The 123,231-nt window shown below is 42.5% G+C and overlaps 4 protein-coding genes and 1 long non-coding RNA gene across 5 annotated transcripts; 3 read left to right on the forward strand and 2 right to left on the reverse strand.

The window, feature by feature from the left end:
• Positions 1-855: 855 nt before the first annotated feature.
• Positions 856-34,937, forward strand: LANCL3 (LanC like family member 3). Its single transcript, XM_075097935.1, has 5 exons — positions 856-1,639; positions 30,219-30,342; positions 31,442-31,639; positions 33,388-33,595; positions 34,778-34,937. The coding sequence occupies exons 1-5, from the start codon at positions 1,094-1,096 to the stop codon at positions 34,935-34,937; spliced, it is 1,236 nt and encodes a 411-aa protein (XP_074954036.1). The 5' UTR covers positions 856-1,093.
• A 2,881-nt stretch (positions 34,938-37,818) lies between these two features.
• LOC142059284 (uncharacterized) lies at positions 37,819-43,291 on the reverse strand. Its single transcript, XR_012661261.1, has 3 exons — positions 42,755-43,291; positions 38,209-42,586; positions 37,819-37,908 (listed from the first exon to the last, which is right to left on the reverse strand). It is a non-coding gene; the product is annotated as an uncharacterized LOC142059284 (long non-coding RNA).
• A 356-nt stretch (positions 43,292-43,647) lies between these two features.
• On the forward strand, positions 43,648-62,172 carry XK (X-linked Kx blood group antigen, Kell and VPS13A binding protein). The gene is made up of 3 exons (XM_075097961.1): positions 43,648-43,945; positions 53,228-53,490; positions 59,638-62,172. The coding sequence occupies exons 1-3, from the start codon at positions 43,701-43,703 to the stop codon at positions 60,459-60,461; spliced, it is 1,332 nt and encodes a 443-aa protein (XP_074954062.1). The 5' UTR covers positions 43,648-43,700; the 3' UTR covers positions 60,462-62,172.
• Positions 62,173-74,635: 12,463 nt separating this feature from the next.
• Positions 74,636-95,010, forward strand: CYBB (cytochrome b-245 beta chain). The gene is made up of 13 exons (XM_075097972.1): positions 74,636-74,751; positions 77,582-77,677; positions 79,059-79,169; positions 82,962-83,046; positions 84,304-84,449; positions 85,252-85,442; positions 89,116-89,245; positions 89,727-89,819; positions 91,263-91,516; positions 91,808-91,970; positions 92,791-92,937; positions 94,022-94,146; positions 94,840-95,010. Exons 1-13 carry the CDS (start codon positions 74,707-74,709, stop codon positions 94,964-94,966), a joined length of 1,713 nt encoding a protein of 570 aa, XP_074954073.1. The 5' UTR covers positions 74,636-74,706; the 3' UTR covers positions 94,967-95,010.
• Positions 95,011-109,380: 14,370 nt separating this feature from the next.
• DYNLT3 (dynein light chain Tctex-type 3) lies at positions 109,381-116,694 on the reverse strand. The gene is made up of 5 exons (XM_075097986.1): positions 116,580-116,694; positions 115,236-115,277; positions 112,936-113,059; positions 111,869-111,946; positions 109,381-110,862 (listed from the first exon to the last, which is right to left on the reverse strand). Exons 1-5 carry the CDS (start codon positions 116,607-116,609, stop codon positions 110,786-110,788), a joined length of 351 nt encoding a protein of 116 aa, XP_074954087.1. The 5' UTR covers positions 116,610-116,694; the 3' UTR covers positions 109,381-110,785.
• Positions 116,695-123,231: the final 6,537 nt, after the last annotated feature.

Below are 123,231 nucleotides of genomic sequence, written 5' to 3' on the forward strand. Positions count from 1 at the left end.
CTGCTCCTTCCACTTTCCTTTGGGGTGGCCCTCCATAATGGAGGCTGCATCTCCAGAGAAAGTGCCGGAGACCACCACATGACCATAGTCATGGATCTTTGATGATAAATTCACTTATGTTTCCCAGGTTCACATCGTCAGGGGAAAATGTGGCAACTGTCTATTTGTATTATGTAAGAGTTGTTCTTAGTATCTGCTTCAAGATTTTCCTTCCTTTTTTCCCCCCCTTTAACTAGGTATCTCTTCAGTGGCCTAAATCTTCTGTTCTTCATAAGCTCTGCTTGGCTCATGCATGAAGGAAAGGGTCCAAAGATGGCTTCGTGCCATTGCTGGTCTGCCGGCGACTGGCTTAGCTTTCCATGTCAATTTGCCTCAAGCTGCCCCCGTTTGGATTTGGCTACATCCTTCACCTTCGGCCGCAGCAGCCCCCCAGACGCTGTTCCACAGCCAGGATAAACTCAGCAGCCTTCTGGCCACCCTTCCCGCCCCTGGATCTCTCCTGTAGGCCCGGCGCTCATCCCTGAGCCAAATCCTCCGGCAGCAGTGGGGCGGGAGAGGATGAAAAACCCCTTTTTCCCGGGGATCTGCGGACGGGTCGGGCGAAGGCGCAGAGGGGCCTTCGATGTGGGGACGATAAAGCGCCCGGCGGGACGAGCCGGACACCAGCTCCCGGCCGGCCTCCCCCGCGGCTCGGCTCGGCTCGGCTCGGCGTGGCGCGCTGGAAACGCGGGTCAGTCACGGCCACCTCTCCGAGCGTAGGAAGCGCCGAGGGGCGCTGAAGGGGCGGCGGCGGCGGCGGGCGCTCCGCCCCGGCGTGGGGGGGAGGCGGCGGCCGCCGTGCGACAGACCCGACCCCGGCACCACCGGGGTGACAGGCAGGTCTCGCCCGCACCTCCGCTCTCGGCGGTTGGGAAGGGGCCGCCCGGCCCGCCGCGCCTCACGGGCACGGCCTCCAACGGCCGGCGGGCGGCTGCGGGGGCGCCCCTTTCCCGCCTCTCCCGCTCCCGCCCGCCTCCTCCCCGCTCCCTCCCCCGGCAGCTCCCCGCTCCCTCCCGCCGCGCAGAGCGCCGTGCCGTGCCGCGCCGGCGGGGGCATGGAGAGCCAGCGCTGCTTCGCCAACCGCTTCGATGACTACCCGGGCAGCCCGGCGGCGGCGCCGGACAGGGAGGCGGCGGTACCGCTGGTGACGGACACCATCGAACGGATCCTACGGGAGCTGCCGCCCCTGGGCGGCCCCCGCGGCTGCCAGGGCGGGCTGTACGGCGGCGTGGCCGGCGTGGCCTACATGCTCTACCACGTCGCGCAGTGCCCGCTGTTCGCGCCCTCGCGGGAGGCCTACCTGCGAGCCGCCCGCCGCGTCGTGGACGCCTGCCTGCTCTACCAGGAGGGCGGCGGCGAGGCGGACGCCGACACCCGCGCCGCCTTCCTGCTGGGGGGCGCCGGGGTGTACGCGGTGGCGGCGCTGGTCTACCGCGCCCTGGGGCTCCCCGACTTCGCCCGGCCGCTGGGCAAGTTCCGGGAGCTGAGCGAGATCTGCGCCCCGCTCTCCTTCCTCGAGTGCGGCTCCGACGAGCTCTTCGTCGGCCGCGCCGGCTACCTGTGCGCCGCCCTGGTGCTGAAGCAGCGGCTAGGGATGGAGGTAAGGGCGGGGGCGGCCGGTCACACCCGCGCTGGGGTGTGAGGGGGGGGATCCCCGCCGGGGCTGTCGGCGGGTCCCCTGGGGGGCTGTCGGCGGTGGCCGGCGTGCCCCCCGCCGTGCTGCCCTGCCCTGCCCAGGCAGGGCTGTGTTCCCCGCTGGTCCGCGGTGCAGGGGTGCACCGGTAGCGGGGCTCTCCGCAAAAAAAAAAAAGGGAAAAAAATGCCAAAAAAGCGCACCTTTTCCAGCTTGCACCTCGGGGGCGGCGCCTCAGGAAGAGCCCCGGGGGTGGTTTCTCTAGTAGCTGTTCCCCCGCAGCGCTCCTCCGCTAAAATAAAAGATGCATCTTCTGCGGGAGGGAGCGGGGGGCAGGGGGCTCCCGGGCACCCCAGGGGCATGGGCTGCTGGTGAGTTGCCAGGCGGTGAATTCTTTGGCAGGAGCAACCCCCGGCTTTTCATAGAATCATAGAATTATTAAGGTTGGAAAAGACCTCTAGGATCATCAAGTCCACCCGTCAAAGGATTCAAGAATAACTCCGTAAAATGAAGTGGGTAAGAAAAGGAGTAGTGTTGGGTGAAACACAGTGAGGAACCTAGTGGTGCCATGCTATAATTTGCACGCAAGGAACCAGATTTTCAGAGGCACTTGGTTTTACTAACCCCGGCATACAGAAGCTGGTAGTCTTTTGGAAGTCTGGCCATGTATTTTGGTGCTTTTCATGAATGTGCTGTTCTTTTCTGGAAGCATGAGATGTGATGATGGTTCAGTGTGCCGTCAGGACTCACCTTGGGATATTGTCATTGTCAGTGCTGAAATTCAGAGCTTCCACTGAGTACAGCATAATAATTAATGCAACTGATTCTGTTTGCTGTGGTGTTTGTTACTACTTGGTCAGTGTGGTATCTGAGCAGGCATTTGTTAGATTTTTGTTCCTGTCCTCTTGTCAGGTCCGATCTGTGTTTCCTCTGTTAATCACTGATTTGCAAGTTCATATGCTTCTGGCTTTCTTTCCTCCTGGGGGAGGAAGCAACTATTACAAGTAAATCAGTGATGTAAAAACAGGTGGTTCTGCCCCATCCAATACCAGTCACTGCAATCAGAGTTCAAGTAAATTCATTTAATGGAGGAGGCGTGAGACTCCAGGGTATCCAGGAAAGGCAAGAACAATGTTAAGTCAGTTGAATGTCTCGATTGCCTTGAACAAAAATTCTTACAGCACTAAGCATTTAAAGTAGCATACTATGTGTGCTGTTTCTCTGTACAGGATTCTGCCTGAAGAACCGTAACCATAAAGATGGTTATATTATTCATGACCTTAACATAACCAAACTTCTGATTCTGACAGCATTGTCTATGTGAGGAATGTTTTGTAGATGCATTACAATCGTGTGTGCATCAGTGCCTGCCCTAGGGGATGGTTCCTCACAGAGGAATAAGCCGTCCCTGTTAGTTCAGGTTGCGCTGGGGGAGTGTGTCTGGTACCCATGTCAGTGCTTATGGTGATGTTGTGACATACCAGCTGAATGGTATGGATGGTATGCTGGACTGAAGCCCAGCACTCTGGAATCTACTGCTTTATTGAATCCTTCAGCCATTTGCTTTATGTCCTTGAGAGGAATCGCTGAACAGTTTGGAGAGTAGGTGTAATCACCTCTGACAAGCAGTGCGAAGAAGGGGAGAGCTCTCCTCTCTCCTTGCTTGCTGAAAAATTATACTTTATGCAGCTGTAAAGTGTTAAACATCTCCACAGATGAGCACAGGTATGCACTTATTGTGGAATCCATTTAGCAGGTGGGTTAAGTACAATCATAGAGGGGTTTATTTTGCCGATAAAACATATTCTGTGTCCCCTTGCTGATGTTTTAATTGGTAAGCTAACATCTTTCCATAGTATTATTTATTCTGTCACCACGTTGTAATTTTAAATGTGTAGTGTAACAAATAAATCAAAATAATCTAAGCTGATAAGTATTAATAAAACAACTTTAATTTTTAATTCAAACAAAAATTAAAACATAATTAAAATATTGTCCTCCTTAATGAGGAAAATGATAATGATTTCTAGTCTATCTGTACTCATGCTTGAGCAAAACTTGGGTCCTTTGGTAAACGTTCCCGTCCTAATACAGAGTTATTTTCATTAGTACATTGCCAGACCAGACCTTGAATCTTTTTACAAATGAAGAAAGGGATGCCCAGAGAGAACGTCATTTATTACCCAAGGTCAAACGGTAAGCCAGGTACATCCCAGAATAGAAGCAACGTCTTGTGATTCGAACCACTGGAAAATGCTACCTCCTGTAATGTGATTGTGCGCAGTCTCACACGGCTCATTGCAGCGTGTTTTCTTGTTTCCCATGTTCTTTTTTTTTGAGGATGCTGTGCAAGCATTTCCAGCACAAAGTGAAATCCATTCCTTACATTGAAATACAGCTGCTGCTGCCTGTATGGTTGTCTTTTTCCTCTGAAGAAGTCAAATAGTGACGTATATACAAGAAGTTGCTTGCCCTTGAAGAAAGGCATTTTGAGCAAATTTTACAGTTTATGTTGTGAGTTTGTTTTTTGTCTTTTTCAGGCAGGGCAGGAAGGAGACCCTTTTGTTTCAGTAAAGGGCAGTTCAGCTCAGCTGCTGTGCTCTGATGCTTTGGTTTCTTGCTAAAGTCTCAGTGTTTTAAAGCTTCACAGGTTCTTCAGAAAGTTAGTGGACTGTCCTGAAGTATCCAGTCTGTTGAATAAATTGACCTCATGTGAAGAAGGCATTTACATTCAGCTGGTTTTCAGAGTTGTAGGCTAATACAGCATTTTTCTCTGATGAATTAATTGGGAGGTTTTGCATGAATAAGGATTACTTCAACAGTCAAGCTTAACAGGGTCTGACTTCATGATGCACTATGGATTAGGAAAGATGTTAGTTTTCATCCTTTCTTTAATTTCCATTCCATTGTAGTCAGTGCTTCCCAGGCAGGGATGGGTAAAATATTGTTTTGGTAGAAACAATGTGTCATTTATATAAGGCACATGTAAATAAGGTGCACGGACTTTAGCTGTCCTTAACTGCTGTGTTTTCACTGTTCGGGGGATATTTTGTTTCTGTTGCATCTTCTTTGGGTACCTCTTTTTCTGATGGTTGGTTCATTATGTGTTCTTGGGGAAATCTGTCAGTCCTGCTTTTAATTCTCTTCACTCAGTCCCTATTTGCTTGTGTAAACAGTAGTCAGATGCCATTAAAACGTTGGTCCCATCCCTCTGTTTGGATGGTGTTTTATCCTCTCCTCATTTTTTCTCAGTTGTGTTTCTGTCCCATTTCGTGGTTGATGGAGCATGGTGTGTCTCGGTAGTTGCACTTCCTTCTGGCAATGTAACTGTCAGATGACGGAGGAGAAGGTACAGAAGTTCAAGTGGCTTCTTGGATCACCATCTGCTAAGATGTTATAGCCTTTTAGCACAGCTCAGGTTTTCTTATAACTGACTGAACCGATGGGCTTGACTGACTTCCACTAGCTCTGGGTTGCAGCAGAAAAGACAGCATCGGATTGCAGTGTACCACGTAGGAGGCAGGGCAGCGTTTTTCATGACTGCCTGATGCTGTAGTTTCATTAGAGACTGTAGTTTTGGAAGACATTGGGGACACTGTAAAAGATCCTTACCTGCAGGTGCAGTGGTGACAAGCTGAACCAGCACACTCTGCCAGCAACACAGCCAAACCAGTTGCCTCGGGGGCTGAGCCATGCGGGTGAGTCGAGAGCCTGCAGGGACCTTGGGCTCTTTCATGCCGTTACACAGCTAAGCTTTCTCTCTCTGTGGCAGAGAGGCATCTCGGTTTCCTCTTCCAACAAATGCAACGTCATGATTTGGTGTGTGTTTCTGAAGTTGTTGTCCTGTCACGGGGAGGACATAATCCTGATGTTTTTCTGTTATGGGATGCCAGAAAAGGCAACGGTCTTTCTAGCAGGACCCAGTTGAGTGTAGAGCCCTGCTAAAACCATACTTAACCTGGCTGCTGTCTGTCACCAGAACCTCTTTTCTCTTGGACCTCACAAGATTGCAAATTAAGCTGACCAACTTCACCTGGTACATGGAAAACGGAAATAGCACTGCTGTGCAATGTCTGGGAGCCAGGTGCCCCAGCAAGGGAGGTGTGAGGCAGGGCTGGCTTTAAAAGGCAGTGGAACAGAGTGATGTGCAGTGCACGGGATCTGACAGGTCCAGCCAGTATGTTTCATAATATTCTGGGAGAAGAGATACAAATTAATGAAATTCTTTTCTTTCAACGCCTCAGATATCTTTAGATCACACTACTTGTTCCTCAGAGTCTTCCCTCCACCTAATATTTAAAGACTGGTGTAGGTTACTTCACAGAAAGTGAGAGAGGAAAGAGTTTTTTGAATCCTGCCTAGAATATGTTCATTTGCAACTCTTTAGAGTGGGATGTAAATGTATTCATGCTGAACATCTTGTATATGAAAGACACTCAATGGACTGATCTTAGAAAGGCAGATCTGCAAAATACCCATGGAAGAGAGACACCTCTGAGTGCTCTGGCGTAGGGTCCCCATGTCAGGCTTTTAATCTCGCCTGAACGGGAAGGTTGTCCTTTGAGGTGAGATTTCATTCCTTCTCCATGCCCATTAAAGTCCTTTCTCTCTGTGGAAGAATTTGCCAGTTTATCTGAAAGGTTGTGGTGTTTAAAATGTCAAATATCGTAGTGCTAGCTGGAGCTGTACTGATTTCATTATTTCATTTTACACAGGCCACTACACAGCCAGGATGTCTTTTCTTTGCCACAGACTATTTAAATGAGATACAAGTGAGGATAAAAAGCTTTTGATCCTAGCCTGCCTCTTTTAAATGTACATTCTTCTAGCTGTGGCTTCTCAAACTACACACAGGGGCTAGATCTTGCACTAATTTGCTTAAATTGATGAATTTAATCCGGGAGTTAAAAATGGGAGTTTTCTGAAGGAAACAGTGAAACAAAGGGAATTATTTACATCTGGATTTTTTTTTTTGAAAGCGTTCTGAAATAATTCGGGTTGACATGTCAGAACTTCTCCATTTGTCTTCAGCATGGCAACACAAATCTTTTTTATTTTAAACAGCCTTCTGATTCTGAGATGGGGATGCCTTGATAATGGCCACCTGGATTAGTTCAACACAGTGGACTCTGAATACCCAGTTGCAGAGATAAAGTAGAAAATTCAGCATTGAAAATGTCGAATTTCAACTGTATTGCTTCACTGCCATTAAAAAGCACTGTAGTACAGAGGTTTTGGTGTGGATCCTGCCAGCACTGGATGTTTGACTGACACAAGTTTAGCTGTATACATTAACTTCGGTTGCAGAAATACAGATTTGAAAGGCTTATAGTTGAAGAGTGGTATTAATCTGCCATCGTCTTCTAAAAAGACAGTTTTGTACAAAACCCATGTCATCCCTCTGTACTGCTTTGTGCTGTTGGAAGAACACTTGCCTATGCAGCAGCATCTTCTTGCTGAAAAAGCAGCCCAAGCAGTAACACTGATGTTATAATATCAGTTTTTGAAAAAAAAAAAAAATTATCCAGAGGCATCTCTTGTATCCAAAACAGATCTCTACTTTCCCATCCTTCTTCTAACTCCTGTAATTTTCACATACTGGAAGTTAACTCTTAAACTTCATCAGCCATCTTCCTGAGCATCACAATGGAGAACTTTAATGTCATCTTTCGGAGTTTGTCTGTACTGATGCTTTGCCTGCTAGAAGCAGAGGTATTGAACGCAAAGTGTCTTTGCCCTCCACAGAGCAGAGCGTTCTGCCTTTGTGGCCTTCCTGGCTTGAAGATGAGATCTGCGGAACAAAACACAGGAATCAGAACAAGGGTGTTTTTGTAGAAAAGGTGCTGAGTGGTTCTTTGGACCTGTAGGGTGTGTCCGGTGACTGAATCTCTGGAAGCATCCAAAGCCATCAGAGCATTTGAAACAGAGAATCAAGGGATTTCTCCAGCAGAGAGGTGCAGGGCTTGGGTGGAAGCTACTGTTTTTCACAACATGAGTTACTTGTCATCAGTTTCGTGACAGAGTGCAGGAATTTTCTTAAATCTGTTGCCTTAGGTTTTCAGATTTTTGTATGATGCATTTTATACGTATGTCAAAGAACTTTATTACAATACTCAGTTTCTACAGATACCTATATTTGACATTTATGTTTTCCTCCAGGACAAAGGCTATTAGTGATTTTTTTGCATGGTTCTGACAAAGGTCCAAAAGCCGCAGATAACTGTGTTAACTCACAGTTAACACTGAATGACATAGCAGAAAGAAAAAGTGCATGTGTAGGACATGCCTGTATGGTAGAGTGTGTGAAGGCAGAGAAAGAGGCAGGCATGGGGAAAAAAGACATTTGACAGAGGCCAAACAGAGAGGAGAAAAAAGAGCCAATAAAAAAATGATAAAAAAGCAAAAGAATAAGTTACCAGCAAATATATAAAAATGGAAGGCTGCACAGGGGTAGCAGAATTCAAAGATGAAGGGGAAAAGGCAAGAAATTACATAGAGCCTGGAGCAGGGGAGATTTAAAACTAAAATCAGGTTCTCTGGCAGACTGATGTGGACCTGATGGCTAATGTACCCGATTTAGAAGAAGATAAAAGTTCAGCAGAAGAGCAGAGGCCAGGAGAAATGGGTTAGGGAGCAGGCAGAGGAGTAAAACTACATTTTGTTGAGGAAAATTACTATTTTTGTTGGCTCGGTTTTTGTTTGTCACTCTTCTGTCACCATATTCTCTTTGCATAGGCTCATACACTTACAAAAATAGCTGTCATCACACTCAGTGCTCGCAAATTCAGAGCACAACATTATGTCTCATATTCCATATTTTCTTTCTCTAAGGAATAACTGAGATAACCACTTGATGTCTGGAAGCAAATGTGGGCATTTTTTGTGAACATTGCTGTAATTCTTCTGACACTGACATTTTCCTATTACATGCATATAATACTATAAATTAGTATGTAATCTATATGGTAGTGCTGTTAGTAAACCTTACTTTGATACCACACTAAAGAAGCAGAAATATGAAAGACTGAGCTGCTCCTGAGAGGAAGAAAAGAGCACGAGGCTAACAGCAATTACCAGTGAAAGTGTAACATCATCAGCACTTTACAGAACTGAAATGGAGGGATAAAATTAAGCTTTAAGTTTCTCTGTAGTCATTTAATACACATCATTAGAACATTAGGTTTTTATGTAAATCATAGCACGGCTATACACCACAGCTAGCAGGGCCAAATACAGAAACTGTCCCCTTCTTCCCTTTCTCCTCCATTAAATCAATAGGCCCTACTTCTCTCTGTTAATTCAGCCAGACAGTATTAAAATCAGCCACCGCCCTATTAACAGGTTGTATAAAGACTGCAGAGCAGTTTACTCAGCCAGTAGATTGCTGCCTTCAGCCTTATCTCCAAGCAGTAGAGGAGCTCTGTAGAGATCTGGGAGGTAATTAAAATGGGTAAGTCCAATGGTCCTGCTCTGCTGCTGCTGTTGGAGCACCCCAGCACAGTCTGGTGGGAGGCATTTGCTATAAATGGGGGTTTTATTTGTCAGCCAACTTCTCTATTCCACCCCTGTTTTAAAAAATCAGAATTCAATATATGCAATCAGGTCACCATTTTTGATAAGACAGTCTGTCAAAATGCCTCTTTGTCTGTGTCTGTCATGCAGTTCTTTGACCATTGACAGGCATGAGATTAAGCACTGAGTGATGTTGTGTAACCTTCTGTCCACTCCATTACAACAAAGCTCAATGAAAATACCCTGTCAAAAACAATTATTTCTTATCTATGTTGTAGGATTATTTTCAAGTGGTAGTGAGCTGATTAATTTTTCTAGAAGTAGGAAGGCAAAATAATTGAAATAGCTTTTTCATTTTAGGCAAACATGATCAAGAAGTATTCTAATAGCAGTCCAAGCTGTTGCTGAGTCATTTGGTGTTTCTCAGCTTGGTATATTTTGATGTCTGAGAGCAGAACCATAAATCTATTTTTGCAGCAGATCAGCATTCCTGAATTCCTCATTTTAGTGGCTTAATACCTCTTGTAGAAGAGCAGTGGATCACGAGCAAGATGGAATGGATGTCAGGTAGCACTGAATCATAGAATCATTAAGGTTGGAAAAGACCCTTAAGATCATTGAGTCCAACCACTAACCTATCACTACCAAATCCACCACTAAACCATATCCTCAAGCACCACATCTACCCTTTTAAATACCTCCAGGGATGGAGACTCAACCACTTCCTGGGCAGCCTGTTCTGGTGCTTGATAAACCTTTCAGTGAAGAAATTTTTCCTAATATCCAATCTAAACCTCCACTGGCACAGCTTGAGGCCATTTCCTCTCGTCCTATCGCTTGTTACTAGGGAGAAGAGACCGACTCCCACCTCGCTACAACCTCCTTCCAGGTAGTTGTAGAGAGCGATAAGGTCTCCCCTCAGCCTCCTCCAGACTAAACAACCCCAATTCCCTCAGCTGCTCCTCATAAGACTTGTTCTCTAGACCCTTCACCAACTTTGTTGCCCTTCTCTGGACACGCTTCAGCACCTCAATGTCCCTCTTCTAGTGAGGGGCCCAAAACTGAACACAGTACTCAAGGTGCGGCCTCACCAGTGCCGAGTACAGGGACACTATCACCTCCCTGCTCCTGCTGGCCACGCTATTCCTGATACAAGCCAGGATGCTGTTGGCTTTCTTGGCCACCTGGGCACACTGCTGGCTCATGTTCAGCAGGCTGTCAACCAACACCACCAGGTCCTTTTCGCTCCAGGAAGCTCTTCAGCCACTCCTCCCCTGGCCTGTAGTGTTGCAAGCGTTGCACGGGGTTGTTGTAACCCAAGTGCAGGACCCGGCACTTGGCCTTGTTGAATTTCATGCCGTTGGCTCCGGTCCAGTGATGCAGCCTGTCCAGGTCCCTCTGTAGGGCCTTCCTGCCCTCCAGCAGATCGACACTTTCACCCAGCTTGGTGTCATCTGCAAACTTACTGAGGGTGCACTTGATCCCCTCATCCAGATCATCAATGAAGATATTGAACAGGACCGGCCCCAACACTGAACCCTGGGGAACACCACTCGTGACTGGCCGCCAACTGGCTTTGAATCCATTCACCACCACTCTCTGGGCTCGGCCGTCCAGCCAGTTTTTAACCCAGCGCAGAGTGCGCTTGTCCAAGCTGTGAGCAGCCAGCTTCTCCAGGAGAATGCTGTGGGAGACAGTGTCAAAGGCCTTACTAAAGTCCAAGTACACAACATCTACAGCCTTCTCCTCATCCACTAAGCAGGTTACCTTATCATAGAAGGAGACCAGGTTAGTCAGGCAGGACCTCCCTTTCATAAACCCATGCTGGCTGAGCCCGATCCCCTGGTTGTCCCACATGTGCTGCGTAATGGTATTCAAGATGATCTGCTCCGTGACCTTTCCTGGCACCGAGGTCAGGCTGACAGGCCTGTAGTTCCCCAGATCCTCCTTCCAACCCTTCTTGTAGAGTGGCATCACATTCACTAGTTTCCAGTCATCTGGGACCTCCTGGGTTGACCAGGACTGCTGATAAATGATGGAGAGTGGCTTGGCGAGCTCCTCTGCCACCTCCCTCAGTATCCTTGGGTGGATGTGGCAGATAAGTATACCTTCCATTTGACCGAGGCATTTAGTTATTTTGTGTGGCTAACCTTTTCCTTGATAGAATACTTCTATTCCCTCATTGGTAAAATGTTAACATAATTGAGGTTTGTAAGTTGGGGATGTGCTGGTCAAATTCAGGTTTCAGCATCAGAGAAATGGAAGCTGCTCCTAGAAGTGTGTGTGCCTGGGACTAGAGGCAGCACAGGACAAAGCAGGTCTCCGCTGGTGGGACAGTGCAGAATTGGAAAATGGTGGGTATTGGATATTTAATACTGGCAGTGTTCTGCAGTTTGTCTTCTCAGGCCTGACAACCAAATGATATCCCTACCAGAATCAAAGAACTGGTAGGGACCTTAAGAGGTAATTCAGGCTGCCATCTAGCCCCCGGCAGGTGTACCTGTGCTTGTGCCATATCTGACAGCCTCTCTCTAACCTGCTCTTCATACCCCCCCAGTGATGGAGGATCTGCAGTCCGCCTTGGCTGTCTGAGACACTGTTTTGTTAGTTTCCCTGTTAGAAAGTCTAGCCTAATGACTAATCTGAATCTTGCTGTAATTTAAGCCTGATACTCCTTCTCCTGTCCATTGAGAAATAGTGAGAAATTCTGTTCCTCTTTACAGAAGCTCTTCATATATTTCAACACTGTTGTAATTTCTACCCTTAATCTTCTCTAAAGAAACAATCCTAATCTGTCCAATCTTCCCATGTGTGTCATATTTTCTACACCTCTAGTCATTCCCATTGCACGCCGCCAGACTCCCTCCAGCCTTTCCTGAAGAGTGCCAGAAGTTGGACACATGGTTCTGGCACAGGCCTTTCTAATTGAGCAAAGAGATAACTTTGTGTTCCTTCCAGGTCTTGTTTCTATTTATACAGCTCAGTAAGGTTTTTGTATCTCACACCAGTGTGACACTGACTCACATCCAGCTCATGATCTGCTGTTATCCAGCAGTCTTTTAATGGGCTGCTGCTACATGGGCAGGTGTTCATTAGGAAAGGCCTCTGAACAAGTGAAGTAGGTAGGGGTCATGTACAGCCAGGGAGTCATTGAACTGCAGAAGCTGTGCTGTGATACGCAAAATGAGAAGTTTCGTTAACTGGCGGGGCGTTGCTTCATTAATGCCAACTAGAGAATCTCATTGCCTTTGTTCCCTGAATAAAACTGGGTATATGTTATTCTATGCTGTAACGCCAGATTATGTATTCAGGGGACATCCTGTGAAGTGACAGTGTTCTTTTGTGGAAGTATAGTTGGAACAATATATTTGAGAGAACCATATTAATTCAGTTATTTTGTCCACATTAGAAATCAAGGAATAAGTGAAATCTGAAGAAGTGTCTGGAGGCTGAACTTAGTCTGTTCTCGTGATATACTTTTGTTGCTGATGTAGATAAAGCTCGTTGTTGTCTCCCTCCCTAGTTCTGTCATCTTCAGTGAGGGCCATTTTATATATTCTTGGATTCACCAGCAGCACAAGTCAATGGAAATCTTTCCTTTTATTTTTATAAAAGTTTCTTATAGGTTAATACAGCATCACCAGACATGGTTTTTTGGCTTACTGGAGCTGTCCTAACAAAAGTGTCCTAACAGGCAGGGGTTGGAAGCATCACCCATGCCATAGATGTCCGTTGGACTTTCAGTGTGCCATTTTCACTAAGGTTCTTCATCCCTTTGTAAGGCTAACTCCTGATCTCTAGATATTTCTACTTGCCATCTGTGAAATGGCTAATGTTATACTTGAATTGTTTTGGTTTTCTAAGGCTAGGCCAGTGATTAATTAGTGAAAATTGCATTTATAATAGCAATGGACCCCAAGATACACATTCCACATGTAGTTGTTTAAATTTGATCAGTCCTAACTTGGTCAAATATGAACTTGATTCTTAGTAGTGAACAGCAAAACAAACTTCTTCAGGCTCTTTAAGTAAATATTGATTTGTTTGTTCTTGGTCTTGCAGAGCTGAATCAATCATGAGCTTTTTTTATGCCAGGCTGTTGTTTTCATACACACACATTTTTTATTATGCCAGGAAAAATACCTGGGAATAATGCTTGTACAACTGTTACGTATCCAGAATACAAAATGTAGACAGAGTTATAGTAGGAATGCATTTGTCCTATTTTGATTTTGTCCTCTAAGTACTGTGGGATTGCCAGCTTATTTTGGTAAAACAAATATTGTGAGGCAAATTTTTAAAAAACCACACAGGTAAGCTGAGTCAAACTCAGAGCTGAATCTAGAGATCTCTAGAGGAGTAAAATCCACACCATCTGGCTGAACAGTGTATTGACATACACACATTTGTATTTGGCTCAGTCATAGAGTACCAGAATGGCCAAGACACCTCTGGAGGTCTTCTGGTTCAGACCCCTGCTCAGAGCAGGGCTGGCAAGAGTAGGTTGCTCAGGGCTGTGTCCACTTGGTTCTGAATATCTTTACTCCATAACCTCCATGGGCAACCCGTTGCCATGTTTGGCCACCCTCACAGTAAAAAAGCACTCTCTTTATATTTAATTTTCTGTCACTGGGCACTGCTGAGAACAGCCTGGCCCCGTCTTCTCTACTCCCTCCCATCAAGTGTTTATACACATTGATAAAATCTCCCTTGAGCCTTCTCTTCTCCAGGCTAAGCAATCCCTGAGTTAATACATGGAAGGCACGCATGCAGAGCCAGAAAACTAAACTGCAGTCATTCCTGCTCCATTTGCCTCTTTCCCCAAAAGCAGGTTCACAATGCTATTCCACCTCCCTTGACTCCCCTAGTACCTTGGATGGGCAAAGGATTGCAGTTTTTTCCCCTGCAGTTGCAAGCAGGGAAGAGCCTGAGGTCCAGAAGGGTCAAAAGGAGCTGTTCAGTGCCACGCTCTGCCACAGAGCCTCAAACACCGGTTGCATCCCTCCTTGTCAATCTTTACTGTATCAAGGAAGGGCAAAATATTCCCCCAGTAGTGAAGTGTTACGGTTGACAAATTATTCCTGGTTCTTGCAGTTAATCGTGAAAGTTCTGGATCTGAAGAACTTCAGCATGAAGAATTTTTTTTAAAAAAACAAAACAGTCTTAGACCATACTGCAGCTGAAGGGCTTCTTTAGTGCCTTGCACCCCTGCAGCACTGAACGTCTGATAGTGAAAATGTCTGGATGATCGTAAGAGGTGGGCCATGCCCCACAGCGAAAGGAAGACAAGGAATACCCTTAAAGTGCCTCTCCCCCTGAGCTGTGGAAAGATTATTTCCTAAGACCCCATATTAATCAAACACCTCAGATTGATGCTTGCCCGTGGAGGAGGGGAGTTCCCTGTCCCACATTATGTGTGAGGAGCCAAGGATGCATCAGGGGAAGAAGGCAAAATCTTTTTCTGAAAGCTGAGTTATAGGCCAGGGGTGATAAAACATTCTTCCTGGTGTCTGCACATAGCCAGGACACCCCTCAAGCATGGGGGCTGTGCGAGAGGTTCTTTTCTGTTGGTTTTTTTTATGGGATCTTTTTCAAATTTTGCAAGACAGACATCAGAGGACTTCTGAATCCTTCTGGGCCCTTGAAGTGAAGCTGCTTTACTTCAAGGGCATCAGAATATTAAGCACATAGAATAGGTACAAAAGGTATATAAAGGCAAAGAATTTTAAATACATGTAGTTTGACTTTAACAAGCTTGACTTAGAAAACACATTTTGTCATCCTTAGGTCCAGCAATAGCCAGCCAGACCCTTCAGTCTCACTTTGCACAGTTCCTCCTGTAGGGCCTCAGAGAGTAGTCTTGTAAAATGACAAATCTGGCAAAAGAGAAGCATGGCCTTGAGTGCTCCCAGGGCAGTGACAACCCAATGTAATCTGTTGCATGAGGTTATAGTAATTCCCATTAGTTAATTGTACAGCACTTTGAGATCTTCAAATGCAAGGTAATGGCCAAGTGCCATGAATGTTTGTTTATTATTGGTGGTGTTATGATTTGTCTCATGGCTCTTACTCCTGTTCCTCATTTCTGCGTGAGGTTTGAACTCTTTTAATCTGAACTGCGCCTTCTGGTACAGCAGTCTCTTTTTCCCAAAGCTTCTTGGTTTATGCACAGTCACAACTGAGAATAAGTTGCACAAAGGGAAGATTGATAACACTTTCCTAATTTTATTATAGTACCAAATAGCAATCTTCTAACCAGGAGAAAAGTCCAGATGGTGATCCCGTTACTTACCAAGTAAGCTACATTTTAAAGAGCATTGTGTCCAACACTTCCTTAGATTAATCCCATGACTCTTACGCTGCCCTTGAAATGTGGCAGTATTGAGTTATTAGTGATTGCATGTATCTGAAGTATGACTTGAATTGTATTTGGAGTTGTGGGCATATTTCCAGGCGATGCTGATGGCACTGTATGCCATAGTATGCTCTTTTGTTACTGTCTTTTGCTTCAGAATTATCTTTATTGATGCGCCTGGGAGGATCTAGGAGCCACATACAGATCATCAGGATTTTTACTACATCAGACTGCTACCACGGTCAAAGAGTAGGGTAAAATTCAGATGACTCAGAGGACTTGATCACCTTCATCTGGTTTTCCTGCATTGTGTTGTCAGCATTCTTCTTGTAGCTTAAGTTGATATTTCATTCAGCGGCTTATTGGCATGGCACAAATTGCAGATCATCACGCAAAGTACAAGTGGAATGATGCCAGCATGGAGTTCTCTGGAATTACCTTTGCTTGAAAGCAATGCTGGTGCTGCTTTAAAGTGGCTAATTTATGCTTCTGTTAGCCTGTGAATGATGCCGTTTTGTCATTTACCTCATTTAACTAATTTTGTGGGTAGCCACATTGTTCCTCAGCAGAAAATATTTAGCCATATTTATGGATGTCACATGCCTCATAAATATCTGCATAATAGAGCAATACATATAAAGCAGCATGACTTAGAAGAATAAAGAAGTCTTCCGAGACAAACAAGATCACTTGTTGTAAATAACAGAATTATAAAATTAGTGGCTGATGAAAGAGCAGTAGCCAATACCCTGTTTACATTTGAATAGCGCTTTTGATGCAGTGTCAAAGATAATCTTCCTTGAAAACTTAATTCATGCTGGCTTGGATGGGGACATTGTCGATTTGGAGTTGGCTGAAAGACCACAAGCAAAGCTAATCGTAACTACTAATAAAGGACTGATGTAGGAACCAGCCCTATTTATTATCTTCATTAATGATCCAGAAGAGGCAGCTCACTGAATAAGAATGGCTTTGGCTTTTAAACTGAGACAAGTGCCAAATACCATACATAGGCAGGGGGAAAGTATGAAAACAGCTCAAGAGATTAAAAAATGAGCTAAAATGAGGTTTATTTTTAGCAGTACAATCACATGTATCTGGGGAGAATTATCTATAATACTTATCCTCTCTGCTAGAAAAACTGAAATTCAAGTAAGCTCAGTATGACAGGGCCTGAGTTACTTGTGTCCTCAGTTCACGTGTGTGTTAGCGTACTGTCTGCATGTGTGCTGCTTGTACATCTGGATGTAACATGATATTGCATCAGAGTTCTATGCTTAAATGTAAATTAACGTTATGTTTCTTTGCATTTATTCTGCATGGGAATGAACAGCTGATATAAATGAAAAGTCATAACCAGTTCTGACAGAGTTTAACACAACATGGCATCCAGAAGGTCAATGAAATTTTGGACTGCCTCCGCAGCTGTGCCACTCAACAGAGATACTATGAATTCACTCTCTATGATTTTTCAGGCCTTTCTGTTGCCTAAAACTCACTCTGGATGCCAAGACCCAAAAGTTTTGTAGTCAAAATCTTCCCCTGCTGGTGACTGAGGTTGGATAAGCCTAAATGTCCAAGGCACCTAGTTTATGCCTTGAAGACTTCTGGCCATCTTTTGATAGGCATGCAAATCCTTGAGAGTGCTGCCTTGTGGGCCACATAAGCCATGCCAAAATTCAGAAGCCAACGGCTGCATCACTGACCATCCATGGAGCTACAGATTTATAGTGCTTTCTTCATGGTATTTGTGCAACTCCTTTCAGTTGCCTTCCCACAGTAGTAGCAGTTTGCACTCCATCTCGCCTGCGGTAACTCATCTCTATCTCCTCCAAAGGAGGCTGTAAAGCTGCAGCTGGGGAGCATATCCCACCTATCTCCTCTCTCTCTGTTGCAGTCTCTCCCAGTTTGCTGGAGGTGCTGTTCTCACAAAGCCCCAGGCAAGGTCTGACCTGCTGTGGAGTTCAAGTGAACTAAGCATTGTGTCTTTTCCCATTAGCAAGGGCAGAATGTGTTCACCTCTTGTCACTCTTGCAGGTTTTAAGACCAAATTGGGCTCTGAGCAAATTACAGTCCAAGTGGGGGTCATAGCCTCTTCCTTTTTATACGCAATAACCTTGAGATTTCATCACTAACCTGGTAATTCAAATTCACATCCCTTCTTTTTCTGACACGGTGCAAGAATTTAAGCTGATTCCTCTAAGCTGAGTGTGCTGATGGCTGGAGCGAGTTTCTCTTATTGCAGCCTTGATTGAAATTACTTATATAAAACACTGAAATGTTCTTCAGAGCAGGCCTGGCCTGCAGGGAAGTGCCCCAGACTCCAGGCTCCAAAGTCACTCTGTTTCTTTGTCACCCGAAGTGTAAACATGGAAAGAAACTCTTCCTGCACAGCAGAGACATGCTAATTGCAGAACAGCTTTGAGTAACAGTTTTCAAACTGTGTTACAGCACAATATGGACATTGTCCAAACAGTTCAATGCTTCCACTTGCTTTCAGTGAGGAACACAGTAGTATACAAGCAAATTTTTCTTCTTCAGGATTTGTTTCCAATGTTCCATCTGGTTTAATGTCTTGCACCAGTGCTAGATGACTCAGAGTAGCTGCACAAATGCCTGTGGAAGGTAATCTTGAAACATGTTGTCTGTAACATGCCTAATCTGCATTTTTTAAGGACTGGCTTTATGCCCCAAAGCACAAGGGTTTACCTTTCTTCCAGAAATGTTGGGCTGAGTTCTGTGAGTTGATTGTACGACTTGGCCTTGCAACATCTGTCAGGAGTAAATGTTCATCCAAGATAATATTTGATGAGTTGAAAGGTGATAAAATATTTATTTAGGCACCACAGGCTCTGAAAAATTGTAATCTAATTGAATTGGAGTGGTGGGACACTTCTGGCAGTTAACCCAAAAATCTTTTAAAAAAACTCTCACCTTAATTATAGAGAGGTTCCGTTGGTTGTTAAAATTCCACAGTGTGAGTGTGCTCAGATAAATTTTGCGGAAGTAAATTCCCTGGCTTACTTGAGTCTTGGGTGAGCAGAGAGATGTTTTGCCTTTAAATTTGCTGCTTTTCACAAGCCATCATTTTATTCTTATATTACAAGGTAAAACAACTTTTTGTGTTCCTTATCACATTAGTTACCTCCTGTCCAGAAAATAAATGTTGCAGTCTTCTTAGCTTCAGTTCTTAGGGGAAACTCTTATTTGTCTTGAAAATATCTGTTTCTTCTTGATTTTTTGATTTTATTTTATTTTGATAATGGAAGAACAGCCCTGCAAAATATCAGAAGAAAGAACAAAGCAATGACTGCAAAAGTAGCTTTTCAATAACTATTTAAATATTATTCTTATGCATCCTAACACTTTTTGTTTGCTTTCTACAGTGCTGCAAGACACTAAGCAGAGATTTTCACTGAGTTGTTCACAGCACTATGCAAATTGTCACATGTAGTTTAGGTCCTTCTCTTCCATGAGTGTAAGGTTTTGAGAAGGTCAAGGACTCCTCTAAGGTACTGAACTGTTACAACTGTGCACATATTACACAGACACTATCAGGGCATTCCATGCATCCCTATGTAGCATCTTAATGTGTAAAACCATGCTTTTATTGGTTGTAAATGGGAATTAAAAAAAAAACCAAAACATTGAAAGCATTGCAGTTGGGAGCCTCTATCTGGCAGCAACTGGGTTCTCTTTCTTGAACCTTAATTTGAGACAGATTAAGAAAATGATATTGATTTTCTCGTCTTCTGGAGTTCATCTCTGCACGTTTAACACAGTAACAAGCTATAAAGTCTTCTATGGATAGTTTTCCAAATGCTACTTTCTGTAGCAGAACTCATTAGCAATCAGTACAGTTGGTTCTGAGTTGGGAATTAAATAGCTGGGGTCTGGGTTTGGGTAGAAGAGCACAAAACAAATGCTCTGCCTTGGCCTCTCCTCTCAGCCACTCTCCTCCCCTAAAATTTTTTTTTTTTGGTTCCAACACTTCTGTCATGAGTCTTTGAGGAGGCATAGCTGTTTTCTTACTTGATTTGCTATGCCTGTGAATGAAGTATACTCACTTGTAAAGAAAACAAGCCTAAAGGCATTAGAGGTAGACTGGGAATTGTTGCATGAGGAAGATAAGGGGACTAGATGATGATGATGAAAGATGAGGAATTCAGTATCTTTAACATGGAGAGGAAAAAACCATAAGGCTGATTAATAATGTATAGAATGGAGTCTCTGTCTTCCTGTGTTTCAAATGTACCCAGCATATTTTGTGAGTTGCAGCCATGTGAACAACGCTAAAGACGACTCTGAGGAAGCCAAAAAAAGCAAGAACAAGTAAGTTACGGTACCCAGAAACCTACTTCATGTGTATAAGTAAATGGATGTGCAATTGCTTACATTGTAATATTTGATTATTTGAAAAATGGTAAAATGTTTTTGACAGGTGTAGTCCAGGCCCAAACTTGTAGTCCTTACAGAAAAAATTTCCACCTGGGAAATGGTGGAAATTTGACCTGTGTCCTACAATCACAGCTGCAGCTGCGAACCATGACTTAGCATAACAGCCAGAAAGGCAAATTAATTCCTGCTAAACTGAATATTGAGCAAGATCATATAGTTCTGCCCAGTACATTTTGATGCTGGGTGTATAAACTGCAGTCTTTCATTTTATTGCTAGGTTTTTAGTTCTTCAAACAGTGTATTTGCAGTAGCAAAGCTTTGCAGCAAGAGTGTAAAACACAAAAATACAAACCATTCTCTGGAATTCTAGCTGCAGGGGAGTGAGTGGTGACTCATACCTCAACCGAAATTTTTAATCCTCTTTTACTGAGATATGGAAGACAGTATATTGCCAAGCTCGTCACAGGAAGCAATCTCTTTAAGAATATTTGTTGACATGAAGCAAAATTCTTCTAGGAGTTCCAGTGCTTATAAATGCAGCTTTATTCAATAGAGGCATAGATTGTATACAGCCTTGAATTAAAGAAAAAATTATGAAAAAAACCTATATATTCTTATTGCATATAAGTCAGGCACTCCACATTGGTGTAGAGCAATGAACAATAATGCATCTGCTAGTTACTTCCCTCCAAACTGACTAAAATGAGAGCACGATCAATCCTTGAAGAGTTTGGTGTTTGCTCAGCTGTGTCTATTAGGTTCTCTGCTCAGCTTCTGCAAGCAAGGTCAGCATTTTACTCTGTCAAGTAAGCTATATTCCTGTAGTCTCAATCTTCAAAGGCTACTACCTCAAACAAAGTTATTACTGGTCTCAACACAGAGAGATGAGCCAGCCCCATGGTGGTCTTGGCAAGACATGGAATTACAAGAATTTACAAGAATAATTACATGGCATAGAAACCCTAGTTTATTGACCTTGTTACTAACTGAATTATTGCGCTCCATTCCTGGGGGTCATGAAATTACTTCATTTTTATATCTATGTTTGATAGTACGCTAATTGGTAAAACTTCCAGCATTTCTTACAGAATACTTGTGAGGAGTAAAACCCCCCAAGTCAAGACTCATTCAGGACAATGAAGACTTTGATATTAAAAGCCATATGAATGTTCTAATAGGTGAAATGACTTTGACAAATTGAAAAAAAAAACCTGCATGAGACTGAAAAGTCTCTTTTCCTTTTCCATCACTCTGAGTGATTAAGATGACAGTATTACTTAAGATGAGTTGAACTGTGGACATCCTGAGAGATACTGTCAAGGAACTAGCAATCAATCTTTCTTTGTCCCCATCCTATACTTTTGATTTATTGTATTACATAGTTGCTTTCAGTGTAATCTTTCAGTTTTACTAATCTTTTTTGGTGATCACACATGAAGAACATAATTACTGTTGTTGAAACAAGTGAAGCTTTAATGGTATATACAATTGCAGCATGAAGATGGGTGAAGGGTACAGTAGAAGAACATTTAATCATCCAAATATGGTATATGCAAACTGCTGGCTGTTTTCTCCAGGCCAGTACCAGACTGAATTTGGATGTAGACCATTCTCTTCGGACACAGCTAGCTAACATAGCCTACGGGGCGCAGGAACTCTTTCAGTCTTTCTCTCTCGGTCTTTCTCTCTCTCTGTCTTTACCCACTTTTCCTCACTCCCAGGGCCCATTACGCCAACCCGTCTCTGTTTTGTGACACCTTTTGCAATGTAGCACTCAGCTGGCCCTTCCCAGCCCAGAGGAGGAATATGAGAGCTAGCCAGCCCTTGTTGCTGTTCGTAACAACAGTTTTGTTAAGTCAGGTCTATGAAGTGATATACAGTGCTCTTGTCCCTTTATCTTAACCAAACATCAGTTTGAAGTTTCCCATAGAAAACTAGACTAAGTTTCTCAGAGCTTAAATTTTGGAGATGAACCAGAGATGTCTTCATTTCCTCTTACCCCTTGCAATAGTGTTTCCAGTGCCTGATTTAAATTCTCTGTTTAGTGGCACCTTCAAAATTAACTATGTCTTCATTAAGTCATCAGCAGCATGATTCTGTCATGGTTTTAGCTGGGATAGAGTTAATTTTCTTCACTGCAGCTGGCATAGTGCTGTGCTTTGGACTTAGCATGAAAACAATGTTGATAACACACCAATGTTCTGGTTGTTGCTGGGTAGGGCTTGTACTAGCGAAGGACTTTTCCAGCTTCCCGTGCTCTACCGGGTGCACAAGAAGCTGGGAGGGGAGGGGGCACAGCCAAGAGATCGGATTCAAACTGGCCAAAGGGATATTCCATATCATGTAACGTCATGCCCAGTATGGTAACTCGGAGGAGCTGGCCTGGGGAGGGAGGCAGCAATTGCGGGTTGGGGACGGGCAGCGTCGGTCGGCAGGTGGTGAGCAGTTGTATTCTGTTTCTGGTCTTTTTTCCCTTTTCCTTTTTATTATATTATCAGTATTTTTATTACTATAATAATTATAATTATAATTATAATTATATTATAATTATTAAAGTGTTTTTATCTCAATCCACAAGTTGTTTTTTTGCTTTTGCTCTTCCTATTCTCTCCCCCATCCCACAGGGGTGGGGGGAGTGAGCGAGCGGCTGCGTGGTGTTTAGTTGCCGACTGAGGCTGAACCACGACAGATTCATAATCTTCAGAGGTCCTAGCATGAACGCTTTTCTTTGCACATTTATACTCCTCAGAAGTAAACACGTTACTTTTTGTTAGATCAGTGCCCTGTCAGATGCTGAGTGCTCTCCTTTCCAGATGAAGTAAAGGAATGAAGGAATGAAAGTGTCAGTTGTTTCTGGATACCTTCAGGACATCTTAAAATATGGCTAACCAACTTTATTTGATTTCTAGATTCAGTTGCTGTTTTCATTTGTAGAACTCTAAGCCTAAGTCAGCCTCCCTGTGAAAAACCTTTACTGATTGACTTGAGATCGAGTTCTGCCATCTCATGTTGACCTGCAGGTGTGTACAAACACTAGCAAATTCATTTTTCCAAGGAGTGGTCTGCCTGAGCTCCTGGTAGCAAATGGTAGTGCCCAATTAAACTGGTCTTGCATAATTTCTGAGTTCAAACTAAAGGCACTGCCACGGTTGCTGTAATGTTTGGGGAGGCTCGCTCATCCATGTTACAAAGTTTTTATCTTTTGCAAAGGCTGTTTCATGAATCCTGTTCCCTGCAGCTCTGGAGCGGGACGAACGGATAGTACGTCTCATGCCTCTGCATAGGTTGCACCCATCAACCAGTTCAAGCACCGTGGCATCTTTGCTACAACAAGAAATTGCTGTGGAACAGATGAAGGCATGGATTCACTTCCAATGAACCAGCAGACCTGCTGTTAAGGGGAAGTAAGGTGATCCAAAATGCACAGGCAGAGCAGATGTTCCTTGCTTACTAGTGTAAAAAATGTGATGGGATCCTGGGGCAGCACAGCTACAACACACTGGGCTGTCTGTTACTCATACCAGAGTGCAAGGTGCCCAGCTTGGAAGATGTTTATCATCATAACGCAGAATTGTCAGGGATATGTAGCTAGAATGCAGAAGGATAGATCTCCCATCAGGAAATGACAGCTTTGCGCTGCAGTTTTGGCATAAGCGAACTACGGGATTTGTGTACTGATGTACTTTCTGACTGAGACTAAACAGAGTCAAAGGATTTCCCACAGATGAAGAGGGATTCATTTTTACATGAATAATCTTCCTCCTACCTGTGTGGGGAGCATAGGTGGAAGGAAAGCAGTATCTGTGCAGCACTAATCTCTGACTCATTTGCAGCTGTCATAAACTGCTCCAACATCTGGTGGAGGAGTTGTTGACACACAGGAGCTCCAGACAAGGATTTGGATCATAGAAAGGTGATCACCAATAGATCCTTTATGTCCAGTTCTCAGGGTCTGTGCCCCCAGAATGGCTCAGCCATGCATTATGAGGCTGGTGAAAAATAATGGGAAAAAAAGAAGAATTTTACTTGTTTGTTGAAAAAGTTGGGGTATGATTCTGTAATGTAGAAAAAAGCCTCTCTAAGGAGTGCTGGGTTTGTTTCTCAGTTAATTTACAAATCTTATATTTTTAACTGTTTTTAAACATGCTTTTCAATTCATATTCTTGAATTTGGGTGCAATTCTAGGGAGAGATGCTTGAAATTAAATTGTTGGCTCTCTGTGCTCTGTGGTAACTCTAACCCTCTACTAGGCAGAAGAGAACATGCAGCTGGGGTGCAGACAGCTGTCATCTGAAAGCCGTAACACAGGAGTGCATCCCAGGGTATCACGTCCTCCGTGACAGGACTTGTCCTCCTGAGCAATTCCCTGCTGTCTTTGCTGTTCACCAGCCACCTTCAGCTGAACAGCACCTAAGCTCTCAATAGGCAGACTGACACCTTCTCAGCCATGCTGGTTATCTGAACTGCCCTGCTCTTAGATCTCTTCCTTGACATCCTTCCTGCTTCAGTTCTCCAGCAGCAGAGAGCAGGGGGTTGTGCTTTCCCTACTTTCTTCAAGTAAAGAGGGTGACCTTTTGTTTCCTTCCCAAGACCCAGGAGAGCCACTATATTAGAACTCAGTAGCTGTATCCAGCCAGACCTGGTGCAGCTGCGTGAGAGATGTTGGGGCCTGTCATTAATTGTGGGGGGAGGTAGATAGGAAAGAAGAAGAGTGTAACTGGAGAAACTCATGTTTTCCCTCTCCATTGACCCAGGATAGGGGGAGCTTGAAGAAAGGCCGATTGCTGTTTTTGACTTGAAACTCCCCAGTGTTTAAGTTGAGACACAAAGAAGAGAGGTGCTCCTTGCATTTGACCAACTATGTAGCAGCACCAGCTGCTCTCAGACAGCCTCCTAGTACAGTAACAGTTGTGCTCCATCCTTTTCTGCAACACTTCATTTGCATCCATGTCTGAAATTTTTCCCCTTCTGAAGGACAGGTTTAACAGCAGAATTTGATGGATTTAGTGCTACACAGTCCTGGCAAGGGAGACCTGTGGAAATTTCATACTCTGTTAGCAATAACAAAAGTGCTGTATTGTCTTCTTTACCAGTAATCTGATTCATCAGGAATAAATGCAGCCTTCGGTTTCTAACTGGACTCATGATTAGTGACCCATGAAACGGGACAGGACTGACGTTGCTGTTTCCATGCTGCTGAGGCAAAGAGCAAGCCTCAAAAAACCCCAAATTCACTTGTTAAAAACAAGCAATACCAATGGGATTTATAGGAGTCTGTTTTACTCAAGATTACAGTCAAATACCATTTTCCAATGAACTGACACAATCACGTTAGTAGTTGTGCTGAGCCTACACACACTGTCATGTAGTCATATTAATATGAGAAATTTGGGAAAGTATGCTCTCTAGAAAGTACTATTTGTGGTGCTGCATTAGCAACAGTATTGGTAGCACTTCAGGAACTAATCCAATTCCTTGAACAAAGTTTTCAGGAGATTTAAAAAAATATGTATGTTTTTTTAAAGAAGTATGTACTTGACGCTGCTCATAAGGAAAGCAGACAGCTGTGCACTTGGAGCTGGGTTTCCCACTGTGCTGCAGGAGAGGTACATCAATCGAACTGGAATATCACTAGTGGGAGGCAGACCCTCTGTCTTTGTACCTGTACTCTTCTGTGGCTTCAGGTGTTAGCAACATCTGAAGGGAAAAAAAGCCTGCCATGACAGTGCATGGAAAGGTCCCGGAACAATCCTGGCCGCTATCTTTGGTAAAAAAAGTTCAGGCTTAAGGAGGGAACTTAAACATCACGCAGTGCAGTAAGGCATCATTAAATCACCAAGTTAGCTCCAACATCCTTCTGCTTGAGTCAGCTGTCCTGCTGAACAGAGACGTGTATGGTTTTTTTTACAGCATTTTTGAGTATTTTAACTAATTCACAAGCTCCCTCTGCTGGGCTTCCAGCATAGGAGGGTAACGGCAAAGCTCCTGTTATGTTGTTTGTAGACTGACCCATTTTTTCAGCTTATTTTTGACACTTTCTACAGCATCAGAAAAAGCGTATGATTAAATCAATGTAAATGGATTTTTCGAAGTGTGACAGAGGTTTGATGTGTTAGGTGCATATTAAATTTTTTATCTGCATAGAAGAAGTCTTTTTCCACAGTAATATAAGTGTAGCTATTACCTCCCAGAAGTACTGATCCACCTACAAAAAGATAATGATACTTAGCATTTAGTAATGCCTTCTGTTACTTACATACAGGAAAGAGCTCTAAGAAAATAAATACAGATCTTTTAAAAGAATTAAAAGCTTACAGTCCTCAAATATACTCAATACAGTATGCAGTGGTTTTCAAAAGGCAAATCATGAACCAAGGGGCTTGCAGCCAGCATTCAGAGGAATGATGAAGTGCTGAAAGTGTTATTGTAATCAGAGCAAAGAAGAGCTAGTCCTGCCTCTTTCTGCCTAATGCTCAAGGTCAAGATTTCTGTCTACAGTTTTGAAAACATATCTAGGGCCTAGCATTGTCATAACCAGTCTATTATGAAATCTGTCTTAGCAGATTAAAAGGAGTTGTGGAATTATTTACCTCCAACTAAACAATCTCAGGTTGAGAAAAACTGCTAACAACAAAAAATGATGATATCCTGTGATTGCTGTAGACGTAGCACTTCCTTGATGACTTTTAACAGGGATTTACTGAATAAAGTACCTGCCTTAAATAATTCACAAGTATGTGGAGTGCCTTAATGGGAGAAGGCATGCTGTCTGCAGTGGCACAAGAGAAAAAATGAGAGACTTTAGAAACAATCACACTTACTTTTTTTTTTACTGTTAGTAGGGCTTCTAGGCACAGGCAGTAATACAAATAGTAAGTATTCTAGCCCTGCTTAAGTATTGTGCTTAAAGTAAAAGGCATATGGGAACGCAGCTGTTACCAGTGTGAGTGGAACAGTTATTTAACAGTGCACAGCATCACTGGACAATGATTTAAAACAGAAATAAAGAACTCCACCAACCAATTGATATGGAAATTGCAGAGGAAATGCGGAATGCATGTATTCCAAACTTTGGTCTAGTGAGGGGACTAAAATGAACACTTCTAATGCAATAGGATAGGTTGTGGTGTCTTTAAAAATACAAAAAGAGTTAGCTGAAATATTAAACCACCAGCAATATATCTCTTAGTGTCAGTAGTCTTTTGGCTAAGTACTGGCATGATAAAGAATAATATTACCTACTGTCTAGCCAGCTCGTATTAAATGACATTCAAGAAGTTTCTCAAAAAATGTGGCTATCTCAAGCATGAAATCTTTTTCTGGGTAGCGTATTCTCATATTGACTTTATTCTTCATCAAAGCCTCTGACAGCTTTCACCAGAGGACATGATATCAATATGCAGTTTATCCTTTCAAAGCCTTTGGGACGATCAGACTGTTTCTTTGCCATCCCTAATTAAACATATTGCTTCAGTAATTCCCAGGGGCAAGGAGGCATTGTGACTGCACTGAAATGAAAATGAACTTTGGAGAACCATGGCTACACCATCTGTGATTATGATTAATGCATTCTATTATTGTTGTTTTGGTCATAAGCTTTTAACTGTTTTATTAAAGATGTTGTGAGGGAGCATCCAGAGACTAGCCACAGATTTTATTTCTTGGCAAGGTAAAGAAATCGGAGAAGGTTTTAACATGGATTTAGTTGAAATAAAATGTAGCAAGCTGATAGAGATCTTTAATGTGATCTCTGATCATTCAACCTTTGGAAGGCCACGAATAATGATGGTAAGTGAGGGTCTCTGTTCCAGCCAACCATTTCCTGAAATAAGGATCAAATTCAAATCCTTCATATTTAAGAGTTTTGAAAACAGGCAGCAGCCCTACAATGACTGTGGATGGAGACACTTGGTAAGAGATATCTGGAGTCAGCACAAAAATTGTCTATTTAGCTATTAGTTAGGACACATCTCCTACCTGCCTTAAGCGTGCAGGTCAGTCTCAGTGGCCAGAGAGAAGTTTGTTTTCAAGATAACCAGGTTATCTTCTTTTCCATTTTCTTTGGTAATGTGGAAGTGGGTCAAGATGGGTTGATGTCTACCATCCTTTGTAATAATAATTTTAAATACTAATTTTTCATCTGATTTTGCATGTGGGCTTTTTTGCATTCTGAAAAAGAGGTGATTTTCAGCAGCATATTTCATTATGCCAGCCGAAAGAGTATACTATCTGTACACTTAAGTAATCATAGTCCTTAAGTGTTTGACTTTTTACGCTTACTTTGTATTAGAAAATGGTGAACAATGCATTTCTTGCTAGCTGATACTTCTGCAGCATTGTGCAAGGCTGGATTTGGGTAGAAGTTTAAATCCATTTTAAATACACAATCAGCATTTTAAAATAGTCAATTCAATTTTAAAAATAAACACACTGAACATAAAAATATGCTTAGCAAAACATGGTTTGTATTGAAAGCCAATTGATTTATTAAGTAAAGGAACCACTGCATACAGAAAATGAACTGATTATGATTTTTCTAATCAGCGTGCCTTTGCGTTCCAGAATTACAACTAGGAGAGCTTATCCTTCCCATTTATCTTTAAAGGGTTACCTTACTTACTAATCCTTTTACAAAGTATAGGATTTGGAGGACTAGGTCCCGAACTGCAGGACAGTGAAGTGAGAGCTCTGGAGAGAACGCGGTGTGTCTCACTGCGTCTCCGATATCCTCGTTTGCTTAGGATTTAAACCGTTTCTTTAAATTCAGTGAAGCTATAACAATTCATTTAAAAATGACTGGAAATTAGTGAAGACTCCAGATGTTAACGGCTTATTTACTTCTACTGCAGTAACACTAAAGAACAATAATTAAGATCGGAAGTAGACTGTTCTCCAGGTTGTACAAATATCATAGTCATTTGGAGCAGCTGTAATAAAATGCCTTGTTATCAGGGAGCAAGGTAAGATAGACAACCCAGATTTTTTCAGCCATTAGTTTTCAGTCATGTTCTAAGTGACATTAATTATCCGTAGCATCGTTTACATGTCAAATGAATGTAGTTGATAACAGATGTTGCCTCCATACTTAAAGCTAACAGTATTTTTTAAACTTGAAGAATTGTAAATCCTATGATAATACAAATTATAGCAAACCCAAATGTGTTCAGAAACATTTTAAAGGCACGATCTTCCAATTAATTTTAAGGATTACTGTTTGTCCTGTCAAGGGTATTTCTACAGCCTTTTTTCTGCCTCATATTGCCTTTTTTCTCTCAGCTCTCTTTTCATAAGTTTAATTATTTTTTTTTGCAAAGTACAGCTGCCATACAGGCTTTCCCCGAAAGCCAAAACACGACTTCAACTGAATTATTTTAATGACCTAGGTATTGGTCAGTGACATACAGGTGTGGCCGACGCAGAGGAAATCGCTGATGGTTGAGGTGAATTGCATATCGTTAGAGCTGTAGTCAAAACCTGTAGAACTGATTCCTCACTGAATGCTTTAGGTCAGTAACATGGAAAAGTTCATGTCTGGTGAAATGTAGAATCTGTCAATCTTACTTTTGACACCACTACAAGGAAGGTATTAGTCATTTCTTAGGATTGCATTAAAGGCAGTGTTGACCTGTTCATGGTGATAAAGTTCCATAAACACAGCTAGTCTCTCTTCATAGAAGCCTGTCTTGCACTTCACTTTTCTTAGCATTTGCTTGAAGTAAGAAGGCCTGATTCTTTTACTGAGATGTTTCTGAACCAATATATGTGGTATTGATTTTCAGTAAAATGCAGTAACCTCTTCCTTGCTTCCTCTTTTTGATATTGTCAGAAAAATCTGTCTAGCTCAGTATGTCCCAATAAAGCCTGTAACATTTACTACTTCTGTAGGTCTGTTTTCCTTTGACTTCCAATGTCTCCTCCTCCTTTCTGGAGGCTGTTGTTCTGCAGCTTCCTGGTGCTTGGTGTCAGCTTCCATCAGGCTGATGGATCTCTGGGATGGAAAAGCAGGAGCTCTTAGTGAACCTCTTTTCACCTCATCTGTGCAGCTAAAGATTTGACAATCACTTTCCTGAGATGGGATGAAACTCTGTTTTTTCAGAAACATTATGTAAATGTGCTGGTTTATGTAAGGAACTCTTCATAAGGATGTATATTACAGCATGTTCATAAGATTAAAGGCAGTACTTTGTCTTGTGTGCCAGCAAGATAGCAGAGTCCTGAAAAATGTCTAAAAAAGAAAATTATTCTAATAGACTTGGTGTTTGTTTTGATGTTTCTGTTTAGGTGCTGACCCCAGCACAAATAAAATCAATTTGCCTGGCCATACTGGAATCAGGAAAGCAGTATGCAGTGAAGAAGAGGAAACCATTCCCACTCATGTATTCCTACTATGGAACAGAGTATCTTGGTGAGTAAAACACGCCAACAGCTCTGAAAGTGATGCTGTGTGTAGATGCTGAGCCAGTAGACACTTCAGAAATGAAATACATAAAACCTACAGTGTGGGATTTCTTCTGACTTGAGTTGGGACCATCCAGCCTCCTAAAACCACTAAGTGGGACTGAGGAGCTGGAGGGAAGGACCGATGCTGCCTCATGCTGGGGAGCGCAGGAGGTGCCTGGGCTGCACCAGGGGAGCAGCAGGCAGCAGCTTCATTCCCTCTCCTCCTTTCTGCGCTGCCCTTCTGAATCTGCCCTTCCCAGATGGAGGCAGTGAGGTGCCCGTGCCTGTGTGGAGAAGATTACCAGAGACAACTCTCAGGGGATGTTACCTGTTAGCTGCTGTTGCCACATAGGGACTTGCAGAGCGTGTTTTGGCCATAGCAGTGCAACTCAAGCTTATGGTCAGCTCCTACCCATTGTGAGCAGCTTAGCCGCCCCTCATCCGACGCAGTGGTGAAAGGTCATTGAGCAGGTCCCTAGTGGGAGTCCTCAAGGCACAATATCACTGCAGAAATCATGAGATTGGTTTGCAGATGTTATTGAGCTCTGTGGCAGGGGAGCAGAGGGTGAAGTCACTGCGTGGTGCCGCTCCACAGTCCCTGGCAGGTATCGACAATTCTTGCACTGAAATTCAGGTTTTAGGTGACTGACGCTGTCAGTCAGTAACTGGGAATACCATTTATGGTCCAGTTTCAATTTGTGTTCAACGAAGAGTTAAGAATAATGCTCCAGATTCAATAGCGTGTCAAGAAGAATAACCTGAATCAGTATTTGGTTTAGGTTCAGTTTAACTTAATGCACTGAGCTTCAGTCATATCACAGTGAGAGCAGAAAAAGTTCATCTGTATTTTTGCATAGCTAAGGGAACTGGAAGTGACAGCAGTAGTAACAAATCATTGTGTCATGCACCTAGAATGCTTTTATCCCAAGCACTATTGTAATATGCATAAAGAAGATGAAAGAGCCTTGCACTTGACAAGGAAATTAGTCCCAAGGGAAAATTGCCATGCAATGGAGGTAGGGTCTAAACCTATCCTCTAATTTGACTGTTTCTGTTCTTTACAGGTGCAGCACATGGGCTTTCATCAATCCTTCAGATGTTGCTTTCCTATTATGAGTACCTGCAGCCAGCAGATCAGGAGCTTGTGTGGCAGAGTGTTGATTTTCTTATGGACCAAGAACAGAACAGCAACTGGCCTCCTGAGCTGGGAGAGACAATCGAGCGGGAGAATGAGCTTGTACACTGGTGTCATGGAGCTCCAGGTTCTTTTCCCATTGATGCTTTGAGTAGCCAGATGCCGATCACATTGCTTTTCCCATGTTACGTGATTCCAAGTAGAAAATAATCTCAGCTTCAATTTCACTGCTTTTGATGTTTTATGAGATACAAGCAAAATATTCAGGCGCTTTTTTTCCAGTTAAGAGTGTTTTATTTATTACTGAGTGGTTTATTTATTTTTTAACAGCTGGAAGGGTAGGTGTATTTCCTGTCTTAAAAGCATGGGTGATCACGGCTGAAAGAATTTGGGTGATCCTGAACTGTATGTTTTCCGTGCTTCCTCCCTTTTGTGACAAGACATCAAAGAATGGTACAGCTGAGTCAAAAGGCAGCATATGGCTGGACAAAGAAATAGTATGTGATAGAACACAGATACAGACACATCTGTGAGTTTTGGGAAGGCTTTCAGAATAGCTTCCTCCCACCCCCATCAGAATCAAAGTTCAAGCTGTACTTATCACATGGACAATGCATAAATTTGACCAAAGTATTTTCATGTGAAGGGGAGTTTGTACTAGCAAGGGGCATTTTTTCTGAGAGTCACCCATATAAAACTGCTTTTCAAAGGGAAGAGAATCAGTCCTTAGTTTGGGTTCATGAGGTAGGGCTGATGCCCATCAGTTCAGAATCTAATCCTATACATTAGCAATTTCGGCAAGTAATGGTGTATATTGAAATTGCTTTTTTACCCTCAGGCAGAATTTTGTTGCTAACTAGTCATACTGGCTTGGCAGCATGAACCTAGAAGGTAACAGAAAAACTTACTTTTATTAAAGAATGTCCACGAACATTGGGGCATTGCTTTTAAAGGTGCTCTATTTAAATTACAAAGAGTACATTATAATTAGCACCCCTTTTTGCCAGCATAAAGAAGTTACTTTAGGAAACATTTAGAGACATGTAAAAGCATTAATTGCTGTTGTTCTTCCGCAGAAAATTCTTTATCCATCACTGGTCTTGGGTAACAACGCACACGTAGTTTACAAAAACATTTTTCAGTTACTTCAGTGTATCATTATATTCAGACCACAAGTGAGCTACTCTAAACATTTCCTTAGGTGCTTGATTTGGTTATGTGTCATATGCATTGTTTTAAGGTTACCATGAATGGAGCTGTGCAGTGCTCTGTTGAAGATTATGATTAATTTATTTGAATCCCCGCTAAAGATAAGCCAAATAGCTTTTTTTTTTTTTTTTAACAGATGTTAGTATGCATAACTGTTTATAACTAGAATAAAGCAGCATGGGCCCCACTGGAAAAAAAAGGCAAATTTATTTTTCTCATTCAGTAAAAATTGTATCTGTTGCCAGTGTAAGAAATTATCTTGCCCATCCTCGTGTTTCCGTCAGCATAAATAGGTGAGGTGAATGGGGATTTGAAACCAGTAGAAGACAGTGCTGAGAGTTTACTGTTTTAAAGGCAAAAATGTGACTACTGTTTTAAATTGGTGAGAGACTAGAAATGTTAGAGTAAACCCTGAAATTCAATAATGCATTGAAAAGATGGAAAGTGGTGTTGTCACAGGAGCTGGATAAGTACATCTTACTGTATGCTTTTTAGCATACCAGGTACTCCCCCCTCCATATGTAGCATATAGATATGTAACGCTGACATGTGCAGAGCACAAGACTGCGTTTTTTTTAGTGGTGTATTAATCTTTATGTTCTTATGCGTTCTACGAAACACTTGGCCTACTTATCACACAAGACAATCTCACTGCTGTTTTCCCAGGCATTGCATACCTGTTTGCCAAAGCTTACTTGGTTTCCAAGAAGCCTCAATATCTGGACACTTGCATCCGCTGTGGAGAGCTAACTTGGCAGAAAGGCCTGTTGAAGAAGGGACCTGGAATATGTCACGGAGTGGCCGGTAGCGCTTATGTGTTCCTGCTGCTGTATAGGCTCACCGGAAACTCAAAATACATTTACAGGGCGCAAAGGTTAGCGTTCCTGCCTTTTGGGATTCAGGGGAATACCGGGAAGTTTCAAGAACACTTATAAAGCTGCTCAGAGTCTGTGATCACCACCCTCTGATGTAACCTGAGTGTTTAAACCTCAGGTGCAATTCTGCCTGTGAGTTGTGGGGCAGGCACGCTCTGCGGGGAGCCCTGCAGTCCTGCATCCAGGCTGCCTGTGGTCGGAGAAGCATCAGGTTCTCCCGGGCTCGCTCCCTCCCTGCCTGTGAGCCCACACTCCTTCGTAGGGAACCGGGGCAGATGGGGAGGAACGGCCTGCATCCAGGTCTCATCCTGACATGGGGTCAGAACAGCCAAGTTGCGTACCCAAGTCCACGAGCAGAGTAAAATGTGATGCTGTTTGTTATATTGATTTGTTCTGATCTTTAGAGCATTTAACACTATCCCTTACCACTAAACATGGAAAACAAGTATATATAAATATATATAAAGTATATATAAATAACCTTCTTTGCTGTTATTTTACTGTTTTTTAGTTTATCATTCCCAGCATTAGCCAGTTCGACATTGTACGATTCGGCTTAGCTAGTGGGTTTAATTCTATTTTGTCCTGATGCAAGCAAGTATATCCCACTGAAAATTCTGTCACAGTGCTGCAGTTATCTTTAATTTTATTTCTGTAATTTACTATACGTGTTTAAAAATATAGTATTAATTTTTTGTTACTGTTTTCCCTGCAGCATAGAATAATGAGGGGAAGTGGTATAGTAATTAGGGTGACTTATTTTCAGCCGTTTGCTTAGAAGTGAGGACATGCTATTTGTGCAGTTATTTCAGCATTACAGAATTCGTTGCATCGACGTGAAATATTGCTTGCATCCTGCTGAAATAACAACTGAGATAGAAGTTATTAAAAAGTATTTGTTTAACAATATGTCTCATAGACACCAGAAAAAGTTTATAGCTCTCAAAAAAGCATAACACATTTACAGATCACAAAGGTTTGGCTTTTCTAGATCTCATGGACTTCAGTTTATCGTGGAAATCAGAGAGTGTAAAATTTCCACATAGGGTTAAATAATTAAGATTCTACTTTTTTTAACCACTGAATGTTACTAAAATTATGCTTTCAAACAACAAGTAAGTAGACATACAGGGACACCAAATAATAATAAACTTTCTTTTTTTTTTTTTTCTGTTTTTTAGGTTTGCAGAGTTCTTATTTACAGAAGAATTTAAGGCTGGCTCCCGGGCATTAGAAAGTGTATATAGTCTGTATGAAGGCTTCTCGGGAACTGTGTGTTTCCTGACTGACTTGCTGCAACCCAACCAAGCCGAGTTTCCTCTCTTCAGCGTCTTTGTCTAGAGAGTAACACCCTCCAGGGCCACATCCTGGTGGCAATGGGAGAGGGCACCGGCGGTTTCACTTATTTGTCAAGAGAGGCTATTTACAAAACAAGACAGTGGTACCACTAGTGCTAGCCTTAACGTAGCTGGGAGTCGGGTGAAAAAAGAAAATACACTGGGGCTTTGGGAGGGAAGTGTGTGGTCAAAAAAAACGGGTCAGGGAAGAGATTGAATCCAATGTGGTAGATATTTAGCTGTAATAAGAAGCAAAACCTAATTACTCAGCTGAGAGAGAAAGGGGCATTATCAAACTTAATTTGGTGGTTACACAGGAGGGAAAAAAAAGGCAAGCTAGAATTACAGGGACATGCAAAGAAGAAACAGTGATGCATCCAGTAGGTTTTAAAGAGAGACCTGCAAAAACAAGTCTTCATGCAGCGATGCACTTATTGGGGTGGGCGTCATAGGCACGACACTACACTGCACAAAGGCAAAATCTGGGATTTTTTACCTAAACCACATCTACTAGTTCTAGTATCATGTATTAGAAATACCCGTATCTTGGACCTCTTTCATCTTCATGTGCATATAATGATAGTTGTAGATAGCTGTATATTCAGCCTGCAATTTCACCAGTTCATTTCAGCTAGTGGGGTTTCATGTGTGTAAATGAGAACTGAATCTGACCCTTCCTTTCAGAGCTCAGTCAGTGGCGAGGAGCTGGTCTCCTCACTGATCTACAGTAACCGTGTCACTTCTTGCCAATACTTCCCCTGTCACAGGGAAGGTGAGTGGAGCCATGGAGAAGACTTGGATCGAAAAGTTCTATAGCAAAGATACAGCAGGCAGATGCTTTCTTCACGGTACAGTATTGCTAGATAAGTATTGTGCAGTGATACAAAAGCTTCCTTTAAAAATTAATTACTTATAGTGGCATTTCTGAACAATAACTTATATACTTCCGATAATGGAAAATCTATTTTCCTTGATGTTCACTACAAACCCTGCAAACTGAATGCAAACCTTGGATGGCATCCTGATCTTAAGAAAAACCTGATAAAACTCAAAATTGCTTCTTTTCCTGGTTAACAAAATAACATACATGCCCAAATGATTTGTAGCTGTAGAAGTAAATGGGTTGCTCAACACTAGTTGCACTAATGCTTAAGGTTGCACTTATATGCTGGTTTATATGTATTATATGTATGTCATGGTACTTGAAAGCTAAAGAAAATGCTAACATAGGTTTACTAAAAAAAATTATAAAATCAATATCTGTATGTAAAATATATTTACTACTTATTTATTTTTAATTATATGGGAATAATGTTATGCAATTACCTTTAAAGACAGATTGGGAAGATCAGTACGTCAAAAATTGCAACTACAGTGAAAAAGCTGACTTCCATGCACTGCCAAACAATGCAGCCTCTCTTCCTGTATTCTCAGCTGGAGGAGATTACAGTTTCTTTATTTTTAATGTCTAATGGATTAAAGTTCCCATTTAACTTCAGCGGACCTTGATCAGGCTCTAAATTGGAGCCAGGTCTTGCAATCCTTCCACATTTTAATATGGTAATCCCATTCCTATTCTTGCCACTGTTATTTTAATGAGATGACTTGCATTATTAATGAGCTGCAGATTAGGATTTCTGCTATTTTGTCTTGCACTATGCAGCTCTAATTAATTACTTAATCATAGAAGGAACCGTATTTCACTGATGAATAAAGCAATGCAGTTCTGTATCAGCTTGTCAGGAATTTAGGGATTTTTTGGTGCATGGAAATGTTAAAATTCAACATACGGTTGTTATGTGTTTATTATTTGTGGGATAAAAGGTCTTTTAAGAAAGCCATTAATGTCACTTACTTGTTACTCTCAGCAGTGAGATGCGTACACATAGGAGGATGTATTTCACAGGGAGGTATATACATGTGAGGCTAAATCAAAAAAGTCAATGGAGACGTGCATGTGCTCTGCCCAGCCATGTTTAAATACTCCAGTTAGATCAGAGCAAAGTCAACTGTCGTAGTGAAGATCCTAAGTCCATTAGGATTCTTCTCTAGTTGCTTCGTGTAATAATCACAGGTTGGAAGGCAAGTGTCTAATGTATTTCATAACTGGAACCTTTTAAAAAAATGTTTAAGGAAGGTAAAACTTGGCCTATCCACCTCTTCCCTGTGGTCAATAGCTTTTCAGTCTCAATTTTTATTACGGGGGAAAGTCACTCGGCTGAAACATGTAAGTAACGACATTTGTGCCAGAGCATTTAGATGGCTACTGTAACTGTGTTCTCTCTTACTGGAAGACAGAGAAATAGGTTTTGCCATGATCTGGACTCAGGCCGTTGCAACCCTACATTTATTGCCAATCATTTTATTTAGAGATGCAAACATAAACCAGAAACACCTAGTGTTTTGGTAACTACACAGTCAAAAAACCCCAAACAACTCCAAACTTAAGCCTTAACAGAATTTACGCATATCAGCATAGTAATCTGTCCCCAGTGCCTACTTTTTAATTATCACTGGGCCACAATATTTGTTTCCTGTTAGTTATTTCTCAGGAGGCGCTCAAAGAAAATCTTTGCCAAAACCTCAATAAATCTAGAGCACAATAAATCAATACAATAACTTAGCTCCTAACCAAGTCATGAATGCTGATATTGTAAGATATACCACATACGTGTTAAAATTTACCATAATAGGTGTAAATAAAATCACTCCATTTTATTATGCTTAACTTCTAACAACTGTGTTTGCATTTACCTTTCAACATAATTCTTCATAGATGGCAGGAGATGATATACATTAAGAACTCAGTGTCAGTTTTGTAGTGGTTTTCCCTCAGTGTCTCTTTGTCAAATGAATTCCTTCTGATTTACATTGGGAGGAGGCTCTGCTCCACTCTGTGTTGTGTTCAGCAGCACCTGCAAAAGAATCTTCTCTCCCTGCAACCCTTCTCCATATGAAGCCTCATTTGATTAGCCCTGTGAAAAGGAAAATAGTTATCTGAGTAACAGTTAGCCCATCCACCAATGAGAAAACGCATGCAACCACCCAGTGTTCAAAATCTAGATCCCAAACCTCTCTCTCTGCAAGTTACACGAGTTCAGCACCGACCTCAGGAAGGGCAGCACGCAAACTTTGCTTACTGACACTTAAGACCAGTAACATAAACATCCAGTCTCATGGGATACACCTTGTACAATCTTGGAACATAATTATTCATCTGTTTCATCAGACATGGCCGTTTGAGCTCATTCTTAGAGCTTCGTGGCTTTTCTTACCTGACTTAGCTGGGTTAAGGTGGCTACTCGATGTGCTGTAATCACAGCTTCTGAGCATGGTTTAAATACAGCCCAGGGCATTTCTGAAATTACCAATCATTAAATGAGAAGGGTTTTTTAAGCTTTTTTCTCCTCCTAATTGTCTATCTGCTTTTTTCCTTTGTACTATATATGCTGTTACATACATGCTGTTGCAATCTTTGTTGCTTCTAAGACATTGACAGGAAAGCTACCTGAGTAGAGCTGTCAGCACTTTTCAGTGTAATAAAAAAATAAGGTCCTTTGTGTTCCCTCCTTACTGCTTCGAGACATCGATCGTGCAACCTTTGCTAGACATTGTCAGCTGGATGCTGTCTCCTCCTGCTCCCGAATCAGGCCCTAATAGACTGAAAAAGTGTATTCCTGAACAGATTCTGCCATGGTGCTGTGACAAAAGACTGTGTTACCAGAAACTTGAGAAGCCTCTTTTGAAGTGTAAAACACAAGTTACTACGTCACGTTTGCGCATTACTTTCTTGACTGTGTTTCGTTTCTCAAGTGTAGGCAATAGGAATTTAAGTGATATAGTAGTATTTCTGATTATGCTGTTAAAGCAAAGAAGATGCACTGTGTGGGTATTGGTGCTTATTTGTGATGTACCTGTGCTTGTGTGGTGCCGTTTGTGAGTAAAGCTGTAGATTACAAATCAGTTTAAGGAGCTATATACTATCTGGTAGGTCATCCATAGATTACTGTCATGGAATGATTTTGAAGGAAACTAGATCTGTAACGTCTAGATTTAGTGATCTCAGGATTCATAGAGCCAGATGCAATAAGTTTCACCAAGAGTACAGTTCTGACAAATACATCTTTTTTCCTGCTACTGACAACTTCTTAGCATGATAATATATTAGTTTTGTGCCACTGCTTTCAATATCTACTTTGTTCGCATCGTTGTTTCCTTCAGTTTCCCTGCCTTTCTTTCCCAACCTATGAATAACTTCAGAAGACTGAGGCAGCAGTCTTTTGTTCTTGAAAATAAGATTGATTAATTTTGTTTAAGAGGGGTGTTCCACTTATTTGCATTACATTATTTTACACTCCCAGGTGGTCTCTTCTCACTACCTCTGCCATTTCCCACCTGCTACGGAAAAATCATTATACTGTAAAACAACTGTCACTGATGTTTTACATCATTAAATAAAACAAAGGGAGACTTTCTAGGGAGCATGTTCACATCTCTAGTATCTCAATAAGACAATCAAAACCAAGTGAAATGGCTAAACATCCCAAAATACACATTTAGATAGTTCTAGGAAATATGCACAAATGAATGCAAGTAAAGTGGTCACCCTTTTCGCTACTCTGTGAAATTAAGTAATGCCACTTTGATGTTCTAATAATTAGATGGACATGTAGAGAATACTGCAAGAATACTGATTAGTTTTTAAAATACTGTGGAAAAAAAAAAGATGTATTCAGAAACATACAGGTGCAATACGTGCAAATGGAAACTTTCGTAAGCAATCGAATTTTTATACTTATTATCTGCAGATACAGTTGCAGCATCTGTTAACATACTGCACGTTTTATGCAAACAGTGGCCTATTTTAGCATATGCATGCATTTTGAGAATATACCCTTGTTACTTGGACCTATAAGATCCATGGACAGAGTGTATCTCTGAGGTCTGCCAGGTAAATCTCAGGTGTGGTAATCTCCTACGTACCTTGAATATTCACTGGCATGAGCGCATATTCTGATCTCTAGGAAGATTAGTATATCAGGAATAAGAATTGCCCTGTACATTTTAAAGAGTAATCTTCCTGTGAAGAGCTACACTGATGAGCAATTGCTGGATAACAGCACAGTCTGTATTGCTCTGAGAAGACATTTCAGTTAACATAAATATCCTGGACTAAGTAGAAAGCAACAGAAAGCTAAACTGGAAAAAAATAAGAAAATTACCAAAAATTATGTTACTGAGGGAACAACATACTTCAAAGCCATAAGCCAAAAAAATGCTCAGGGCCCATGAAACAATACAGCAATTTAGGGATGTGAACAGGCATTTTCCTAGAAAATAGCACATTCTGCTTTATTGCACCAACAGTGGTACGCTGTGCATTGTACAGGTTTTAGCTGCCTTGAGCAACACTTCATTGCCATTATAGCAAAGTCATCATATGCTGAAAAAAAGGCTGCCTATGAAGGAGTTGTCTGTAGCTGAACCTACTGCCTACTCCTATCATGTAATGGAATAAAAGTGATGCACACTATCAATGCTTAGGCAGTTAAAAAAAAATAGATGCAAAAAGCCAACGTGCACCAACTGTTTGACCTACCTTTGAGCTGTTAAACCTCCTGACTAATCTGTACCACCAGTGATGCCACTGTTGGTCCTGCACCCTGCGTATTTAAAATTTTACATCATGTTCTGAAAAAAGTCAATTTATAAATAGCAATCTGCGTGAAGATACATAAGGCCATTATTTATTTTTCATACTTACAAGGGAGGCCCCTGACTGTGTTCATTGCATGACTCAAAGGGAAGGTGGAGGCATTTAGGTCAAGTATAGCAATAATGACTAGAATAGCAGAAAATTAATTAAAACCTCATTTTGCCTAGTGGTATAATGATATTTGAATAAAAGATATGTTATAATGCAGTGATATTCAGCAACAGCACTGCATGACTATACATGCATACTCCCAGACAATTTTATGTAGAAGCCCTGACATCAGGTATACCCCCACAGTGAACAGAAGACAACTCCTATTAAAACATTTAGTTCTACTTCATATAGAAGAGAAAGGCTCTCTGACCAGAAATTTAACTTTGCTTCTGTCTTCATTATCGTGACCTTGCATAAGAGAAGAAAGATTTCCTCTAACAATTTTGCCACTGTTTTGGCCTCCTGTGCTCATTTTAGGGGCCTGACATGCCACTGGCTGATGTCAGTGGTGAACCTCCACTTGATTCCAGGCATACAAGGTTAGGTCCTTCCACAGGTGTGAAATAGAGGCAAAATTGCACCATTCTGGGCCCCAAGCCTGCAAACCTTCCTCCACACAGGAGTCCCATGGAATTAGGCTTGTTCATATAGTAGGAGGAAAGCACGAGTATTTGCATACGCAGGGCCATATTTGATAGCAGTTTAATTCCCATTTTCCCTCAGTATGTCTGCAATACACATGAATGCCAACACCAATAAAAAGTACAGGGAATTTAAATGGCATTATTAACAAAGAGTGTTATGTCTAGTTTGTGTTGGTGACGCTTGATTATTCATATATTCCAACATATGGTGTTTGTTTCTTGAGTACATGCCACTCCCTAGATCGGTTTCTCAGTGTAATAGCCATTTGCAGCCATAATATGGTACAGGCCCTATAGAATCAAGATTGATTTGATTCTTTAGAAATGCACCTTATCATTTCAAAGCAGGACCCCTGCTCTTCTGATGTTTTAAACACTGTGATCTTTCAGAATGTGTTTATTGTATTAGTTTTGTATTGTAGATTATGATAGAAACTAGATTTTATAGCTTTTTAAAAGCAGTGATAATACTAAGCTCCATAGTGGCAGAACAAACTCTGTGTATATCCATATTATGAATATTAAAGCTGTGATTATACTCTGCCTTAAGTAAAAGCCTAACCTTGAACAGTACAATTTTGCATTGGATTGCTTATTTCCATACTTATCTTTGATAGTGCTGGCAACTCTTCTGGACACGATCATGACTCTGGGCTCCAAAAGCTTTTCAGTGGTACCATGTTATCAAAGGTAAAATAATTCATCTGAGAATCAGATAAAACATCCAGGCTGCACACAGGAATCAGGTAAAACTACCTCATGGTAGTTTCCCACGAGATAACAGAAGACAGGTTGCTTTTTAGCCTGTAGATTAAAGTTACCCACTTAGGTGTTTATTTTCAGCCTGCTTCAATCCCTGTACACATGGCCTCCTCTCTTTCCAGAAAGACCCCTCCGCTCCCCACAAAGAGCATTAGAACATTAAATTCACCTAGGCCCACCAGTAGCAAGTTTCCATCTTTGCCATCATCAGCTGAGCTCAATTAGGGGAGCAGTGGGATTCCAGGTTTGCCCATGCAGCAGTTCAAGAAACAGCCCAAACAAAAGGTTACTGGCATTTTTTCTATAAATGTGGTGACAACCTAAGTTGCACTGAAGAACAGTAATAGACATGCAGAAGTAGCCGTTGGTGTCATCCCATTAATAGGATAATAGCTTCTCAAACTCCTTCTCTTGCCTCCCTGTCATGCTCCTGGTAGCTCTCAGGTCTGTAGCTGATCTGCACCCACCTGGGAACAGGCAAGGAGAAAAACAATCTATCGGGGAGGCATCAGAGCCAGCTGAGCAGGAACCAAGTACCTGCACCAAGAGGAAAGAAGTGGTGGTGATTAGACTCCCCCCGTGCAGGACACAGGCACCATCTGCCAACCCGACTTGGTACCTCAGGAGCTTCGTTTGGTGCCGAGTGATCAGATTCAGGATGGTGTGGAGAGACTGCAAAGGCTTCTCCTGCCCTCAGGCTATTACCTTTTGCTGCTTGTCCATGCAGGCATCAGCGATACCACCAGGGTGACCTTACAGATAATCAAAATTACTCCAGAGCTCCAGTGGCAAGGGAGAAAGGCATGGAGTGGTCTCCCGGCTCCTTCTGGTGAAAGGGAAAGGCTCAGGGATGGTTGGCAAATGCCGGCCAACAGCTGGTGTCACAGTGGGGTCCTAGGAAGCTTTGAGGGAAAAGGCCTGACAGGCTAGGGCAAGACCCACCTGCCAAAGTGGTAAAGGAGCAAAAGACAAGTGGTAAAAAGAGCACCTCTATCAGGAGGTTCATTCTCCTGGTGAGGAGGTCTTTGAACCAGGTGCATCAGGGGAGGGTTACCAGGACTCACCTGGTCCAGTCTAGACCAGAGCCTAGGTACCAAGAGTGCCAGGACTTCCAAGAAGAAACAAAAACCCATTTTAATCAGCTGTCCCTCAGCTTCTATTGTTGCATGGGGTTATTTTCTCCCAGGTGCAGGACTTTGCCCTTGCCTCCTTCTCTCAGGCTATTTCTCCAGCCTGCCGAGGTCCCCCTGACGAGCAGCCCCACCTTCTCATCGTCTCCACCCCCCCCCCCCCCCCACGATCAACACGCACCTTACGGCCAAATGCGCCGTGAGGAGGGGGCACTTCCCCGCACGCCGCCGAGGGGCCTTGCACCGCGTAGGCCCCCAGCCCCGCCGCGGTCACGATCGAGCCGCAGCCCCGCCGAGCTCACCCGCGCCAGGGCCGCCGCCGCCGGGGGGGCCCCGACGACCCCCGCGCCCTCCCGGGCTCCTCCCGGCCGGAGGCCGCGGCCCGGCGGCGAAGCGGCAGCGGCTCCCCCGAGCGGGCGCCCCCTGGCGGGCGCCGCGCCTCAGCGGCTGGGCGGGCCGGGGCGTGGGGCGGCTGCGGCGCGGCGAAAACGCGCCCCGCGGGCGGGCGGGCGGTGGCGGCGATGAAATTCCCGGGCTCCGTCCTTGTCTCCCTCATCCTCTTCGTGTCGGAGACGGCGGCCGCCCTGTGCCTGAGCGGGGCGTACCGCGCGGCGGGGGACCGCATGTGGCAGTGGCTGACGCTGCTGTTCGCCCTCCTGCCCTGCGCGCTGGTGCAGCTCAGCCTGGTCTTCATCCACCGCGACGTCAGCCGCGACCGCCCGCTGGTGCTGCTGCTGCACCTCCTGCAGCTGGGGCCCCTCGTCAGGTCGGTGAGTCCCGCCCCACCGCCCCTTATCGCCCCACCGGGGGCGAGCCCGAGCCCGGGGGGCGCCGGCGCCGCGGCGGGGCTGGCAGGGGCGCCCCCACACCCCGGCCTTGGGGCGGGCGGGCCCGGCGGCGGCTGCTGCTGCCCCTCCGCACCGCCCGCAGCCGCGGCCGGGTCCTTCGCGGTGTTAGTCCCGAAGCCCGCGGGAGGAATCGCTGCCTTTTCCCGCGTCCGTAGGCGGGCGGCGCCGGAGGGCGCGGGTTGAGCCCCTGCCGGGGGGCAGGTGGCGGGCGGAGGGGTCAGAGCCTGCGCCCTCCTTCTGGCGCCGTATCCTGGGCTCAGCTTCTGTCCGTGTGGCTTTTTGCAACTGGTCGTGCCTGCTCGCCGCTGCTTTATCCATAACGCTTTGAGGTCGCTCCCATGGGAGAAAGGAAGGCTTACTCGGGTGCTAGTTTAAAACAATGACAGCGCCCATCCCGTCCACGCATCTTGGAGATGCTAGCAATGCTTTAGTCTGTCTTTTCTTTCCCAAAGCGAGCTTCTTGCCCGAAATTGCTTTGGAGGTTTTTTCAACTTTGGTTCGACTCGTGACTGAAAATGCCCTTAGGAACAGAAACCAGACAGATCAAAGTTATGGAGGTGGTGTAACCCCGTGACAACTGGGGGCTTTCGTTCTAAACTTATGTTCAACTCTTTCCCTTAAAAAGAAAGGGAATGGAATATAGCATCGCTGTAGTAGAGGCTAGGAGAAGTATCCCCAACTTTTTAAAATACCTGGACAGTGTAGAAGAGGAAGATTTGTTAACGCTAACGAGGGTGAACAGTTTAGATGGTACAAAACGTCTCACACTTCAAAAACACTGAATTCTTCTATAACCATGCCTGGATTGTTTGTTTTGTTAATTTTAAAAGATATTTAACTTATGGCTTCACACTGAAGTTCTTGAACAGCTTTGATTTTCTAAAAGCTAAGAAAAAAATACTTACACATTCTTTGGAAAGTAATTCTCTTTGGTGGAACCAAAGAGAAAACAACTGTCAGAATAAAAATTATGATCATGACTTCTGTCATTCTAAACCAATTTCTTGAGGTCAGACAAGGAAAGAAACGTCAGGCTGCAAGATGGGAAGAAGCAAACATAGAGGAATTTCTTTCTAGTTATCTGGAAGAGGCATAGGCTTCTGCTTTGACCTTAACCACCAAGTGTGATCTCACTTTCTCTTTCTTTCTCAACATCAAGTTTATCTGTTGACAACACGAGTCTCGTCTTGTGCAGAACACACTTTCTGCTGTGTTGGCAAGCGCCCAGCTGCAGTCGCCACTGTAAAACTAGCGGGCATACGGAAGTGCTCTCCTCTCCATGATGCTGCAGTGTATGAGTGCGTTGCCAGCTCTGCATTTCTGTCTTTCTCAAAGACATACAAACTTAAGAGTTTCCAGGAGGTTTGAAAGTGTTCTGGAAGCGTTGCAGCGTGCCTGTGCCACAGTCCCCATGGCATCATTGAGGCAGTATGAAGTGATGCACATTACCCTCTCTCTAGAACCAGGTTAACTGGAATTATAATTACTAATTTTAATTACGAATAAAAGGTGTACATTCGTGCCACCTGGAAAACTTATTTCCTGCTAAAGGCTGGAAGGACTCTACAAATTAACAGGAAAGGTTTCATAGAAAACAACCTCTCTTTAGATTCAGGGAAATGTATCTATTTGTAGGATACAATACAGAAGTGTGGGAAGGCAAAGCGATCTGTCAGAGGCAGACGTTAAAGGTTGGGGTTTGGGGTTTGTTCCCCCCCCCCCCCCCTTCTTTGCCTTCCTACCCGCTGCCACTAAACATTGTTTTATCTGTCAGAAGAGGAAGCCGATTGCTTCCTATCAGGTGTAGATCTACATGGTAGAAGTTGGAGTGTTTTCAGCATATGAAATACCCTACCTTTCCCTACTTTGCACAGGAGGCTTTCTATCCTGTGTGGACTGGAATACACACAAGTCTGAGGTGATAGCTAGAAGGCAAAATATTTTTTGGCTGTATCACCATTTCACTGTGACTTTAACTGTTGTAAGCTGAAAAGGACTGTTGTTTCTGGAGCCATTTTGTCCATCCTTTTAGGCAAACCTCTGCTCCTTTGCACCAGAGAGCCCTGCCTCTGTTAGTCATCTGTTTGCCCAGCACCAAGCCTCACCTCATCCCCTGTGTGCAGTCTCTCTTAGATCTCACTGGCACAGCCCAGGGCCTTTTAGGGTGTGCTGGCTCAAATTAGGTCAAACAGGACATATATACAGTAGAGCCGCCCCAGGCTCTGTCTGCCTGTGGCCTCAGAATGAAATGTTAGAGATCCTTCAGGCTGTGTGAGGTGGCTTGCTTCAACAGAGGACAGTCTGCTTCAGCTGGCTATGAAAAAAGCCAACACTAGCTTTTTAACCATCTCTATTTGGTTTGTGACATGATGCAGGATAGTTAGTATTTCTTTGTTCAGATTCAAATAATTGAGTATCAGCACACTGGTTTACAGACAGCCCATGTATGTTGTGTGAATTTTCTTCATCATCTTAAAAGCCAGACATATTTCTCCCCTTCCTTTTTCCCTTAAAAAGTGAAGTTTAAATTTTTGGGAATGGCATGGAAATATCTTGGCAGGGAAGGAGGGTATTTAGCTTTGCAAGCCAAGTGATCCGGCCTATTTTGAATCTTCTGCGTGACAGGGAAAAAAGTACATTCTCTTACAAAACCTTGCATACCACCACCTTCCCCAAACACCCACACTCCACCTGTTCAGGAGGCACTCTCTGTCCTGCTGCTGCCACTGGAAGCACTAAAATTAGGAAGCATCCCTCTTCCTGGAGAGGACTTTTGCTGTGCTGGGAGACTACTGTCGATACACTCTTTTTTTTAATTTCTTCTCCTACTGCCTAAGAGTTTGTCTATAAATTCTGAGTAATTTGTAGAGAAAAATTCCTACCCCCCTCAGTGGCCTGGCTCTGAATCCCAGGATGTAAGAATGCTGGAGGTGGTCCAGAGAGTTGGCTGGAACAAAGTGACTGCAGGTTTCTGGCACCGTGGGGGATTCCTGCAGCATTTCAGGTCAGTGCCACTCCTTGTGAGCACACTGACTTGTCTGGATGCTTAGAAAATATATTTGGATGCTTTCTCTCTTTTTTGTTTTTGTAAAAGGAGATTCTTTTACCACACAAAGTAAATTATTACACACACACACACAAAAAAAGACTTAAAGTGATAGCCAATGTCAATGAGAGACTTAATACACTTTTCTTGTCTTTAGAGAAGACCATGATGAGCTTTTTGGCTCATTATCGACTGCTCCTGAGCCAAGGACTGTCTCTTTGTTCCCTGTTCATTTGGACAGCATCTGTAGCACCGATGCTGTCTTGAGGTTTTAGGTGCTGCTGCAATTCCAATAAATAGTAACTGGATGTATTTTTGCTAGTGTACTGTTCTGTACTTGGGGATTTGTTCAAAATGTAAATAGTTCTTCGTGAGGGGTGCCAGAGAAACCCTTGTTAACTTGCTTGCCCTTTCTATCCTGCAAGCAATGAATAGCTCAGGAGCTGAAGTGAGGAGTGCAGATTTCCAGCAGACTGACTTGAACAGTTGGGGCTTACAGTCACGAGCAGGGGGCGTTGGTGATGTCATACCGTACGTCTGCTGGGATGTGGTGGTTCCTTACTATCTGATTTACTGAAGACAGTACTGACGTGGCATATCTAGAAGGGGCTGGTGTGAGCTTGCCAGTACCTCCTTCTGACACCAACTTCATAGAGAGGAAAGCTAAGTGACTGCTGGTGCCTTTGAAACTACCGTCCCTAGGGCTCTGCTAGCTGAATATGGGCCTACAGGCTCTTTCTTATGAGGAACATTGCAAGTAGGAGATGGCTCTGTTTGCAGGCTGATGAACTTCTCGTGAAAAAAACTCAAAAGGCCAATATAACAGGCCCCTGTATATAACACTAATGACTGTTTTCCTCAGATTTTAATGGGACAAGGATATAAACAATAGACCATTGTTTTTTTTAAAGGGGATCAGACTTTGTTTCTCAGAGTATAAGGCAAAACAATTACATGTGTCTATGTACCATGTAGACAGCAGCAAAGCAGATGCGGTAGGAAGTTTGCATCACACTGCCAGAGGAGCTGCTGTTACAGCCAAAATTGGATTCTGTGAGCTGCAGGAAGTAAAAAAAAAAAAAAAAAAAAAGACTAAAAAAAACACAAACAACAAACCCCAACAAACAAAAAAAACCCAAATAAACAAAAAAAAAACAACCCAACCCCCTTTCCCTCCCCCCCCAAAAAAACCCAAACTCAAACCAAAACACCTGTAAGCTGAAATTATCAGTCATTAATGTTTTGGGCACCTAATTATGCAGTTTGAAATCTAATAAGCTAGAACAGGGCAGAAAATGCTTCAGTCACGTTGTGCAGAAGCATTGTCTCTCATGGGTAGTCTGTCTTTCCTAGTGACCTGCTTTAGAGTTCAGAATAGCACAGACCTAAAAACCTCTCTTCCTTGTAGGACTTCCATTGGCAGACCTTACTGTAGGAGACCTTACTGCTAGCTCTAAAGTTTACAGCTGACAACTGTTGATGCATCTCCCTCTTTTCCAGATGGGAAGAATATGCCTAGACCCTCTTCAGGCTTTTTTTTTTCCTTTATTCTTGAGCAGATGTGTTAGGTGTCCAAGATGCGATGAACAGAAAGTCAGTGCAGATGGAAGGTAGAACAATGAGTGAGGAACAAATCTTTGACACAGGTAAGTAAATCTGCAGGACTGATAAGTCTTTTGCACACTTCTCTAAAGAAAAGGAATGACTAAAAATTGAGTCGTTAGAGAAATCTGCTTGTAGGTTTGCAGTGAGTGTGTGTGGATAGCTGTCTTGAATAGACATTTGCTCTTGGAGCGCTTGATGGCTGTGGAAAGTTCTCTGTTTTCATTGCCTGCACCCTCTTCACACCACCATTATTTTGCCTGTATTTAAATCCCACACATCCATGATTAAAAGAGGGAATGACATGCTTGCTCTCAGTAGGCATATAGGATTATTCCTCCTACTGACTGTGTAGAAGACAAATGTGTTGCTGCTGAATCACGCTTTGTAGGCACCAACAGGATCCTTGAAAAAGTATAGCTATTCTTTGCCAAGATTTGGCAGCAGAGCAGAAAGCAGCACCATCTTTTTCTTACCTTTTAACTTCCCCTCTAGAGACTAGCTCTGACATTTTTTTCTTCAAAGTAATTTTAGTTCCTTCAGAGCCCATACTGCAACTGTCATTGCTTTACATGCAGTGAAACCGGCCAGCTGCATGGCTTCTGCTGTTGATGCCATGTGAGGATCTGTTGAAAGGGCCCTAAACATCACTGCATGGCAGGAGATGGATTGTGCAGAAGAAGTTGGGATCTCACATTCCTGTTCCTCCAGAGCAGAGCAGCAATGAGCAGTGAGCAACTGGGGCTTCTGGGGAATTCCCTGTTCTGTAGCGGATTTCATAACTGTGGAGGAACACTGGCTTGAAGCAATTGCCTTCTTGCATTGTCTTTTAGTTGTGTTTCATTTAAAGACAACCTTTCTGAAGGCATTTCATAGACAAAGTCATAACGTGGTACAGGTATGTGATCTGAATTGATTCTTCTGAACCCTTCTTACCTGGATGGTTCTTCAAGAGCCTATGCCTCTCTTACACTTTATTACTTAAACATTTAGGCTGGTGCTCTTTCTTTCTAGTGTATCAGCTGTCAGTCCGCTCCTGTTTGAAGCGGGTGCTTGAGCAGTGGCAACAACTAGAGTTTGAGTACATTGGTTACTGGCCCCAGAAGGCATGACCTCCAGAGGCACTCTTGCACGGAATGGGCAGAGCTTAGAAGAAGATGGGCATCCTTACTGATGTAATCTGAGTGCTTGTATATACCAGTTTTATTACTCTGTTGTACTGGTAAAAGTCCCCTTTGGCCCTAAGCTTTGCTCATCGGACCATTCATTTCACATTGTGTTTGCTTTTCTATACAGACATAAAATTTCCCATCACAAACAATATACCCCTACTTAATACCTAGCTAATAAATACAAATCAAATGCTTGCTCTAAAACCCAACATTTTGTCGATTATAATACTTGCTATAGTCAGTGGTCTTATGAATCTTATCACCTCTTTAGTGGGATTACTGCATATTTGTTAGATGAGTCCCTAGACTATATCTGCTTCTGATCACACGCGGCAAGAGTTCAGAGGCTGATGCTGAGATCTCATTTTCCGTAATAGCTACAGACTTGCCCTCGGCTCAGGATGAGTAGATGGCTGTGAATACTAAGTGAGACAAAAATGTTCTGGGATCTTTCCTTTGGAATAAAATCAATTTGTTTGTTTCAGAATCTCTGTTGGTTTCATAAGCTGTTGTGCTTTATTAATTTTTCACACTTTATTTTTGGCTGTGTGGATTCTTCCACATGGAACAAGACTGGCAAGGACTGAAAATATGAACAAGGGGAAAACAGTCACCACTGCGAATGGAGCCACCAGCACACCAGGCGCTTCAAATAGCTTAGTGATAATAGTAGCTGAAGCCTAGTGAATCAAGGATAGTACAACGGTCCTAAAACTGTTTTCCATCTAGAGCAGGTGAAACTAGGGTGGTCAGTTTGGAGGAAGAAATTAAATCAAGCTTATTAAAACAAAAATCAGTATGCTTTTATCTGAATTTCTGTCAGTGCTGCTTTACAGTTTGGGCTGTGAGCTTTCCACTAAAAGGCTGTGTTAGACTCTGACTTGGCAATTGTTGAAGAAAAAATCAACCTGAGAAAGAAATGGGAATTCAAAGTCTCAGACGAGCGTAGCTCCATGCTTTGTGATTGTGAAATACTTTTCAATAGAATGTAAGCCTTATTTGTACATTACAAAAACTCACTGGCCAAATCTGACCTGTCGATGACTTGGAGATGCTGCATTCCAGCAAGTGTTACCTGCAAAGGCAACCAGGTAGAGGGAGTGAACCCCAGCAGCCACTATGGAAGGAAAGAAAGACAGGTCAGTCCTCGTCAGAGGATTATGCCTACAGAAGAAGATACCATGTGTGTTGGGCCATGGGAGGAGATGTGACTAGAGGTGGTGCCACAGGTTGCCCTTGCAGTGAGGGTTTCTCTCCCCTGAGCTTCCCTCTGGGCTGGAAGCCAGCCCTCACCAGTCTTGTTGCTCACACTACAATTGTTTTTCCTTCTTGAAGCATGTACCAGTATTGGGCATTGTTGTGGTTTAGCCCCAGTCAGCAACCAAGCACCACGCAGCCGCTCGCTTGCTCACTCCCCCCTGGTAGGACAGGGGAGACAATCAGAAGAGTAACAGTGAGGCAACTCATGGTTTGAGATAAAGACAGTTTAATAGGTAAAGCAAAAGCTGCGCGCGGAAGCAAAGCAAAACAAGGAATTCATTCGCTGCTTCCCACGGGCAGGCAGGTGCTCAGCCATCCCCAGGAAGGCAGGGCTCCATCACGTGTAACGGTTACTTGGGAAGACAAACGCCATCACTCCCAATGTCCCCCCCTTCCTTCTTCTTCCCCCAGCTTTATATACTGAGCATGACATCGTATGGTGTGGGATATCCCTTTAGTCAGCTGGGGTCAGCTGTCCTGGCTGTGCCCCCTCCCAGCTCCTTGTGCACCCGGCAGAGCACGGGGAGCTGAAAAAGTCCTTGACCAGTGTAAGCACTACTTAGCAACAGCCAAAACATCTCCACATTATCACCGCTGTTTCCAGCAAAAATCCAAAACACAGCCCCATACCAGCTACTACAAAGAAATTTAACTCTATCCCAGCTGAAACCAGGACAGGCATAAAAGAGATGACAGGTTGTGTCTCCCCTGAGTTTGGGCTTTTGGGGATTTTATTTTTCGGTAGTCAATGCTATTTATCCTTTGTGGTCCTGCTGTACATGAACTCAGTACAGGCCCTATATTTTTAGGACCCTGTCCAATGTGACAATGTTTCTTTCCTCTCCCTTCCCCCTCAGCTTGTGAGTTCATCTGTACCTCAGTAGATCCTTGCTTGTTATTACTTCCCAGTCAAGGCTGACTGTTCCTCCTTTGTGTTTTGGGTCCTGCTTGAAGCCCAAGCCCACCATTGACACCTTCATACCTGAGCAGCTCTCTTACAATAGTTTTGCTAAAGTTTTTGCCAAAATGAAAATAGGCATTGGAAGGAAGTTTCAGGAACTTTATTTTCATAAATGTGTCTGAGGCTGGATTATCTTCTTTAATACTCAGGGAGCCAACTTGTCCTTGCTGCTACAGCATTTGCTACTGCCAACCCCTTTAGTCTTTTTCCATCCCCTCCCAAATGTATGGATTGTTTTCTGTGCATGGGCAGAGTCAGCGCATATTACAACAATATGTAATTTATGGATAGAAAAGTATGTGCTGGCACCACTTTTTTCTTTGGAATTTAGTCTAAGTTAGACTTACATAAACAAGAGGGTTTGGTTCGCCTGTGTTTAAAGTACAAAGAGCTGCAGCAACTGGAAACACTGCATCTTCTTCCTTAGAATATTTTTGCAAGATTGTGTTTACTCTTCCTTAAACATTGCAATAAATGTAAGCAAACGTAAGGAGTAAGGCTCCTATTTCTGTGTCTTTTTTAAAAAATGTTAATATCCAGAGTTGTGAGGCTCTAAACTGCTTGTTCTCGTTATTGGTGCTATGGCTTGTTACTCGTGTTTTGGGACCATTGCTTGGTAAAGCAAGGACTAGAGTCCAACTGTCTGAGGTGTATGCACCCGCTTGTACCCTGAGCTTCTCTCCAGTGTCTTGAGATTGCTTAAGTCAAAGATACGAGAAGTGGTTTTATTGCCATGTCACAGATGTACATGTAACACCAAGAGAAAGCCATGAGAATCTCAAGAAGCCCTTCCAGCTTGGGTCCTGGGTTGGGAGCCTATGATTAGTGTAGTGGATAAGTAGTTTAAGGACTTTAATAGGACAGCAGAGAGTAAGGGAGTAAGAGAGTAAGCTCACAGGAAACAACTAAACCACCTCCTGTGTCCGAGTACTACAAGAACCCCGAAGGGCACTGCCAGATTCTTGCCCTCTAGTCTATGTAGTTCATGTTGTAAGGGGTGAAATCTGTCATATTCCAAATTTACCAAGAGGAGAAAATGTACAGGCTTTGCTCTGTGGACAAATGACTTAGGATGCGATGGCTTAAAATACTAAGGAGTGGAATGACCTATGCTTTTCTTTCATTTTTTTTTCCTGTTTATTTACTGATTTGCTTGTAGGTGTGTGGAAGTCTTTTACATTTACTTCCGTGCTGGCAGAGTTGAAGAGCCCTATGTCAGCATCACGAAGAAAAGGCAGATGCCCAAGGATGGGTACTCTGAAGAAATTGAGAAGGAAGTAGGCCAGGCTGAAGGCAAGCTGTGTACGCACAGGTCTGCATTCAGCAGGGCGTCTGTGATCCAGGCGTTCCTCGGCTCAGCACCCCAGCTCACGCTCCAGCTCTACATCTGTGTCCTGCAGCAGGAGATCACAGCTGCCAGAAGTAGGTAGAGCTGTTGTTATCACCTCCATATTTTGGTGGGAGGGAGAGGAGAAGGGTCCACAGTCAGGTGTAGCTGCCCTGGGCGGCAAGAACCAAACACATTGCAATGGCTTTCATCTCTCTGACAGCTTTTGACGGTGATGTTGCTCAAGTTTATCTATACCGTCATGTTGCTTCTATGTGACTATGATGTAGTATCCTGTAGTATACTTGGGTTGCTATAAAAACATTAATTTGATAAGTGGCCGTTATGGCATGAGAGGGAGGCATCTGGAGGGGCTAAGTTGTCTTCAAGAAAAGAAAAAAAAAACTTACCTTTGTCCATTTTGGTTTTTGAGCAAACTTTCTGGAAAATTCCTTGGGGTACAGGGCAGAGCATGTTTTTCCATGCTGCATTAAGGAAGGTGTACTTTGAGGAATACAGTTTCAGATATGGACTGAGGACATGAACTGTCTTTACTCATGCCAGACTCTGAATTTGGAATCAAAAGGCAGGACTTAATAAGCTGGTGTGCGAATGTGGCCATCTCATCTCTGAACCCAAGCTGTTAAGCCTTCATGAAGCAGTGATGCACCACATGGACTTACCAGGACACATCTCTCTCACCATGGGACTCTGCATCTTGCTCCCATGATGTGCTCCAGCTCCTTGAAAAAAAAGCCTTGATTTGCTGCCTGGCTGCTGAACCTACTCCAGCTGGTCACAGGACAACCAGCTTTTTGATGTGAGAAAGGACTTCGGCACATGTGTGAACTGGAGGTGTGTTTCCACTGAAATACAAAATAGCTCTTGTTAGATCTCCGAGACCCTGACTGGCCAGGGATCTTTACCAACCTCACAGCTAGGGAGGCTGAGGCTAGAGTGACACGTTATGGATCTGAATGCTTTCTTCAATTCTCGTGCCTTGGTTGGCAGTGTACCAAGGTAAGGAACTAAGGGTTTTGCAGGAGCCTCTGTAAGGTCAGGATTCTCCCCTCAACTCAGGGAATCGAAAACTGCAGCGTGCCAAAGGGCAAGTCAGCACGTAAGGATATTGCAACAGGTTAAGGTCTTTATACAAAAGTACTTGTTTAAGGTCATAGCAGTAGTTACTTGAAAGACGTTGCTCCTGACAGCTTCTGAGTACTTCACAGCTAAGGTAGGCTCTTTGAATAACCATGGCAGCTGTGACATGGGATGTGAACAAAGCAGCTGAATCCTTTGCTGAGCATTGCAGTTAGCAAAATTTCTAATCACTTCATTGCAGATGGCATTTGCTTGAGAAAGGTCACCTTTTTATTGTATTTCTTCTGTTACTGGTGTTGACCTTGCTGGTTGTGATTGCCAAGAGGAAGCACTGTGTTCCAGATGATTAGAGAATTCCATATTTAATAATGATTTGTAATTCCCTGTTACTTCTGACTTCGATCAGTCGCTGCTGAGATAAATTCTGAATCACAGAGTGATAAGTGACCTTCTGCAGGTGAAATGAAGTTAAACAGAGATAAGCTGGCTCACCAGGGAGTTCAGTGAACCCACCAGCAAATGCAGTAGTCATCTCATGTCTCCCAGAAGCCATCTCCGTAGCAGGTGTAATTCTAAAATATAGACATGAAAAGAAAAAAAAAAAAGTGTTTTTTCTTTAATCAGTGATTTAGGAACAGTGGCAATGTCTATTAGAGCTCATTTATCAGAAAAACAAGAGTCCTAACCTCTATTTTACTTTCTGAAATACTGAAACTTTCTGCAGTCTCTTTAGCTAGCTTATTTCTGCAGTAATACCTTTTGTCCACCAGTATTAGTCAGCCTCCAGAATAAACAGGAATGATGCATATACAGGGATTCTCATGTATAGGAGCATAACTTCAACCTTTTGATCCTGCAGCGTCACTGAAGTAATGTAACAGCTAGTCCAGCTCTTCTTCCACACTTCAAAGGTCTTCAACTTGCCTGTTCTTTGACACTTGTCCTCCAAACTGCACACTCTTTTCCATTTGTCTCTAATTGTCACTCTTTTCTTCTTGTATTGTGATTTCCGCATTTTTTTGTCGTCTCTTCATCAGTCTCTTATTTTTCTGGGTTCCTACACCACCCTGTCAGTTATTCTGTGTAAATTCTGCTTGGTCGGTGGTAATGAGGTCAGTATCACCTATGAACGTAAAGCTGTTTACTGTCATGCTACATAGCATGGTGTTCCCCTTCCAGATCTGTTTGAAACTCATTTTTGCTTCCAGCATTGAACTGAATAGTTCTGAGAAGAGTGTGCATCCTTGCCTAGCCCTTTGTCAAACAAAGCCATGCTGCATCTTCCTTGTGCATTTCATGGCATTCATTAATTTCTCTGGATGTTTTCTTCTGGATGATCAGATTCTTGCCAGTGTCTGGCATTCTCCAAAATCGTCATCTCACTGTCTGCCAAGAATGTAAGATCAAGAGAACTAGAGAGAGTTGCAAAAGCGGGACAAAGCCTCTAGGTTAGTGATGAGAGACACTAAGCTTCAGTGACTGTTTAGCATGAAATGCATAGAAGTGTTGTTGAATGAAATGCAACATTGGAAACCCCCATGTAATAGCCTAGTCCGAGTCCTAGTTCTAGACATTCAGCTCTTTCTTCAGTTGCAGCATAACTGGGAAGAAATTCCTGGCTTGTTACTCTATGAAATGCCTGGTCTGACTTTGTAATTGCCACTCCCAGAACAGATGCCGAAGTCTGTCTTGTGCATTTGGGCTTCGCCCTGTACTAAATGCTTCGATGTCTGTCAGTATCATGCATTGCCTTAAAGCCAGCTATAACCTTGCTTTGAGGAGGTGGCTGACATCAGGCTTAGGTCTACCTGCACGCCTTTGGGCAGCTGTCCAGACCTCTTCACTTAGGTAGTACCACCTGGAGAAGCACAAGGCCAGGAGGGGCCAAAAAGACTTGAGTTAGCGTTAATTACAAAACCAGCTAGCTGGAGGTGGGGGATGCATGACTTGGCCTCTTGAAAAAGGGCCTGTTCGCAGTGTGCAGTATTGAATGCAGAAGATCTGCTTCTGTTAAGAGCGATCTTTTTGTAAGTTTAAAGTTTTTTGCTGTTAGCAGCAGTTATCTTTTTCAAGTGTTGCTTACAGTGGTAAAATAATCTCAAAAGGTGGATTTCCTACCATTTAAAAATAAAATTATTATGCTGCAATAGGTGCATTTTTCTTAAATGAAAATTTGTAGCAGTGACTGCCGTCTTCAAGAACAGGGGCTTTGGGTTCATGATTTTTTTCAACTTTCTGGTGTTTGCAGTGTCACTTCCGTAATTTTCATGAACTGTGCTTTGTAGGTGGTCTTCCCAGGTATCTTAAGATGCTTCAACAATTGCTTCTCCTCAACTCATTAAGCTCTGACCACAGAATACTTCTCTCATTATTTGAACAACACACTTTGAGTACTTTTTGAGTATTAATAGTTGTTTTCAGTGTTGAAATTGTATGTTAAGGCAAAAAAATTTCTATCTGGGTATCTTGTCCTAAGTAGCAAAATAAATGCCCTTAGTTTTCAAGTGTTCTGATTATCAGTTTAGAAAACTACAGTATATATAATAGATAACTTGTAATTCTTCAGCTGAATGTAAGATTTCAGTGATAGGTATTTGTGATGTAGCTCATCTAGAACAGAATTCACTCTTCTAGCGATTTCTGAAGTGGGAAAGACATGGTCATGAAAAGACTTAAGACACAACAAAAAACCCAGCTAAGTAAAACAGTGGCTGCCTGAATGACTCTGTGAGTGTGCACCTCTGATATGTAAGAGAAGTATAGCCTTCTGGGAGCAGGAAGGAAGAAGAAATGCCACCTTTACGAGGACTTATGGGATTTGGAACCGTTCCAGGAGAAGATACTTTGCCTTTTAAATTTTCACTTCTTTGCCTGCTCAGGATGAGTAAAAGCAACAATAACATCACCCTCCTACATTTCCCTTTGTGGTTGCTTCAAACCATCTTTCTCACAGACTTAAAAATGATGTTTCAGCTGAAGATTTGGTACTGCACCTGGCAGTACTGAGCTTTTGGGAAAGGAGCAGGACTGGGCTACTGTATTAAACCAGAGTCAACATGACCTGGTTTCTATCAATGGAGAAATGCCTCTTTTGAAGGCTTGAGTCTTTAAGAGAAGTTTGAGATTAACATAGAATCCCTAAAATGAATCCAGGTAATAAGATTAATGTCTCAGCCGATTGAAGCAGAAAGCAAGCAGAGTTCCAGGACAGCAGCACGCAGTCCCCAGCGGGTAGGGTTTTTTTTTCTTTACCTCTGAGAATATTCTTTTGCTTCATTAGCAGATGGAAGTTATTTGTTCTGTCACAGCTCTAGAGCCAGCTCAAAACAACAGGAAAGATTTTGTAAAGGATATCAGGCGGTATTCTTGATTGCACTGACTTGCTCTTCTGCTTTCAGCCAATGTTTTCTAAGACATGGGGTTTAAAAAGTCTCAGATCAAGTACAGTGCTGTAAGAAAGGTGATTAAAAACGCACATTAAAAATGTAAGTGTTTAACAAGCAAATACATAACCATTTTCAGAGAATATATGCACCAAAGTTGGCATGCACAAAATGACCATATAAAATAGCAAATGTGTTTCAGCTTACTGAGCGTTATTGGAAATTTAGATATGAAGGATTAATTAATTCTTTTCCAAAGTAATTCAGAGATGGTTTTGGATTGGAATGGGAGAGAGGTTAGCTAAAATGACAGAGCAAATCCTGTTAGAAAGTTGTTAGAGATCGTAAAATACACGTGTTCATTTCTAAACCATGCTTAGAAATTAGTAACTTTCATTAGAAAGAAAATTATGGCTAAATAGCTGTAGTGAAGCAGGGAATCAAGTTCATTTGTAGGATATTGACACATAAGCTAATTGAAGGCTGCAGAACACAGTGGTTGCTAAGCATTGCAAAAGTAATTGACATAATTAAGAATTCCCACCTCTGATTATTTTATCTGATGCAATATAACGCCCTATAGCATGACCAGTTAGCTTGGTTAGTTTCACTGAAATTTTAAAAGAAACAACTAAATAATATTTGCTGTGCTTAACTCATTTGCAGTGAAAGTGTTCCTTGTGTGGACAAAATGTCAAGATTGAAACTAAAACTATTGATTGGGGGTACCTAAAATTAGTCTCCTGGATCAGCTATTCAGCATGGTGGTAAAAATTGTGAAGAAAGTATGCAAATGCTAACAACACCATGGGCAGTTAACAGTTCTGAACATCAAGGTACTTATCTATGAATGCTTATTCTATGCATCCAGGGCTCTTATACATCCGTACGTAATTAATGTAGCAAGACAAGACTCCCTCCTGCAGTGCCAGAAAGCTTTGCCCCTATCGCATCTGGAGGGCAGGTAATGACTGGCCTCCCCCTTCCCTCGCTGCAGAATTTAACTGCCGTGAAACCTTCACTTGAGGGATTCTGGGTAGATGGGAGATACAGAAGGCTGGTCTGAATTTAAAGGAGTTTTGTTTTTAAATTTTTAAAGGAGTGTTGTTTTTAAATGTATGACATAGATATGTGTATAAGGAAAACAGATGTATAGCAAAACACAGTGTAGGCAGGTGAGCAAATACCTGTCTACACAGGTGGAAAAAGTGCAGATGGTTCTGGGTTTAAAGCGCTTTGGCTTTCAGTCTTGAGCTCTGTCGCAGAGCTCTTCTGTGAACTTAGACACTCTACTTCAACATTGAGCTTTGCAAGCACTGAGGTATCCGCGCGCCCAAGTGACTCCAGAATTTCAGTTCTTCATCTGTTCTGCAGGGGAGTTGTACCCCTGTGACCTGTGCCGTACTGTGAGAGTCTGAGGGCAATTTGGATGCTTTTACAACTGAGCTGTATAATTGCCAAAGACAGTGTATATGAACAGCCCTGGGAGGTGGGAGTGGTGGGGGGAGGGAGAGACACCTGTGACTTAAATGCCTTTTTTAAATTTCTAGCTAGTTGGGAGAGTAACAAATAAAGACCAAAATAGGAGACAGTTTGAGTAAGAACCCAGAATTGTATACAGGGAATGGCTTATTTGACCCTATGCGCTGTTGAGAATCCCCAGAAGTGCCATGAAGACAACTACATCTGTGCTACCCTGATGCAATGTCTTTAAATTCTGCTAAGCTGAAGGTCCTGATCTGTGTTTTCTCTTTGCAGGTATTTTTATGGTCCTTTCTCTCCTGTCGATTGTATACGGCGCCTTACGCTGCAACATCCTGGCTATTAAGATTAAGTATGATGATTATGATGTCAGCGTGAAACCAGCTGCCTACCTATGCATATTCATGTGGAGAAGCTTTGAGATTGCTACACGGGTTACAGTGTTGGTCCTTTTCAGTTCAGTCCTTCAAATTTGGACTCTTCCTGTTGTGCTAGCGAATTTCTTTGGTTTTTTCTTCTACCCATGGATCCTTTTCTGGCAAAGCAAGTCCCCATTTCCCGAGAACATAGAGAAGGCATTGAGCAGGGTCGGCACTACCATCGTCTTGTGCCTTCTCACCTTCTTGTATGCTGGCATTAACATGTTCTGCTGGTCAGCGGTGCAGGTAAAGCTCAATGATCCTGACTTAATTAACAAATCCCAAAATTGGTACCGACTGACTGTCTATTACATGCTGCGATTCATTGAGAATGCCTTCCTCCTGCTGATGTGGTACATCTATAAAACCGATATCTACCTGTATGTCTGCGCCCCATTGTTGGTCTTGCAGCTCCTGATAGGTTACTGCATGGCTGTCCTCTTCATGTTGGTGTTCTACCAGTTCTGCCACCCGTGCAAAAAGCTTTTCTCATCCAGCATTTCCGAAGGCTTGATGTCCTGTTTCAAGTTCCTCTGCTTTATTTGCAAGCCTCCTGAATCCACCGTACTGACAGAGAAGGCAGAGGTGAAATCTGAAAATACTGATGAAACACGGAGCAGTAGCAAGACAATAGATTCTCAAAAGGGGAATCCTCATCAAAGTGTCTCTTCCAATGCCTAATACAACTGGAAGCAAGTAGGTGCCTTTGGAAGGTGGCAGATCACCTGCTGGGAATGTTGTGTTTCTTGGACATTGTGTCTTGCGGATGGGATTTCTTTATTGCAGGTACAGCACTGCATGACGACTTGACAAGCCTACCTTTGCGGAAAACTTAGTGTATGAGTATGTGTATCTCTGTGTGTTTGTGTATGGACATAGGGAGCAATCATTGTTTGTAGACTTCTGTTTCAGAGGTTTTTGCACGTACGTTTATTATCACGTGCTTATTTTGAAATCATTATAGGAGACACCCTTCAAAAACTGGCCTGATGTTCATCTTACTCAGGAAATCCAAGGATGGCGGGAAATGCATTTTATTTCAGATAGGATGTCATTATGGCATGCCATCCTAGCATGGAAACAGAGCATAGTTCTTGACAATATATTGACTGTAGCTGTGGTCTGCTTTGATCAAAATGCAGGCGTTTTATACACTCTAATCAGTGTAATAAAATAATACTTCTCTCTGTGGTATAAGAATTGGACTTCTATAATGCACTGTAGTCTAGGTTGCCAAGAAACAGCCAATTAGGCAGCACTCACACCGAAATGTGACTGTTACTGAGAATGGACAGAGGGGTTATTGGCTTTGCACTGGTTTACTCTTAATATTTGGCACTTGTTAGTAAGGGAATTAAATTTAATGCATTAATTGTGATGTGCTGGAACGGCTCATTTTTGTGACATGTTCTGGTATAAGGGTGATATTTACTTTATATAATTTTAAATATCTAGAAGTTGGGCAAGTAGTGTGAACTAGTCATGTAGGTGCTCTCCAGAGCACATCTCCAGGGAGTAATTCAACCAATCTTAAAATGTCCTCTAAGGCAGGGGATATGAATCATTCTCTGGAGACCTATTAGTCAGTGTTAACCAGATGCCTTGACAATTAGTTTTGACTATGTGTCTCCCTTTTAAGTAGCTGAAATCGAGACAAGCACTACCTGGATTGTCAGGGAGTTGGTAATACACCGAGCAGGCAACTCAGTGATGTGTTATGTGGGAACAGAAGACACCGAGTTCTTCTTTTTGAGGCTGTGATATGTTATAAGATCAGTAGTTCAAAACCCCTGACTTCTTCACCTCAGAAGTACCACAGCCGTGAAATCTGAAAGAGGAAATGGAAGTTGTTGGCTTTTTCTATGCACTATATCACCACAAATAAAAGTGTTTCTGTATTTTGCAAGTTGCTGAGAAAGCTGTAGCAGATGAACACCCAAGAATTTAGTGGAAATACACAAAACCAACGGTATTTTCAAAAATCGAGTGAAAACTTTTTGCACTTTGTTTGCTTATCATCTTGCATTTCTTTTGAGTATTATATATTATGGCTGCTAGTGGAAACAAGTAGTTCATGACCCAAAGCATCTCCTAGTGTCCTTAAGCTTAGCCTCCATTCTATGGTCAAGGAGGATGTGAAGTTCCTCAGTAGGGGTGACATCAGCATCATTGTGTTAGAAGTGTCTCAATTTTGGGTCCGAAGTAATTTATAATGAAATGTCACATGCAATGCTGCAAAGATCTAACCTGGTTTTATTTTTTTAACTTATTGCACTGGAAATGTATGTCTTCATAGTTCAGTTTTATAATGGAATTACGTTTTTTATTTTGCTTAATATGTGTCTCTGTGTGGTATGTGTATGTTGATCTCATTAAATTATTGGTGGATGGTAATGGGAATTTTGGGCCTGAGCTTGCCAATGTACCTCACGTATCTGGGAAGACACCAAATATCTCACTTCTAATTTCTCTCTCTGAGGAGCACAAAATAGTGAAGTGACTCCTTTAAGACACTACAGTATTTCTCTGTACTTCTCTGTGAAGAAGTACAGTGTAATATTTCTCTGTACTTTTCTAGTTGAAGAAGAGTATTTCAGATTTTTTTTTCCCAGTAGTGAGTTAAAGGAGCAAGTGAGAATGTAATCCTTGCTTCCAGACCTGCAGAGTTCAGCACACAGGGCCAAATTTTCAGGTGTCTTAGCTAAAACTGAGTATCTGACTTGATAGTTGGATGCTCATCAGTAATCAGAGAATTATAGTTGTTGCCTGTCTACAGACATACCAAAGTCTGAAATGTTAGAATTTGGGGCAAAAAAAAAAAGTGGCTTCATATATAGAAGTACTTCATATCTAAAGAAAGCTCTCAAATCCTTAAAGCAAACTTCGGGCGCAGTATGTGATGGTGCATTTGTGATTTTGCTATGTGGAAACAATGGAAGCTTCCCAAACCTCAGCCAGTGAAATGCTTGTGCTACTGTGAAGTCAACAGTTAGGAGACTCTACGCAGCTAGGAGTCTGGTATGTATACGTAGTGAGGTACTATTTAACCTCACATATCGATGATGAAGACTATCGTATATGCATATTTTTAGAGAGTGTGTTATATTACTTCCTGTTTTTGTACCAATCTCCTAAAGTGCATGCATGGGGAACTGGATATTGAAATCACTGTTAGGAGAGAAAAAAAATATTTGTGTGGGTCGTATTACTGTCGTGCAAATACAGTTTAAACACGCCATCAGCATGAGGACCATTGCTTTTGCTGTGCCTCACGTCATCACAGCATGGAGTGCCCATTAACTAACAGTATTGCTGCTCTATGTATGTTTTGACCTAGCTGTGCTGGCATTGCTGGTAGAACTAAGGTACGAGAGGGAGTCATAGAGACAAAGATGCTCTGTTAAGACCAGTGTTTTAGAGGACAAGCTTATCTTTCTGAAGTATGCTATAATGCTAGGAGAGGCAGTTTCTCCCAGGACAATGACAGGCTAGACAGTGTTATCTTCAATACACCCAGTGGCTGCACTAAGAGAGGGATAGTATTAGCTACACAGGGTGTACGTGTGTGGATGGCTGGTCTCTTGCTGCAAGTTTACTGTAGTTTTACTCTCCTCTATGAATGTTAGAAGCACATGTGTTCAATATTATATGGGTATAGGGCTACCATTAAAAGCTGTACTCATTTGAGTAGTCCTAAGTCACACGAAGGTTTCATCAGTAAGGATTATTCACGTGTATAAGAGTATGCAAGATCTGATACACAGGTTTTCTTTTATACCTGTAAAACAACACAAATTAAAACGTTGAAACACTCCTGAAGTTGTGTCGGTATCGGCTCTTAGTCCGCTGCTTTCAGAAATCCAAGGTAAAGGTTATATAGCACGCTGCCGTCTGTTGCCACACAGTAGAAGAAATGTTTTTAGGCAGACCTGACAGAAGAATAATCTGTGATTGATTTGGGAGTTCCTTACCTCCAACCAGTGGTGCTTCTAAGGCTGTTCAGCTGGCTGGGATCTCAGCAGAAAACTTTCTAGGAAGCAGGCAGTTTGAGAGACTAGTGTTTTGCGAAACAATATCGGTACGGGTTATTTATTGTTTAAGATGAGAATATTTAGTTGATTTACACTGGAATCAGAAATAAATCATTATATTAAAAAGGATCTGGTAACTTTTTCCTGCACGCTTATTTCATGCTCATCTGGATTTACTACCTGCTTGTCACTGACCTTGGGAATAGCCAGCAAAATCTACGCTGAGGACTGTTGTGGAGGTACATGAAGGCATAAAAACTTTGTAACACATTTAAGTGTCTGTAAATTTATATATATATATAAAATAGAGGTGTATTTTATAAATACAGTTATAAATAGATACATTGTAACAAGTTGTAATGTGCGCACATCGCTTAAATGAGGAACAATGAGAAAATATTTTCGAAGTCCTGGTGGTGATGGACAACTCTATCTGCCAGTAAGAGCTGCGCTCCCTAAAACATAGAAAGTCATTCACTCTTTCTTACAGATAATATCTTTAGTCTTAAGGGGTGATTTTTAAATTACTATCCAGCATTTCTTTTAACCAAATGCAGATTAAAACCTAAACAAAAAAAATTCAGATTCAGGCACATTGTTAACTTCTGGGATTTTTATCGCAAATTTCTTGATAGAATCTGTCTTCAGATTTGAGGGAATCTCTGCTTTTTGTTTTCAATGTAGTTTCTTTAAGAAAAGAAGCAAACGTGACCATGCTGTTTTTCTGTTTTGGAATAACTAAATTTTTCTGAGGGCAGAAATCTGAGGGGGAAAAAATCGAGTTTATACAAGCTTTTTGAAGACTATCAGCTTCCAGGAGGAAAAGATGGGAATTGATAAAATTATTCTGCTGATGAGAAAGGTTTCAGCATGATCTACCTACTTTGGCCTTCCTGCTGACCACTTAGCGAGCCAAGCAGTCAGCACGCTTTAGGTGTGATAAACCTGTGTATCACTCAGCAATCCAGATACCTGCTACCTCCTGCCCTTGGCGTGGAAGAGGATGAGAAATTGTGGGGATGAACAAATACGGAGGGAAAGAGGGGGAGGACATCATAAAGTCATGGCGGCTAACAAGAGTGACTTCAGTTTAAAGGATGCGGTATGGACTCTACAGGACATTATACTTTTTGCAGAACAACTTATCTAAAGTAAGTTTCTAATCATTCTATATGAAAGGCAGGGTTTTGTTAGACTTGAAAAATGTCTGACAAATAAAATTAACCCTTTTGTAAAGAAGAAAAAATATTATTTGCAGGCCAATCTGGTGACATTTGCAGCCTGACTCAGAATTGGTGAATACTTGGGGTTGGTACACCGTAATCTTAAAAAAAAAAAAGGGGGGGGGGGATTTTTTTTTTAATTGTCCAGTAGTTCCTAGATTTTTTCCCATAGCAGATAGTAATATCTAGCCTATAAACAAGAAACCATTTTCCATTACTACTTCTTATTTCAAGGCTTAGGTACCAAAGAAAACAGGATTTTGAACTGATACTTATATCAGTGGATATTTATAATCCTGTATTTTAAAATGCAGTTAGGGTAACTGCCTCTAGTCACTCGGGAGTCATCACAGAACCATGAATATACAATAATTTGGCAGAGGTGGTACTTTTGATCCACTGGAGACAGAAGACTTGAAAACTAAGAAGTGTTAAGGATTATGTAATTCCTTGCTGACCAAGAAAAATAAGTATAATAAAACTGTTAGTGTCTTGGGTTCACGCCGAAACTAAAGCCAAAATGAAAGGTAAGTGCTTCAAAATGACTGTACAAGTTTACTGCATCTCTTCCTTGAATGAGCGACAACTTTATATCCTGGGAAAAAAAAAGAACAGTTTTATCCTTTTCTGGATTTTTCACAGTCATAAGGAAAACCTCTTGCCACTGAAATTAAGTTTTAGAGAAATGATGAGTGTCTGTATTCAGGTATGAAAATTTCGTCCTTCAGGTGTGAAGTTCAGGTGTGAATGCTGCCGTGTGTAAAGGCTTCTGGTTGCAGGCTGACATTAGTGGGTAAACGCATCTAAGCAGGGGATAGATGCTAACCAGTTGGATGTTGCTTCCCGAGATTCTTCTGGGATGACACCACAGTTGTAACTTTTTGGCCCTGAAGGTGAGACCTGATTTAATGAACTAGAAACAGCCTGTCTTAAACACGTGTTCTGTGCCTTCATGTTCATAATGAAGTTCCTATTCTGACAGAGCAAAGTGACTGTGAGTAAGTGTTACAGATATTAACTCCTGAAATGTCTTTCGTCAGCTCTTCTTTTCATCTGATTAATGTGCCCTGTCAGTACAGAGCTTTAATCAGCCACAGATACTTTCAGGAGAATGATCGGAGGTGGATTCAGATGGAGAGCAATGCCAGAGGTAGTCAAGGTGAAGATTAATTCATAGCTGGCTTCTTGAGCGGGAACTAAATATCAAAACAGCAGCACAGCACTTACACACGGGGTACCGGTGTTGCGTTTTATTGTCTTCATGCGTGGATTTGCAGTTCGTGTAAGTCTCTTGCAGCAAGGTGCGCACCGAACTCGGCAGCTTGAGGGGTGCTTGCAATTGCTTTAGCTTTGCAGTTGGTGGCGCTCGTAACAGCACTTGGGTTCTTCAGAAACGCGTGTCCCCGGGGCGCCTCCTGCCCCTGCGGCTTCGCGGTGGTCGCTTTATTAAACAGAAGTGGAGAGACCGGGGGCAGTGGGACGCTCAGCTGCGTTTTCCAGCAGGGCTGCTCTCCACCGCCGAAGGGGCATGGCCCTGGAAAGGGCCACACTCGTGGAGCGCGTTAACTTTTCGTTGCCACCTTGCAAATGCTAATAATAGTGGGCAGCACTGTAACTCAAAAGCACGCAGGCGTCATTAAAACAAAATTAGAATGGAAAGGAGATTTCCAAAAAGGAGTGGCATCAACTCTGGGCCCTCAAGGAAGGCAAGGGGGCCTTGCAACTGCAGAGTAACTACATGCTGCTTAATTTTGTTATTTGCATTTGGGGGGGGGGGTTATTGTGGGCTTCCCCCCCCCCCCTCCTTATTTTTTAAGCAACAAGGCGGAATAAGACCAACCAAGAGAAAAAGAAGTATTTTACAAAAGTAATAAAATGTCTTTGCAAACCTACAGAAATGTATGGGCCAACTCAGAAATGTGTGCACCTGGATTTATCCACTGATGTTCTCTAAGGTGCATGGTGCAAGCCCCAGTAAGGAGTCCAGGTACAGCCAGGCAGTGTACCCAGCCAGAATTGAACCAAACTACTTTAGAGTAAAAAGAAAGTGAAAACATTGCAGGGGAGACAGGTTATCGGGTAGGAACGTGCAAGGGATGTAATAGGTGAAAAATTACTTCTGCCCTGCCGTGAAATACAAACCTCAGTAATGATGTTGATGTTGTGCCATGAAGATTGATGGTAAGGCGAATTTAGGGAAGGCTAAAGAGTGCGGTACCATTAACTTATCAAATGACTCAACCACCAATTACACCTGACTCTTCAGCATAATTTGCCATTGGTACAAAATGAAATTGAAGACCCCAAGGGCCCCAAGCAGGAATCTATTAGCAAACACCCATAAAACACTCGTCCTACAGCAATCAAGGGCTTATGTGTTTGAGCTGCTATCTTAAACAATACATCACTGTTCTTTCCAGGGTATAACAGCAAACAAGCAGTTGTCTCTTTGAGCAAGGAAAGAAAAAGAAAATGGCAAGGGAAAGGGAGGATTTACTAATGTGAGACCTAAATTAAAAAACACAAACTGTCTATGGTCTTAAAGGTATGACTTATTGTTGTGGTTTAGCCCCAGTCAGCAACCAAGCACCACGCAGCTGCTCGCTCACTCCCCCCTGGTGGGACAGGGGAGACAATCAGAACAGTAAAAGTGAGGCAACTCATGGTTTGAGATAAAGACAGTTTAATAGGGAAAGCAAAAGCTGCGCGCGGAAGCAAAGCAAAACAAGGAATTCATTCACTGCTTCCCACGGGCAGGCAGGTGCTCAGCCATCCCCAGGAAGGCAGGGCTCCGTCACGCGTAACGGTTACTTGGGAAGACAAACACCGTCGTTCCCAACGTCCCCCCCTTCCTTCTTCTTCCCCCAGCTTTATATACTGAGCATGGCACCATATGGTGTGGGATATCCCTTTAGTCAGTTGGGGTCAGCTGTCCTGGCTGTGCCCCCTCCCAGCTCCTTGTGCACCCGGCAGAGCACGGGGAGCTGAACAAGTCCTTGACCAGTGTAAGCGCTACTTAGCAACAACTAAAACATCTCCACATTATCACCGCTGTTTCCAGCAAAAATCCAAAACACAGCCCCATACCAGCTACTATGAAGAAAATTAACTCTTTCCCAGCTGAAACCAGGACACTTTTTCACAAGAAATTCTAAAACTAAATGCAATTTTAGCATATGTAAGATCATATTTGTATGGGAAAAAGTATTGGCAAAGGATTGGAGTTTGATTTGGCAGACCCTTCCTGCCAGGTAGGGTCCCTGCCAGGTAGAAAAAGTGTCAGTGAGGTGAGATTGTGTCCCAGAATACAAAAGAAAGTGTCGTAGGTCACTGTAATTAGCAGTCAAAAGCTCTGATTTTTGTCAAGGTGGACACAGCTCCTTTAGCTTTAGTGGAAAGCTGTGCAAGAGAAGGATCTCTAAACCCAACTGAGAAAGAACTGAGGGGTCTCCACCCTACTGCTACTCCCAAGAAAGCCTGAGCAATGGAAATAGAATATTGTTAAGCCATCAAACCTTATATTAAAAGGTCATAAAAACAAAAAAGAAAAGTAATAAATAGTGTTGTGGAAATTGTATTCCCCAATCTAATCCACTCATTTTAATTTTGTTTTAACAGTGACTTCTCCGGAAGCGCTAAAAATGTATTACAGGGGGGAGGTATGTGTGTCTGTATAAAGTGCTGTAAACAGTCTTGCAACAGGAGGCTTCACTAGCTATTAACCCAATGGTAATTCAGCCTGGAAGAAAGTCATCCCAGCTCAAAGCTCAGGTTGTGTGTCATCTGTGTCTTTATGCAGTTTTCCAAAGAGATGGATGGATGCCTCTGAGCTGCTCCTGAGTGTAACTTAAGCCAGGTAGGGCTTTGCAAGCTACTCTCAGACAAGTGCCCAAGTTATCAGGGCACAACCAGAAGTAAAAAAGCTTTATCATGAACAATGAGCAAGGGAATCATATAAATCCAGTGATTGTGTGGCTGAAGCAGTGTAATTCTATGTTAAGAGGCAAGTTTGAGTATGATTTAGCAGCATATAGGCTTCCTGCTGAGCCTTGGTGCAGGGATGAACTACGTTTTAGTAATCTAGCTGAAGGATAATTTTTAAGCAAAAGCTTTAAGCAAAAGCTGGTTCCTTGGTGCCACAGTTTATTGTGTCGTGTTATCTTACTTTGACATGTGCATTAAACATGACATCATTCCTTAGTGTTTCCCCTACTGATATTACTGAAAACTAAAAATCCCCAGTACAAACAGGACTGAGGCAGAGGCCGTATCTGTCAGGTGTCTGGTTATGGACAGGCATCTGCTAACTGAACTGGGCCACCCTGTCACCCCCAGGCCGAGGACTGGGAGAGACAAAAACCAGCAAAAAGCTATCAGAGCACTCATTTGTATTTTATAAGACAAACTGCAGCAATGTAAAGGAATATAGACCTGTGTAGTTAGGTTGTAGGCACTACAGTATTCACACCTGGGTGGCTGTTCCTGTGCATGAACAGGGATACTGGAAACGGCTGTGTAGTTATACTGATGCCATTTCTTCCACTGCTGTAACACGGACGCTAAGACACCCAGCCAGCCAACAGATAAAGCTGTATCAGGGCATGGTGCAGACCCTTCTGTGAAGTGGTGGCTTTCGTGTGCATGCGCATTCTCCCAGCCTGCCTCCCTGTATAGTATCATAACATGCAGGCAGTCAAGTCAGGGATCCAACCCTAGCCACTGTGCAAATGGAGTAAAAAGGCTAATTTTCAAAATATGTTTTTCAAAGTCAAAGATGACAGGTGATAGATGTGGAGCAATAAGGAAATCCTAGCACAAGGCAGCTTGCCTCCCTTTTACACCAGAAGGATTGCGATGAGTCAGGTCTGTGAGATTCTTAGATCCATCAGGGAGCACAGAGCTACAAAAGTCAGCAGTGGGGCATGAGTGGGATGTGGGATCCTCGGGGAAACAGTGACGAAATGGCATTTTCAGTTAAAAGAAAAAAAAAAAGCCAGTGTCTGGAGATTGTAGGCCATGGTGGCCAGTGAATCAATGCTGTGCTGATATTTTACCTAAGTTTCACACCAGTGCCTTTCATTCTTGTTTCTGACTATCACCTAAACTGTTTCCCTGTGGAAGTGCTGATCCCTGAATGGTAAATTATGACTTAATACAAAATGTAAACTTACATTTACTGACAGTGGGCTTGTTTTCTTCCTCGGCTTTTATAGGTCTTCTAGAAAAATTTCACAGACTCCCCAGTGTCTTCCGAAGTACCGCGTGTAGCCTAATGAATGAAAATGTGCCCTGACAGACACCTGAGGAAAACCTGCCTCTTCCCTTACCATTGCCCACCACCCTGCGTGCTATGCCAGCATCCTGCTTGGAAGCATGGGGTGGGGTAATTGATCTCAGGATGTGCTTTCCCAGACCGTGCTCGTGAGCTGCTAATTAGAAACAGGATTTGACATCCCAGCAGTGAAAGAGAGATCACAGGCATTGGGAAAAGTAGGGAACAGGGATGTGATAGCAAAGGGGGCACGAGGACAGGTGCATAGGCTGGGAAGGTCTGGGACAGAATGGGCACGTCTCCTCCAGCTCCCCCAGCTGAGCTGTACCCCGTGAGTGGTATGGGGTCCCGGCTGCAGGTGCTGCACCTGGGCCAGCCCATGCTGCCCAGCTGGTGGCATTGCTGAGCCACGCTGCCACAGCGTGCAACCCTCAGCATAGTCACAGGCTGGTGACCCACCGGCCTCCTGCTAGCTACAGCTCGTCCGGGGAAATTTCGGTTTCTTAGGTCTCAGTTGAAAGTTTTCTAGGCGATGCACAATAAGAGCATAGGAGAAAACTGCCCTCCCTCTCGCATCTTTCAAGACGTTTTCTTGAGTGGAAATTTGCTGGTCAACAGACTGTGGTGAAGTCCCTGTCTCCTGGCAGGGAAGAGTTACACCTGGCTATCACAGGCATGTGTAAAGGTAGTGGATCTGAAGCCACAGGAAGAGAAGTCTAGCTACAGAGGGAGAAGCCAATAGATGATAGCCGTGGTCCAGTCCCAGAGCCAGACTAGCAGATCACAAAGCTTGCTATCCTGCTGAAAGACTACAAGCTGGGCTCCTCTCCCTCATTCCCACACAAAAGCCAGGCTATTTTGGCCTCTGCCTTTATGCATGGGAGGTTATGCTGTTCTAACTTTACTCCAGCTCTACCTGGAAACTACCGCCAGCGTAATATAATACAATTTCTGTCTGTACTTAGACTGGGTACATCACTGGTGGTGGCTGTTCCTTCCAATAGCAGCAGTGCGCAGCCATTCTGGCCTGTTTTGTGCTGGTGCTGTGTGACTTTAAGCCAAGACTGATATGGGCAACAGCATGTGGGTCATACAAGGATTTTTTTGACTACAGCATGTGGGTCTCTCATGATCATTGCAAAAGGCAGTGTGAGGAAGTACTGGAGCAGGGGTGTAAAACAAGGACGTAGAAGGATCTGCTGGTCTTCACTGGAGTCTCACCGGCATTTTTTTCTTGGCTCACACCTATATGCCTTTCTGCCCTCATTTCAGCATGGAATCATTTATCTTGTAAGCAAAACGGAAAGAGCAGGAGTGTCAGACTGTGTCATTCCCTCGAGCGAAGGCAAGTGCATATGGTGACAGCTTCAGGCTGCGTGTGAAGTCCCTTCAGGAAAGACAGCTTGACAAGTCTCTTGTCCGCCTTTTCGGTGTAGAATCAAGGGAAGGTTGATAAACAAGGATTGCACAGCATTCAAACTAAAGATTTCAACCTACAAAATACAAGAGGCTAATCGAGGTTTTTCCTTGGCTTTCCTGCTACATGGGAAGGAGATCAGCAACCTCAGCTCAGCAACGTCCTCGGCAATGCAGCAGCTCTTTCACTCTGTTCTTCTTATCACTCGCTCTTTTGGGGGCTTATACGTGCAGAATTTTACATTATCCCTTTTAGGAGGCAGGTGTGAAACACCTGGGCCTATTACAACTGTCTGGCATTAAATTTGTGCAGGAATACACAGAACACTATTGCACAGAAGAGGAGAGGAACAAAATTAATTCCTAAGCAAGGGGGTAAAATTACTGCAAGGCAATGCAGAACCCTGAGAGCTGCATACTTTTGCAAAACTGTCCTGCTGCAAAAGGATCACTGTTCACTGAACTTTTCAGTGCAAAAAAGGATGAAAAATGCTGTGTGTAATCAGCTAGCTTGAAAAAAAATTTTAGACACAGAATGAGACAGTGTTTCATTTTTTCCATACTCCAGTTTTACACACTCTGCAATTAATAAACAGCTGCCAATGTTGCCTTTTCTTGTACAGGATGCATTTTTAAAATTAGAACAAAGTACAAAACATGCAAGTGTTTGTAATGTTATAGCAATGATGTTTCACTCATTCAGAAGGTGCAAGCACCAGAATTAAATCAGGGTGATGCGTGGGTGGTTTCAGTACCAGTTCTACTCACACTTGTCACTTGCAGCAACCGGGCAAAGTTTGCTGTGCATTGTCCTGTCCCTTTTTAAATTAATGGGAAAACTCACAATTTTCAGGGAGCACCAGAACCCACCAAATATGGAAGGGCCCAGCACCTCTACCCTTTCTTTTGAGTTCAGGCAGTGAGATCACCTATGTGCATTTGATAATTGCTAGGCTGGGAGCAGCTGAAACATATTCTGTTTCATGGCCTGTATTCAGGCTGATAAGAGGACATCAGACTTTGCAATGACTGTTACTGGTCTAAGATTAGCCCCTGCTGTGTTTGTGGCCTGCCAGAAAACTTCTGAGCCAGTAAATCTGTGTTTCAGTGGCTCTGGTGCCTGAGGAGCTTTCAGACAAGGCATATGCGAGGAGGTGAAGGACTGCTGCTTGTCCCCGAGCTACATTTGAGCTGTTACTTCTGTATGTCTCAAGAAGGAATAATAATGCAGAAGACACCTGTATCATTCAGATAGCTGTGTTTGTCTATTTGTTTTTGAGAAATGTAGAAATGAATGAGTTTGTTTCTGCAATGGGTCTTTGTTCAAGTCCCAGTTATCTCACCTTATGGAGGCCGTGTTCCAGGCAAATTTAGTGAAGGCAGTTGTATGTTGGAAGTAGAGGCAGGACAAGAGCGGCTAGCCAGAGCACAGGTATTTACCCCAGCTCCCCTCATCATCATCATCACTATGTAAAATAGTAAAATAGTGACCAAATGTCTCATCACTGCCGGAATCGGGCCCTAAGAAAGCTAGTCTCTAAGCAAGTCCAGAGTAAGGTAGCCTGCGCTGAGTCTCTTCTCTGACAGCCATGAGTCACACAGGTTTTATTCCACCTCTCCAGCTCGTACCCTCCCTAGCTGTTCAACATCTTGCTTTTGGTTGTGGATCAGGCGAGCATTTGCTCTGGAGAGCAAGCTGCAGTCATACAGATGTGAGAACAAGCTTGCTGTTCACTCCAATAGGTGCAGGACCAGGCCGGTAAAAATATCGCTGTGCTCTAAAGTTGTTAGCACGGCGCAAGGCTACGCTGGGCTTGCTCAGGCTTTTCAGAGCTGTGAAATTCTGCAGGGTCCAACAGGGTGTTGTAGCTCTGCTGGAGATACACTGCCATTCAAACTGCCCTTCTGCTACTTTCTAAAGCCTAAAAAGATCTTCAAAGAACACCATATGTACATACACTTCACCTCTATGGAAGGGAGACAGACTTATGTCAGTCACTTTGGGAGGAGATCTGTATTTCTCTGGCACTGTGGAGAACGAGCCAGCAGGAAGCACGTCTGGATGCCTTGCTCCTCCCTAGGGCCTGGACCTTGCCAAAGGATGGTCCCTCTTAATCTCAAAGCTTCCTCCAAACTACTATTTTGCACTTTTTATTGCAGGTTTGTGAATTGTGATACCACAGAGGCAAAACATTCAGAAAATTAAACTCCCTTAATTTTTTTTTTTTTTACGAATACACTTGGGATAAATGTCTTCTGGCTTGTGACCTCTAAAATACGCTTGGGCAATTTCCCATATTTTCCTCTTTAATCACAAAAGCAAAACGCTTACTTTTTTTTTTTTTTTTTTTTCTTATATAGTGACATGGTTCCTGGGGCTGGGGACTCTGCAAGAGTGCAAAATATGAAAACCAGCCTATCTAGAGACACATGTCCTCAGTTTTGGCCCAAGCAGAGAGAAACTAGCGAGGCTTGCATGTACCAGATAAGAGGAGTGTTAGCTTACATTTGGAAGCCTCTGTGGACATGGAATTACTGGAAGAGAAATAATTCTAGTGATTATCAAAGAGGATCAGCAGGAATGGCAACTCAGAGGTAGAGAGGTGGTAGAAAAAGATGAGGCTGGGAAGAGATAACTCTCCTGTGCATTCTGTATTATGTTTCAGCATTGAGAGTGGCATAAAGTAGCAATACATTTTTTTAGCCCAAAACCTGACCAGTTATGTTACTTATTTTATCCTCTGTATCACAAGGAAAAAATAGTCTATTTCAGCAGTTTATATATATTTAAAGTTATGTGTAAAGGTGGTAGAAACATGTCTGAAACAGAACTAGGGACATGATTCAATGGTTAACTTATTTCCTAAATGAATGAGAAAGGAAACAGGTTGCTGCAAGATTCTGCTCTCACTTCCTTATGTGAGAAGACATAGACGCTGTCCCAGAAAGAACGGGGCCATTGTGCACGCTTGTCTCAAGCAATCATGGGTAACTGGGTGGAAAATGAAGGACTGTCCATCTTCGTTGTTGTAAGTACAATCTTTATTGTGATTTGCCTCTAGTGAAAAGTTCTACAGAGAGTTGTACTAAGCAGTACTTCACTGTACCAGTGAAGGTCACATCTGGTTATTCAGAAACTAAGGCAGCAAGTGCAGTGAAAAGCTTCAAGAGAATCATTTTTAAGGAGCTCTGTCTGTTATCTCGATTGCTGTAGGCTTCATTGTCAACTGAGAAATTATCGTATGTTAACTTTCATTTGCTTTCTTTGAAATATGTAAGTACCTGGGGTTTTTTGGATGCAACAGTGACTAAAAGAAAACAAATAACAGTACATCTCATTTAACCATGTGTGCTTCAACAGAGAAAGCAATTACAACAGCAAGCCTTTCTTGCACTTTTATAGGCAAAAGTGGATGTAACTGGCAGCATTTGTATTAGTCAGATTACAGAATTTGGAGCAGAGATTCATGAATCCTGCATTAAGACAACTAGTATTTGAACTGAGTTTGTAGGCAACTTGCATAGAATAGCTGTGAAAGTAGGTTAAATCCATTCTGAGCAAGACTTAGAAGTACCCAAAATCCCAGACACATTTAAAAGTGCTAAAGAGTAAGGCAGGGCAGTCCTCCTTGGAGAAAACTTGGTCAGAAGTTAGTATTTCAGTGTTTTCTTTTTTTCACTTCACAGTGTGGTACAAGAGCTATAGGTGTACAATTTTATACAGATATAAATATAAATAATGCATAATAAAGAATACTACTAATAAATAATGATATATAAATTAAAATATATACAGTAATACATATTACAAAATGTAATAACAATTAAGGAATTGTTGCAAACCGTGATTAGTATATGTAAGTACTGAGAGGAAGAAAGAGAAGGGATAGAACTTCCATATTTGTGCTGACTGAAACATGAACATTGTTATTCAGAAAGGTATTTCTGCTGCTATGAACAATCGATACTTACATATTACCTTTACATTGTAGATATGTAGCTCTGGTTTAGCAACATAACCCTGGCACTTCAGTGCTTTAGAAAGGAGCAACTGTGTTTGCTGTCACCTTCAGTGAATTGAGGAAATTGAAGCTGCCAGGAGGTGAATTCTGGCATATTTTTTCCCACCAGTACTGAAAAATTAAAAGAATTAAGTGAGAGACCCTTATTTTGTTCAAATCAGGAATTTGTTTTTAGAGTCTCAGAGCTGTAACAAGGTCAGCTAATAGGGAAGGAAACCAAAAAAGTCACTGACAAAGAAACCAGCTAAAAGGACAGTTCACTGGAAACCTTACCAAAGTGTTCTGCACTGTCCTCTGCAGCTTTGCTGCACACTGACTAGGTACAGGGTTATCCAGTGCTCGATAGAAATGGGATAACCACAATTTCTACTGATTTACCCCAGCAAAACAGAACCATGACAGCCTTAACCCCAGCCAATGCTGCCTTCACTGGCCCTAGCTAAAGAGCATGGATGGCTGCCAATTCTGCAACTCAACCCAAGTTGCCAGAGGGTGTCACAGTGTTTTTCAGAAGGTCCATGTTCCATATGGGTCAACACCAAGAACTGTGAGAGACCATCAAGAATCATGCCAAACTTCTTGGTCATGCTGTCAGGCTCTGGTACATGACAGTGGCACACTCTCACTTTAAATACATATCCTAAGCATTTAATCCCAAGGTGAGCTTAGTTTTTTAATGTTTTGGGGATTTCCCATACACTGCCTTACTCTGATGGAAATCCCTTCATTTCCCTGTATTTATGCCACAAGAGTAAGATATTTTCAAGATCTAGACAAATCCCAAGTTTTTTACAGAGTCAGCTGGGCCAAAGAACTAGCAAAACGTATGGGTTAGGAGGAGTGAGAGACCGTAATGTCACAGTTTTTGGCATCCTTAACTTATAACCAGAGACTGGGTTTTCTCCCAGTTCTCAGACTCTCTGTCCTCTGTTTTCATGCACCACCTAGTATATACACTTAGGCTGAGGGTGCACTTGTACAGCTTGGTTTCACTATGGGGTATGAAATCAGCCAACCAGCTCCAGAAGGGCAAATGGCCAGATCCACTATGATTTCTGTGGCTGGGCAGGCTTGTAGCTGCCTTATATAGCTTTGAGAAGGACTAATAAATTCTCTTTCCCTAAAGAACCTGCACAGTAGGATATGCAAGTGTGAGAGAATACTGCAGTACAGCTACGAAGAAGTCCAGTGTTGGGTAGCCTAAACACTACCGAAGTGCCTGTGTTGAATATTTCTTGCAGGCTGATTTCATACCGTCAGAAAATATTAGGCCTTAGGTGTAATTTAGGTCATCTGTATTTAGATCTCAAGCTTCTTGGTCCTAAGTTTTCCTATTACATAGGTTAATATGTCTGAGGAACCACCATTTGGAAGAGGCCCTAACCTTTAATGATGTTTGGAGATTCAACTAGACTCACAGACTTAGCTAAACACCTGTAATATGATGGTCCTTATAGAATCAGAGAATCATTTGGTTTGGAAAAGGCCTTTAAGATCATTGAGTCCAACCAAAAGCCTAGCACTGCCAAGTCCATCACTAAACCACGTCCCTCGGTGCCACATCTAGATGTCTAAACCCTTTGAGCTATGCAAAAGTTTCAGCTACTCATTGCTCTGTTTTGGTTTACTGCCACTGCTGTACTCCTCTGTGCACACAAGAGCCCATTTCCACCAGAAAAATTTCTGTCACCCCTGCTGAACCCTTCCTACCCTGCAGTATGCCTCTCTGTGCAAATAGGAGCACAAGGAACTAATTTACCGTTATCTGAACTGTGCAAATTCAGATGTATGATCTCTAACAACAAACTGTAAGATTTCCTGTTCGTTTCTCTTTCAGCTTGTGTGGCTGGGGTTAAATGTCTTCCTCTTTTGGTGGTACTATCTTGTCTACGATGTCCCACCAAAATTCTTCTACACTAGAGTACTCCTCGGCGTAAGTACAAAGCATGTATTATCTTAGCATTTGATTGAGCAACAGGTTCATGTTGTGGTTAAAAGTCAGGTGCAAGCAGATAACTGAATGCAGGCAGATGCCCAGTATTTCTGAACAGAAAGCTGGTAAGCAAAATAGAGAGAACCCATTCTAAAGATGTTTTCTGGTAACTATTATGCTTCTGGTAATTAAAGTGAACGTGCATTGTGGCTGCTTTATTAAGCAAAAAAATTAATAAAATATTGCCATTGAACTATTGTGCAATCATTTCCCCATGCAATTATTTTTCATAGGATGAATAGTTTACAACACTATTAGTTCTGAAGAGCAATCATCATTCACATATTCATCAAGTGTGTGAGTAGTAGTCAAGTAGTGAAGTGATCCTGAGCCCTGGGCTATTCAATATAACTCAACTGGTTAATGCAGCGTTATGCGTCCTACCATAAACTTGCTTCCAAAGCTACCATGGGTCATGACCAATTGACAGAGAAAATTCATTTGTTCACGTATTTTAAAAGCCTGATGACAGGCATAAAAATCAGTGTAAGCTTCAAATTACAGAACGTGGCACTTTGTAAAAGGTTTGCAAAGCCATGGTTTAATTCAACAAAGCATGAAATCCCATTCTGCACATGGATTCATATCTGTGGATCAAATTCTGTCCTTTGCAATCATGGTGCAGTTGCCTTTGAAGTCACAGAGAGCTGTGCTTGGATAACTAGGTCTCAGAGTAACCCCAAGTCAGTTACCATGATTTGAAACCTGAAAGGGTCCCAATCAAGGCAAGAAGAACATGTTTGTCCGTCAGCATGTTTGGATTAATATAGTCATTATTCCCTCCTTTCAAACAGTCTTGTCAAACTCTGAAATCATTCAGGATGTTAAGAGCAATGTTAAGGAAACATATTCCTAAAAGATGAGGCAACAAATTTCCCTAGACTGCCTTTACTGACAACAGAGAACATAAACCCACTTCCCTCATAAGCCCTCCTTCTGTCTACCATAACCCCACAGCCAACCAAAACCACGGCAGTGAGACTTTCTTTACAGCCTTGGGACAGTAAACTCTACTAATGGCTTAGACTTGTATCTGTGCTTGGCCATTGATTGTCAGACACAACAGGAAACTTTTTGTACAACCATATTATTACAAAACTGGAAATAGAAGGTGTCTATCCGAAGGCATGTGTTCTGTCTGCATACATGCCTCTGACTTGGCCAAAGCATGACTACTTTAAAATGTGAACGTTGTTAATTAACTCTAGATCTCACATTCATGAAAAGTTGTGATCTAATGCATAAATAAAATCTGTGCCTATCCATGTCCTGGATAATGTTGTAGGTAAGTCATTTAATAATGGCATCTCTCCAATTACAGCGTGCTTTGGCTCTGGCGAGGGCTCCTGCAGCTTGTCTGAATTTCAACTGCATGCTGATTCTGCTGCCAGTATGTCGAAACTTGCTCTCCTTCCTCAGAGGATCAAGTGCGGTAAGATGAAGAAAGAATTTCAACATTTATGAAAGATAATAACACAAACAGCCTTGCAAATATACCGAGAAACTTCGTCCAAGTTCCCCAAATACACTGTACTTTGGGGATGTCCTCTTTTAAGAAGTAGATAAGCCTGGAGTTTTGCTATGAGCAAGACTAGGGTCTATATGCCAATGGGGTATCCAGTGCTCTGTTGAGAGGTTTAGCCTTGAATTAGCCTCCTTTGCGTCTCCCCTTTTTTCTTGCTTCGGGGCATCAAGATGCCCTGGATGCAAAGTCCTTCTTCTGGCTGGGCAGCAGCCGCAGGTGGCGCTTACACACATTTGCCTTGTTTGCCACTGATACAATCTGCATTTATAACAGGAGAAATTACCCCACATCTTCTGTCTTTGCAAGTTCAGTTCTTAAAGTAAACGTAGTCTTTTACAGACTTTCAGAATGGGGCTTTTTTTTCAGCTGGTTCACATATTACATTCTTTCTTGGCCCAGTTGCATTTCCATCTCAGGATGAAATAGTTCGCAGGCCTTTTGACCATTTCTAGCTCCCAAATGCAAATGTTATATACAGCACTGACGAATCACCACTTAGAAAAGGACAACTGATTCTAGGTGACTGCTGTATCCCACTGCTGAAATCTAGATCTCGGGCTGTTACAGCAGAAATACTGCAGACAATGCATTCCATGGTGCAGTGAAAAGCGACATTCTCCTCAAGCTCATGAACTGTCCTTCCAAATATGTAGTGATTCTTCCTTTCTTTCTAGCCTTTTTAATATACACATGGTCAAGACCACCAGCTCATAGAAGTTGGTTTTCATCTGTAAATCTAGTATAAATTCTTTCATGCAAATGAGACAGCCTGCGGGAGCTGAAAGAGCAGAGCAAAAGAGGAAGCAATAATTTAGATGCAGTGTTTCAAGAGTCCTTCATGGGGAAAGAGAGTGGGATACAAAGCAATAAGAAAACAATCAGAGACAACCCAGGCTGTACATCCATCAGTGTGGCTGTTTGTCACACACAAATGAGATGTGTCTGCCACATTAAGCTCCTGCCTGTTTAAGGCATAACCCTTAGAAATACAAAGTCAGAACTACCCATAACAGGCTTTCAGTCTTGTGATGTACCCCTTCAGATTCTGGGATGCTACAGAAGCAGACAGACGTACACCACCCCCCCACCCCCACCCCCCACCCCCACCCCACCCCCCGGTATGTAAAAGATAAAAGAATAGTAAGTAAAACTGTAGGGTTAAATTTGTTCTTCCCCTGCCCTAAGAAAGATCAACTAGTATCTGCCAAAATTCAGAGCTGACTCCCCAGGCTGCAGAACTCAATAAGGAACATAAATTTAGTAAGAATTAATGTCACCATTGGATGAATGCAACTGGAAAAGATTGATGAGCTCATTGTCTTACAAGGCCTTCATGAGGTCTGAAATAGATTCCATGAGGGTCAGGCTGAAAGGTTGGGCAGAGGTCTTCTGACGTCAAAGCAATGGAAGAGCTGAAGACACTTGGAGACATTACTGGAAGGCTAAACACTGATTCCAATGGCTGAGAATTGTACTCCAGCTGTGACTTGGTACTACTTGTCCTGAATTGCTCATCTCCTAACATCTATAGCTTAACTTTTCTGACATCAGGATCTTGATGAAGCTGTCCCTCTTACCTCAGCAGACAAGCTAAAGAATAAGTCCATCTGCCCTGGGCACTGTGATAGAGTCACTCAGGCTACACGCGGTTTGCAAGTGAGAGCCATGCAGAGAGCTACAGCTCCATTTCTGCTGCCTGCCTGCAGCTCACTGTCTTGCTGGCAGTGCTAGGCTGTATGAGGAAGCGAAGGGCTCTAGGGATGAGCAGGGAGGGGAGGGAGGCACATAAAATAGGACTGTCAGACAGTCGGTGTTTGTTTAACTTCAGTTGCTTTTTGCAGTAAAGCTCTACCTCAGGAAGAAGGTAATTTTATGTCTTAAGCAAAATATGCACAGCCCAGTGTGTCAGTGGTAGTGTCAGGACTGGGGTGGTCTTAGTGCAGCAGAACAGTTGCTTATGCTTGTTCTGCTGTTGCATCTAATTAGCTATGCTCTGCAAGTAACACCTGTGAGGATCCCTTAAGAAAAATCAGGATTTTTAAATGTCAAATAACTTATTGAAAGGACAGTGACCTTTCCAACAGCGATGTCACTGGGGTTAAGGTGAGGGGAGAATCAATCCCACTGTGCAATAGGAAAGTGCTGGAAACTCTTGCCCTTTACATCCTGCCACCCAGAAATCATATGCTACAAAGTTATTTGTTATTAATTAACAGAACAGCTGTGTTGTCTTTGCCTTTTATTGCTGTGTTCATCATTGTTGTTAATAAGCCTCACTACTGAACCTAGCTAGAGCGTTTTGCCATTGCTTGGCCTTCTGCTACTTAAGCAGAAATATCAAGTGGTTTTTTCATGGCAGTCAAGCAGGGTTGGCACTTCCTCACCATGCTACAGCTTATTCTACAATCTTTTTAATTGCGTCTCAAGATAGATGGTACAGAGAAGGCCAAATTTCTCCTGGCTGTTGTTATAACTTACTGAAGTCATTGCAATAGCCCCAGAGTGTTAGAGTTTGCTCTTTAATCAACGTCACAGCTGGAGAATAAACAAAGAAGAGAACTGTTTCCTCTTCATCTCTTTATCTGTACAGTTAATACTCATGGGATATTTGGAAATGGACTGGTATGGAAGAGTAAGGCCACTGCTGGTGTATCTCCACTGAGTAAAGAACAAATCAGAAATTAAATTGTTCTGGTGTTTCATCAGCCATTCTTGTTTCACTCCTGGGTGGTTGGGATGATTAACGCCACTCTATTAGCTGGGAAGATACATTACCTTACCCTGATACCTACAAAACTAATGTCCAGCAAACACTTGGGAGAGCATTTTGGTCTCTCTTACTTTGTGGCATGAAACATCTACATCGTTCTTGTGAGAAAATATTTTTGTTAGTTTGCATAGTATTTTCTTCCCTTTGCCAGTCAGCAAAAGCAATATAAAGATACAATACAGGATAATCATGATTTCTACTGTGTGGAGACAGCAAATGCTAGCTTCACAGGAACTTAAAGTTTTAGGAAAACTCCCACTGACTACAGCACTATTTAGATGGGGACTGTTAGGAACCCTTCATCATTTTTAATGAAAATATCGTTCTGTTTTTCTTAAGAACCAACTTCTTCCGTTTGTATCAACAGAGACTTTTTATTTCTATTTCTCTTTGGGTAACTCCAGCAACAAGTTCTAAGTGAATGCCCAGCAAGTACACCCAGTATTTTAGGGAAGGAATCACTTCCTACTACTGACTATAAGAGACTAGCACGTTTGGGGTTGGAGGTCCCTGAGACAGTTACACCCAAACTTTACAGTCCAGTGTGAACAACAACAGGATCCTGATGCTAGGTGGCAACTTGGGACCCTACCAAAGCAGTCACTCTGCCATGGCAGACTGTGATCTCTCCTGTTTATAACATGTAATTTAACACAGTTAAGATATATACTTTTGTCATACCAGATGTTAAGTTTTTTCCTCACTTTCAAATGCTTTGTTTCAGTGGGACATATTAAAACATAATCTGTTATTGCTGTATTCTGAAGTATGGGGGGAAATATTTTTGTCTATATTTAGGAATTCTATGTTTTTACTAGCAGTGCCACCAACTGTTGCACTCCGGTCCTCTGTTTTTGTCCTTGCATTTAAATAAGTATGCATAGACATCACAAATAGTCTTCAAATACTTTTTTTCTTCAAACCCAAAGTGCTGCTCTACCCGTGTCAGGCGACAGCTGGACAGGAACCTCACCTTTCACAAAATGGTGGCATGGATGATCGCCCTTCATACTGGTTGGTACTCAAATGTTTCTTTGTTTATTGCTTTCTCATGCATTTTACATAGAATCCAGGTGGGATTCAACTTCTCAAGGATATGGATAGAGACTTGATTTCAGTAACCCAAAGAAGTCAGCGTGTGCCAAGGCTTAAATCAGTTTCCAAATATTATTCTGCAACTGGCAGAGAGCAAAAGATAAATAAGAAAGAATACGTTTCCCTTGCACCATTGGCACCATTTATGACACTTAATAAAGGGTGTTTTGTAATGCTTTGAGAACCAGATATGCTGGCTTTAATTCTTGTTCAGACTTATTTCTTAGCTGGCATGTCTGAAACAAATAATGGAAATTATGAAAGAAAATTATATAAAAAGCTTGGACAGGCCACTGAAATGTCTTTGTATTTTATCTCTCATTTCCTAAACTAAGGATTTTATATCTTTGGGGATTTTTTTCATCAAATTTGTCACTTCTCAATGCAAGTACTTTACAAATCATATATCCTAGAACAGTCTTCATATCAGTAGATTCCTGGGGCTGAGTAGGTTCCCTTTCTGAGCTGTGGCTGAAATCTCACCACCACTTCATAGAAAAGGGAACAGGGTGATGCAGTTAACATAAGGCCACAGAGGTGGTCTTCAGCAGTGATGGATTGTTCAGGGGTGTGAGATCTGTACCCATCAGGCCCTGTTTTGAAGGTAAGTGTCTGGTGTAACAGAAGGGGAAAAATTTTCAAGTGTTGTATGGCTTACACCTGCAATAATGTGTAGTAGAAGTAGAGTGAAACACCCCAGCTCTACTGGGTTCAGGGACACGTCCAGCTCATGAAGAACATTACTAGCATTGATTAGCAATACAGCAGAACAAAGCAGCACTAGCAAATGTGACACCAAAGAGATCCAGATTCACTTCTTGGCTCTTCTACAGAGATCCTGGATGATCCCGACAAATAATTTAAGCCATCCCATGCTTCAGTTTCCCATGCATTAGGGTACTACTACTTGAATTGTTGAAAGCCCCTGTTGAGCAAAGACGTGCTGGAAACCTCCCTTCGCTTCTTTCCTGCCACCACCCAAAAAGATGTAAACAGTAGGTGGTAAAGCTTTAACAGTACAACATGTCAGTGATCTGAAATTGTGCTGAAGAGGGTGAGAGTGGCAAAGGTCTCAAGCTGCAGTCGACAAATGTTACAAAGTTTCAAATATTACCCAAAGCCACTGAGTACTTGTCCTGTGCTTAACCCTGATTAGTCCTTTCCTGTCACTCCTAGCAATTCACACCATTGCACACTTATTCAACGTGGAGTGGAGTGTGCAAGCCCGTTCTGAAAAGCAAGGAAGTCTGGCAGGTGTGCTTTCTAGCCTTGGTGATAAACCGAAGGAAAGCTATATCAACTTTTACAGAGGAACTATTGGGGTAAGTGACATTAGGCTGTGAAGAGTCGTTATTACATTTGTTTAGATGATCATATAAGACTGTTTGAGCAGAGTGCCAGTTTCTGGTGTGCACAATCTGGGTTTGGGCCACCTTGGAGCAAAAGCTTGTATAATTAGTTCTTCTATATTTGACAGTAATATTGTTGCCAAATTTTGGCAGTACTTCGAACTTTTTCACCTGAGGATTTCAAAGTAGCTTTAAAACATTATGTAAAAACGAATACCCTGTAAAGCAGTCTTCTGACTAAGGTAGACATTGCATGCAGAAACATACACAGAAATCAATGCAAAAGTTTTTAACTTGGGCTGCTTAAGCTCTGTTTAAAAAACCCCCAAATAAGGAACTTCCCCATTCGTCAGAAGCACCGAGCATCCGATCTCTGTATCAGTTACGAGACCCACAGCTGCACAACACCGCTGAAAACAAGAACTTTCATTTAGCTCCCTAAATATGGATGCAGGGCTCCACCTCTTAACAACAGAGCTGTGCAAATGTGTTCACCTTCCTCAAGCCCTTACTGCTCAGCTGTGGCGGTGTAAGACACAATGTCCAGTGTGTGAATCGGTGCAAAACCCTTTCTCACTACTTACGCTTATGTTAGTAAAGGTAAACCTGCAGTGCAACAAAAATGGAGTGGGATTTTTGCATTGTTGACATAAATATTCACAGAGGATGACTTAAAGACTTTCAGTGAGGTAAGGGATTTGGCGAGTGAGATAGACTGACGGCTCTGCTTTGATGCAACAACTTCCTTAGACCAATGTGTGCAATTATTTCACAGAATCCTGTGGGGGGCCTGTATGTGGCTTTCACGTACTTGGCTGGTCTTACTGGTGTTATCATCACGCTGGCCCTCATACTAATCATCACATCGTCCACCAAAACCATCCGAAGGTCATATTTCGAAGTATTTTGGTACACCCACCATCTCTTTGTCATCTTCTTTATTGGCCTTGTCATTCATGGTGCTGGGTGAGTATTCACACTTATCACACAGTATGTGATAACTATTGTATCTTAATGTAAACCTTTCTACACACATAAGAATGGGGACTTAAGTCACTAAGCAGCAGTTATTCTTGATGGTAGTGATGGGCCAGTACAGACTCTGAGAGCCAAAGGCTCTCACTATACACTCAACAAGCTACTCACATGCATGAGGCTTTATAAGACTCTGGCATTCTCAAGCTCACTCGTACTCAACTTCATCTGATATTCTAACTGGAAAGCTCTTTTCCAAGGTTCCTGTTTCTAATTGTTAATTTATCTTTCTCTCCTAAAAGGAATTGAATCACACACATGCATGTAAGGAGACCTCAGCATAAAAATGATACAGAGTCTAGGATTTTTTTTGTCAATAAAAACTATAATAACACAGATTTATCTTTCAGACTTGGATGAACTGTTAATATCAGCAGCATCTCAGAATAGATTTTCAGCTGTTGCAGCTCAAATATAGGCAACTGTAAGTTGTTGTAACTTCCAAATGACAAACATCTTTTTCCACTGTTGGCTCATTCCATACCTTCTTCTGAAATAGCTGAAAAGCTAAATGAAACCATTTCAGCGTTATGCAAACACAATTTTAGCACGTAGAAAAATGAACTTTAGTTCCACTTTAGAAAACTGCAGAACAGATGCATAAAGAAAAAAAAAGACTGAAGTATCCAAGTCCCATTTCAGAGTTCATAATTATACTATATTGTCCATTTTAAAGGAAATTCTAGGTGCACTAGAAAGTGTGCTTTAAAAATACCCAGCAAAAATGAGTATTCAAAAACACTTCCTCTCAGGCCAGTAGTACCAGAAAAAAGACAGAAATGAGAGTATAACAGGAAGAACAAAAATAGAAGGCAGATGAGAATTGCCACCAACATATTTGTCCATTCCAACTTCCAAAACAAGAAGGAGAGAGTTTGAGCAAAACCTGTTGAAGGAAAAGAACAAGTGGTTCATGTTTCCTGCAGGAAATACATAATTACTGACAAAATGTCCAAACTTGCCAGTAGTTACTACACAATTCTATCAGAAAGCAAGTGTTGCTCTTTCTAGAGGCCAGTGAGGAGCATCTATTTCATAAAAGTTGACTTTTTATTTACTTGGATGTTCAGTATACTTCCACCATTTTAACTGCACTGTACTGAAAAGACAAGAGGTCGGGCAGCAGTGGGGTTGAATGCAGTTGTCAGAGAAGTTCAGCTATCCTTTGGAAGGAGATAAACACAGGAATATTATTATCTGTAGAGGGACGGATGCTTTCTGGCTGTGAAATCAGTGGCCTCACGTTATTTGTCTTTAAAGGCAAGAATGACATTTTGAGTTTAGAGAGAGTACTAATACACTAAAAAATATTGGACAGGCTTTTTACACTCAAGGAAGGCCTCTCAGGTGTACAAAAATGGATATTATGGAATAAGTAAGATCTGACAGCCTTGAAGTAACATGTTACAGAGAGGCATAGGTGCCAGTTTATCTGAGACAGCAGGCATATATATGTCATACATATATATACACACATACATATATGTATATATAGAAAACTGAACCAATGATAATTAGTAGATTCGAAGGGTCTGTTACAAGCTGTTACAGCACTTTTACAGGACTGATTTTTTTTTTGTGCATGAGCTATGTGTCACAGACAAATGTCCCAAACTTCTCATCATAGTAGGTGTAAAGAGGACAGAGATTCAGATCACCCTGCCTGGAAAGCTAAAGTAAAACTTTCAGCCGAAAAAGAAGTAATTAGAAGGCTACACTACTGAAAGCTTAATTAGAGTACTGGATGAGCATCTATGCTAAGTAATAAGGAAAAATAAGTCTTTTCTTTCTCTTGGACAGGGTACTGGCATTGTCAAACCTTGAGTGGAGCACAGGGCAAGGCAAAAACCCCCAGGCCCACTTTCCCTTAAGAAATGGGGTGAGGAGTGGCAGGAAATGGGCTCCTCCTGTTCCCGTAACTCATCCCAGAGGGCGGCTCAGCTGAACCCATGGTCACTAGTGGGGAAGTAAACTGCAACTGCTGATGTTCCTGCAAATTGCAACTCGTGATGCTCCTGGGACGGTGTCATTCCTTCCCTTTATTTTGCAGGCAGGATATTAATCAAACCTTTAATGAGGAAGTTGTTAATTAGTAACGTTTATGAGCGGTGCAATCTTTTAACTTTCAAGAGGCTTTCTAATAATCCTCTGATAAATCTGTTGCTTAAAGCTAGGCATATATACAACTTAGATACCACGTTTGTTTGAAACATCAGAAACATAGTCTAGTTCACAGAAACTGAGCTAGACAAGCAGAAAGAGAAGTCATGGGAAGAAGATATCAACAGAATCATATTGACGTAAAACTGAACAGCCTGATCAGAATCAGACCATTTCTAGGGAAAATCAGCAGATCTTAATGTGAATTTCTCTATTGTGACTCTCATCCTACTAATTACCATCATTTTTGGGACCCTCACACACCTCTGAGGTTGACAGAACTCCAGTCAGAGGCAGGAAATAGTGAACAAGATCAGAATATATTTTTCCCACTCCAAACTGAAACAGTCTTTCAGCACTAGCTCTGTTACTGGAAATACAGCTGAACCGGAACAGTCAGGCTTCTCTATAATAAAAGAAACAACAACAAAAAACCCTAACCAAGAAGGATATAGAGGCCAGACCATCAAATGACATGAGTTGGTATAGCTAGCATAGCTGCTTTGCAACAGAAGCATCTGTGTTTACTCACACCAACAGAAAAACTACTCCAACAGCTTTAGAATCATAGAATCATTAAGGTTGGAAAAGACCTCTAGGATCATCAAGTCCAACTGTCAACCCAACACCACCACGTCTCCTAAACCATCCCCTGCAGTGCCATGTCTACATGTCTTTTAAATACCTCCAGAGATGGCGATTCTACCACCTCTCTGGGCAGCCTGTTCCAATACCTGACCGCTCTTTCAGTGAAGAAATTTTTTCCTAATACCCAATCTAAACCTCCCCTGACGCAGCTTGAGGCCATTTCCTCTCGTTCTATCACTAGCAACTTGGGAAAAGAGACTAACACCCACCTCACTGCAACCTCCTTTCAGGTAGTTGTAGAGAGCAATAAGGCCTCCCTTCAGCCTCTTCTCCAGACTAAACAACCCAAGCTCCCTCAACCGCTCCTCATAAGACCTGCTCTCCAGACACTTCACCAGCTTCGTTGCCCTTCTTTGGAACAGAAGGGTCAAAGGAAGAATGTATGTTGGAAAGGGCTCTCTGGATTTCTAAGATAAACAGAAATAATTTCTGTACTCGTCACTAGGAAATGGATCACCTTGCCCACTCCAGGTTTTGTTTCTATGAAGAAAAAGGTAGGATAAATCTGAAAAGAATGAAGCTTTCCTATTGTGACCACTTCTTGGAAATGGTAGTGGACATACCTCTCAGATCCTTGCCTGATCTTGTAGTCAATATTGTCTCCTACAAACATTCCTCCCAATTTTAGGCATTTTAGTAGCAATTTTGTGGGTTTATTAGAGCAGTGAAACTCTATCAAAGCTGTAGAACAGCAGAAGTCCACAACTCCACACAGAGTAGCACATAAATGGAATAATGATGGGGGAAAAATACCTTCATTTTCATTTTGTTGCCTTAATGATTTTTTTTTATCCAGGCGTATTGTACGGGGACAGACAGCTGAGAGTCTGGCTGAACATAATCCAGAGATATGCTACAAGAACTTCACTCACTGGGGAAAGAAGGGGGCTTGCCCAATCCCCCAGTTTTCAGGGAATCCTCCTATGGTAAGAACAGTTGTGTTGAGTCTAAGTCCAATTTAAAGCATTTACAGTTTGCTCTTTTTGTTCAATAACACATGCACTTGCTGCAGAAAATCAGCTGCATAACCCCCAGTGCTCTTCAGTGGCAGCTTTCTTTACTTAAAGCTATAGATTTTGACACAGTGGATTATAAGCAGACCTGAGTCTGTACATTCAGAGCTTTACTCCACATTTCTCTTAGTTACCTTAATGTTTAGACAGAGACAAAATCACTTATGGGAAAATACCTTGCTTTAACTCTAGTAACAACTAAAACCCAGCTGCAGCTCTCAATAGAGAAAGAAATTCCCTCTCTGACCAGAAGTAATTTTGAAGGTGCCACATATCTGGTTGATAAGGAGCCTATATTACTTGAATTTCACGGCTGCTCATAGCATTTCCAGGACTCAGTTTAATCTAAGTCGCCATCTTCATCATCTGACTTCTCATTTTATTCTGCTTGCAGACATGGAAGTGGGTAGTAGGTCCCATGTTTCTGTACCTGTGTGAGAGGTTGGTGCGGTTTTGGAGGTCACAGCAGAAGGTTGTTATTACAAAGGTATGTGTTGATGCTATGCTTAACACTGGGCAAAACATTACCAATTTTCCCAGAAGGTGCAGCAAAGGCAATGGCTCCCACACGACAGACAAAGTTATCAGTGAAAGGCCTCTCAGGAATGTCCTGACTGCTATAATGGAAAAATAATGCCAACCTCTAACATCTAAATGTAGCCTGTTTCTAAAAGAGAGCAAGAGGAGGAAGTTAGTTAAGGCACAGGACTGAATCTTAGGAAAGAGATTAATTTTCATTGTACTGACTGAAAAATTCCACAATGTAGAAATTCCACAGCCTTAAGAGTATTTAAGATACAAAATCTTTGTTTTCAAAACTACCCACAAATGTTTAGGAATTCTGATTTTTCAGCAGAACAAATGACTCCTGAAAAGGAGAGTTCAGGAGTTCCTATTTTGTGCAGCCAAAGTTAATACTGTGCTTCCATTCTCCATGGTGTATTGCAGAGATATTAACGCTGGTTCTGAAAGTCTGACAGATAAATTAGCACGGCACTAAGCTCCAACATATAAAAACTGCCCTGGCCTTTCCCAATGTAATATCCTCACATGGCATTGTGCTGCATCTTGTGGACATACCCTGTTCAGGTTGTAGCAGGATTTGAGAGATGACATTAGATCTCTCTATTGTGCCCTGGCATGATGCTGACATGTAGGAAGGCTCCTATATACTAGTGTGCTTTTTGGTAATTTTACCAAAATATCTCTGAGCCATTTCTACACTGTATGTCTATGGCATCTGCTTAGTTCCCTGTTGGCAGAAAATTTATTCCACAATTCTAAACACTATCATTAATATGTTAATAGACAGAGAGACTTGATTCTCCCCCTTGCAAATCTCTTCTGAAAATTGAAAATAACCTTGGCAGACAACTTTAGGATTTAAAAAAAATATCACAGTGACGGCAATACTAGCCTTGCTCCTAGAATATTGCTTCTATTTATTCTTGGCTAAAGATGGGCAGAATGCAAATGCCCATCTTGTACATCCAACCCCGCTATAACATAAAAACATAAGTTTCCAGAGGTACTGTCTATCCAGTTCCCTATCTGTATGATAGCCCTATGGTTTTGCCCCTGTATGTACTATCAAATTCATTAACACTGTGCTCTGTGCCACTGTGTAAGGCGCGTCTGGAATTAACAATGTGCATATAAGATGTGCCAATGTGACCTGTCCCTTTTAGAGTAATTGCAAGCCTGGTGTGAAAAAATACTTCAGCCAAAACTTCAGCATCTTCTGCAGTCTTTCATATGGCTGTCAGGTGCTGTTCATCACTCCCAGTTCTGCTGGGAACAAAGTTTCACCTGCTTTCCTTGCTCACATAGCAGAGGACGATGTTAGTGATAAAGAATATAGATATAGCCACTGAACAGTGAAGACAGACTTTTTCTTTTCCCTTTTTTCCCCTTGCCCCTCTCACTGTAGGTGGTCATTCATCCCTTCAAGACAATTGAGCTCCAGATGATGAAGAAGGGCTTCAAGATGGAGGTCGGGCAATACATTTTTGTGAAATGTCCAGCAGTATCTAGACTGGAATGGCATCCATTTACATTAACTTCTGCTCCAGAAGAGGATTACTTCAGCATTCATGTCCGTATTGTAGGGGACTGGACAGAGGGCTTGTTCAATGCCTGTGGATGTGATAAGCAAGAATTCCAGGAGGCGTGGAAGTTGCCCAAGTACGTACAAAGAGTCTCCATGGTAAAGTCGACCAACACCTATGACAGTCTAAATTTTTCTCAACCAGTTTGGTGGCACCTGTAGTACAATCCTTAACTACTTCCGTCATAGATGTGGGCCTTAGATGGCTCTTTCCAGTTTCCTTCTATCAACCACACGTCTTCTCTTGCTCACTAGTATTCAACCCAAATGTGCATTGTAGCAGACAAATACATAACCTTTTTATTGTTATTTTAAATGGTGCTAATAAATACTCACTATTGATTTATTAAGTGTACATTCAATTTCAGAATAGCTGTGGATGGCCCCTTTGGAACAGCAAGTGAGGATGTATTCAGTTATGAAACTGTTATGCTTGTTGGAGCAGGAATAGGTGTCACCCCCTTTGCGTCTGTGCTCAAGTCTGTCTGGTACAAATACTGCCATGATGCGACCAACTTAAAACTCAAAAAGGTACGTGTCTTCTTTCCCAGAACCCATGTAATTGTTCAAGGGCCAACAGTCCAAATCAAAACAGGCCCAGCAAGGGTGGTCTGGCTCCAGACATGCATGAGTCCTAAAAGGAGAGTCCAGTTACCTCACAAGACTAGCAGGCAGAGAAGCGGGAAGGTCAAAAGCAAAAACATAATGAAAGGAGAAATAGCCTATGAGAAAAATCACACATGCAAATCCTGACTGTGGTACTGGGGATTTCCACGTGCAGTGGAGATGCTGTTCAATCTGCGTGAGAAACATAAAGCCCAAGGCACTAATACAGCAAATATTGCATTCCTTCCCTAAGCACAGAGAGAGCAACTTCACATCATTACTGCTACCATCTTCCTCTCTCCTCCTGCCCCTGGAAACTCCCTCTGCAGAGGTGTGGGGTCACACTCTGCAGTTATAGTCATACTCAGTGAACAGAACTGGTTTTGTTACCTGCTTTAATTTACCTTGCCCGCCAGCAGACAGGGAGATAAGAGTCTACCTCTAAATCATTAATTTATGTCCTAACAAACTGGTTTACAAGGATGTAATTGGAGAACCGAACTAAAAAGGTAACCCACTGGTGAAAGAGAAATAGGAAGATGTTTCCTTGCTCTTGCAGTTACTCATTCTGCCCCACAGCCTTCCCAGCCTCAAAACTGAATAGCTGTGACACCAGCCTACCCGTCTACTGAAGTGGTCAGGGCAATTTCCACAAGAACTCTACAGTCCTCATTCTGTCAGCAGACATAAAACCAGAAACCATAAGTGCGTATATCCCCTGACAACTCACTCTTGTCTCTTTCAGATCTATTTTTACTGGCTTTGTAGGGACACTCATGCCTTTGAATGGTTTGCTGACCTCTTGCAATCTCTGGAGGCTCAAATGCAGGAGAGGAATAACGCAGAGTTTCTCAGCTATAACATCTACCTTACAGGCTGGGATGAATCTCAGGTAACAACACGGTGGGAAATATTGCTTCCATATGCAGTGAGGTTGATGTTAGCATTTTATGTTTTGATAAATGTTCAAATGGTGTTAATCGTGGACCTCTGTCTGGCTCTCAGCGGTTTTAAATGCAGACAGGTATTATCTGTCGTAAGTTACATGGGATCAGCTACTGATGTGCACTCTGACTTCCTTTCTGGTTTACTCTGTGCACTCTGGGAAGCAGTCTTTCTTCACAGCAGCAACCTCATCTGATCATGCAAGTATCTCTAGCAGCATTTGGAACTGGAGAAGCTAATACATGAGGTTTAGGCAACAGCAACTTACCTGTTTCGGGACTCTCATGAGTTCTCTATCTGATCCCATGCACGTAGGTCACTGTAGGGGATACAAAGGAGCTGCTCCTCCATGAGCCATTTTTTAATGTGTGATTAAGACAAGAAAGGTGCTGTAGCTCAGGCTACACACAGGCATCTGTTACCTATGCAATGGAAAAACAGAAAGGAAAGAAGAAAAGTCACACAATTCTTGCTGGGGAGAAAGTTACCTGTAACCTCTTTTGCATATAAAGTGCTTCAGAACTCTGCAAGGCCTCAACTTATGCCCTTAGCCACATCTTCTCCTCTTCCTGACTTTACTTAACTTAGCTGGTCTAGGTGAAAGTTACATGAGGAGGGTGGACAAGACCTCCTCAAATGGATCAAACATTCCAGAGGTCAAACTGGCAGGACTTCATTAAGGTCAAGGGAGTTATATTATTGTATCTGAAGGGAAAGTTTTGTTTTAATTTACAGCTTTGTTTTACAGTTCTTAGACTAAACCAGTTCATTCCAAAAGAAACATAATTAATTGCTGTGTTTAATGCTTCATAGCTTGAAACTCTTGAGGTCGCCCAATCTGGGAAAAAGGGGGAGTTAGACACTGATAGTCAGGACTTTACCAATGTTAGCTTTCCTTGCTAAACACCATAAATTCCACATTCTTGGTTTGGAAATAATTCAGAGTGCATTGACTTTGTTTTTGTTAACAGACCATAATGCTGCAATATCTAACTGTCTTTACACTGTCCTTTGTGTTTCATTCCCCACAGGCCACTCATTTCGTAGTGCATCATGAAGAAGAGAAAGATGTGATTACAGGCCTTAAACAGAAAACCTTGTATGGAAGACCGAACTGGGAAAATGAGTTCAAAACTATTGCGGGGCAGCATCCTGGGTAAACCTGTACAAATCAAACTTCCTCTATCTAAATGCCATAATAGCACAATCTTATTCCTTTGGCTGATAAAGTTTGAGGAGCACTTTTTTCCTGACAATCTCCAAGTAGTTTCTGTCCTTGTTTTAGCCAGGGACATGATCTATGGTCTTGACCAAATTGTTTTAACCTACGATTTTTTAAAAAATCATCCCTTTTTGGTGAGGTACTTCATGGAGTGTCTAATTACTAGCAGAAATTTTAGAAAAAACATACCCCATCATTCCAGCTGAAATAGATAGGAATACCAGGTGATGTCTAAATACCTCCAAAAATACTTTTCACCTCAAAAAACAAATACTGAATATGGATGACCTTTATCTGAGCACCCAAGATTAGTAGGAAAAAAACCAGAACAGTTGCTTTCAAGACTTTGTGAAGCTCTATTTCCTTGATTCCACTGAGGTCGATATACCTGTCTTCACTGAATTCTGCTGAGCTGAGATTTAGCCCACCATTTGTTTTAGAAGCAGCAGTAAGTGCCTTGCAAGTTTTAAGGAGTTACAGGTTTTAAAGGGCAGGTATCTAGTTCCATTTTAGTTCCTGTAATTGAGAAAAAAAACCTTGCACCTACAAAACATAAGATTGATTTACATGAAAAATATCCAGCTGCTCCATGCCTACTTCCTGACCATATTTTCATTTTCTTAACAGCTCCAGAATAGGTGTTTTTCTCTGTGGACCTGAGGGCCTAGCTGACACACTCAACAAGCAGAGCATCAGCAACTCAGAAGCTGACCCACGAGGAGTACACTTCATTTTTAACAAGGAAAATTTCTAACTCCTAAGCACACGGGAGTCATTCAATACAAAGTCTAAAGACTGGATCTCTTCTCCTATTTGGAGTCTGGGAAGGGCAGACCAGCTTCTAATCTCAGCTACACTAACGCAAAGCCCGTTGCTTCTTGGGAATTATTTTGGCGCTGTGGTAGAGTAAAAGAGTCAAGTTTTACCTTAGGGAAATACGCCCTGCCCTCCGCGTGCTGGCAATTTAATGGAAATCTATTTTCTTTGTATTTCTGAGGGGATTTCCTCTCAATTAACTGCCTTTATCCTCCTGTTATTCATAATGACTCCTGAAGGGTCTAGGCAGCCATATGCATTTGGGAGCCAATTCACACTGATAAAGCTTAATGCTATTAAGCAATAAAGCATTCTAGCATAATGCTTGCTATTAGGAGACAGCTTATCCTGGCTACAGCCAGTCCCTGGAATGAGGCGGGGTTAGGGAAGGGTGACTGGGAAAGATTGTTTCTTACAAGAGGAAAACTTCTTTGTGCACCAGCATCTTTCAGATTTCCAAATACAAGCATAAACATCTTGACCAAGAGATAGTGCAGGCAGCTGAAAAGCAGCCATTCCTCTTTAGGAAAATGGAGAACTGGAAAGGAACCACCTGGGTTTCTGAGGGCCATCCCAGCTGCAGGGGGGTGATGGGAACAGAGTCACACCAAGTCCCACACCTGGTACGTGAGCCATTACTCGGCTTCTTCAAACACTCTCAGTTTCACATCTTCAAATTCGTGGTGCAGGGATCCAAACAAGAAGAGGTTTTGTGTTTTCAAGACTGCCATTTCCGATTTTCAAGGCTGAAAAAACTTATTGCTAAATGATTTAATGGGTATTTTCAGAAGCATTCTTAAATGCATACAGTTCTTTAGCACTATTGTTCAGCTGTTCCTCGTTGATGGTGAAACAGGTTTGAGAAAGCAAAGATCACGTGGGCAGTATCTGGAATAGTTTCTGGTGTGTACAAGACACGCATACACAGCACAGGACTTCCGTATATACATTGCAGGTAATAGGTTCTTAAAAAAAAAAAAAAAAAAAGGAACCAAAACTTTTAATACCAGCAGCAGAGAAAAAAAAAGTATTAAAACTAGCAGCATAGAAAAAAAAAGAAAAGAACAAGGGCAAAAATCCACAGTTTAGTATACTATGGGTCTCCTGGTCAGCCTAGTCACCTGCTTACTGCCTTTTAAACTCTGCAGCCAAGCCCTGTGAGATCTACACAGCACGAGACCTTGCTGACAGGTTCTTATAGTCACAGAAGAAAGCAGTGGCCTCCTCCTGCAATTTCGGACAAGTTTGTGTAGACATCTGGTTGCATGTAGCATATTTTACACCTCAACTTGCTGCACAGGATTTGTTCTCCCTTTACATGATTTTTAAATGTTATCCCAGCACTCCATGCTACTTCAGAAGGACAGCTTACCAGTTTGTATTAATTATCAGTTTCTGTGAACTGTTAAATGACACAATGAGTTACATAACATCTGAAGGGGAGGAAGCCACAGCTGGTGAAAGCTAGCAGATATCAACTCTTGGTGGGGAACTTTGCATTTCTTTCCCTCAGAAAGGCCATATTTAAATCCGCAAAAGTCTGTTTGAAACACACCTATTAAATCAGAATAGAGCTTAAGCAGAATTAAAGAAACCTTTTCTGTGGAACAAAAAAAATTGCTACTGAAACATAATAAGGCTCTCATCCTGTGCGGAGAGCACCAAAATATTTGGCTTTGATTTTAATGGAAATACAATCAGACTTCTATGCTGTTAGAGAGCAGGCAAAGAGGAATTGCAAGGGGTCTAATAGAGACAGCATATTTATCATGTGAAGAGTCTTGGAGGGTGTGTACCTTAATTCACCCATTAATTTTCTAAACATTGCCATGTTTGTTCTTAAAACCCCTGGGACCTTTCCTTACTCAGACAGTTGTAATGACACTCCCTGACCTGCTGCGCACTTGTACCAGGGGTTGTTTGTTACCTGAAACTCAGGAAAAGGATTTCTGTGCTTATTACTAAACCACTGACTTCCTAAAACATACAAAAGAACAAGCTTCTGAGGGCTTCTCAGTTTCTTTCAAAGGTTTGTTGTATTAAATCCTGCTGAAATAGCAAGCCATGCATTATCAGTCATGGTCTGTAAATGAAGGTTTGTTTTTTTAAAATCTAGGATACATGAGTGAAACAGATAGCACTGAAATACAAACATAAGAACCAAACTAGCTTGAGTCCTCCCTACTCTTCAGCAAAGCACAAAGGGATGTCAGTGTTTTAAGTCAATGCTGCTGTCTTCCTGGGTGGTAAAGGAGTAAAGCCCTTCTTCCAAATGCTTGCCTGGTTTATAGCTCTTCAAAGAAGTAGTTTAACTGGTAAGCCACTTTAAACACAGGCCTTTTCTTAACAGAACATCTTTTACAACAATTGCATTAGATATAAAGCCCATGCCTATGTTAAACTCTTAGACAATTGTGGCTGCAACACCACCCCACCACAGCTTCCCAGGCAGGACATACAGTGCTCCTCAATCACCCAGAGAAGGCTAGGGCAGCAGGCTACAGGTGAGCTTAAAGAACAGTCCTGTTTCATGACCAAATGCCACTGCTTGCAATCTGACCATCGCTATCGGCTGGGCCTCCCGCCAAAAATTTCCTCCTTCCATGTATTAGGGGATTTTTCTCTCTTGGGGGTGGGAGAAAGGGTCACTTTCACAATAAACCGATTATTTTGCTGTCAAATGCCTGCCCTGGAAAGAAAGGGTGGCTTCTCACCTTTGTTTGAGGTGAGGAAGGAGAAACTGCATGTGGTACTCAGCAGTTTAGGCAATGTTCTCTGGCAGCATGACCCTACGGCAGTAGCACCAGCAAGGTTTTCTGAAAGGCAGGGAGGTCTCAAAGTTGCTTCTGCGGACAGTGGGGAGAAGCAGCACAAGGGGGATGGCAGTGAATGGACAAAGGCAGGACTCAAGGGAACCCCATGTTTCACTGACGAGGGTCAGTTGCCACCACAAAACTCTTCCTCCCGTCTTTACTAAGCTCCTGATTAGCTGGGTGCCAAAGTAAATTAGCTGTTGTGCTTGCTCTGGCAGAGCTCTACCGCTGCCCACAGCTGCCTGGGTCTTCGGGCACCCTCTGGAATTTTCCCCACTTCCAGTGGGATCTGTACGCTACAAGCAGCTCTCCCATTAAGGCTGTCCTTTAACAGTAACCTTTAGTCCTAGCTCTGCCTCATCTGCAGAGAGGACTCTAAAAGAGGTAAGAACCTCTTAGTGTTCCTGACACTGCCACTAGACACAGGAGCTCAGTCTGTGTGAGATGCACTATTGAACTTATTCTGTACCTGAGTTTACAAAGTGGACTGATACCTGACCTGTCCTCCCATCTGGCTCCACGAATTCCCTATTCAAATGAAAAACGCTCTGCTGATGGCAAGAAAAGCCAGTTGTTGTTGGATTACTAAAATAACCACTTCAACTAATGGAAGGAATTAGGAGTTCAATTCAAAGTGACTGAAGAGAGAAGTTGGTCTCACTTATGGTCTCAGCTCAGCATGTTTTCCTTCCCTTCTTATATGATATTTTCTCTGTCTTCCCATATGTAGTCATCTGAATTGAGCACTTAATTCGTCAATAGCCTTTATTACCAGTCCACTGTAGTTAGTCTTGCAGTTAAGGACCCTGATCCTCTGGGGCGCTGGGCAGCTATGGTTTCCATTGGTCTCATCTTGATTTTGGAAACTGAAAGGGGGCTGTTAGAGGGGGCATGGCACCTGGTCATAACCAGATAATACATTCAAGGTTGGCCTTGATATGTACTGGGTCTCATCTCGTCCTCCTCCCTTCCCTGGCACATACTTGCCAAGTGTACACATGGGCAAATGAAATCAAAGGTTTTGTATGTTTTAACCTACAATAAAAATGCTACTCTGCCTGTTCACCATCATGTATGTCTCAGGGAGAAACCACCTGGATTGCAAAACAGGTCTTCCTCTTTTCAGTCTTGTAAGACTTTCTCTGCTAGGTGGGGACTTTCTGCCTTTCAGTCCTCAAATGGTGCGTTAAAAAAAAATTAGAAAAACAAACAAAAGCTGCCTGTGAAACACAAGGTACTTTTGAACAAACAAGAACTAATGTTACAGTCTCATTATGGCACTTTTTCTAAATACCCTGCTCTGGTTTTGAGTGTTCTTAGCAAATGAATGTTGATTGTTCTTATTTTTTCATCTTTCAGTGAGTTCTTTGGAGAATTCATAGCCAGGTGTAAGCCCTGAAACCTCAAACACATGGTTGTATATGCTCAAAGGAAGTTAGGAGCATACATTAAGATGCTGATGGTTATAAGCATTGGCAGGTGCTGGTTTTGGATGGGATAGAGTTAGATTTCTTCATAGTTTTGGATTTGTGCTGAAAACTGTTGGTAGTACAGGGATGTTTTTGTTATTGCTGAGCAGTGCTTACACGGCATCAAGGCCTTTTCTGCTTCTCACCCCACCCCACCAGTGAGTGGGCTGGGGGTACACAAGGAGGTGGGAGGGGACACAGCCAGGGCAGCTGACCCAAACTCACCAAAGGGATATCCCACACCATATGATGTCATGCTCAGTATATAAAGCTGGGGGAAGAAGAAGGAAGAGGGGGTCATTCAGAGTGATGGCATTTGTCTTCCCAAGTCACTATTACGCACGATGGAGCCCTGCTTTCCTGGAGATGGCTGAACACCTGCCTGTCGATGGGAAGGAGTGAATGAATCCCTTGTTTTGCTTTTCTTGTGTGCACATGGCTTTTGCTTAACCTATAAACTGTCTTTATCTCAACCCACAAGTTTTCTCACTTTTACTCTTCTGATTCTCTCCCCCATCCCACTGACAGGGAGTGAAAGAGCAGCTGTGTGATGCTTGGTTGCCAGCTGGGGTTAAACCATGACAGCAGGATCGAGATCCTCATGTCTGACTGTGTACAACAGTGTCAGTTCCACAGACACAAGACAACGTGGTTATTTGTCATGAACCACACATTCATTTTGCATTTCATACGGACCCTAGCAACCCACCGGTCTCATTTACTTTCATACATACAAACCAGCCCAGACTAGCAGCAAAATTAATTACAGTAGAGTGGAAAAGTGTTGGAAGACTTGCTGAAAGCTTACAAATGCTTTCCGCTAACCCTATTCCCTCCCTTTCCACCGGTACTCTTCTGCCTGGCCAACCTGTGTATCTCTTTCTCTCCTTTCATCCTCTTCTACCACTTGCTGCTGTTGCTCCTTCACTTACCCACTCCTTCCTGCTCCCCAGGCCTGCAAGCTTCCTGAAAATCTCCAGCTCCCACAATCTTTTTGCCAGTTTTGAAAGTAATTGGGCCCACTGCAAGTGCAGGGAGAGGCATGAGGGCTTCGCGTATCTCGCATAACATGGCATGCGTATCTCGCACAACATGATTCAGATGCAACCTCCCCTGTCACTACGAAGAGACCAGGGCTGTAGCCACCTCTGCATTGCCCAAACAGACTATTTTGGTCTCCTCCCATAATATCCTCTCCCCCTGCTTAATGTTTTTTATTTTAAATTCTTTTATGAAGGAAATTTATGAGCTACTCTGTTCTAGTATTTCAGTATGGGTAGGTCAAATTATGTACTTTTATCCTGTAAAACATACATTCATTTGAGCCTACATTTCATTCGTATTGCTCAGAAATGCGGGAAATGGCCAAAGAACTCACTTCCCCCCAAACACCCACCCACCCTGCTTAGCATTATCGTCAAGGGAGGGAGGGAGGGAAAGGCCAGCCAGGGGTGAGTCAGAGCATCCCTCTCCCTTGGAAATTATGCTTTATAATTCTGGAAACAGTTTACAAAGCAAAGTGGCTTGCAAATAACTCTTTAGTTCATATGGTTTTGTACTTGTAGGTCAACTGGTGTTAAGACCAGAAAATATGCAAATACTGTTCACCATGAGTTTTACAGCGTTCGGGACAAATGGATTGCAGAGACATCTTTGGTCAAGCTACCTTTGAAGTAACGTGTAAATGCTGGTTTTGTCTTTTTACACTCCTGTGAGTTAGACTGGACCATGCAAAAGTCCAGGTCCTGCACTGCGGCTCTGTAAGGTTTCTCTCTGAATGATGGAGAGCACTGAGCAAATTCAGGTGGAATTGTCCTGGGTGCAGAAATGGCATAGGGAAGAACTGGAACAGGGCAACTGCTATTATCTTTTTGCAGTTAACAGCCCAAAATGTAGTTGTCAATAACAGTGTTAATAGCAAGGCAATTTGGCAGAGCAAGAGCCCAGTTTCATACCATGGACTTTCCACCCTTCTAGACCAAAGAGATTTCTACCCTGCAATCCCATGCAGCCAGGGCATAAGCGAATATCCCTGCAGGATGACCCAAGGCTGGGCAAGCTCCCACAAACAGCTAATGAAGGCAGTTGCTGCCGTGGTTTTATCACCCACTCTGCCTTTTTCTCATAATTCTGTTTCATCTGTGACAACCAACGCTAGCTCAAGCCCGTTTTCAAGTGGCAAATTCATACAAGTCCTCTGAGACATGAACATTGCTCAGAGAGCAGCAAGGAAATAATCAGAAAAGACTGACAAACCAACTATGAGAAACACTTTCTAGAGCCAATCCCCTTGAGGAGACAAAAAAAAGAGACCTGTAAACCATCAGCAGCTACCTGCTGCCTCAAAATGATGAAAGTTCCTCTCATCTGTTAACAATTCATTAAATACTTTAATAGGGCTGCAAATGGTTAAGTCAATATGTGGATCATTGTCCATCACTTTTGTCCCTCTCATGTGCATGAATTAAGCACTCAATAGCAAAGACCTAACGCTACAAGCCAAAACAAATAATGATAAAAACAGTAAGGGACAGTAACATGGGTTGCAGAGGACTGCTTACGGAGGACTAACTGATGCTCCGTTACCCAACATTACTTTGCATTCACTTTACAGGAAACCTCTAAAGATTATAGTCTCTGCCACAGTTATTGCTGCAGCTGGAAGCAAGTCCTTTCCCTGCCAGTTCGCTCCCTCTGAGGCAGTCAGCAAAGCCCATGTTGCATAGCTGGGGAATTTTGCCTGAAGTTAGTCATTGCTGTTGGTAATTTAATTAATGCCCCAATGCCTTTATTTGCATGAATCTGCCAGAGGTTCAGCTGGTATCACTATAAAAGCCATCGTAATGAATGAAGTGGCCGTCTGGGGGCTGCAGGTTCATATGCTGCATGCCCTCACATCACTGCCTGGGGCATACCAGTAGCTTTTCCCCAAGCAACCGCTCTGAGTGACAGCTCTCCTCCAGGATAACGGCAGTGATACGAGTGTTGGTCTGAGCTTTGCATTACAGGGCCAATACATTAGTATATTTAGAGCATTTACCAGCATTCCTTGTTGTTAGCCTGCAAGAAGACAATATCCTTTTGAAGAAGCCCTTTATGCACTGGCTCTTTCTCTGTAGGAATTTGTACACCCTAAATCCTTCCAGGGTCATGGGGTGGTCAACTACAAGTTATCAGGATACAGGTATCAGTGAAAGATTAGAGACAGGATCTCTGTAGCAACATTTGGGGAGGGGATCTCAAGGCCAAGAGAAAGGGAACAGTAGTAATCAGGGAGGGGGATTATGACAGCCACTATATGAGTCTTGGCTTGTGAGGCTGGCCAGGAAAACCAGCATTCCCCCAACAGTTACTTAATGCAAACAGTTACTTAATTAATGCAAAAATATCTGCATTTCTCAGAGCTAGTCAGGGGGTGACAGATACAGACAACTTACTATTAGGAAAATTTAACAGGTATACCTACATTTCTGTAAGCAACAGAAACTAGTCCCAAAATCAAGAAAATTATGAAAGTCCTTATGTTACTTTCAAGTCATTTGCAAAGACTAAGCTGTAACCCCTTAAGATGGCCACTTCTCCTTTAGAAGTAACAGATGTTCCCTCCTTATTTAGCTAATATCCACTTTAGCCACTTAATTTGTTTAAAGATACTGGCCCTTCCCTTCTGCCCCTACCAATGGATGAAAACACTGTTCTTCGCCAGCTAATGGGGACAGCTTTTGCATTTTGTAACCACACAAGGAGCTGTATCCACAGAGAAAATATTGCCAGAGCAAGCTAGCAAACTGCTGCCTTACGTGCCAAGTAGGTATTTACTCCTGCCAAGGAAAGTGTCAGCGGGAAAGGTTGCCCAGGACAGGCCTGTGTATATGTTGTAAGTGCCACACAAGCTGTAAAGGGAACCTCTCACCTTGTTCGTCTTGTTCTCCACCTAACTCAAGAATATTCTCATCTTTTAAAGAAAATATTCAAAACAATTTCTTGCTAATATAAGTACCAGCCCTTCTTGCTTTCCTTCTTTTATTGAGAAAGTATTTTATACAATTGTCAGTGCTTCCATTTTAATCTTAAACCTTCTTCTGTCTGACTTTGAACTCAGTGCAACACTCAAAATGCTATGACTAATGTTTCTAAGTAGGCAGATCCCTAATCTTCTGTTGTTGTACTTGACCTATCAGTCAGCATCAACATGCTCAGCCATGATCTTCCTCAGAGATCTTAATCTCCATCTTGATCTTGAGGCAACTGTTGGACTCGAATTCCTCTCTAGGACCCCTGGTTTTGGGTGGTTAATGTTGCTTCTTGGTGTTCCTAGGACTGCCTGAATCCATCCATCCATCCATCCTGTCCTCACTTTGCAGTCAAACTGAACAGCTTTCAGACAGTAGCTGGGCTTTTATGTTTGAGGAACACCCAGCGTAGCGGGCCATTATTCCCAACCTAGTGCTTCTAGTTGATCCAGGGATAACATCATTAAAATAACACCACCACTACTACCACTATTATTATGGTGAACCAGGATCACATATTGCCACTGCTACTGTTTGAGCAATTCTTAAACTAGGTTTCCAAGCTAGGTTTATTTGTTTAATCTGTTTTCCTAAAGAAATTAGATAGGAGCTGAGGGAAGGAACAGATATTGAAAAAGGGGGAGATGGAAACCAGGTTTCATAAACTCAGCTGCATTTCTAGGTTGGTCCTATGATCTGGAGTTTTCCTATCATTTAAATCACCAACCTATGTGGAAAAAAAATAAATAAATCTGGAGATCTGCATTTTTTCTTAACTTTCTGTTTCAGCTGATGGTGTTTTTCCCGCCCCTTCACACTGCCTCTCTTCTTTGCTTTTTTCCATTTCACATTTAGCTTAAAAAAGAGAAAACATCATGCAAATTTTTAGGAGACTATACAACCCCTTGACCAGCTTCAGCGGGTGAATGAAGGAGGTTGGCAATATATAACACCAATTCTATTTTTAATTCCCCAACATCTGTTCAGTATCAATAGATGCTACTACTGTTGTGGTCTGATATATGAAAGGCAGTCCCATGTCTCTTCTCAAGAGAAAGTATTTTTAATAGTAGCAACACTGAAATTAAAAGTATGTCATATATGCAGTTAAGCATGTGTACCAAAAGCTTACTATTCCAAGGCCCAACAGCTAATATAAAAATAGGCAAAGTCAGAAGACGGGTGGGTGATTGTAACATACACGACTCACAGCTGCTGCTGCTGCCGTAACTCCTGAATTCCCGGTGGGGAAGTAAGAAGAGCGCCGGTGGGGCATCTGCCGGCTAGCAATGACAGACAGTTTGCAATCTCATGTTTCCTGGAGGCTACGACAATTGCACAGAAAACATATGTTTCAAGAGGAATGGCATAACCATATCTCCCCCATGCTGTTTTGTAAGAAAGTCACGGTTACATGTCATTACTATTAGTTTTTAAGACTACAGTCGGGGCATTTCCACCTCGGCCGTTTCCAGTGCCAGTGACTGGGCTCAGCTGCTCTCCCACCACCTCTCCTTTTCCCATCCCTCTTGCCCAGGCTGGCACTGAGCTCAGGCCTCAGAGGGTCACCCCTCTGGCCACAGCCAGAGCCCTTGACTGCCAACGAGTCAGAGGAGCACCGGGCTTTCCTAACCCAAGCCCAGCCCAGCCAGACCGCGCTCTTCCTCCTCCACCACGGGGGTGTCCGGAGGCCTACGAGGGCCGTGGCTGCCTGCCTCCCTTGTGGGAGCATCGCACTCAAGCACTTGCAAAACCCTGAATTCCTGCAGCTGGGATGGCTGCACCTGCCTCGGAATCCGTAGGTACAGGCGGCCAGCCTCTCCTCAAGCTCGACCGCTCAGTATTTACTGCCGGGAAGCTGCCGTAACTGGGAAATCGGTATGGGACGGCAGCTTAGGGCAAGCACCCAAGGTCCAGGGCAGGCACGTCCAGCCTCAGCTAAAGCCCGACTTGCCAAAACTATCGCCTGCATTAGCAAAGTTAAAGGCAGCACAAGCACTTGCTATGATGTCCCCCCCCAGCGGCAGCAGAACTGCATGTTCAGAGAGGTGTGTTGCTTCATGTGGAGCAATTCATGCAGCCCACACTGGAAATCTCCTACCCAAATAAAGTAAAAATTTTGAGGGGAAAAAAAACCCAAACAATGAGGAAAAGGCATAAGTTTGCTTAAGCTGTCAGAGCAATGGTACAAAGAGCTGAGCTTGGAAGATTTCAGCACTGATCCCTAAGCCTCAGCTGATCCAGATCTAAACCTTAAATTAAAATTACTCAGTTTCTTCCCTTCCAAAGCCAGCTTTTGCAAAGTTGTTCCCCACAAACAATCGTTTCATCATTCAGGGGTCCTATAATGACTGCCATGAACCAGGCAACTACGATTTGTTCACAAATTAGCAGACCATCTAGCTACAGCTGTGATCACAGTTTGTTTCAGATTAATTTTGCAAAGTTTTCCACTCAGGCAGGAACACTATATGGCAATTACAGCACTGATCTGTGAGGTCCTTACGTATTTTTGAAGACATTTCAAACTAACAAATGCCATCACTCAAAACCCTGCAATAGGTTCTTATGTGATTTGGTCAGACCAGTTTCAACAGCCATTGTAGAAGCCCACACAGAAAACAAGTTATTGCCCGAGATTGGATAAAGTAGTGACTGCCTCGAGCGGAGTGCTGTGGGTACCAATAAAAACAGTCATAACCTTGCTGTTACCTAGCCCCCTCACTTCTGCTGGCTAATATCTAAATGCTAAATTGTATTATCTCTGGGCCAGCTATTTGCTTGCACAAATGCTGATGGAGCCCTCGCTTTGATACCTAGTCATTGCTGAAGTGGAAATAAGCAACAAGAGATTATATTCTAAATGAACAGAATTATCTATGTATGACTCAAAACTGTGAGGGAAGTGGATAAATAGAAGGTATGAACATACCTATAAATATATGTATAATATATGTGTGTGTCACAGGTTATATAAAGAAAGATCACCCTTGTTTTTGTCAAACAAGGACTTCATCTAATTCATCCCTCTCTCCCCCAACCTCTAATTTTACCCAGGTGGTCATGAACAAGCACTGAATAAAGGCTGCCTCAAAAAGTTCAGGTAACTCTAAAAAAACAGATAGCAGAGAATGTTTAATTTCGTCCTAAGGTGTTTACAGCTATGAAAGGGGTTTTTGAAGATACGATGTTTCTGAGTTAGGAGGTGCTGTTCAGATGTTATTCTAATGATATCCAATATAGGCCTATGAGAACCTGCCTTCTAGAAAGGCGTTCGAGTTTCTTGCAGTTGAGCCAGCTAGTCCATCTCACCACCTTCTCCTGTGGATGGGGGATTTTAACAGCTTTAATTCTGAACTCTTTGTGGTATCTACACTGTGAAGCTACAAAAGCTTGGATTACAAACTCTGGAATTAACTTAGAGATAGGGTAAAATCATCCATTTAAAATGGTTATGCCACTACAAAATTTGCCTGTCTCCCTTCCTTCATGCACTTGTGCTAGGTGGCCCAGGTAGCTTCTCTGCATGAGAGAGTAACAGTAAGCACCTGCCACAAACCATAACGGCCGGCGGGGTGTGTTTCTGTAACCCTGATTCTCCTTTTCAAGTCATCTTAAGTCAGGTGCCGGGATGGGAGTTACAGGGGTGTTTGTAGCTGTAACTCTGGTGCTACCTTGTTCCTTTTTAGAAAACTTTTACGTAACAAAGAAACCGGCTGTCACAGTATGTTTCCTATGTTTAAGAACAGATGCTTGCCGGAATATATGAGCTAAAACTTTGATAAAACTGATAAATATAAAAAATTCCATAGTGATTTATACTCATCAGAGTAGAAAAACCTCCCTTGATGGGCACGTGGTGTCTGGCTGCAGCCTTCTTTCCATTGCGGGGGAAGAGAGAGCCCTTACCAGGCACAGACCCAACGGGCTAGAGCAGCTCGTGCACAATGCAACATCAACGCGAGCGCGTAGATGTTGGAGCCACTTTGCAACTGGGTTTATTACCGCTTTTACAGAACACAACATCCGAGCTAAGGTACTCCCCGAGAGACCGGTGCTGGCTTCGAGCTGGGAACATCGGCAGACACGCACGCAGAACTTCCCGGCTCAGGATATTCTGATGGGGGGTTCGGTCTGGCTCTGTGCACGTGTGACCCCGTGACTGTGCTAAAAAATCCCTCTCCAAATTAAATGGGAACAAAATGACCTGGCCAGATTGTACAGGAGGCAGCAACGTGCATCCCAATAATCAGGTAAGAATTGTTCATTACAGGATCTGCTGCCTGTATTAGAACAAAACCCTATTTTCTCTATATGGTAGCTACTGTACTAATGCTTATAGGCTACCAGTAGGCAATATTCTCTTTTTTACAGTGTATTTAGAACATCAGTGCTCTGACATTGATGTCTAACTCTGAATAGGCTAGCCACAAGCTGGGATTTCAGTGGCTTCTGTGAAGTGCTTTAGCTTGCATGAATCTAAATTGAACATACCTAGATTTCCTTCATCAAGTTGAATATAATGGGAAGACAATCATCAGAAAGGTGACAGTTACTGACGGACATCTGGCAGGCAATGAAAAGGAAAGTAATGAATCTGCTCCCTTACTTGCCCTTTCACACTTTTCCATTTAGGTAATAAAATTTTTACACACCTCTTTGTACGGGAGGAATAAGAGGTGTCTTTTGTCATGAAATCATATGTAGGAACATACAGCTCCATATGCATAGGCTATGCCTTAATGCAAACACTTCCGTCCTGTTAATAAGACTCTCCTTGTTAATGATGCCTCAGTCCCTGATTGTAACAACTAAGACAACCTTACATTGATGGAAAACACCACTGAAACGTTCTGCGTTCTCATATTCTGCAATCCATAGTTTCATCCTTGAAAAGAAACTACTTGGAAAAGCAAGAGGTGGCGTTCAGCATCTGTTTTGAGTTATATTGTATCGCAGTAGCTGTTTGTACCCACAGAGGACAGGAATGGAAAGATGGGAAAGACGTTAAATTCACTGGGATACTAAGTGGAATCAAAATATTTTTCCCGGTGTTTCATAATAATCTTTCTGGAGCAACAAAAACTTTGATTTGCACAAACGGTTAGAGGAAGAGGTCAGAGCAGAGAAGAGGTGTGAGAAATTAGGCCACATCTGGGAACTCGCCTTTGACAAGGTCTTGCCTCTAAAGCACACGCACAGCTGTAATAAATTTCCCACATTCTCACTATTGTATACAAGTGAAGGAAAGCAAGAGAAATGCTGTTCTCAGTTCCTGCTTATATTGATCAAGAACACATGAGGCAAAAATACAACTAAGGCAAACCTTTATTTTTTTTGGTAGAAAGAAAAATGAAGCAGTATTTTCTGGGCTTCTTCTGCAGCAGAACCTTTACCAAGCCCCATTAAACTGGCAGCCTTACTCAGGTTGCCAGTTAAGCAACCTGTTTCCAGGTTAAGCAAAAATACCAAATGAGGTTACAAATGGCTATTTGGAACATTTCTTCTGACCACGACACCTGAATGCCCAGTAAAGGGGGATTAACAGCCACCACTATTTTTCATCTCCCACTTCTTATGCTCTATTGGTTGTACCAATCCTTTTTCCAGTCACTACCCCTCTTACTTTTTCACTTTACACAACCTGAAACATCAGTGAAACTACTGCATTTTTGTCAGTTTCACAGCTCAGCTCTTGGATGCTGGCACCTCGTTTAGAAATTGCTGTCCTAACCCAAATAATGTTAAATTATTATATGTTTGAAGGCCAGTACAACACACGCATACATCTTTACGCTACACTTGCCTGTTAGGCAAGTGCAATATTACAGTATTAATTTTACTTGCACTTAGGTAAAAGCGGAACTCTATTTGTCTGCAAAGCAAGATATTTTGAATGGTATTGTGAATTACACGTACACACGTTCCTCCTGTAGTCTCATAATAGCTATACATATACACAGTGTAAGCAATTAAATGGTTTTTAGCTTGTTCTTTGACAGGACACTTGCTACATACCCTAATAGTCAGTTATCTGAAAAAAAAACCAAACAAAACTGCGTAATAGTGCTTTAATATTCATTTGTTAAAATCCAAAACAGCCTTACGGTAGCTGTTAGGTAGTTACCAGTCTCTTCCAAAGACATGCAGTAATAAAGAAAACACTCTATCCTTAAGCAGCATCTGAGAAAACAACTTAATGTAGCTGCCACTTAGTGGCAGCAATCATTTAGGCATTTTTGGTATTGACAAATCCCTTTATCATATAATTTGTGCATTAATCAACAAAAACACAGGCCCCAACCCAGCAAATACTTGCATGTGTGCAAATGCTTTTCTCCCATGTGGAATATTTCAAGTTAAGACTCATCAGATGAGCAAAGTTAAGAACTTGCATAAATCTTTACAGGAGGGGAATTCTTAGTGCTTAAAGCTTAACTGTATTATTTCATAGGACTGAGATCCAATTCTAGACTTGGAGAATTTAGGAAACGCTCCTCTAAAGATCAGATATGTCGCTTTAAGATAAATGCTTTCAAAGCTAACAAGAGCCTCTAGAAATGTGTGTGCCTTCCCTCCAAACACTTTAATCTTACTTGGGAGTAATGTGGGTCCAGTCTTATTTCCCTAGCTCCTGGCTACTGCATGAGGAATCAATAAAGTGCTTGTCACAAATTCTGCTGTCGTGGAATAAACTAAAATTTAAGTACCTTCACGGTTTTCAGATTTGTAAACTCTTAAATTAAGGGCTGGTGTCTGATCCCCAGCATGTTTCCCTGAATCGTTAACAAATATTATGCTCTCCACTCTGAAGATAAGTTAGAATTCTGCTAGGACTAGATAGATTTCATCTTTGCCCCAGTGAAGTCATCCTCTGCCTCCAGGGGGAAAGCTTAACTGGATTTGATTTCAATGTAAATGTTCGTGCTTGACCGAAATGCGATGCTCATGCAATTTCACAAGCACCAGCATTCGATGTGACAGTTAGCTTTGTTTAATCAAACATGAAGCACCAGTACTGTTTACACTATATCCACTCTGAATTGCGTTCATAATTTGTTCCCAAATGCACCATAATCCTGAGAGGTCTTGCTTGCTCTTTGACCCTTGCTTTGATTTGAAGTGTTTGCTCCTCTTGAACAAAGTATCTTTGATATTAGCTTTGATATAAATTGTACGGATCTTTGTATCTTTGTGGTATCTTCTCACTAATATGCTTCTGAATATTTAAATTACTAAAACTTTCTCTTTAGATAGATACTTATATATATTTTAAATTTTTTGCTAGCTTTCAGATAATTAATCTATGAGAACTGGCTTAGACTGTATGCCGTCTGTAGAGAACTTCTGTATGCTCCTCATACAAAAACAAATAATGGTTTGGAATATTTAGCCATGTGTTTGGATGCATTTTTTTTCTTTTTAAAGGCTTCGGTGTTGCTTATATGTATCTTCCAGTCAGCTACAGGATAATAGCAACAGCAAACACATTGACAATGCAGTTCATTGTTCGGTTTTCCCATCTCACTGTGCAGGTTCCTAGAAGAGATCATTACAAAATAAAAATAGAATTCCAGTGTCTTTACTACATTCACTTTATCGCAGTATAAATTATGTCAAATTAGTATGAATAATTCAGCTGTGATTTAAGGTAAGTACTATCCTTGTAGGCTTAAGACAATTTCCAGGAAAGCACAATTTCAGTACCTCTCTTTAAAAGCTGGACTTGCAAAAATCCTTGAAAAATCTCATACCGAAATTGGTGAGATAATCAGATAAGAAATCAGAAAAAAGACTGGATCAAATACATTCTGCTGCACTTTCTGCAATTTTTCCTCTTCTGTTGTATCAATGTGCCAATGCCTTACAAGCCAAGGAAGCATGAAGATTAAACTGTACTTGCTTACTTAACTTCACTTGATGTTTTGGGGTTTTTTTTCAACCTTGGTTGACCTTCCAATGCCATCTCTATTTTAAAGTTAAATTTTGGTGCCCTCTTCTAAAAAGGCCTTTCTGAGGCTGTGACGGACGTAACACTATTTTAATCTTGTTTCCCCATGATACTCTGAACCTGGGAAAAAATGCGTTTAGAAGCAATAAAACACATCCAACGCCTGGCTGATAGTTAAGCAAATGAAACACATACTGTTAGTTGAAGTATTTCTATTTTTTACCAAGTTCCATTCTCCTCCAAAGTAGCCCTGTCCCCTTACATCAGACAGGCAGATATGTTTAGGACTAACCGCCTGCATTTATTGTGAGCATTGTTTTACTGCCTCTTCAGCTGATCTATGTTTACTGATTAGGATTAAATGTTTTGACTCTTGTTTCAGAATGAGGGCATTTCTACTCCTGCTCCTCATAATTTACAAAGCAATTGCTCTTAATGCAGGCACTGACTGCTAACAAAATATTTCTGGTGGAATTGTAAACAAGTGTCTAATCCTGGAAGCTACTGCTTCTACAATCACTCTTGAAAATGCTCAGCCTAACTATTACAACATTTCTTTTACTACAAATTTTCAATTTGACTGAGGGAACTTACCATCGGTTGTGGTATCCCAGAAGCACGAGCTTGCTGTGTGAAGACCAGCTCCACTCCTCTGCATCACTGCACAGGTTACTGCAAGATACAGTCACAAAAATCAAGGAATTCGTTATTAAAGCAGAAGAGGTGAATCATTCAGTACTTCTGAACTCAAGCCTGCATTGTTTTCAAACGGCTAGCAGGCAGCACTCAGCGAAGTCAAAACCCTTTTTGACCACCCCCTCGCCCGCAGTGTTTTCCTCACGACTTGGTATTAATTTTGTGACTATTTTTATTCACATAAAGACAACGGCCTTAGCAAAATGCTTGCCAATAGGATTATGGGGTTTATCTTTTAAACTACTTAGATATGGCTTGTGTCATGTGCACCTCGGAATGGGATTGCAGAGGCTGTCCTCACAGGTACAGCAGAAGTCACACTTGATGAGAGTTGTTTCCCAGAAGTACTGGTTGACTGCTCTCTGAAACCACACTCTAGTAACACGCAGCACTTCTAGACTGACCTGTGGTGGTCATAAAACCAGCAACAATCTGAATCCAAGGCTTTCAAAACAGAACAGCATGCAAACACTTGCTATTACATCAACACTCCACATAAGGACCAAAGTGGGTTAAAACTTCTACTTACTTCCATTTCCCCTCCACAGATATGCACAGAAATATAACGGAACATGACTTCACCTAGGACTAAAGTCTTTCCAATGTCTGTATTTATAGGAAGCTTAATCCTACTGAAAATTTTATTTAAGAGAAACAAAATCTATTTTCTAAACTGATACAAAAAAACCTGATATAATAGTTTTGGGTTGCTTAACAGTCAGGAAAGACTGTGTAACATGTCATCTGCTGTGCTAAGTGTTGCTAGCATGCTTAGCCTGAGTGAAACTGCCATGGTTTTACTGCAGGCATTACTAAAAATCTGTGTAACAGAAGAGTTCAAGTATCTGCTCTGCTTTGTTTACAGTTTAAAACTTTCTACGGAATACAACACTGCATTCAAATGAACCTTTCAGCAATTATTTAATTTGACTGTATGCGGTAAAAGTACGACTGCTTGTACTTACCGATGTACTTATATGTTTTTCCGAGTTTTACCAGATGTGTCAGTGACTGTTCTACTATAGCAGCAGTCCACTGGTTGACTTTGTTGTGATTATAATCCGCCTTGCCTAGAACACTTTCTATGCACTAAAACAGAGAAAAATAACATAGTTACAGTAAATGTAATTCAAAATGTAGAGGTTTAAAATGTCTCGCATAATCTGAGGAATTTTATCTGGCCATTGGATTACTTTAAATCACTTGAATTCATCAGGTATCAGTTGCTGAACGGGAAGTAAAATGAGCCTTCTTGGAAACTTATTTTTAGTTCATATTGACCACATTATTACATGGAGAAAAATGAGTCTTTGACTGAGCAGTTCTTGTAGGAAAGACCTTAGCCATATGGTTTAAGTACCAAGTTAAGTGAATGGATCTATTTACCAGTGAAGATACTAACACTGTTCCTAACAACTGCCTACTCCAGCTTGGCTTTCAGAAGCTACTGTAATAGAAATGGTACTACTCAAATCAACAATGTCAGCTTGCGCTGGCCAACCTTTCAGGGTCTGCTAGCAATACACCAAAACCTGCAGAGCTAGAGCAACAATAGTGAAATGCATACGCCAACTTAACAGATGAGGAAGGTATGAGTGAGATATACTCAAGGGTCACATCTTGCAGCACAGTAAGTATCTGAACTGCTTGAAAACTGAATGTTCTCCCACAGCTACAGATCAGCCATCCATTGCTTAAACTTAAAATGGTTGAACAGAACCATGAGTTGAACAGAACCAGAATGGCACAAATTGAAACACAGGAAGTTCCAGCTCAATGTGAGAAAAAACTTCTTTCCTGTGAGGGTGGCAGAGCAGTGGAACAGGCTGCCCAGGGAGGTTGTGGAGTCTCCTTCTCTGGAGACATTCAAAACGCACCTGGATGCGTTCCTGTGCCCCCTGCTCTGGGTGTGCCTGCTCAAGCAGGGGGTTGGACAAGATGATCTCCAGAGGTCCCTTCCAACCCCTGCCATTCTGTGATTCTGTGAACAGAAAGCCTTTCCTCTAACTGTAACTCTTAAACAGCATTCTCTACTCCCAGTAAATTCTGAATTATGTACTGATGGATGCTTCTTAAAATTGAGAAATTTGGTAAAGAAATGCACACCTGGAAAAGATAAGTAAAATAAAACCATGTCCTCCTCTGATTCAGTCAGATGAATCCCATGCACTAACCACCCACTAACAGGCTGTGTAAGAGACTTGTGCCCCAGATCTTAAAAAGCCCAGTTAGTTCTGATCACAGTGCATAAAGCTGGGCAGAGGACTCAATGGAAACAAACATTCTCAAAACAGAAGAGAAGACAGATGAGGGACAACAAGCTCCCCTCGGGGATTTTGGTCTTTCCAGAAATGTACCCGGTGCTAGAACTCCTCAGCTCTGGTTAAGCTTTCAATCAGAGGCAGAAACACTTGGCTTTACTCCCAGAGCCTGGTGTGAAACTAAAGAGACTCCGTCATACTGTATTTGGCCTTTCAAGGCAGGAACAGTTACATAAAAGGTTGAACTGTCGTTTATCTGACACCCAAGAGCTTGCTGTCATGTACTGGAGCAGCTCTAAAAGTCCAGCCCTTTCCCTTCCAGACAGGGCAGGTGGGAAAGGACTGCAGAGCCCCTCTGGGAATTCCTTTCTCAGAAAGGTATTTCCCTCCAAAACCTGACAGCATCTGTACACCACAGGTTCTTCATTAATCACTTTCCAGTTACTAGATATTGAATTTAGACCATCAGGCTACTCACTTTCAGCCTGCCCTCTTCATGTAAAAATTGTATTTCAAAAGCATCGCTAGAATAATGGGATCATGTAGCACAACCTCCAGCTCAAGCCAAGGCTAACTTCCAGGTTTGATAACGCTGCTCAAGGTCTTGTCCAGTAAAGTTTTAAAAATCTCTAACGATGGAGACTCCATGAGCTCTCCCTGCAACCCCTGTAATGATTAACTACTCTCTAGCTGGATAAAGGGGAAAAAAAAAATTGGAGTGAATTTCTTTTGCAACTTGTGACTGCTGCCCCTCATCTTTCCACTGTAATGCGAATTCTGGCTCCCTCTTTTCTCATCTACCTTCTCCTCTTTAGGTACCTGAAGACAACAATTAGATGAAACTTAAAGCAGCTCCAAATGAAACTCGGTCTTTATTTGATATAACTAAGAGTTTCATATAAGTCTGAATTTATCTGGGATCATCAATGAAAGTAACTGCTATCACTATAGTGTAAGGCAAGGTAAAGATTTTATTTGAAATACAGTTGTTAGCTAAAACCTACCTCCTTAACTATGTTGTGGGCTTCATCAGCATTGAAGATCATCTGTAATAAAAATTAATTATTATTTCTAATAGAAAAGTAAACAAAAGATGCAGTTTTACTAAGTAACACGTAATGATCAGGCCCCGTGTCTGGTTACTTGCATTGTGTCATCTGTTAGTATAATTCTAAAATCTTACTTTTTTCCCCAGCACCATATATACATAATTTAGTATTGTTTTGCTAGTCACATTTCAGCAGGTCCAAAAAGCTCGGGCCTCAGTGAGCTTGGAAACAGGTTCAATTTACACTTTCTGTAATGATTAAATTCTACCACTTGCCTATGCTTGTCATGGGAATATTCTCCAACACAAGAAGTTAAATGGCAAACCTTTTCCTCTGGGTTTTAACCCTGTTTTTCACTGGAGTCACAGATTTACTAACCTGTGGGTGATATCTTGCTCCCAAAAGGGTAATACAAGGTTTTGCAACCCTCATATCAAGAAGATGGGTTTTTGTAGTCATTAACTTACCCAAGTAACTTTCTCAAGTGCAGAAAAAGCTTGCAAGTTTTAATGCCTCCTAGTTTCTGCTCATTCCCACCTGTCAGCGTTTAGCTTGGCTTCCAAAGGAAACAAAGGACATGCCAATGTGCAATCAGCCTCTTCGCATCCATCAATTTCGAACACTTGGGCATAGACAAAAACCTCAAGGACAATAACGTTTCTACGGGGTTTTTTTTTGTGGTTTTTTGTTTTGTTTTTTAACGAAACCTGGTGGCTAGAGACCCGAAGTAAGGCCCTTGGGGGAGGGAAGGGCTCCTCAGCAATGGCTGGCAGGGACCAGCCGCGCAGCGCAGCCCGGGCCCAGCACTCGCTGTTGGTTTTGCTTCCAGGGGCGACACAGGAAAATGGCCGCAGACCGGCAGCGCCAGGGCGGGCGGCAGCACCCCCGAGCACCGCTCCCACTTCCCGTCGAGGAACCTTCTGGCTCCCAGGACCGGCACAGGCTACCCGAGGCCCCGGGCAGGGCCAAGGCCCCCGCCCGCACCAGGGACGCCCGCTCCGCCCCGAGGCGGGCCGCCGGCTGCTGCAGCCGCCCCGGGCACGGCGGGGCGGGGGGGGGACGGGACCCCCCGAAGCGTCAAGCAGCCAGGGGCCGCCGCGCACAGCCCACCTGTACAACCCCAACCTCCAGCCTGCCCGCCCCGGCCGGGGCAGGGACAGCGGCCCCGGCAGGGCTGCCCGCCCCTCGGCCGGCTCCCTCCGGCGCGGCGGCGGCAGCGCAGGGCCCGGGATGACGGGCTGGCTCTCGGAGGGCCCCGCAGCACCCCCCCCTCCCCCGTCGGAGGGCAGCGGCCCCTACCTCGTCGTTGTGGGGGTGAAACTCCTCCATGGCCCCGGCGCGGGCGGTGGCTGTTCCGGCGGCGGCGAGCCCTGCGCGGCCCCGGCCCCGCCTCTGCCGGGCCGGGCGTGCGGGCGGGGCCTCCTGCGGCAGCGGCCCGCAGGCAGCGGGGAGTGGTCAGCCTCCCGCGCTCTCGCCGAGGGGCCGGCGGGTGCCTGGAGCCGGGCCTGCCGAGCCGGGACGAGCCGAGCGGCTGCTCGCCCGCCCTCAAAACTCAGCCGGGCTGGCAACAACCCACTCCAGGCGCCGGGACCGCTCCGCTGCCGCACGGGGCGGCTGCCGGCTTTCATAGAATGTCCTGAGTTGGAAGGGACCCACACGGATCATCGAGTCCTGCTCCTGTCCCTGCACAGGACGACCCCAAATTCACACCATATCTCTGAGGGCGTTGTCCAAGTGCTTCCTGAATATCGTCATGGTTGGTGCCGTGACTGCCTCCCTGGGGAGCCTGTTCCAGTGCTCCACCACCCTCTGGGGGAAGAACCTTTTCCTAATGTCCAACCTCCACCTCCCCTGGCATCTTCCTGCCATTCCCTTGGGTCCTGTCATCAGTCACCGGAGAGTAGAGATCGGCACCTGCTCCTCCTCCTCCCCTTGTGAGGAAGCTGCAGACTGCGATGAGGTCTCCCCTAGGTCTCCTCCAGACTGAACAAACTAAGTGACTTTAGCCACTCTTCCTACAGTTTCTCCTCTAAACCCTCCTCCAGACACTCTAGTAGCTTTATATCCTTAATGCCCTGTGGCACCCAAAACTGCACACAGCACTCGAGGTGAGGCCACACCAGTGCAGAGCGGAGCAGGACAATCACGTCCCTTGACCAGCTGCGATGCAGGGCTTGATGCACCCCAGGACACGGGTGGCCCTCTTGGCTGCCAGGGCACGCTGTTGGCCCATGTTCAACTTGCTGTCAACAGAACCCCTGATACAAAAATTCGCGGATACTATCCTTCAAAGTCCAAACTTCCCCATAAGAGGAAGCGGAGTGTCCAGAAAGTTCCTGAAATAAAACTCAATAGCAACAAAGTCACTATTAAGCAGGCATCCTTTATTACAGCGCTGGGCAGCACTGGGGATTGATCCACCATGAGTGCTCCAGTGATTCAGTAAACTTCCAAAGATTATATACTATAAAGTCATACATATTAATAAGATTCACGAGGATTCATTAACATATGTAAAAGCTCAAGCTGCATGCATTGTTGTCCTTTTAGTGGTCTTTGGGAGTCCTCCAGTGGTCTCTGATGGTCTTCCTCACCTATCCGCTGGTTGAACTTTGGGTTTCCTTTGCCCATATATAGTCATTGAATTAGCTCCTCGGTCCTTTAGCCCTGGACTGTCACAAGGGCCTGATTTAAACTAGTTCCTCGAGTGCTTATCTCGACACTGATGTCCTGAGTCTCTGTTATCAATGAATTTACAAGCTTATGCACCATCTTTTTAATCCCATCTGGCACCAATTTGCATTCTTCAAATCCCTGAAACTATCTTTGCAAGGGAGGAAACCACAAGAGAACAAGGATGTTTACAATAAGGATTAAGTCAAGGACTGTCAGGGGTTTAGTTCTATCACCCCCATGTCCCTCTCTCCAGGGCTGCTCCCCAGCCTCTTGTTCCCCAGTCTGTATGTAAATCCAGGGTTGCCGTGCCCCAGGTGCAAAATCCGGCACTTGCCCTTGTTAAACATTTGGCAGTGTTGAGGCAATGCTGCACTGGGTACTGCAACCTGGTGATTGCAGTCCTGTGTAAAGGTGGTGAAGTATTTGTAGTTCTGTTGCCCCGTATCTCTGTACCTGCTGGGCATACAGAATTGATACAGGAGCATTTCTTCCAGAGGAGCAGTAACAGCCCTGCCAGCCACATAGCCTGCCTTTTTTCCCCTGTTTCTGAATAAATCTGTGTCAATTATCTGGTGCAAAGTTGCCATCGGTTTTTAATAAAGGCAAATTGCAATTTCAAGTTCTTTTAGTTCCACTATATTATAAAGAATTGATCCTGAGTGTTATTTGACTCAAGACATATATACATATAAATACATCGGGTCTTTTCTCCCTGAAGTTGCCTGGGAAACAGGAAAGACACCTAGCACAAAACAATGCAGAATTTTCAAATGGTGTGTTTGTGTTGTTTTGGTGTTTTTCTTTTGGTGGGGGCAGGGGAAGGCCTTGTGTATTTCCCTGCCCTGTGGCACCTCGTATTTCTAAACCAGGCTGGATGAGAGTGAGGACCAAGGCTGCCTCACTTCTAGTCCCAGTTTTGGCGGCATATGTTTGGACAGATCTATGCTTACCTTACAAAAGGGTCTCTTGTTTGGTGTTAATTGTACATTCATTGGAAATACTCTGTTTAAAAATCATGGAAGTACAGGGAAAAGCAAAGCTAAATGTTTTTATATTGCCTTGCTCTCAGACTAGCTTTTGTGTTTAATACTTGCTAATGGCCATAGTAGGGGAAGACTGAACATGAAGACTAAATCTCTAGGAGCAGATATTTATGAGCAAGCACGGCTGGATGTAGCCACAGCAAAACACATGAAACAAAATCTTCAGTATAAAGTTTTTTTGTTGTGACCTCTGCAGGATTTTCACAGGCTACGCTGGGGATAAAATTGTATGTTTATTTTTAAAGAAATAAAAGGCAGTGGAAGCCTCTGTTGTGTGTGCATTGGCATCCTGTAGACAAAGCTGAGAGTGCTAAAATAACTCACCTTTGGATCCTGTGCATGTTTTATTCTCTGTATTTTCAGAGATCACACATCTTTACATCTGTATCTTTGCATGCAGTATACTATCAAATGAAAACAGTTTCTAGCCTCTTTTTTTGGTTCTGTTTAAAAATATTCAAAGAAATACATTCCTTGAAATATTACCAACAATTATCTTGGTGAATTCCATGGAAAATACAGAGGGTTCCTGAATGACCGATGAGTGTGGGTGTGCGGAGGTCCTAATGCAGAAAAATTACCTATCCTTCCTCCCCCACTACCCTTTACAGGTAAGAGGAGAGCAGGAGGTCTGAGGACGTTCTGAGTTCATCAGGCTCAGCTCGACATCCAGAGAGCCATTAGAAAAATAACAAAATGGCAAAACAATATTAATCCAGGAAGTGTTTACAAATAAACACCCAGCAGCACCCATGAACAGCCAACAGAGACTTGCCAAGAATATATGTCAAATAGTCTGATTTTATTCTTTGGTAGGAGAGCTGGCTTAATGGATAAAGACGAAATAAATAGTAGGTGTGTTACTTTGTGGTAAATGCATCTGTTTATGCTCTCATACGTAAGAATATGGCATCTAGGGAAAAAGTAACCAATCATTCCTAATACGGATTATCAAAGCAGAAGGAATAAATGCGAGAAAATGGTGGTTTTTTGCCCCAAGATCTAATCAGTATGAGTCACAATAACTGGAATCATGGAATAAAAATGGTCCTTATAAAAGCTTTTTAATGTAAGCATATTGAAAGAAGTTACAAGCACATTGAATGACAGGGCAAGGTCAGAATTGAAAATATTGAATAGGTTGGAGAAATCAACAGGAGGAAATTTCATAAAAAAACCATAAAGTAGTATCGGTAGTACCAGGACATCAAATGCACAAATACAAACGGGGCTTATTGTCTAGGCAGTAGTGCTGCAGAAAAACATATGGAATTACAATTAACAGGATCCCAAGTATGATGCTATAAATAACTAAATACATTGAAGAATACCATGAAGGGCACAGAAGGCAGTTATATTGTTCTGCTTGGTGTTGATCAGGCATCGAATGTAACTCTCGGCTCAGCGTGATGGTGGGACAGAGGCAGGAAAGTAGCTCTTCCTGAAGGCAGCAAAATCGAAAGGAAGCTTAGAAAATGTGAATTGTGGGGGATCTGCATTTGTTTCCTATCCCTTGCCCAGTCTTCCTTGTAGATGTCTCTGACTGGGTAGCAATTTACTGGAAAAGGTGATTAATGGGCCCATGTGTGATGAAAGGTAGGACAAGAAATAACAACTTTAATTTGAACTCATGGAGATTTATGTTAAATATTAGGAAAAAACCAACAAGTGTAAGAGTAACAAAGCACTGAAGCAGACCTGGTTTGGAATCACCTTTGCTGGATCAGTAACACATCAGATAACATCTGCCAGGCATCCAGCTAGCCTTTTGAGACGAGGAGGTATTAAATCATATTTGAGATAGTTCTAGGCTTACATTTATTCAACTTCCACAACTATTGGGTGGCTATTTTCCTTTTTTTTCCTGACAGAGTCACTTTTAATCTAATTTCCATAGCCAAAATCACCAATATTTTCCCTTTTTTTTTTCTCCCATGAGAATGACTAATGCTATTACTGATTTCACAAGAGCAATGCTAAATTGTAACAAGAAGCCAGTACACTTCTCTTCAAGGGGAGTTACCCGATAACATTGCTTAATTATTTGTTACAATACTGTGAATTGTAAACTGGAAAATGCAAATAGATTGGCAGTATAATTAGTTCTGTGAATTGCAACAGGAAATGCAAAAAGCGCTGAACAAGGTGGCTCAGAAATACAGCTCTACATTTGAAAGAGCTGTAGGCTTTCATGATTCAAATGCAGAACAGGAGCTCTTAAAAAGGCAGAGAATAAACAGAGCAGCTCAAATAATTTTTTTTATTAAAAAGCAAATATTTAAAGACGATTTGGCGTACTGGAGAGGTGGCAGTCTGTGCGGGCTGTGCAGATCCTCCGCTGCTTGAGCAGAGACAGTAGAAAATGTGAATACCAATGCAGCTAAAATAGTATGGCTCCTCTCTCACTTTTTCCTTTAAGCTGTTGTAAACATTTTAAACATTCACATCTACCTTAAACTGTTGAATACAAAATCAGTAGGATTCTGGTATTTGATTTTTATGACTTAGTTCCTAAGCTATGGAAGCCAGATGCTGGAGGATGAATTGGTGTGTGCTGCTCTTGTTCTTGCTCTCTTCCTACCCACTCGCTGCTCAGTACCACCGGGAACGGAGCAGTGGATTAGATGGATGCTTGGGCTAATCAGTATGGCAGCTTTTGTGTTGGCCAGATCAGGGAGGCTTGGCCCTAACAGAGGTTTTAATGATTGTTTTTCTGATTTTTTTTTTCTGAGAGTCGTTTTAATGTTAACTGCAGTGACTTGCTAGAAATTCTCTGTAGAGCTGAATGCCCACTCAACAATTGTTTAAAAAAATTCTTAGTGAATTGTCAGAGACATTGCTATTTCCATAGCTACAAATGGTGTGTCAGAGCGGATTCTGTATTTTTGGAACCGTCACGGTACTGGAAAATCACATTGCGATCAAGAGTGACAACAGCAGTACAGCACCGAGCCTGTGCAAGCGGCTTAGCCCGGGCCCATGGAGCTGGAATTGCTGCTACCGCATCCATGTGCTGCTGCCTTCAGTCCATTCAGCTGCTGACAGCAGGGCTTTTGCTCAGTCCCAGACTGGGGTGGCTGTATTGCAAGTCCATGCTGCCTTCCTTAGAGGCTGATTTGGTTTGTCAGATGGGCTTTGTGATAAGACATTATACACAGCCAGTTTTAGGGTTAACCTTGACCAGCTGTCCCTGTTAAATGCCCTAAATATTTATTGTCTGTAGTCAGTGTTTAAGATGTACATCAAGTTAGAATAATTTTCCAGTGCCAGTAAGTTTGCACAGCACCCGCTGTAGTTGCTTACCCACTTAAATAATACGAAACATTAACATTAGTCTTATGACATCTGATAAACGAATGATTAAGAGGTTTCAATTCTGTTTCACGATTAATATTACTTGGATTTTTATAATGTTATTTTCTGTAAGCACAGCTTACACTATGTGTTTGAAATGAGAATGAAGCAACAATATTTTACTCAAGATAGATACCGCTTCTAACTATATAGAATTTTCTAATGCTACACATTTTTAAAACATGTAATGAAACCATAGTTGGTAAAAGCAAATGATCTAATGAAATCTCTTCAGAGGAACAAACTAAAAGCACGTGCTTACTTGCACTACACATTACGTGGTGGTTTGATTTATGTGCTGTTTGTCTTTGAAAGTATAGTACTATGAGCTTTAAAAGGAATAAGAATAAATTCCTTTCTTAATGTGTTGATATGCAAAACGTTCTACTTTATGTATCATTTGGTAGTACTGCTGCTAGTTGTTCAGGAGTTTCAATTGCAAGACTCCATTTAATTATTGAGAATGCTTCCAAATTTCAGCTATTTGGTCAAAAACTGTCTATGTAATTTGCGACTTTGTGTTGAATATTTATGGAAGGTTAGTGCAAAACTGCCTAGGATACTTCCCAAAATGAAACTAAGGAAATATATTTTATTTTCATCACAGTAAAAAGACAGACAATTTTTGCAGCATTTTATTTTTAGAAAGTCTAGCACCTTTATAATCAAGAAGAAAAAAGAACCAACTTGTTTGACAAGGAGGTCATCTGAACAGCAAATGTTAGAAGAGTTTTATGAAAACTCACCTAAACAGGTCCAATTATAAATTGTTGAAAAACTGTTTGCACATTTTTAAAGTAAATTTGTTAGAGGTCACCATCATTATCTAATTAACAATTCTATTTGTACTTAATATGCTGCCGGTCTGTGCTTTACCT

Source organism: Phalacrocorax aristotelis, chromosome 1, assembly GCF_949628215.1.
Source record: "Phalacrocorax aristotelis chromosome 1, bGulAri2.1, whole genome shotgun sequence".
Lineage (NCBI taxonomy): Eukaryota > Metazoa > Chordata > Aves > Suliformes > Phalacrocoracidae > Phalacrocorax > Phalacrocorax aristotelis.

Bases quoted from the DNA above. Each gene is read 5' to 3' on its own strand.
- LANCL3 (XM_075097935.1), top strand. From the start codon at position 1,094: ATGGAGAGCCAGCGCTGCTTCGCCAACCGCTTCGATGACTACCCGGGC. The intron at 30,343-31,441 runs GTGAGTAAAACA...TGTTCTTTACAG, and splicing joins CTATGGAACAGAGTATCTTG to GTGCAGCACATGGGCTTTCA. The intron at 33,596-34,777 runs GTTAGCGTTCCT...TCTGTTTTTTAG, and splicing joins TACATTTACAGGGCGCAAAG to GTTTGCAGAGTTCTTATTTA.
- XK (XM_075097961.1), top strand. From the start codon at position 43,701: ATGAAATTCCCGGGCTCCGTCCTTGTCTCCCTCATCCTCTTCGTGTCG. The intron at 43,946-53,227 runs GTCGGTGAGTCC...ATTTGCTTGTAG, and splicing joins CAGCTGGGGCCCCTCGTCAG to GTGTGTGGAAGTCTTTTACA. The intron at 53,491-59,637 runs GTAGGTAGAGCT...TTCTCTTTGCAG, and splicing joins GGAGATCACAGCTGCCAGAA to GTATTTTTATGGTCCTTTCT.
- CYBB (XM_075097972.1), top strand. From the start codon at position 74,707: ATGGGTAACTGGGTGGAAAATGAAGGACTGTCCATCTTCGTTGTT. The intron at 89,820-91,262 runs GTATGTGTTGAT...CTCTCACTGTAG, and splicing joins AGAAGGTTGTTATTACAAAG to GTGGTCATTCATCCCTTCAA. The intron at 92,938-94,021 runs GTAACAACACGG...CATTCCCCACAG, and splicing joins CAGGCTGGGATGAATCTCAG to GCCACTCATTTCGTAGTGCA.
- DYNLT3 (XM_075097986.1), bottom strand. From the start codon at position 116,609: ATGGAGGAGTTTCACCCCCACAACGACGAG. The intron at 115,278-116,579 runs GTAGGGGCCGCT...TTTTTATTACAG, and splicing joins TTCACCCCCACAACGACGAG to ATGATCTTCAATGCTGATGA. The intron at 111,947-112,935 runs GTAAGTACAAGC...TGTATCTTGCAG, and splicing joins AAAAACATATAAGTACATCG to TAACCTGTGCAGTGATGCAG.